At 52.7% G+C, this 114,147-nt stretch overlaps 9 protein-coding genes and 1 non-coding gene across 12 annotated transcripts in view; 5 read left to right on the forward strand and 5 right to left on the reverse strand.

The window, feature by feature from the left end:
• Window positions 1-13,536: 13,536 nt before the first annotated feature.
• On the reverse strand, window positions 13,537-15,769 carry C8H11orf68 (chromosome 8 C11orf68 homolog). The gene is made up of 2 exons (XM_065882839.1): window positions 15,611-15,769; window positions 13,537-14,939 (listed from the first exon to the last, which is right to left on the reverse strand). Exons 1-2 carry the CDS (start codon window positions 15,742-15,744, stop codon window positions 14,183-14,185), a joined length of 891 nt encoding a protein of 296 aa, XP_065738911.1. The 5' UTR covers window positions 15,745-15,769; the 3' UTR covers window positions 13,537-14,182.
• A 296-nt stretch (window positions 15,770-16,065) lies between these two features.
• On the forward strand, window positions 16,066-18,223 carry DRAP1 (DR1 associated protein 1). The gene is made up of 7 exons (XM_065882781.1): window positions 16,066-16,205; window positions 16,450-16,522; window positions 16,632-16,725; window positions 17,020-17,139; window positions 17,260-17,353; window positions 17,571-17,659; window positions 18,010-18,223. Exons 1-7 carry the CDS (start codon window positions 16,164-16,166, stop codon window positions 18,113-18,115), a joined length of 618 nt encoding a protein of 205 aa, XP_065738853.1. The 5' UTR covers window positions 16,066-16,163; the 3' UTR covers window positions 18,116-18,223.
• A 12,501-nt stretch (window positions 18,224-30,724) lies between these two features.
• Window positions 30,725-30,831, reverse strand: LOC136127724 (U6 spliceosomal RNA). Its single transcript, XR_010656177.1, has one exon. It is a non-coding gene; the product is annotated as a U6 spliceosomal RNA (small nuclear RNA).
• Window positions 30,832-33,803: 2,972 nt separating this feature from the next.
• On the forward strand, window positions 33,804-42,032 carry TSGA10IP (testis specific 10 interacting protein). 3 transcript variants are annotated; one of them, XM_065882707.1, is made up of 9 exons: window positions 33,804-33,950; window positions 34,833-34,966; window positions 35,072-35,760; window positions 35,930-36,077; window positions 38,197-38,367; window positions 40,888-40,987; window positions 41,117-41,132; window positions 41,177-41,324; window positions 41,951-42,032. In XM_065882707.1, exons 1-9 carry the CDS (start codon window positions 33,804-33,806, stop codon window positions 42,030-42,032), a joined length of 1,635 nt encoding a protein of 544 aa, XP_065738779.1. The 3 variants fall into 3 exon arrangements, with proteins under 3 accessions (XP_065738779.1, XP_065738780.1, XP_065738781.1); XM_065882708.1 differs by lacking the exon at window positions 41,117-41,132 and having other exon boundaries at window positions 41,200-41,324; XM_065882709.1 differs by lacking the exons at window positions 34,833-34,966; window positions 35,072-35,760 and having other exon boundaries at window positions 35,974-36,077.
• A 1,158-nt stretch (window positions 42,033-43,190) lies between these two features.
• SART1 (spliceosome associated factor 1, recruiter of U4/U6.U5 tri-snRNP) lies at window positions 43,191-58,103 on the forward strand. Its single transcript, XM_065881445.1, has 20 exons — window positions 43,191-43,549; window positions 45,405-45,462; window positions 45,839-45,894; window positions 46,432-46,558; window positions 46,675-46,780; window positions 47,031-47,108; window positions 47,254-47,353; window positions 47,445-47,587; window positions 47,676-47,882; window positions 48,624-48,748; window positions 48,828-48,961; window positions 49,095-49,228; window positions 55,452-55,625; window positions 55,805-55,915; window positions 56,239-56,326; window positions 56,836-56,926; window positions 57,016-57,151; window positions 57,604-57,693; window positions 57,796-57,917; window positions 58,020-58,103. Exons 1-20 carry the CDS (start codon window positions 43,237-43,239, stop codon window positions 58,036-58,038), a joined length of 2,412 nt encoding a protein of 803 aa, XP_065737517.1. The 5' UTR covers window positions 43,191-43,236; the 3' UTR covers window positions 58,039-58,103.
• Window positions 58,104-71,778: 13,675 nt separating this feature from the next.
• On the reverse strand, window positions 71,779-74,395 carry EIF1AD (eukaryotic translation initiation factor 1A domain containing). The gene is made up of 6 exons (XM_065882243.1): window positions 74,146-74,395; window positions 73,317-73,540; window positions 73,065-73,173; window positions 72,854-72,962; window positions 72,634-72,681; window positions 71,779-72,094 (listed from the first exon to the last, which is right to left on the reverse strand). Exons 2-6 carry the CDS (start codon window positions 73,401-73,403, stop codon window positions 71,950-71,952), a joined length of 498 nt encoding a protein of 165 aa, XP_065738315.1. The 5' UTR covers window positions 73,404-73,540; window positions 74,146-74,395; the 3' UTR covers window positions 71,779-71,949.
• Window positions 74,396-74,719: 324 nt separating this feature from the next.
• Window positions 74,720-76,440, forward strand: BANF1 (BAF nuclear assembly factor 1). The gene is made up of 3 exons (XM_065882719.1): window positions 74,720-74,833; window positions 75,522-75,660; window positions 75,910-76,440. Exons 2-3 carry the CDS (start codon window positions 75,538-75,540, stop codon window positions 76,054-76,056), a joined length of 270 nt encoding a protein of 89 aa, XP_065738791.1. The 5' UTR covers window positions 74,720-74,833; window positions 75,522-75,537; the 3' UTR covers window positions 76,057-76,440.
• Window positions 76,441-82,207: 5,767 nt separating this feature from the next.
• Window positions 82,208-83,681, forward strand: CST6 (cystatin E/M). Its single transcript, XM_065882966.1, has 3 exons — window positions 82,208-82,485; window positions 83,012-83,137; window positions 83,464-83,681. The coding sequence occupies exons 1-3, from the start codon at window positions 82,246-82,248 to the stop codon at window positions 83,545-83,547; spliced, it is 450 nt and encodes a 149-aa protein (XP_065739038.1). The 5' UTR covers window positions 82,208-82,245; the 3' UTR covers window positions 83,548-83,681.
• Window positions 83,682-86,093: 2,412 nt separating this feature from the next.
• On the reverse strand, window positions 86,094-94,868 carry CATSPER1 (cation channel sperm associated 1). The gene is made up of 12 exons (XM_065882468.1): window positions 93,899-94,868; window positions 92,778-92,990; window positions 91,725-91,838; window positions 91,396-91,552; window positions 91,061-91,152; window positions 90,770-90,913; window positions 90,542-90,605; window positions 90,314-90,386; window positions 90,116-90,173; window positions 88,629-88,704; window positions 86,410-86,524; window positions 86,094-86,253 (listed from the first exon to the last, which is right to left on the reverse strand). Exons 1-12 carry the CDS (start codon window positions 94,866-94,868, stop codon window positions 86,227-86,229), a joined length of 2,103 nt encoding a protein of 700 aa, XP_065738540.1. The 3' UTR covers window positions 86,094-86,226.
• Window positions 94,869-111,292: 16,424 nt separating this feature from the next.
• GAL3ST3 (galactose-3-O-sulfotransferase 3) overlaps window positions 111,293-114,147 on the reverse strand; it is a 7,938-nt gene continuing 5,083 nt past the window's right edge. The window contains exon 3 of the mRNA XM_065882926.1: window positions 111,293-113,013. Within this exon, the coding sequence (XP_065738998.1) occupies window positions 111,852-113,013 (1,162 nt within the window). The 3' untranslated portion in view covers window positions 111,293-111,851. The remainder of the gene's footprint in view (window positions 113,014-114,147) is intronic.

Consider the following 114,147-nt stretch of genomic DNA (forward strand, 5'->3'; position numbering starts at 1 on the left):
ATTAATGCGTTGAACTACCCACAAATGCAATGCAATATAATTGCAGTACTCTCAGGATAATCTCAGGAGCTATAACAAATTTTAATTCAGAGCCCCTATAAGCAGTGAGAGCTTGTGGTGGGACACAGTTGTCCTGTGCTCTGATAAACGCCATCTTCTTTAAATACTGTAACTGCTCTTCCAGGATTGCATAGTCACCACCCTCGTTTGGGGATTATGTCAAAGGTCTGTGTGAATGTGAGGCCAGGACCAAATGTCAACAACCAAAGACCAACAACCATGGGAGGTAGGTGTCGTTATCATCCCCATTTTACAGATGGGGAAACTGAGGCTGAGAGATGTTGAAATGAGGTGCCTAAGATCACTAAGCCAGTGGCTGAAGCAGGTTGCCAAATCAGGGCTGTGGGAGCTCCAAACCCGGGCTCAGGCAAGGATTTTCAAAGTCCTCACAGACAGACATGTTTTCACACACGCACAATATCAGTGCCGAGAGAACCACCCTGAAACTTCTTCTTTGCCTCTTCCCATTCTACAGATGAAGAAACTGAGGCCTGGAGAGAACAAGGAGCTGCCAGTGTCACACAACTATACAGAGAGAGAGTTGGACTCTCCTGCTTTCCACTGGTACCTCCTTTTTAAAAAATTGTTTATTTATTTTTGGCTGTGTTGGGTCTTTGTTACTGTGCGCGGCCTTTCTCTAGTTGCGGTGAGCGGGGGCTACTCTTTGTTGCAGTGCGCAGGTTTCTCATTGTCATGACTTCTCTTGTTGCAGAGCACGGGTTCTAGGCGCGCAGGCTTCAGTAGTTGTGGCATGTGGGCTCAGTAGTTGTGACTTGCGGGCTCTAGAGCTCAGGCTCAGTAGTTGTGGTGCACGGGCTTAGTTGCTTCGCGGCATGTGGGATCTTCCCGGACCAGGGCTCGAACCTGTGTCCCCTGCATTGGCAGGCAGATTCTTAACCACTGTGTCACTAGGGAGGCCCTCCATTGGTACCTCCTTTTGATCAGCTCCAGTTTTGTCCTCAGGGAAGGAAGATTTCAGGAAGGTGGGGACCTGGGCTGCCTTCCTTGGGGACAGACGTCAGGGTCAGTTGACACATTCAGGACTTAGAGCCAAGGGGCCAGCTTGGCCCTGGGCTTCCAGTCTCAGTACCACCATTTTCTGTCTCTGTTACCCTGGGCGGGTCACCTTCCTTCTGAGTCCCACTCCCAATGGGAATAATTGAGCCTCCTGCTGACCTCATGGGGTTGCTGTGGAATCAGATGAGATCACAAATGTGAAAGTGCTTTGTAGGCTGTAAAGTGATGTGCACTCAGAAGGTGGTTACCAGCCTGGTGCCTCTCCCTTGCCCTTATTCTACTCAATGCTTGTCATTCTCTAAAAAGAAAAGGAACCACCAGCAGTTTACCAGAATGAGAAATATATGGGTGTGTGTGTGTGTGTGTGTGTGTGTGCACGCGTGTGTGTGCATGTGCGTGCATGAGAGAGAGAGAGAGAAGGAGAGAGAGAGAGAGAGATTTTTTGAGGCAGTGTGATTCACGGAAAAGAACAGATATGCTGGAATCAGACAAGCCTGAGGTCTGAATTCGAATTCCGGTTCGGCTGCTCGCCAGCTGTGTGCTCTGGATGAGGCATACAATCTCTCAGAGCCTCATCTGTAAAATGAAGACATAACCATAACTATATAGTGATAACGTCTCAGGGTTGTCGGAGAATAGATATAAAATGATGTCACATGCTTCATACAGCATATAGTAAAAATTTGACAAATAGCAAAAATAATGACGTGTTAATAAAAAGCCCCAGGGCTGGGAGCTCTGGGGGCTCTGATCACAGGCTAAGGTACTCACGCGCATGCACACACGCTAACTGATATCTGAATTCCTTGGCTAAGTCCAAGCAGGACAGGTCGGAGTGACACAGGCAGCCAGGTTGTGGCACATGCGAGGCGAGGCTTAACACAGGTCAGCCTGGACTGCATTCGTCTGCCGGCTCCAGAAACACCACCCTACCCCCACTCCCCAAGCAGCCTGGGACAGTGACTGAGCAGGGGCTCAGGTTTCGTGTGTGTGTGTGTGTGTGTGTGTGTGTGTGTGTGTGTGTGATTACGTGACTCTGAAAGTCCCTTCCTGCTCTAACCGTCAGTGGAGCCACAAAGAGGTCTTTTCAGAGGCAGCACATTCCAAGCTCCTCAGTCACTAACGCCCGCCTCGTGGCTGCAGTAACGTTCCTGGCCCCTGACCTCACCGGCTCCCACCCAGGGAGGCCTGGTGAGAATCCCAGGGGGCCACAGTGGTTTCAGGAGTCTGGGGGCTGGGAGGTCTGAACGATCCAGGCATTGTCCCTTGGCAGCTGTGTGAGACTGGCTCAATCACTTTCCCTCTCTGAGCCCCTGACAATCTCCACCTCCTGGGGCTGCAATGAGGTGAAAGGAGGTGGTGGATGAGTGTGCCTTGCGCCCAGTAGGTTCTGTCAATGCTCCCAGGGCATTGTAGGTGATGTTTATGTTTTCCAGTTTCCGTTCACTTTCTACATTGAAGTTTATTTAGTTTTAAAATTGAGGTGAAATTCATATAATATACAATTAGCCATTTTAAATTAATGTTTTGTTAAAGTCTTTTAATTAATTAATTGATTTTTATTTTTGGCTGCGTTGGGTCTTCCTTCCTGCACATGGGCTTTCCCTAGTTATGGCGAGCTGGGGCTATTCTTCGTTGCAGTATGCACACTTTTCATTGCGGTGGCTTCTCTTGTTGCGGAGCACGGGTTCTAGGCGCGCGCGCTTCAGTAGTTGTAACTCGCGGGCTCTAGAGCACAGGCTCAGTAGTTGCAACGCACGGGCTTAGTTGCTCCGCGGCATGTGAGGTCTTCTCGGACCAGGGATCGAATTGGTGTCCCTGCATTGGGAGGCGGATTCTTAATCACTGCGCCAACAGGGAAGTTCCTTCCTAGCCATTTTAAAGTGTACACTTCAATGGGATTTTGTGCATTCACGATGTTGTGCAACCACCACTTCTCTCTAGTTTTAAAACTTTTAAATTATCCCAGAAAAACACTCCATATCCATTAAGTAATGACTCCCAATTAGCCCCTCCTCCCATCCCCTGGTATCCACTAATCTGCTTTCTGTTTCTACAGATTTGCCTCATATGGACACTTCATATAAATGGAAAATTTATTGTACAATTTGTGACCTTTTGTGTCTGGCTTCTTTCACTTAGCATAATGTTTTCCAGGCTGATCAGTGTTGTAGCAAGTAGCGACACCTCATTCCTTTTTATGGCTGAATAATATTCAATTGTATGGCTATACCACAATTTATTTATTCATCAGTTGATGGACGTTGGGTTGTTTCTACTTTTTGGCTATTATGAATAATGCTTCTGTGGACGTTGTGTACAAGCGTTTGTGTGAACATGTGTTTCCATTTATCTTGGGCATATACCTAACAGTGGAATTGCTGGGTCATATGGTAACTCTCTGTGTAATCCTGTGAGAACTGCCAGACTGTTTTACACAGTGGTTGTACCCGTTTACATTCCTACCAGCAGTGCCTGAGGGTTCTAATTTCTCTACATCCTTGCCAACACTTATTATTTTCTGTTTTTAGAATACATCCTAGAGGGTGTGAAGTGATTGTGTCTCTTTTTCTTTTTTGAATGTTATTTTATTTATTTTTTTATACAGCAGGTTCTTTTTTTTTTTTTTTAAAACATCTTTATTGGAGTATAATTGCCTTACAATGGTGTGTTAGTTTCTGCTTTACAACAAAGTGAATCAGCTATACACATACATATGTTCCCATATATCTTCCCTCTTGCGTCTCCCTACAGCAGGTTCTTATTAGTTATCAATTTTACACATATTAGTATATATATGTCAATCCCAATCTCCCAGTTCATCACACCACCCCCTACCCCCCCCCCACCGCCGCTTTCCCCCCTTGGTGTCCATACGTTTGTTCTCTATTCATCGTGTCTTGATTTGCATTTCCTTAATAACCAATCATGTTCCTTAATGACCAATGAACATCTTTCCATATGCTTGTTGGCCATTTGTATATATTTTTTGGACAAATGTGTATTTAAGTCCTTTGCCCATTTTTAATTAGGTTGCTTTCTTTTTGTTGTTGCCGAATTATATGAGTTCTTTATATATTCTGGCTACCAAACGCTTATCAGATATATGATTTGCAAATGTTTTCTAACATTCTGTAGGTGGTCTTTTCACATTCTTCATAAAGTCCTTTGATGCCCAAAAGTTTTTATAATTTTTTTGAAGTTCAGTTCATCTATTTTTCCTTCTGTTGTTCATGCTCCCGGTGTCCAATTGAAGAGTCCATTGCCAAATTTGAGGTCATGAACATTCACCCCTATGTTTTCTTCTAATAGTTTTATAATTTTGATTCTTATATTTAGGTTGTTGATGAAATTGAAGTTTAACATACCTACAGTAAAGTGCACTCATCCAACATGTTCAGGTCAGTGATTTTTTACATGTATGTAAACGCATGTAGCTACCACCCTGATCAAGGTGTAGGGTATTTCCAGTAGCCCAGAACCTCTTTGTGCCTCCTCCCACTCACCATCCCCCATCTATAGGTAACCACTATTCTGACTTCTAGAGTCATAGATCAGTTTTGCCTGTTCTTGAACTTCATGTAAATGGAAGCATGTACTCTCTTGGGTCTGGTTTCTTTTTTTTTTTTTTGGCCGCACCATGCGGAATGTGGGATTCTGGTTCCCTGACCAGGGATCGAACCTGCACGCCCCCTGCATTGGAAGCACGGAGCCTTAACCACTGGACCACCAGGAAAGTCCGGGATCTGGCTCCTTTTACACAGCATGTCTGAGGGATTCGTCTACATTGTTGGGTAAAGCAGTAGCTTGGTCTTTCCCATTACTGTGTAGCATTTCATTGCACAAATATCCCATAATCACTCTCTACATTCTTCTGATGATGATATTGGGGGCTCTCCAAGCTTGGGGCTCTTCTGAATAAGGCTGCTGTGAACATTTTTTTTTTTTTTGGCTGTGCTGCGCGTGACTTGCAGGATCTTAGTTCCCCAACCAGGGGTCGAACCCGTGCCTCCTGCAGTGGAAGCACGGAGTCCTGACCACTGGACTGCCAGGGAAGTCCCTCGTGAGCATTCTTGATATGTCCTTCGGTGGCCAATTGCACTCACTTCTCTTGGATATGTGCCCGGGGTGGATTTGTGGGTCATAGGGTACCTATAAATTTGGCTTTGATTCTCTCCAACAGTTCTCCAACCCACCAGCAGTGGGTCAGAATTCCAGTCTCCCCACATCTGGAGGTGACATTTCAGTTCATTTCAACAAAAAGATTTTTTTCCCTTGGTCCTAGTCCCCTCCCATCTGTTCTGGACACTCTCCACAGCCTCCAGCTTGCTCCCTCCCCTCCACTTCCCACAAGCAGCCTGAGGAATTTTTAAAATCCTGACAATGTTCACAGAAAAATCTCTTACAATTCTGACCATTTCACCCTCAGACTTGGACCCTTCCGAGCCACCACGCTTCAAATTGCTACACAGGAGGGTCTGAGGTTTGGGAAGGGGTGGGGTCAGGATGCTTGATACACTCTGTGTTCTTTTTGGTTGTCTGTTGATTGGGGGACTTGGAGGGCCAAAAGGGTCACACTAGTGGCTCACGCTCATGTAGCTCTTATGAACCAGGCACTGTTCAAAGTAATTCATTAATCCTCACAACAACCATGTAGAGACAGATAATAATATTATACCCATTTTACAGATTAGGGAATGGAGGCATAGAGAAATTAATCAACTAGCTGAAAGCCACACAGCAAGGAAATTGTGGAGCCAGGATTTGAACCTAAGCAGTCAGTCTCCGGAGCCTGAGCTCCTCACTGCCTTACTGGTCTGTCCTTTGAAAACAGCCAGAATCCTTAACATGGCATCCCAGGCCCTTCCAGGTGTGGGCCACCTGCCCGGGGTCCTCCCTCAGCAGCACCCAGTTACTCTCTCTGCACCAGGCTTACTACTGGACCAAGCTTCTCACCTTTGCAGAGGCTATTCTCTCTGCCCACAATGCCCTCCCTCATCCCCTTGCCTGGGCAGCTCTCATCTTGCAGGTCTCAGTTTCCCCATCACTTCCTCAGGAGGCCTTCCATGAGTCCATGAGTCCTTTATGTATTTATTTATTTATTGGCTGCACTTGGTCTTAGTTGCAGCATGTGGGCTCTTTCTTTGTGGCATGCGGGCTCTTCTTTGTGGCATGAGGGCTTCTCTCTAGTTGTTGCGTGCAGGCTCAGTAGTTGCAACATTTGGGCTTAGTTGCCCCATGGCATGTGATATCTTAGTTCCCCGACCAGGGACTGAACCCGCGTCCCCTGAATTGGAAGTTTGATTCTTAACCACTGGACCACCAGGGAAGTCCTCATGAGTCCTTTTTTTTTTTTTTTTTTTTAATTTTTATATATTTTTGGCTGCATTGGGTCTTCGTTGCTGCACTCGGGATTTCTCTAGTTGCGACGAGTGGGGGCTACTCTTCATTGTGGTGCGCGGGCTTCTCATTGTGGAGCACGGGGTCTCGGTGCACGGGCTTCAGTAGTTGTGGCTCGCGGGCTCCAGAGTGCAGGCTCAGCAGTTGTGGCACACGGGCTCAGCTACTACGCGGCATGTGGGATCTTCCCGGACCGGGGCTCGAACCCATGTCCCCTGCATTGGCAGGCGGATTCTTAACCACTGCGCCACCAGGTAAGTCCCATGAGTCCTTAACCTAGGTTAAATCCCTCATGTAATAGAGTCCCATAGCACTATGCAGGGTATTACATTGTTTTTTAACCTGCTCAGAATAATTTTTAAAGATTTTCTGTTTGGGGGAGACAAACACAAAACACTATATATATATATAGTGCGTGTAAGAGAAAAAATTATTTTAAAACATGATTTTTATTTTTTACTTTGCCTTATGTTTTAAAATTTTTCATTGCATTTGTTTTTCAACTAGGTAATACATTTACATGCTTCAAGATCCAGAAGCTACGCAAGGGTGTACAGTGAAAAGCCTCCCTCTCTATTGTATTCAGTCTCTTGCCTACGTTTTTACCCAGAAGTTAGCCTGCTCTACACCCTGTTTTGCTCCTTGCTTTTTTGTTTTCTTATACCTTGAAAATCCTTCCACTGAGTATATGTAGACCTGCCCCATCAAACAAAAATCTACTTCGTTGAGGTATATTTTACATTCAGTAAAATTTACATTTAAAAAAATGTGCTGGTCTTATGTCTGACCATTTGTATTCACTCATGTAAGCACCTTCACGATATAGAATATTTCTATCCACCAGCAAATTTTCTCCCGCCGCTTTGCAGTCAATCCTCCCTACCCCAGAAAGTCACTTATCTCGGTTCTATCACCATAGATCAGTTTTGTCTCTTCTAGATTTTCACATCAGTGGAATCATACAGTGTGTGCTCTTTTGTGTCTGCTTTCCGTTTCTCACCATTATGTCTGTGAGATTCATCCAGGTTGTGGGTAGCAGTAATTCACTTCTTTTGATTTCTGAGTCTGGTCCCATTGCATGATGGACAAGTTTATCCATTCTCCTGAATTAACAGAGTTAAAGTCGAATGGAACCAGCAGTCGGGGAGGTAGGGAGGTAGACTTGGTCCTGGCCCCAAGGTGTTTACAGCCCAAAAAAGGGATCAGCTGCTGAGGAAAACATCCCTGGTGGAAGGTAGAGAGTGCTGGGGCCAGGAGCTGGAGAGCGCTGGGGGAATTACAGGAGCGCCCAGGAAGGAAGGATGCTTTCCTATCGTGAGGGTAGGGGGAGCAGGTTTCCTGGTTGAGGGGTATCTGAAGATGGAGGAGATATTTCTGGATTTGGAGTCAGTAGGCTTTACAAAGACCCGGGGGTTGGGAGAGGCGAGGCCTGGCTCCCTGTTGTCCAGGGCATGTGGTAGAATGTGTATTGGGACCATGATGGCAAGGGTGGGCTGAGTGAGGCCTAAGCCAGGGCCCTTAGTCCCGTGTGAGGGGCTTGACTTGGGCTGGAGGACAAGAGGACCCCTGAGTGCTGTTTGAACGGGGAAGGGACCTATGCTCACTTTACTGAGGCTGGAGTCTGGGGAGGAGGGGGCTGGAGTCCCTTATGGGAAGGTCTTCTGGCCCGTGGGGTGGAGGGAGCCATTTGGTGGGGCCCGGGCCGAGGAACAGGGTGGGATGAGAAGGGGCTGGGCTGCTGCTTCCAGGGCCTAGGTATCACCCTCTTCATTCCCCAGATGCCACTGAGCACTGGTCCCTCTGCTGTCCTTTGAGCCTCATGCCACCCTGCTGTGAAGGCAGTCCTGTCCCCATGATGCAGAGGAGCACATGAGGCTCCAGAGAGGGAAAGGAGCTGGGCTAAAGGGTTACAGGGAGTCTGTGCGGGGGCAGACCTCTCCATCCCAGGGCACTGGGGAGAGTGTTAACTACATGGTCCCAGCTCTGGCTGCACCTCTGATTTGTTATGGGACCTCAGGCCAGTCTTTTTCCCTCTGGGAGCCTCAGTTTTTCCTTCTTGCAGATTAGTGGTTTACATACAGTGATCCCTAAAAGCAGAGGTTTCCGCAGAGGTGCGCTGGGGGAAGGGGAAGGGCAGACTGGGCCGTCATCCCTCTTCCAACCAGCGCGGCTCAGGGAGGCAGGAGGGATAACAACGTGAGCTCTGGAGTTGGATGGCCTGGGTTTGAGTCCTGGCTGTGTGACCTGGGTCATTCTCTTCTTTATGCTTGTTTCCTCACTTTTAAGAAGGAGATCATAATGATTGTACACGCTCTTCAGGGGATTATTGGGGCAGTACATGAGGTAAGGTGTGGATGGCACTTAGCACAGGACTGGTACAGTAAGCGATCAATACACGTTAGTGAGGGTTTTCTTGCTGTTATGTTTTGTGCCACGTGGACCATTTCCTCTGAATGCAGGACATCGAGGGCTCTGCTGTTGGTGCCCGTGATGGCGCTCTGCCCGCTCAGGCTGGCCTCTTATTTCTTAGAGTAGCTGCTGTTCCCTGCAGACCCAGGCCCAGGGAAGTTGGGGACTGTCACTCAGTTCTTGGACTCTCCTACCCTCCCAGGCCTGAGGCTTTCCGCCACCTCCAGGCTCCGGGTGCCAGCTCTGGCTGTGGGCCAGGAGGGGGATGAAACTCTCATCTAGGGATGAAAGGCTGGTGGGCCTGGGCTGGGCTAATAAACCACCCCACCCTCGCTGGGAGGACCTCTGGGCACCCGTGTAAACTGAGTCATGGGGGGTAAGGGGGTGAGTCATCCGCTTGTGAGTGGGAGCCAGATGGGCAGAGGTTGTCTGCGTGGGGCCCTGGGCTACACTCCACAGAGCCACACCCTCAGCTCCCCTCGAGTAGCCAGTGGGCCCCTGGCCCAGGGCAGAGGGCGCAGGGCCGGCCTGCTGAGGGGCAGTGGCCTGGAGGCTGGACTCTCGGTGTGCACGTGTGTGCCTGTGTGTGCGGGCATGAGTGTGTGTGGTGTCAGGGCCGGGGGCAGGCAGACAGGAAAGGGAGGCTCTGACGCAGGGATTGGGGGGGCGGGAAAGGATTGGTCTTTGGAAAGGAGTCAAAACCCTCCAGAGGAAGATTTTGGCGGGAACGCCTCGCTGCCCTCTCCTGCCCTCTGTGGGTTTGGCTGATTTTTTTTCTGCAGGAGCCAGCTTTCTCCCTTTAGCCTCGGAGGAGCCAGGGTCCCGTGGGTGACCTGCCTGTCCTCTAGGGTTCCCAGGGGCCTGAGTTGGGACGTGAGGATAAAGGGTCCCCAGAGACCACTTCAGACTTCACCCCAGGGAGGTCTCTGGCCCCTGGGGCCAGAGGTGCTCAGGGAGAGGGGGGAGCACCCCGCCGTAGGGGTGTGCACAGTGCTCGGGCGTTGTGGAGAGCCTCCGGAGCATTTCCAGCCTTGACTGTGGCCTTTACTTACCCCCTTTCTGCAGAGTTTACTCCTCAGGAAAACGAGGGCTGTGAGGACCAAAAGGGGTGAATGCGTACAAACTGCTTAGAGTAGTGTCTGGAACAGAGCAGGTCGGCATGTGTGTTTGTTCTTGCTATCTGAGCCTCAGTTTTCTCATCTGGGTAAGTGGGGGGAAATGCCTGAGGTGCCCCTTGTCCGGCCGTCGCTCTGGTTCCAGTCTCTGCCTCTATTCCCTAGGAAGCTGCCCCGATGCCCTGCCACCCTGCCCAACTCTGTCCCTCTGTCCAGCCTGGGGGGTTTTCAAGCCCTACTAGGAGGCCAGTAATCAAGGGAAGGTAGGTTTCTGGGCTAGGTGCCCTCAGGTCACTCCTCAGCACCTGGGGGATGCGCGGCAGAGAAACGGGGAGTTTCCCTCCTCAGATGAATCAGCTGTGTGACCCAAGCCTGGTCTCTGCCAGGGCCCCTCCCAGTGGGCGGGAGTGGGGTGCAGTTGCTGGGAAAATCCCCCAAACCTCGCCAAAGCTCTGGCTGAAGCTTTCTCCTGACTCAGCTGTTTCCTGTCCTCCCCGATTCAGCCCCTCGCCCTAGCCGGAATCAGGAGGTGGGTAGAGATTCTCCCCATTCGCAGGCTAGCCCCTCTGGAGCCTCCTGCCTGGGGGCTGGGGTTCGCGGTGCATGCGAGCGGGAGTAGATGCAGTGCAGGTGTCCTCCTTTCCCTGGCTCAGTCATCCTTCTGTGGTTTTATAAAAGGGAGCAGAGCACAGCGGCTTGTCCAAATTTATCCAGCCTGGCCTACCCCGGGTCAGGGCTGCTCCCTGATGCCTGTATGGGAACGGGCCAAACAGGACATAATCCCCTGCCAGCCTGAGTGGGTGTGTCTTGGGAGCTCTTGCCCTGGCAGGGGAGCAGTCCCCGCTGTAGGCTCGGGAGATCCTTCCTGCTCAGTAGGCTTAGTCGCTCTACTCTCTGGGCCTCAGTTTCTCCAACAGTAAAATGGGAATCTTAGTCTTGGCCCAGCCTCTCTCTCAGGTGGTTCTGAGGGCCGAACCTGTGTGCTTTACAAATCAGATCCTAAGTCCTTGCTGGATCTCAATTATCTCGGCAGCACCCCCTCCCCACAGCACTTTCATATAGTGGGGGCTCAACAGTGCACTGGGTGCTGTGGAGCTGGATGACCAGGATTCAAATATTGAACTCTGTAACCTTGAACCAATGACTGAACCACTCTTTGCTTCAGTTTCCTCTTCTGCAAAATGGCAATAATAGTAGAGCTGAGTGAGGCTTAGATAACGTAGGTACACACTTAGCACAGTGCCTTGCTCTTGGTATGAATGGAATGAGGAAACTGAGGCCCAGAGACAGAGGGCAACTTTCATTCAGTCACTCATTTATTCAATCATGTTTATTTGGCACTTAAGCTAAGCCAGGTACTATGCTGGATGCTGAGGACACGCTGGGGGATAAAGCGCAGCCACTGTCCTTGAGGGGCCTCAGATGCACAGATGAGAGCCACAGGTGCGTGTGCGTTACGGGAGCCTGGGGTGAGCATGGCTGGGGGAGGGGGAACCTCTGAGTGGATGACATCTGAGCATGTGCATTTGAGATCTGGAGTCAGCCAGGGAAGCGGGTGAGGGTCAGGTATACCAGGCAGAGGCAACAGCATGAGAATAGGCACAAAAGTGAGGAGGCCAGTGGGTGTGCAGGAAAAACACAGGCAGCTCATGGTTCTGGACCCAGAAGCAGTGAAGCAGGGAGTGGAGGAGATGAGGCTGCAGGCAGTGGCAGGGGATGGACTTGAGTCACTCATTCATTCATTCAATAATTTATGAAAAGGTTGCTCTGGCCACAAACTGTGCTAGGCCCTCTGGGGACAGGGCTGAGATTTAGGCATTGTTCCTGCCTTCACTGAGCATAGTCTGGGCACGTGGCTTAGGGGCCAGCAGCGGGAGAGAGACATTAATCCAGTGGTTACATAAGTAACCCCTCGATCCTTACTGCAAGGCAGGTGTTCAAGCAGAAGGAAGAGCCTGAGGCCCAGGGCTGCGTGCCAGGGGTGAAGGGAGAGCCAGTTGGCTCCGGGCTGGGGGCGGGGGGGTGAGCACGGGCAGAAAGGGACGCCTGAGGGAAGCTGGGGCAGCTGGGGGCGGGGGCTAGGCCATAACGGGCTCAGGAGAGTAGACTCTAAGTTGCAGGCTGTGGGGAGCCACAGAAGGGCTTTGAGTAGCAGATGGACACAGGCCGCTCTGCAGGACAGCTGGCAGTGGGGGGAGGGAGGGGGAATGGGGCAGAAGAGGCAAGTTGCAATGGTTTGGGAGAGAGAGTGAGGAAGGGGCTAAAGCAGGGCCATGACGATGGAGGACAGGCGCCAAGTGTGTGAAATGCCTACTTATGGAAGAAGAACCAGGTGGTGTTGACACCACTTGGGCATCTTTGTGGGACCCACAAGGGCCTGGCCAGGATCCTCCCAAGCCTTGGCCCCATTTGGGTAAGTGCAAGACACTGACAGTCTGAGGGGCACCAGGCTTTGACCTGGAGACCACCCACCCTGGGAACTTCCCAGGGCTGGGCTGAAGGGGACTCAGCCCCGGGTGCGGAGGAGGCTGGGGAGGGGGCCGAGCCAGCATCTTATGACTCACCTACTTCCACCCAGTCAGCCTGGTGGCATCTCCGCTGCCCTGCTCCAAATTCCAATTTGATGAGGCTGCTGGAGGCTGAGTCAGCTCCAGCACTGCACGAGAGCAGCGTCCCAAGGGGCTCCCTGCCAGGAGCCGCCAGCCAAGCCCAGGGCCAGGGCCGGGGCCGGGGCCTATGGAGCCAAGCTCCCAGAAGCTATAGCAGCCTCAGCTGAGCCTTATGGCCCAGGGAGGTCATGTTGAGTGAACGTGCCTGCTGGGTTGCAAAAAGCTAACTGCAGGTGAGGCCAGGGACGCCACTCTGCCTGAGGAGAACTGGGGTGCAAGTCTCAACTCTGCCCAACCCACTGCATGACCCTGAGGGATCATCTCTCTCCCCTCTTGGCCTCAATTTTCTTGACCATAAATTAGGCCCAAATCTTCTCCTGTTAGGTTGCGAGAATTAAATAATCCATATGGAAGTGATGTGCAAACAGTCCGGTGGCCTCTGTGACGGTCAGGGAGGCGGGAGAGGTGAGTAGAAATGGGAGGACTTCCAAGGCTCCCTGAGGTTGTGCAGGTTGTTCACTGCACAAAGATATCCAGCCTAGGCGGCTGAAACCCAACCCATCCTCTGTTCACCAGACCATGTGCCCTGGCCTAGAACTGCCAGGACCAAGGAGGTACCTTTCTCTAGTGGGCACAAATATACCCTCTGAGCTAGCAGTAGCCCCTCAGACTTTGCTGGGCCAAATCTTTGAATTTATGGGAAGTCACTGAGAAACTGATTCTGATTCTTGGGATGGAGGGGAAACAGGGCCGGCTTTGCAGAGGCTCTCAGAGAGGTTCCCAGCCTTGGCTGTGAGGCATATCTTACTACTGGAGGCAGCTGGGGGGGCCCAGTCAGAACAGAGGGGCAGTCTCTCCTGGCCCTGCCTCTCTCCAGCAACCAAAGCAGGTAACCACCAACACAGTGTCTTCAAAAACACTCAAGACACAGACCCAAGCTGGGTTTTATTGAAATGCCAGGAGAAGGCATGTGACAAGGTAGCCGAAGAAAGGAGGAAGGTGGTGTGGGCTATGAGATGGCAGGGAGGGGCAGGCCCCGTATCCATGGCCCTGGCAGCCCCTGTCTCTGCCAGGAGCTGAGTGGAACAATCACCCACCCACCCCCAACAAAATGGCATGCTCAGGCCTGCAGGGCCTCTGCCCACTGGACTCTGAAGGTCCCAAGGAGAGGGACTGGAAGCACTAGGTTTTCTTTCCTGTGAGGGAGGAAGAGAAGGGGAGGATGCAGGAGGAGGGGGAGGTACAGCCAGAATTGAGGGTGTGGCCAAGGAAGGCTCTCCTGCTGGTGTCCGCGCCCAGCCTGTAGTCCTGGGTGACCAAGGGGCGCAGCAGCGAAGAGAGAGGCTGAAGGTCTGGCACTCAGGGAGCCAGAGCCTCCAGCCAGTGGGGACTTGAGTCAGCCCTGAACACAGGACAGAAGTTCAAAGGGTTCGTAGATGCAGGCAGTTCCCGAGTGACCCAGTCCTCAGAGCTGGGGACGCTCAGCCTCCTTGGGACAAGGAGGGGGAAGACAGACAGGAGGATCCATCCCTAGCAGGGGCGGCAGAGGGTGGTCTCCCCCATTTGGCCCCACTAGGTCAGTTCCACATTGTTGGCACGGTCCAGCACACGGGAACCACGGGCGCTGCCCCCAAGCTGGAAACGGCTCTCATAGAGAGTGGGGCAGAGGTGCCAGCGGTTGGCCCGGTAGATGCCCAGGTAGGTGTAGACGTCAGGTTTGTAGGTGAGCAGACACTTAACGCCTGCTGCACGGATGGCTGCATCTGCTTCCAGTACACCCAAGCGGTCCGTGAAGTCGTCTGTATAAACACAGATGACCTGCCGCCCACCCTCCTTGGCCCGTGGGCTCACCTTGGCCACCTGAAGCCGGCCCTCGACCACGGCTCGAGCAATGCCAGCCCAGGCGTGGTCCAGCTTGAAGCCAGGTGCCAGGTGTATCAGCCATTTGCCAGAGAGCACCTGGTGGGTGATGGCCAGCTGGCGCAGGGTACCTGGCGTGATGGGCCGCCCGCTGGTCTGCAGAGCCTCCCAGGCTACCTGCAGGCCCTGCACATCACCCGAGTTGGGGACATAGCCCTGCCCGTATGCTGCAATCCAGCCCACGGGCTCAGAGTTGGGCGAGCCAGGGTCCCCGTAGCGGGTAACTTGGGATGGTGGGTACTTGGCCAACCAGGCATCCAGCTCTGTGGCAGGTGTGGTGCGGGCGTCAAACACCAGCCAGGGGTCCATGTCAGCTGCCATGGCCTCTGCAGCCAGGTGCTCAGCAGTGAAGCCATCTTCACGACCACCTGGAGAGTCCTCGTCCTCCAGCTCCTCACCTGGTTCCATCCTGCCGTAGGGAACTGAGTTAGGGCAGGTCCACGACAGACCCAACTTGCTGGGCCCTAGTGGGTGCCAGACACTGAATTAACTGTGTGGCCTTGGGCAAAACTTAATGTCGCTGTGCCTCAGTTGCCTCATCTTTACAATGGATAACAACTGTTCCTGTCTCAAACAGCTGTAGAGAATTAAATGCCTGAAGTGGAACAAAAGCTGTGGAGATGTTGTTAATGTTATTACTACTCTCCCTGACCTACAGACGAGGAAACCGAAACTCAGAGAGACTGGACTCACCCAAGGTCACACCTGCAGTGAGTGACAGGGCCGAAATGTGAATTCAGGCGTGGGAACCTCCCGGCCCTGCCAGAGGATGGCAGCTTTCCCGGGCGCCGAGAGTTAATGGAGGGAGGCAAAGCACACGTTCGCGCAGCACCGCGGCAGGCCCCATGGCGCCAGGCCTCCAGGTGGGCGTTATCCAGCCCATTTAACGACGAGGACACTGAGGCCAGAGACGGCAGTGGCCGATCCGAGGCCAACGGGGCGGTGTCCGGACTCGAACCCACGGTCGATAGAACCTGCAGGAGGTCCAGCCTCCCGCCGCGCCGCGCCCGCCGCCATTAGCGCCCACGGCCCTAGCTGCGCCCCCGCCCCGCCCTACCCCTTCCCGCCGCCCGGGGTCACCTCCGGCCTTCGCTGCGCTCGGCGCCGGCCCAGCCCCGGGCCCGGCTCCGCTCCTGCCGTGGCTCTGCGCCGCCGCCGCCGCCGCCGCCGCCGCGCCCCGCCCCCGCCACGGCTGCCGCCGCCGCCGCCGCCATCTTAGCGCCCCGCCGCTTCAACAACAACTTTATAGACAAGCGCAGCACAGGGAGGGGCCGGGGGAAGGGGCGGGGCAGTAGGGGCGGGGCAGTAGGGAGCGGGGCAGTCAGGGAACGCGAGGAGGGGCGGGCCTCCGGGGGGCGGGGCTAACGCTCTCTCTTCTGGCCTTGGGGGTGAGCGGGAGTGGCGGTCCAGTCCGCGACAGACGCGCACCGCCTGGGAGGCTCTAAGGCGAGGGCGCTCGGGCCCTGCGGCGGTGTCGTGACCGGCGGCGCTAGGACCCTGTGGGCAGCGGCGGAGGCGGAGCGGGCGGCACCAGGACCCGGGGGAACCGCGGCGGGCGGGCGACGAGCAGGCCCGGGGGCCGGGAGGCTGCGGGCGGCGGCGCTGGGCCCGGCGCGGCGAGAGAGGCCCCGAGATGCCGAGCAAGAAGAAGAAGTACAACGCGCGGTTCCCGCCGGTGAGCACGTGGCCAGGCCCCGGAGGAGCGGGCCGGGCTCTCGGGAGGCTCCGGCCCTGGCCCGGCTAGGGAGGAGGGCGCATCGCGATGTTCGGGGGCCCGGACGCCCCGCCCCCTTCCGTGCCCTCTCAGCGTCGGTGCCCCCCGCCCCCTTTCTCCTGGGATGCTCCCTTTCTCTCCCCCCACTTAAGCACCCTTTCCGGGACGGAGGCGACGGGGTCCGAGCTCTCTACCCCCTCCCCAGGCGCGGATCAAGAAGATCATGCAGACGGATGAAGAGATTGGGAAGGTGGCGGCGGCTGTGCCTGTCATCATCTGTATCCTGTTGGGGGCTGGTCGGGTTGAGGGAGGTGGGGGAGGCCAGCAGCCCGGGGTCGCTTTGTGTGGGCTGGGACACCACCCGGCGTTCTCCTTGACCCCCCTGAGCTCGGGCGCTCGAGCTTTTCCTGGAGTCACTGTTGAAGAAGGCCTGCCAAGTGACCCAGTCCCGAAACGCCAAGACCATGACCACGTCCCACCTGTGAGTGGCTCTGCTCTGGGAGGGCCCGGTTGGGGTCCTCTTCCAGGAGTTCACACGCTTAGGAGAGGCTGTGCCCTGATAGTGCGGGAGGTAGGAGGTGCTGGGAGATCAGCAAGGCCTCAAAGACTAGTGGGTTTGAACTTGGGAGGAGGGGTTGAGTCTTCTAGCGAAGGGGGGGATGGTTGGGGATTGAAATTTTCCAGGCTCCATTCCCCTGACATCCAGAGAGCCCCTTGCTGAGGGCGCAGATGGCTGTGCTCCACCTGAGTGCCATCCCCTCCCCCCCTCTTCCAGGAAGCAGTGCATTGAGTTGGAGCAGCAGTTTGACTTCTTGAAGGACCTGGTGGCATCTGTGCCTGACATGCAGGGGGACGGGGAAGAAAACCACATGGATGGGGACAAGGGTCCCCGCAGGTGGGGAGCCAGGGTCCAGTGTCCAGGTGGGGAAGGCCAAGGGCCCTGGGGTTGGGGGTGGCTGGCGGGTGGCAAAGGAGGGGAGAGACCTCTGGGCAGATGCACTATACCTTCCTGAAGGGGCCGGAAGCCAGGGAGCAGCAACCGGAAGAATGGTGGGATGGGAAGCAAGGGCAAGGACAAGAAGCTGTCGGGCACGGACTCGGAGCAGGAGGTGAGTGCGGCCCCAGCCCTCTGTCCTGCCCCGCAGGGCAGCCTTGCATCCGGCCAGGCCAAGCTGGCTGGAGGCCTGGTCCCAGCCTCACCTGTGACCTTTTCGTTTTGGTTTGTTTGCTTGTAAATTGGGGCTGCGGAGGTCCATCTCCTATTTCTGCTTTCCAGTGATGAGCCCCTGCCTTTCTGGTCATTTCTCATTCCTGCCTTGTTTGCAGGATGAGTCTGAGGATACAGATACTGACGGCGAAGAGGAGACACCACAGGCCCCACCCCAGGCCAGCCACCCCGCTGTCCACTTTCAGAGGTAAGCAGCTCCGTGGCACCAAGAGAGGGCTAGCCGACCCCAAGGCTGACTTGTCCCTCCTGGCCCCCCTGGCCACTTGGTTCTGTTGGTTGTAGCAAATTTCAGGGGTAGGAGGGGAGGAACTGAGGAGACCTTAAAGGCTGAATACTGTGATCTCAGAAGGTCCCCTCCCCCTGGGTGAGGCTGTGTGACCTGCCCTGGATCCTTCCCCTCTCTCGGCTTGGCTCCGTGTTGGTGCAGAGGGCGCTGGGCTCCAGGGCTGCCTGGGTGGAGGACCGGGTGGGGCTGAGTGGGCAGGAATCTGCACCGGAGAGTGTCCTGATCTTCCTTTCCTGCTTTCTGCCCTGCAGCCCCCCGACACCCTTCATGCCCTTCACCTCGACTCTGCCTCTGCCCCCAGCACCCCCAGGCCCCTCGGCACCTGACGCAGGGGATGAAGAGGACTATGACTCCTAGCGCCCTCTGCCCCCCAGGCCCCACCCCCTTTTAGTTGGTTTTAGTTGCTCTGGGGGGAGAGAGAAATTAGAGCTGTTCTTAAATTTATTAATAAAACAATAATAAAAGAGAACACCAGTGTCTGTCCCAGCTTGTGTCCAGCGCTTTGTGGCCTCCTTCCCGCCCATCCACCTCCTTCCCCACGCTGAGCTGGGGCCAGGAGCCGTGGTGGTCTGGACAGCAGCTGACTGAAGGGAGGGGCCGGAGGCCACGGTTCTGCCAGAGCAGGACCCGGGGGCTGATGGAAGGAAGGCGGATCAGAGGGCCTGAGCCAGCTGGAGCCAGTCATGCTGGGAGACAACCTGTCTCTTTGTGCTGTGTGAGCCTGGGCAGGTTTCTGCCCTTCTGTGAGTGGCCTCTTCTTGTCTGTCTAATGGAGACCGTTCTGCTTACTCTGGGTTGCTGCAAAGGGACAGACGGGACAGGAAACGGCAACAGTCTTGTAAACAAGAGCTTGGGCCAGTTGCCTTGCAGGGCGTGTGGGGAGGGGCAGTGGGAGCAGAGGTGCGTGGGGTTGTGGCGGCCTTGAAGGCTGGCTTGTGAGCGAGCAGGCTGTGACCCTGAGCAGAACCTGGAGCTGCGGGCGCGAGGCGGATGTGTGTCTTCAGGGAGCAGTGGCTTGGTGAGGCGGGCGGGGAGGCATGGCGTGCTGTCAGGAATCCTGGACGCTGATGACTGACTGCATCAGGGGCAGGGGATCCTCAAGGACTCTCAGGTTTCTTTGGGTGGGGCTGGGGGAGAACAGGAAGAAGAGGGTTAGCAAGATCTCCAGTTTGGCTGTGATGGGTTTCGGGTGCCTGTGAGGCCACTGAGGAGAGGAGTGGAGTGGGCGCTTGGACGTAGGGGGCTAGAGACAGGTGTGTGAACCTTGAGCGTCGGAGAGAGAGGAGGGCTAGGGCAGACCACCAAAATAGACTGAAGAGCAGCCAGCCCAAGGGCCCCCCAGGAGCCACTGCGGTGCCCACCCAGGGGCATCTGGGAGGAGGGAGAACTCAGCTGTTGGATGCCTCAGTGGCTTGGGGGTTGTGGACGGGACAGCGAGGTGAGAAACTTGGAGGTGAGTGGAAGCAACACACAGAACCATGGAGAGGAGGTGGGAGAGGGCAGTGGCTCAGAGTGAGGACGGAGGAATTGGGGTTTATTTATTTATTTTAATTTTATTTTTTAGCGGTATGCGGGCCTCTCACTGTTGTGGCCTCTCCCGCTGCGGAGCACAGGCTCGGGATGCGCAGGCCCAGCAGCCATGGCTCACGGACCCAGCCGGTCCGCGGCATGCGGGATCTTCCCGGACCGGGGCACGAACCCGTGTCCCCTGCATTGGCAGGCGGACTCACAACCACTGCGCCACCAGGGAAGCCCCGGGGGGGTTATTATTTAAGATGGCAGAAATGCAGACTGAAGGGGCTGAAGGGATGGGAGGGGGGACTGATGGAGTGAGGTGGGGTTGCCCGAAGCCAACCCCAGCCTAAGTGGGGAGAGGGGTTGAGTAGGTTTTGGTGGGGGACTGAGGTATTCGGTTTTTATCTGATGGCGTATGACTTCTTTGTGGGAGCCTGAGGGCACATGGGTCTTGTCTGCTTCTCATCTGCTCCTGCTCTAGGTGTAAGAAAGGAAAGCCCCCGGTTCCTTTTGGGGAAACATCCCTACTCAGCCTGCGGTGTATGCAGCTGAGTGCACTCCGTGGCGTTGAGGCGTGGGAACGCCAGCCTGGCCAATCAAACAGGCTCTGAGGCGTGGGAACCGCCAGCCTGGCCAATCAAACAGGCTCTGACCGCCGTGAGTACATAGGCGGTGTCATGACCCCAGTGGGCAACACACCTGAGCCCTGGGACTTTAGGTGGGACCCTTGGGAAAGGGTTTTGACAAGATCGCCGCTGGCTTCCCCGTGGCTCTGGTGGCAGCAGGGAACCCTCTCAGGAGTCCAGGTGAGGATGACAGTGGCCACACTGGGGTAGCAAGGCTGGCGGAATGGAGGCTGGTGGGTGCTGAAAGCTGCTTCCCACCCCAAAGGGTGATTTTGACCGAGCACAGAACCAGCACAGCAGTGCCAGGAGGCTCAGAGGCACCGTCTTCTGGTAACATCTGATAACCTGGACCCTGATGCCTGTATACCTTGGACTTCCTAGTCACGTGAGCCAATAAAAAAATTTTTCTCCCTAGAAGCCAGCTGGCTTTCTGTTACTTGTAACTTAGAGAGCTCTGGCTGGCAAGGACTGTGAATGGGAGGTGCTTGCTGTTGGCCCCGGAGAGGGAGCAATCGGTTTTCTCCAGCAGCAAGTTGGACGCAGTCCCAGGGAGGGCGAGCTCCTGGGGTCCACGGGGCCGAAGGCCTGCCGAGCCACGCGAGGCACGTGGGTGGGAGACAAAGAGACCCTGGGAGCCCGTTGCTGGGATCTGTCCAAAAGGTGAGATTTTGCACGGAGAGGGTGGGCGATGGCTGGGGAAGGCGAGGAGGCAAGGGTGCAGGGAGCAGCCTCCCTTCATCCAGGAGGCGCAGGTGGGAGTGAGACGCCCAGGAGCCGCTGCCCTGGGTCTCTGCATCCTCAGCCCGTCGACTCAGCCTTGACAGGGTGCTTATGAGTAGAACCTCATTAGTCCCGGATTCAGATCCTGGCTTCTCCACTTATTAACCTTGAACGAGTTCTCAGCTTCTCTGTCTCAGTTCTCTCATCTGTAAAACGGGGACTAGTTATTACCTGTGTTAGTTATATGTACTAAACTCTATGTACGAGTTATACCTATTAGGGTAAAGGGTTAATGTAACAAACTCAATATGTGTAGGTTGAAATACAATAGAAATGTGTTTCTTGCCCATGTAAGGTTCATAACGGGTTTTCTCTGCTCAGTGGGCCGTGCTTCTCCAAGAGGGACTTCTGGGCCCAGGCTCCTTCCATCTTGTGGCCCCACCACCCTCAACTCATGGCTTTCAAAGTCACTGCGGAACGGGGAGTCTCAGCCCGCGGAGGTTTTCCTGGGCCAGGGCTGGAAGTGGTCCCATTGCCTCTGTTTACTTTCCCACTGGACCTGTCACAGGGTCCCACCCGAGGGAGGCTGGGGAAGGTGGTCTTAGCCAACCTGGGTGACCAGCCAGCTTCTGCCGCAGGACCTCATGGGCCATTGGGAAGGGCCTGACCCAGCGTTTGACGAGTGTTAGGAGTGTGGCCTCCTGAGGCAGAGGGCAGGGGCCCCAGGGAGACAGTGCTTCTGGCTGGGCCTGGCCTCTGGGTGCCTCCTGGGAATGGGACAAGATGGCTCTGCCCTGCCCTCTGGGTACCACTGGGCACAGGGAGGGGGCAGCCTGTCAGCACCCCATCTGCAGAGCTCTTCCTGGGAACCAGATCATTGTCACTCTTTACTGTCTGTCCACTGGGGAGCCTTGAGCCTGAATGCCTCAGCCCGGCATCGACTGTGCCCCAGGGTGTAAGTGTGACCAGTGTGTGAAAGAGGGAGCAGCTGTGACCTTCACGTGAAGAGTACAGACCCACCTCTCCCTGCCAAGTGGAAAGACCCCCCTCCACAGCCCACTGAAGGATCCATTCAACAAACGTTTATTAAGCACCCAACATCATCACCCAGCAGGGAAATGAGTTACCAGTCACCCACCAGAAGACAGAAACTAAGAAGTCTGGGAATTCCCTGGTGCTCCAATGGTTAGGATTCCACGCTCTCACTGCTGCGGCCCGGGTTCAATCCCTGGGTGGGGAACAAAGATAAACAAAAAGCTCTTTTATTAAATAAATAAAATCTGATACCACCTATGCTAGGGTAGAGGTGGCGACACCAGAACTCACACTGCTGGGGTGAATGGCAGTGGGTGCAACCACCTTAGAAAACGGTTTGGAGGAAAAAAAAAAAGGGACTTTCCTGGTGGCGTGGTGGATAAGACTTCACACTCCCAATGCAGGGGGCCCCGGGTTCGATCCCTGGTCAGGGAACTAGATCCCACATGCATGCCGCAACTAAGAGTTTGCATGCCACAACTAAGGAGCCCTCCTGCCGCAATTAAGACCCTACGCAACCAAATGAATAAATTTAAAAAAAAAAGAAGAAAGAACGCTTTTGCAGATTCTCATCGAGTCTATCAACATACGCTTCCGTGTGACACGGCGATGCCACTCCTAGGCATATGACCACCAAAAGACACGTACAAGAATGTTCGTGACCCCCAATTGGAAACAATCCAAATCCGATCAACAAGAGCATGAATCAATAAATGATAGGATAATATATAATAAAACAGGAACAAAAGAACAAACCACTGTGACGCGCAGTATCGGTGAATCTTGTAGACGTTTCGTTGTGCAAAAGAAACCTAACAAAAGAGTGAGTACACGCTGTGACATAATTCATTGAAATAAAGTTCAGGGACAGGTGAAACCGATGGTGATGGAAGTCAGTATAACGATTACCTTGGGCTGGGGGCTGATGGGGGTGGTCACTGGGAAGCCTTCCGGAAATGTTCCACAGCTTGAACTGGGTGATGGTTACATATAAAGATATACTAACCTGCACCCTTAACGATACACACACCTTTATGATACAACATAAAAACTTTATTTTATCTACATGTCCATTGAGAACCTACTGCACACCAGATACTATTCTAGGTAGTGGTGATTACACAAAGAAAGCGTTTCTTGGAGTTCGTTTCTGATGGAGAGAGACAGACAATAAAGAAGATAAATAGTATGTCAGATGGCGATAACGTGTACTGGGGAAAAGGAAGCATAATAAAGGAGTGGGGAATCCCGGGCAGGACAGGACGGGTGGCCCCAGCCATTCTATGCAGCGTCCAGGGGAGACTGCTAAGGTGAGATTTCAGTAGAAAGCCCTATTAAGTGAGGAATGTGCTGGCCACAGGCTATCGGTGGGGAAACAGCAGAGGGGACAGTGAGAGCAAAGGCCAGAATTGAGATTTGATCTGCTCAGCTTTCCCTGTGGTCTCCCCCAGCTCCCACTTCCTCATCCACCACCCGGGACCCAGATTCAGGAGGCACCAGCCCTGTACTCAGCCCACCTTGGCTGAGGGGTGTCCTTCTGACATTGATGGCCCCTCAGGGTCCCAGAAGCTTTGTGGAGGGAGAGAAGGTAGTGGTGTGGGCTCCTCCCCGACACCTGCCCCCCCCCCCACCCCGGGGCTGCCACACCTGGAGGCCCCAGGGGCTGGAGGAGGAGGTGAGGGGGAAGGAGGGAGAGATAAGGGGTGGGAGTGACCTCACCCACTGCCCACTGACCTGGTGGACTGATCTGCAGCGCTGTGTATCTGAGTGAAGCACAACCCAGCGTTGTATCTGAGTCCACTCTCTCGGAGAGGTGCTCCCATCACCTCCCATTTTACAGAGGAGGAGACTGAGGCTCGGGAAGCGGGACGAGTGCCCCGAGTTTGCTCATTGGCACAGAGACGGGCAGGGACTTGTACACCAGCCTGCCTAGGGGTCCAGAGTGTGGGGAGGTGGAGTTCTGAGGTCCCCCCATTCCTTCTCGGGTGTGGTAAGCTTGTTTCCAGGACGTGGATGGGACCAAGTTCCCACTCTTCTAGGCTATAGGAACTGCAGCAAGGGAGTGACACCTGTGATCCAGGTGTTCCACCAGGGTCCTGGTCCCTCCTCTCCTTGGCAGAGTGTTTGGTGAGAGTGGCAGGTAGCTCTGGACTCTCTCAGGGGGCTCCTTGTAGCTGGGGAGTGGGGCAGGACCTGGGCGACACTCACCTCCATCACCAGAGTGAGCTTTCTTTATTCTGAAATCATGTCCTTCCTATTTTGTGTGCTTGTGTGTGTTCAAATGTTATTTTTAGAAATGGAATAAGCGCTAAGATTTCTGCACCCACCCCAGTAATCAGAAAGCTATAAAGGAAAACACAGGATCTCACATGAGACCCGTCAGATTGGCAAGAACAGAAAGTCAGATAAGGGAATTCCCTGGCAGTCCAGTGGTTAGGACTCCACGCTTCCAATGCCGGGGCCAATCCCTGGTCGGCGAACTAAGATCCCACAAGCGCCAAAAAAAAAAAAAGGAAGAAAGACAAAACTGATGGCTGGTGGGGAGGTGGGTACACAGAAGTCAGGTGCTTCTGGCGTGTTTGAAAGGTCAGTATGATGGCTAAGTGACTTCCGGCAGTTCCACTCGTGGGTAAAACCTCTCACAAAGAGAAAGACATGCCCTAGGCATGGTTAGAAGTGGTGAAGTATTACAGGCTGCCAAGCTGTCTGTCACTGGGGTGCTGCATGGCAGGTAGCAATGTGGACAAAGGACAAAGCTTCACTGTATCAGAGAAACAGAAAAATGCAGAACAAGATCTACAGCACAGCAGTTTTTATGGAAAGTCAAAACACAGACAAGCACAGCAATGCCATATATTTCTGCCATTTATTCTGTGACCTTGGGCCAGTGACTTAAGCTCTCTGTGCTTCAGTTTCCTCATCTGTAAAGTGGCGACAATAACAGCACCTCTTGGGCTTCCCTGGTAGTGCAGTGGTTAAGAATCTGCCTGCCAAGGTAGAGGACACGGGTTTGAGCCCTGGTCAAAGATCCCACATGCTGCGGAGCAACTAAGCCCGTGGGCCACAACTGCTGAGCCCGCATGCCACAGCTACTGAAGCCCACACACCTAGAACCGGTGCTCTGCAACAAGAGAAGCCACCGCATTGAGAAGCCTACTCGCTGCAACTAAAGAAAGCCCGCGTGCAGCAGCAAAGACCCAACTCAGCCAAAAATAAAATAAATAAATTTATATATATAAAAAAAATAATAGCACCTCTTTCAGGGACGTATGATGAATAAGTGAGACGTGACATATTAAGTGCTTAGTGCAGTGCCTAGCACATGGTAAGCACTCAATAAATGGTGCCTGTAATTGACACAGATGGAAATCAATGCCTGGAAGGCAGACTGGAAGGACATGCTCTTGACACACAAGAGTGGGGCGCTGTGGGGAGCAAGAATGGGATTGGGGATGGGCTGAAAGGGAAAGTCCATTTTATTTAATTAATGTATTTATTTTGACCACGCCTCGCGGCTTGCAGGATCTTAGTTCGCCGACCAGGGGTCGAACCTGTGTCCCGTGCAGTGGAAGTGCGGAGTCCTAACCACTGAACCGCCAAGGAATTCCCAAGCAAAGTCCATTTTAAAGGAAGGCTTTTGAGGACCCTGGTGGTGCCTGAAGTGCTCAAACCAAAGAGATGAACAGCTAAGTCTATGCACGCCATGTTTAAAGCAAAACCAAAAAATATTGTCAATTGTCATCTTCAGAATGGCCCAAACGAATTGATCCTCCTAGACAGTGTCCTATAAGGACAAGTAAGCAGTGGCCCTGCAGTGCTCTTGGGGTCATAGGTATTTCCTTCCTTCACTCACTCGACAAATATTTCCTGAGCACCTACTCTGTGCTAGGCACTGCTCTGGGCTCTGGGGAGAAGAGCACAAAAGAAAAAGGTCAACCTGCTCCGATGAACAAATGCGCAAACAACCAGTTTGGGTGGGGGGTGCCAGTGAGGCCAGTGTGTGGAAGTAGCAGCCAGCAGGTATGCGGGGACCCTGGCCATTGGAGTCCTCACCCTTCCTTGTTCCTGTGAGGGGCTGGGGTGCTGCCCTTTTTTCCAGCCACTGATTCTCTCCCACCCCTGCCCTGTGCCCAGGGTTGGTTTTACTTTCCCCTTCCCCTAAATTCTCTGAGTTTTGTTTCTGTCTGTGGGTTCCCCGCCCCCGCGCACCACCTTTGTCTGGAGTTACATCTGAAGTAGCAGGGAAGCCAAACAGTTTCGGGGCGGGGGACAAAGGGTGAGGTAGGGGCCGGGGCCTGCATTGCTCCTCCAAAGGCCCCACTTCATCACTTACCTGGTCCCATCTCCCCATCAGGATCCACCTCCCTACCATATTCCAGGGAGCAGAGCCCTCGCCCCCACCAAGGAATCTGGGCTCTGGGCTATACTCTTTGTATGTATTTTGGTTCTAGCACCACCCCTTACCAGCCTTGTGGCTTTGAGCAGATAACCCCACCTCTCTGTGCCTCAGTTTCCTTAGTATAAAATGGGCCTCATAAAAGCGTTGTTAACAGAGATATTTATAGAGATCTGCTGACCACCTGCTTAGTGCCAGGCTGTGCTAGGTGCTGGCCTTAAGCTGTGAGCAAACCCAGTTCCTGGTCCCCGTGTACCTGACCCAGTGGAGGCGCGGAGTCCTAACCACTGGACCGCCAGGGAATTCCCTTAACCAGTTTTAAGTGAACAGTTCAGTGGCATTAAGTACCGTCACATTTTGCAACTATCACCATTCTCCATCTCCAGAATTTATTTCATCATCCCAGACTGAAACTCTATTCTCATTGAACACCAACTCCCCATTCCCCACTTCCCACAGCCCCTGGTAACCACTGTGCTACTTCCTGTCTCTATGTCATCGACTATTCTAGGCATCGCATATAAGTGGAATCATACAATATTTATCCGTATGTGTCTGGTTTATTTCACTTAGCATAAAGTCTTCAAGGTTCATCCATGTTGTAGCATGTGTTAGAATTTCTTTTTAAGGTTGAATACTAGTCTATTAATGTATATACCATATTTTGTTGATTCATTCATCCCTCCATGGACATTTGGGTTGTTTCCTACTTTTTTTTTTTTTTTTTTTTTTTCCGTACGCGGACGTCTCACTGCTGTGGCCTCTCCCGTTGCGGAGCACAGGCTCCGGACGTGCAGGCTCAGTGACCATGGCTTACGGGCTCAGCCACTCCGTGGCATGTGGGATCTTCCCGGACCGGGGCACGAACCCGTGTCCCCTGCATCAGCAGGCGGACTCTCAACCACTGCGCCACCAGCGAAGCCCCTTGCTTGTCTTTTGAATATATCCTGGGCAAATAAGTTTGACTAACACTGCCTGGGAGAGAGGTGAATTTAGTTCATTCACCCAACAAATATTTATTGAGCACTTTGGTTGTACCAGACCCTGACAGGGGCTGGGACACAGTAGGGGCTTCATGGAAACTCTGATGAAGTTTTGTAGATGATGCTGGACACAGGCAGTATTTCTCATCGGGGGAACAACTCAGATGTCTCCACTTGTGGAAAGAAAGTTACACACTGTACAGATCGAGGCCCCAGGAGGGAGGGATATTCGTCCATGCTGCCCACTGCCCACCTGTGAATGGCTGCAGAAAAGAAGAAATTAACACGTCCCCTCCCCGATGCTGGCCAAGCCACGCAAAGCTAATAGCCTTTTTACTTTACTTCCTCACTTGCTCCCCATCTCTGTTCTATAAAAGAAACTGGCATCCAGACCCCGATAAGATGGTTTTTTGGGCACACTAGCCCGCCATCTTCTCGGTCTGCCAGCGTTGTGAATAAAGCCACTACTCCTTGCCTCAAAGAAAAAAAAAAACAAACCAACAACAACCTAAATCAGGGACTTCCCCGGTGGTTCAGTGGTTAAGACTTTGCCTTCCAATGCAGGGGGTGTGGGTTCGATCCCTGGTCAGGGAGCTAAGATCCCACATGCCTCGCAGCCAAAAACAAACAAACAACACCCCCCCCCATAAAACAGAAGCAATATTGTAACAAATTCAATAAAGACTTTTAAAAAAATGGTCCACATCAAAAAAAATCTTAAAAAAAAAAAAAAGCCCTGAATCAGCCCCCATCACTTCCTCCCCTCAAAATCTTCTACTGTGAGGCTACTGTGACAATGCAAGATGCGTGGGATATAATAAAGGATAATTTGTCTCCCAATGTCTCTCTAAAATTCCAAAGGAAACTTGTCTCTATGCCCTCAGATGAAGTCGTGACTTTCTGTGCCATGTTTCTCCACAGTGCTGGCCAGTTCCCACCGTGGCTCCGCAGCCTTTCTGGAAGTCTCCTGTACCCTTGACCCACTGGGCTGCCACGACTTCAGGGAGCCCATCTCAAGCTCTCCAGGCAGCTTTCTTGAAACACCTCTCCCCAGATTTGGGATTAGAAGGCAGACCCCAGCCCTAGTCCCTGAGGGGAGTGTTGGGACTCCCTTTCTAAATCAATCTCATCACAAAATTCTCCTTCCAGAATCCACCCTCCCAACCCTTTATAATCTTCAAGTAGACCGGGGGTTTCACGTGACAAAATGGGTCTTCTAACATCCCCTCACACTTTCCATCATGCTTAGGACCAATCCCAAGACCTTCCCGTGGCCACTGGGCCACATGACCCGACTTCCGAGCCCCCAGAGAATTTAAAATGCCATAATATCAAAGAATATTACAGAAAATGACACAGCAGTGTAAAGCAGCTATACTCCAATTTAAAAAGAAAGAATGTTACAAATAATTGTATGTCACCAAAAATAAAAACTTAATCAAAGTGAAGGCCTTTTCAGAAAAGTGTGAAATGCCAAAATTGGTACAAAACTATCAAAAACTTCAATAGATCAATAACCAGTAAAGAAGATTATAATCTAAGACTCCAGTGCCAAAGGGTCCCGGTGGAGCCCACCAGACTTTCAAGGAACAGAGAGATGGTCCTTATCTTATACCAGTTGCTCCAGAAAACAGAGAATGAGAAAAGGCTGCCCACTTCCTCAGGTGACTCCCAAACCAGAAAAGAACAGTATCAGAAAAGGAAAAGTGTAGAGCATTTCACTCTGAACACAGATGTTAAATTATGATCTAATAGCATAAAATAGAGAAGAATGCCCCACCTAGGGGTAGGGAAAGGACTTCTTAAGACATCCAGAATGCAAACCCTCATTCAAAACATTTATGGATCTGAGAACATCAAAATTAAGTATTTCGGGCTTCCCTGGTGGCGCAGTGGTTGAGAGTCCGCCTACTGATGCAGGGGACGCGGGTTTGTGCCCCGGTCCGGGAAGATCCCACATGCCACGGAGTGGCTGGGCCCGTGAGCCATGGCCGCTGAGCCTGCGCGTCCGGAGCCTGTGCTCCGCAACGGGAGAGGCCACAGCAGTGAGAGGCCCGCGTACCGCAAAAAAAACAAAAACAAAAGCAAACAAACAAAAAAAATTAAGTATTTCTGTTCCATAAAGGCCATCAGAGATAATGTTGATGGATAGCTGGTTGCAACCTAGTGAATGAAGAACTCCTGCAAGTTAATAAGAAAAAGCCAAGAAACACAATAGAGAAATGGCCATGAACAGAAACAAGTACCCCTGAACTGAACTGAACTGGCCCAAAGGCAAAAAATTAATGAAGATGAGGTCAAAGAAGTAATCAGCACAATTCAGTTAAAATTACAATGAGATACCATTTTTTTAAAATTTATTTTTTCGTTCATTTTATATATACATATATGTATTTTTCTTTTGGCCGCACCTCTTGGCATGCGGAATCTTAGTTCCCTGAGCAGGGATCGAAGCCGTGCCCCCTGCATTGGGAGCACGGAATCTTAGTCACTGGACCTCCAGGGAAGTCACTAAAATTTATTTTTTTATTGAAGTGTAGTTGATTTACAATGTTGTGTTAATTTCTGCTGTACAGCAAAGTGACACAGTTTTACACATATATACTTTAAAACATATATTTATTTATTTATTTGGCTGCATCAGTCCTGGTTGTGGCACACAGAATCTTCGTTGCAGCGTGCAGGATCTGTTGTTAGGGCGCGCGGGCTTCTCTCTAGTTGTGGCGCACAGGCTCAGTTGCCCCATGGCACGTGAGATCTTAGTTCCCCCACCAGGGATTGAACCCGCATCCCCTGCATTGGAAGGCAGATTCTTAACCACTAGACCACCAGGGAAGTCCCATATATGCATTCTTTCTTGTATTCTTTTCCATTATGGTTTATCCCAGGGAGATACCCTTTTATAACCATCAGGTGAGTAAAAATTCATAAGGTGAGTACTGATGTTTGGTGAGGGTGTGGGCCGACATAACCCCTTATCGCTTTTGCAGGCATATAAACTGGTACAACTTTTTCAAGCAATCTAAAAAGAGATGTACATTTGTTTCAAGATCCCACACTCTCAATCCTTGGTAAATAAGCCCCAGAAATTCTCGTGCAGATGTACAAAGAGGCATATAGCAGGGCGTTGACTGCAGTGTCCTGTGTGGAAACAGGAGTTGGGGGCAACGTTGGCATCCAACCTCAGGGGAATGCATAGTAAAGCGTAATGGAAGCAAACTACAGAACTTTAGGCAACAGTCAGAAACAACAGACAGCTTCTCAAAACGTGGCGTTCAGAGAGAAGAGTCAGGAACAAAAATGAGGTCAACAGCATAATACATTTACATAAACTGAAACCACCAATGCATAAACATGATATTAGATACTTCACAGATCCATTCATATTTAAGTGAGATGGGAATGAAGAGCAAAGATAAAGGAGAAAAAATGCTAAACCAAAACAAGAGATTGACCTTGTATCCATTGGTGATTCTCATACACTGTGAAATAAGGAACATAATCAACTCAGCGCCCTGTGCCCGAGGACCAGAAGAGAAATGTGCAAAGGACGCGAACAGGGAATTCACAGAGGAAGCACGAATGGCCCATAAAGATAGGAAAATATACGAACCTCACAAATAATGAAGAGAATGCAAGTTATAGCAACGAGTTTGTAGTTTTTCACCTATGAGATTAACAAAGTTTTTTTTTTAATATGGTACGCTTCGCAAATTTCCATGTCATCCTCGTACAGGGTCCACGCTGATCTTCTCCGTGTCGTTCCAATTTTAGTATATGTGCTGCTGAAGTGAGCACAGCAAAGATTTCTTTAAATTATACTATGTTTTGCTGGCGAGGGTGTAAACACTGTGGATTGAAATCTACGTTGATTGAGCATTTGGGGACAGTGATGAAGCGTTATCAAAATTAAAATGCTGACAGCCAGCAAGTTTGCTTAAAGGAACTTATCTTGCAGAAATACCTCATGTGCAAAGGCGCATTTCCAAGGATGTCACTGCTGCAACATCTGTCCCAGGGAAGCTAGCAGAAGCTGTGCGCGTGTCTGACAGGAGGAGGTGAGTTTAGTACATCATGTCAGACATATGGTGACAACCAGTGTGAAGGCTGAGGTAGCTCTGCATGTACTGACATGGAAAGATAAGCATAATATACTATTAAGCAAAAATGTATGATGTCACTTTTGTTGAGAAATTACACACACACACATGCAAAATCACAAGACATTAAAAAGGTCCACGGTTTCAGGTCTCTTTTGGCATCGAAGGCCAAGCATAAGTCAATAGTTCAAGGGCTCCCGTGTTCCGAAGCAGGTGCTTGTGGTGGGACCTGCAGGTAGATGGGGCAGATGGATCACACAGGACCTAGTAGGCCACGGTAAGGACTTCAGCTTTTACTTCTCAAGAGGTGGGATCCCGGGAATTCCTTGGCAGTCCAGTGGTTGGGAGTCGGTGTTTCCACTGCAGGGGGCCTGGGTTCCATCCCTGGTTGAACTAAGATCCCGCAAGACTGCGGCGCAGCCAAAAAGAGAGGGGGTGGGAATCCATTGGAGCGTTTTAAACAAAGGCAGGACAGGCTCCGGTCTTAACAGGATCACTCTGGCCGCTGAGTAGAGAACAGGCTTGGGGCAAGAGCAGAAGCTGGGCGCAGGGGCTACTGCAGTGGTCCGGATGAGAAGGGGTGGAGGCTTGGGGGAGCGTGCTAATGGTGGTGGAGGGGAGAAGTGGCTGGATTCTGTGTGCATTCTGAAGGCGGCAGCAGCAGGGTTTGCTAGTGCTTGGGGTGTGGAGTGTGAAGGAAAGAGAGGAGTCCACAGTGACGCCAGAATTTTGGTGTGAGCAGCAGCAGGAAGGATGGATGTGGCCTTGACTGAGATGGGGCAGATGGAAAGTCTGAATTTCAACATGTCAAATTAACCAATATGCTTATTCATCGTCCAAGTGGAGTTGTCGAATGGGCCGTTGGATATGAGTCTGGACTTTGCGGGAGAGGTCAGTGCTGAGATATGTAAACTCGGGGCAGACCTGGAAGGTGATAGATGGCTTTTAAGGCCAGCAGACTGGAGGAGCTCACTTGAGGAGTGAGTGTGGCTGGAAAGGTCTGTAGACACCTCGTGAAAATATTTACCTGAGGAACCCAGACCCGTCCTCTGCCAAGGAAGGAAGTAGCCCAGAATTTGTCCAAAAAATCAATTCGGTGGGGGTCTGGAGGGGACTGGCTCTCTGAAAATGGAGCAGCCCACACACTTGCCCTCCACCTGGGGTCCCACGGGTGACATTCAGCAGAGGAGGTGGATGGGCGGGGCTGGCAGCCCACCAGAAAGAGCAGAGCTGACCTATTTTGAATGGAAAAGATCTTCCCCTGGAGCATTCTTTAGGTTGTTCAGTGAAATGTGCTCATTGCAGAAGTACTACTGGGATGGAGTCTGCAAGCAGACAGGGGTCCACAGCAACAAAGCTCTGAGCAAAACATGCCCGTAGGGCATCTGCTGGGATTTACTTCCACGGGCAGTCTCACCGGGGCCGCACTGTTGCCTGATTAATAACTCTTACCTGGCAGTTGTGACGAGCTGTGGAAATGTTCCATGATGCATGTGTGTATATATTAACTGATTTAATCCTTGCCACAGCCCTAGAAGGTAGACACTATTATAACCAGCCCCATGTTGTCCATGAGGAAACAGAGAAGGTACGTGACACGTGGAGGGGCTGGGATCTCAACGCCCGTGCTTCCTCTGTTTTTTGGTGTGTTTTTTTTGGCCATGCACTGCAGCTTGCGGGATCTTAGTTCCCCCAGCAGGGGTCAAACCCGTGCCCCTGCAGTGGAAGTGCGGAGTCCTAACCACTGGATCACGGGGAAGTCCCTTTCCTCTGTACTCTGCTGCCTACCAATAGTCATCAGTGATTTTTAGCAGTTTTAACCAACATTTACCAAGTGTGTTGCCTTTGTGATTTCATTGAATCCTTGCAACAAACCTACGGGATGGGCCTCTGATTCCAGTTTGGCAGAGGGGAGAAGTGACTTGCCCAAGGTCACAGAGCCGGTGAGAGGCTAAGCCAGGCTACTCCATCTCCAGGGCCTCAGCTCGGCCCCATGTCCCTATACTGCTGGTCATAGTGGTCAGCTCCCGGCATCTCACGGGGATTTACCATGTCAAGGCTTTTTGGCGATGCTTAGAAGTTTGGAATGAGAGCTGCATGTTCTCCCTCCAGAGCCTCCTCAGTGCTCTGGTTTGCCTGCTGCCTTGTTCCTGGACGTGGTATTCAACTTCCTGGCCTTTCCTGTCCTGTCAGGGCCTCGGAGGGTAAGTGGTTTGAACAAGATCTTGTTGTGAGGGTTCAGTTTGCCCCTTACATGGCCTCAGCAGGGGCTGAGGGGCAGCAAGGAGGCAGGCAGAGGGAGAGGGACATGGCAGGCGCCATCTGCCATCTTCATAGGGTGTGAGGACCCTTTGGGATGGAGAGTCCTGAGACCCCTTTGATAGATAGATGGTGAAACAGGCTGAGCAAGGGCAGGGGGGCATTGTACTAGGTCAACGGAGAGTCCTGCAGAGTCAGGAGCGGAGGCAGGCCTTGGCCCTGGATCTCTGGACTCCGAGGCCTGGACTCTTTCTCAGCATCCTGCCCAACTCTCCCCTCCGGAAGGGAGTAGGACTTATATATACCCTTCCTGGCCTGCTTTTGCCAGAGCCCTTGAGACTGGCTGAGGACTGGTTGCCATAGAGACGGTCAGACAGTTCCAAGGTTGGCAGATGTGGGGCGGGGCGGGGGATGGGACAAGACACCAACATGCTAAATGCCCACAAACAGTTGGTAAGGACCGCATTGCGGAGACCAGGGCAAGACACACCACAGCAGGCTCCAGGGACAGTCACATGTCTGCTCAAGCTTCTCTCAAGCATCCCCCAAGCTGAGCAGGTGAGGGGGGCCCCTTGGGGGGATAGCCAACCGCCCAGAGGCAGGTTGGATCTCTGGGGTGGGGAGGCTAGGGCTGAGGGAGGCCCTTGAGAAGCCACGAGACTGGAGCTGAGGCCCAGGTGAGAGTCAGGGAGGCCCCAGGCGGGCAGGGACTACAGGGAGGCCTGCAGGATGTCGGGTGAAGACAAGGATGATGCCCAGGGATGACTCCCAGGCTTCTGATGGAGCAACTTCAGCAACACTGCGGGAGGATCAGGATTTTGGGAAAGACAATGAGTTTTTCCCACTTTGGCTTAGTAAGTCCAGGGCCCTGTGGGGCATTCAGAAGAGCTATCCGGAGCCCAGAGGCAGTACAGTGCAATGGTGACAAATCTGGGCTCTGGGGACAGACTCAACACACTCAGGTCCTGGCTTCACTTACCGGCTGTGTGACCTTAGCCAAGTGATTTCACCTCTCTGAGTCCCAGTGTTCTCATCTGCATGACAGGGGTGATAGCGAATATCTACCTCATGGATCCTTGGGAAGGTTAAACGAGTTAATACTTGAAAGTCCTGAGCACCCAGTAGGTGCTCAGTAAATAGCAGTTGTTGCTATTTTAATATTAATAATGCAGGTCATGATCAGTCAGTTTCAGTGGTAACAAGGGCCCAGAGGGGCCAGACTGACAGAAAAGGAGGGTCCTGGGACTTCCCTGGCGGTCCAGTGGTTAAGACTCCGAGCTTCCACTGCATGGAGTGTGGGTTCGATCCCTGGTCAGGGAACTAAGATCCCACATGCCAGTGTGGCACAGCCATAAAACAAACAAACAAACAAACAAAAGAACAGGAGGGTCCCCTGGGGGAGCTGCTCAGAGCTGGGCCTCCTCTCCTGTCTTTGCCCAGAGGAGTCTTGGGAGCAGTGATGGTGTAATTCAGGGCCAGCAGCAGAGGTCTGTGAGCGCAGGGCAGATGGCAAAGAAGGACCGGAGGCCCAGGGACCGGAACAAGAAGGGGCAAGGCTCTGCTGAGGCTGAGGAGTAAGCAGCTGCGGAGGGGCCGGGGGGGGGGGTGCTGGGTGCCAGGCCCCAGTTGGGGCCAGCGCACAGACCCTGACCCCTGCCCCTTGCCCTCTTCCTCCTCAGTCTGGTCCCCTCTCCTCCTCGGAAACCCTCCTTCCCCTTCCAGTGGGTCTGGGAGAGCTTCACCACAGATGGCCGGGCTCCGCTTCAGCCGGGCTCCGCCTCGGCCCCTGGCCACCAAGCCCTGCCCTTGCCCCCAGCGGTCCATCGGCACAAGTCCAGGCGCAAGTCCACGGCCAACAACCTGGAGGGCCGTGGCTCCTGCTGGAAGACAGAGGTGCCAGATCTGGAGAGGAGACAGCAGCTCAGGGCCTGTAGATGCATCCCCATCCCTCCTGGCAAAGTGGGGAGCCAAGAGCCGGAGCTGCCTGGGAAGAGCTCAGGATCGGGGCCGGAGGCCGAGCCAGAAGGCCTGGGCGCTGAGGTGGCCGAGAGGGCTCTGAGCCCCGGGGAACTGCCCCAGCTCCCCAGAAGGGGGTCGATCTTGGAGGAGGAGCCATTTGCAGAGGCCACAGACGAGGCCGAGGAGGGGGAGCACAGGGTCCCCCAGAGGAGGAGGGCTAGTTCTCCAAGAAAGGGGCGGAATTCTGGCAAGGAGGCCTGGGACGAGAGTGAACTGCGGAGCCAGGGGAATGGCTCTGGCTCCAACAACCTCCGAGGACCACAGAGGAGGAGGCCAAGGGCCAGGGAGCTGGAGGGGCCGAGGAACCTGGAGGAGCTGCGGAGACAGCTGCAGCAGGACTTGGACTGTGGTGAGCGTGGGGCTCAGGGCCCGGGTTCCCCCACGAAGCCGCACAGTGCGGAGAGGGGCTGGAGCCAGCCACCTGGCTGGGCTGGGCTGGGCTGCGCTCCAGGTGCGGGGAGGGATTGCCCAAGGGGCCAGGAGAGACGGCAGTGCCTGATTTGTCCCTCTGTGCACAGGTCCCGAAAAGCTGCCCTGGGAGCCATCGCGGGCTGCTGTTCAGGCCTCCCGCTGGAACAGGAAGGCCCATGCCTTGGGAGCTGATGAGACTTGCCTGTTTGCAAACTTCCCTAACCGCACCTTCCACAAACGACAGGAGGCCACCAGGTGAGGTGGAGATGAAGAAGGGTGGGAGCGAAGCACAGGGACTAGAGAAGGAGCTAGTTCTTCAGGAGACAGTCACTCATCCTCTCATTCATTCCTTCATTTATCCATTCACCAGTCTTTCTGATCATCCAATCATCTGTCCATCCATCCACCATCCACCATCCATCCATCCATCCATCCACCATCCATGCATACATCTGTCTGCTTGGCCAACTGTTTATTGACACAAGCCAGTTTTCATTCACTTCCCATCTTCTATCCATTCATTAATTTATTAGCTAAGTGATTAATGTGACATATATCAGGTATCTGCTCATGGGTCCTCAGGATATAAAGGTAAAAAGACTTGGTTTCAGCCCTAAGAAGCTCAAGGTCGGCTGGAAAAGGAGACAGATGGGCAAAACAGCGACAATGGCAGAAGAGTTAGATCATTACTATACTTAGGGCTTGAACGAGAGACAGTGGGAGCAGAGGGGAAGCCAGATGGGGGCTGTTGACAGTGTCTAAGTGAGGGTTGATGAGGGTTTGGACCAGGTGGCCATGTGAGTAAAGAGAGGGGGATTTATTTAAAAGATATTTGGAGGCTGGCTCAGTGGGCCTCGGTGACAAGTTAGAAGTGGTAGGTGAGAATCCATTCAGCATCCTGATAGCACCCTTCAAGTCTTATCCTGTTATCCTTCCTTGAGACCTTTCCATGCTTCCCAGTGTCCTTAGGACAAAGCCCAGATTCCTTGGTAAGGTGTGGGGCTGTCTGTCCATCCCTCTGTACAGATTGAGGGCTCCTCCACGGACAGTGTCAGCTCTTTTTTTTTTTAATATTTATTTTATTTATTTATTATGTTTTTGGCTGCATTGGGTCTTAGTTGCGGCATGTGGGATCTTCTGTTGTGGCGCGTGGGCTGCTCTCTAGTTGCGGTGTGAGGGTTTTCTCTCTCTAGTTGTGGCGTGCTGGCTCCAGAGAGTGTGGGCTCTGTAGTTTGTGGCACGCAGGCTCTCTAGTTGAGGCGCCTGGCCTCAGTAGTTGTGGCACGTGGGCTTAGTTGCCCCGCAGCATGTGGGATCTTAGTTCCCCAACCAGGGATCTAACCCGCATCCCCTGCATTGGAAGGCAGATTCTTTATCACTGGACCACCAGGGAAGTCCTGGTGCCAGATCTTTTTGATCACAGCCCCCGTCTGGCACCCTAAAAGGACCTGGCACATAGCTGGTGCTCAATAAACATGTGCTGAGTGTATGTCTGCGTATCTGTCCATCTTTCTATCTGACCATGATTCAGTTGTGCATGAACTCATCAATACTGAGTTTCTGTCTGTGTTAGGCACTGTGCTAGGTGCTGGGGATACACTGATGGTGAAGAGGACAGACGAAGAATCCTGCTCTCATGAGGCTCACATTCTACTTGGGAAGGAGGTTAATTGATAAAGAAATGAACAAAATGTATAGCTAGAGATAGAAAGTCCCTGGGAGGTAGATGGGGTGCTGAGGTCTCATTTCCTCTGACCTTTGAGCAAAGACCTGATTGACCAGAGGAACCGACCATCACATCTGGGGGAAGAATGTTCTAGGTGGATCTAGGTGCTGTCTATTCAACCGTCCACACCATCCATCCATCCTTTCATCCTTTCATCCACCCACTGATCACCATTTGTTTCTTTTTCCCATCCATTCATCCGTCTGTCCCTCAAACCCGTAGGCATTACCCTAGCTCCTACCAGATATAGGGGTCAGAGAGAAAAAAAGATCTGGGCCCTCCCCTCAAGGAGAGCTACTTTGCAAGGGGAAGTTGGCAATACAGGTGAGGTCATGGGTGTGTGTGCTGAGCTCCACAAGGCTAAGGACTGTCCGAGTTGGGGTATACCCCTGGCTGGAGTAGGCAGGAGGCTTCCAGGAAGCGTAGGGAAAGACCTTGAGCTAGGCCTGAGGGCTGAGCCCCCAGAGTCAGCCTGCATCCTGTCCAAGGTCCACAACAAACCCCATTCCCCAGGCCCCTGGATCTCTGGGCTGCAGCAGTCCCTCCCTCCAGGCCCGCATACGCCCCTACCTGCCCCTGGCCCTCCATGAGGCTCCTGGTTCCCTGCAGACTTCTCCCACCCCTCTGCCTTTCCTCTCCCCACCCAAGAAACCGGCTGCGGGCCTGGGAGCAGCAGCAGCAGGAGAAGCGGCAGCAGGCCGAGCTGCGGCGGACCCGGGAGCAGCGGCTACAGCAGCGGCTGGCTCACTGCCTGGCAGCCTACGTACCCAGAGGGAGCCGGGGGCCGGGGGCCGCCCAGCGCAAGCTGGAGGAGCTAAGGTAGGCCGGGGCTGCGGGGGGCCTGGAGGGGAGAGGGCAGGGAGGTGGTGCTGGGTGTCAGACCAAAGGACCAAGGGGAACCTGCCCTCACCTTCCCACGGGCTGAGCTTCCAGCGACAGCCTCCCCGCCAGGTAGGCAGGTCGGGCCGCTTTACAGATGAAGACACTGAGGCCTGGGAGGAGAAGGGGCTGGGCCAGGGTCACCTTGTTAATAATAACACTCCCTGCAGCTGTCGAAGGCTGAAGTTTAAAATGTTCTACTTGCATTATCACATTTTCAAATCTTGTTTTCTGATTTCAAATGCCAGGCATGCTTACTATAAAAATTCAAATATTGCAGAAATAGTTCATGGAGAATGTGTGAACAGTGCCTGTGATCCGGCTCCTGGAAACAGCCATTGTTCGTGGTCAGGGGGAGAGTCATCTGTTTCATTTGCTTCCTATATTTTGATCATAAAAAAGCAAATTCATATTTAAAAGCAAATCTTTCTTAGACTCATAAGAGGCGAGTGAAGTAGGTATCATCAGCGCTCCCATAATTTTACAGATGAGGAAAGTCAGGCTTCAAGAGCTTAAGTAATTTATCAAAGGTCACAACAGAGGGGCAAAGCTGGGATTCCAGCCCAGGCAGCCGTTCATCTGCCCTGCTATGCTGCCTCGGAGGGCTCAAATGCCCAATCTTCAGATAAAGTGCACCAGGATCTTCCCCCCAAAGCCCAAGCTAGGGAAGGAGATAACTCAAGTAAATACGATGACCGACGCCATTGACACTGCGGACCTACGGGGTGCAGCTGGCACCAAGGCAGCCCTTTCATCCAGGGAGAAGCGCTAGGGCAAGGTGAGTTGGGCGCTGCTGAGAGACTGCAGGGTTCCTGCCCTGCGATGGGGCCCCTGAGGACTCAGGGGGGCTCTGATCACCTACTCTTTGAGGCTCAGCCTTATCGCTCCCAACTTTACAGATGAGGAAACCAAGACTCGAGAGGTCGCGTGTACTTTAAAGGAATCCTTGGCCAGTGATCGGGGAGATGCCTTCTCCCTGCCGGACCTCAAGTTCATTGTTTTTTCATACGGCAGGAAGTGGAAGGCCAGACTCCAGTGGGAGATGTCAGTGAGAGGAGCGTTCCCAACGCACTCCTTTCATTTTCGACTTGGGAGAGGATATTTCCCACGGCGTGTCTCAGCCCTTCCAGCGCATGAACTTTGCTCTGAGCTTCATGGGAGGCTCTGCCCTTCCCAGGAGGGTGGGCACAAAAGATATCTCCCTGTGGTAGGGAAGCTCCGTACTTCACTTTTATTCTGAGACAGGGCTGACACCCACTGACATCACTTCCTTTCTCGCTTAGAGCTCCAAGACATGGGCTTCCTCTCAATTCTAACAGAAATAGCATCAAGAACCAAGCAGGAAAAATGTACACACCCTCACGGGCAAGACCAAGACTGAATGCAGCTCATGCCTCCCCCACTCCCCACTCCTTGTAACTGCTGTAAAATCCCCTCTTGAACAGTGAAGACTTCTCTTTGCAGTGACTTCTGTTCCTGGCCATGGTTTTCAAGTCCATCTTTTTCTCGAACGGAGGAAGTTTCCTTCTCTGGCACATAGCCAAGGGGCCTGGCCCAGCAAGCCAGTGTTTTCCACAGGGCTCAGCGCACTTGCCGGAAGTCCCAGCATGAGTTTTGGAGTCTTGTGTGCCTCTCCCCTCCCGTTCTGTCTGTGGGTGCTGCCACCACGCCCTTCGGCCTCTCTTGTGTGCTCTGCAGAAGGATGCCCGGTCCCGTGTGTGGTGTAGCCAGAGGGCCCCTCACTGCCAGGATGCACGGCTTGCGAGCAGACAGATTGCCGACAGGCGCACAGACTGGGTTTTTGTAAATGGGATTGTGCTTCTCCAGTGGAACCTAGATCTTTCTGGGATGTGTTCTTTCATTTGCAATACATTTCTTCAGTTCCTCTGTCCCATTTTCTAAACTATCGGCTTATAAGAACCACAGAGAATGCTGGCAAGCTTGTCCCATTCGGGCTATAGCACAGAGAAGAAAACTGAACCCAGAGCCCAGACTGGGATTTTGCCCAAAGCCACAGCCAACAGTCACAGCATCTCCTCACATGCAGAGTGTGAGAGGGTGCAGGGGTGGATGCAGAGAGGGGAGGGCTGTGCATGCAGATGTCCAGTTGCTCAGAAGTCAGTGCTGGCCCCTCTCCCTTGGTGACGGCTAGGAGGAGGGGCGAGCCTGGCACCGCCTGCAGACCTGGGTTCAGCGCTCAGTCCCTCACTTCCCAGCTGTGCAACCTTGGACAAGTCCCTTGACCCTCCTGCGCCTCAGGCGTGTCACGGGTAAAATGGGACAGATGATTCCCACCCCACTGACCTCAAGAGAAATCCAGGGCAAGGATGGAAATCAAATGGTTTTGTAAAGCTAAGGGCAGGAGGACAGAAACCGAAAGTTCTTAATGAGGACAAGTGGGCTCAGGAGGGGGCCGGCTCGTGTCCACAGTTAGCCGCCCAGAGGCCCGTCTCCCCGCAGGCGCCAGGAGCGACAGCGCTTTGCTGAGTACCAGGCAGAGTTGCAAGGTATCCAGCAGCGGGTGCAGGCCCGGCCCTACCTGTTCCAGCAGGCCATGCAGGTGAGGCTAGCACCTGGGCAAACATGTGACTCCCCAAGACCAGAGCTTCTCACTGGCCGAGTGGGTAGGGAGATGAGGTGGGAGTGGGCCCCCTTAGTTGGCAGCCCTGGGCTGCTGCCCATCTGGAAGCCCTGGGACCCCCTCGGTAAGCAGAGGCTCACTGTGCCCTCAGCAGCCCAGGTGAGAGAGGAACCCCGCTTCTCTCTCCTCAGGCCAATGCCCGGCTCACTGTGACCCGGCGCTTCTCCCAGGTGCTGTCGGCACTGGGACTGGACGAGGAGCGGCTGCTGGCTGAGGCAGGAAAGGGGGATACGGAGGGCACCCCCAGGAAACCCAGGTGAGGCCCAGCTGTGGGGAGGAAGGGCATGGTCACCAGCACTCTGCCCTGCAGGGCCTCATCCACCTGTCACCCTGCCCTGGGCAAAGGCCGAGGGGACTCCTTGAGCAGCCACATGGATCCACCGTGAATTCAGTCCTGCCCCGTCCACCCCCTGGCCTGGAGGACTCTGTCTAGCTTTCTCAGTCAGCAGGGCCTTCCCCAGGCGCTGTCCTCCATGTCACCCAAGGAAGGCGGGGCCAGGGTTATTTTCCCCACTTCCGATGAGGAAACTAAGGACCCCAGGGGTAGGGTCTTGCCCAAGGACACAGGAATGAATAAGCAGCAGAGCCTGTCTGGGAACCTGCAGCCACCTGAGTGGCCACACATCAAGCCCCCACTGTGGGCTGGTGCCACGCAGGTCACTCCCTCTACCCTTATGCTTTAGAACAACTTGGTGCAGAGCAGGGGTTATGAGGCTTGAGGAGGGGAAGTCACTTGCTCAGGGTCACACGGCATAGGAGCCAGATTTGAATCCACAACATCTGTGATGATGGCCTTTCCCCTTCTACAGCCCAGATCTCCTTGGTTATGGGGGTGGGGAGCTGCACAGCCCAATGGCCTCTATCTGTGTCTTTATCTTTAAGGAGCCACAGGTCAGTGGGAGTGAGAATGGAGCACTCTTCTCAAGAGTCCCCCAAAGAAAGAACCCACTGGCAGCCAGCCTGACAAGCACTCCGCCCCAAGCCCAGACCGAGAGTCCAGTCCCTGAGATAAAAATTAAATGCTTTGTGGAATATACAGTGTGGGATTTCTGGTGGTAGTGGAAAGAGGCTGCAGGTTGGGAGTAGGTGGTGGCAGGTGGGTATGCAGCGCTCTTGGCTTGTCCCCAGGACGAGGAACTCTGGCTGTTCTGGCTGCCCCCTCCCAGCACACACGGCTCTGCCTCTGGCCTGAGGACTGAGTGGGGCATCTCCAAGAGCGAGAGCTGCAACCCCTAAAAATGCTGGGTGCTGGAATTCAAGAGTGAATAGGACACAATGGCTTCCGCCTTTGGGAACTCCCAGTCCTGTGGGGGAAGGGGGCGGACCATTAAAGGGGCGCACGGTGTAACAAACGGGCCGCCAGAACTAGCAACTGTGAGGCGGGGGTGTCAGGAGGGATTGTGTGGTCTGAGCTTTTACATTTAAGCAACTTCAGGTTAGAGCCCCTCTCCTCAAGGGGGAAAAAAAAACCTCAAACACACGGACGTGCCAAATTTTACATTCAATTTCAGGGGACTCAGACACGCAGAAGTTCATCTTGACCTCCGTAGCAGTCACAGGGCGCAGGTTAAAAAATCCGATCCAAGGAACGGGGGAAGGCAGCGTTTGCAGACAGTACTAGTTGTAGGGATTGGGAGGAGGCTGGAATGTGGAGCTGGGGGGGTCTCAGGAGAACACGCTCGTCGTTGAACACCTGATGGAGCCACGACCCCAGGGAGTTCACTAGGAGGACGCCTACTGGAGCGGTGGGCGCTGCCCACGGAAAGTCCGTGAGGCAGTGACTGTCCCGTGACTGAGGGTGTACAAACGGAGGGAAGCCTGAGAGGGGCTTTTCTGGGTCGGCGGTGCCGACTTAGACGGCCCCTAGGTCCTTAAAGTTCTGGGATGCCGTCTTACCCAGACCCGGTCGCACAGCACCTTGAGACGCGCATGCGCAATTGGTCGACCTGCTCAAAGACTGCACCACGGCCCGAGGCGGCCGCGACTGCGCAGTCGGGCTCCGATCCCGGCTTTCCCATGAACCTTTGGGGCAGGCTCCGAGGCAAGCGACGGAAGCAGCCGCTCTTGGTTTCCGGCAATACGACACCGGCTGTCTGGCGACCCGGAAGCGTTCCCATTTTGCGTTGTCGGGGCTCGGCGGTAGCCGGGCTCGGGGTGGACACACCACCATGGGGTCGTCAAAGAAGCACCGTGGGGAGAAGGAGGCGGCCGGGACCACGGCAGCGGCCGGCACCGGGGGCGCCACCGAGCAGCCGCCTCGGCACCGGGAACACAAAAAACACAAGCACCGGAGCAGCGGCGGCGGCAGCAGTGGCAGCGAACGACGGAAGCGAAGCCGAGAGCGTGGGAGCGAACGCGGGAGCGGGCGACGCGGGGCCGAAGCTGAGGCCCGCAGCGGCGCGCACGGGCGGGAGCGCAACCAGACAGAGCCCTCCGAGCGGCGGGTGAAGCGGGAGAAGCGGGAGGACGGCTACGAGGCCGGTGAGGGGCGGGGCCTGTGCAGGGGGCGGGGCGATGGGGGGTGTCTGGGGGTGGTGGGGCTCTGGGTTTGGAGGCCGAGCATACCAGGCCGAGGCATCGCCAGACTCTCTTCGTCAGTACTGTAACGGGTCTTCCTGTGGTTATTTGGAATTAAAGGTTGTTTTTCTCTGTTAAACTTCGTGAGGATAGAAATTTTCTGTTTTCCTCAATTGGCATATCTCAGGCCCTCCCTAAGTGTGTTGAGTGAGTGAATGAAGTGGTGCCAGCACGTGCAGAGGCAAGAAGAAACCTGATATTGCGCAAGTTGTGTAGAGTTCACAGCAGAGACACGAGGCTGTGAGATAGGCCCTGTTAAGAAATTTGAACTTTGTCTTGAGAGTCGTAGGGAGCCATGAGTTTGAGCTGAGGAGTGCTTGATCATATTCATATTTTGCAAAGATCATTGTGTTGAGAACTGGGTCAAGGGCAGTGAAGATTGGAGGTGAGGTGAAGGCTGATGGTGGCCTGCACCAAGGCAGCAGCAGTGGGATGGAGGGGAGATTGGAAAGGTGTTTCGGAGGACGATGTGACAGAGCTTAGCACTTGGAAGAGGACGGGAAGGAGAAGAAGGAATTGAGGATGCTCCTTGAATTTTGGCTTGAGCGATTAGGTGGGTGGGAGTGCTGTCGACTGAACTTGAGGAGTTTGGAAGCAACACAGATTTTTGGAGGGAGACAACGAATTCGCTTTTGGAGAGTGTTGCATTTGATGTGCATGGAGCAACCCAGCATTTGGGCCAGATAGAGCAATTTGGGAATCATGAGAGTTCAGGTGGCAAATGAAGTCCCTTGAGAGACTGAGGAGTGAGAAGCCAGGGTTGGGAGTAGAACCTGAGAGATGCCAATGTCTTAGTAGTAGGCAGAGCCGGAGACTAGAAAAAGGAGGTAGGCTATCCCCCAAAGCAGGAAAACCGTAGAATCTTGTGTCATGGGATCTGTGGGAGTGATCAACAATGTCACACACCACAGGAGATCAGGCGAAAACCAGAGCTGAAAAGAATCCATGGGATTTCGAATTAAGGAGGCTGGTGACCTTGGAGAGAGCCTAGAAGGGTTGGGATGCAGGGTCCAGGTGGGATAAAAGGGAAAGAGGGAAAGAGGTAGGTTGTGAGGTGGGCCTGCCGGAAGGATGAGCACATGGTGGCAGCTGGTTGGGGCAGCTCCACCTGATGGAGTCTGGCTGTTGCAGCTCCGCCTGATGGAGTCTGGCTGTTGTCTCTGGTGTTCGCTGAAGCTATTTGCTGTTTGTGAGGTGGGTGGAGGAGGTCCGAAATGCCCCTTTATCTCTGTGACCCCGATATCATCATAGAACAGGCACCAATAAGTGTGTTTCTTCATTGCACGAATTACACAGAGGACACAGTTATGTTGCCAAGGTGGTTCCTGCCCTGTGAGGAGAAACAGACCCAGAAATGACTGACCGTACTATGCAGTGCAGGGGAGAGCAGTTCATGCTGATCAATAATCGAACAGGACTCCACGAAGGAAGTGGCATTTCGTTGTTGCATTCGGATAGGATTTTGTTAATCAGGGTGAGGCCAGAGAGGGCAGTGCAGGTTGAAAATACAGAATGTACAAAAGTGAAGAGGCGGCAAAGTGAAGGATGTAGAAAGCTGGACCTTTTGCATCAAGAAAGGAAGGTGTGTGGAGAGGTGGCATTCTCAGAGCCTGGGACTCAGGTAGAAGGAGCTCCTGGGGAGGAGGAAGCAGGCCCAGGTGCTGGTGAGGGCCTCTCGTTTTCGGCCCTGCAGCTGGAGCCAAGGCTGTGGCTGCAGGCCCTGTGTTCAGCTCCTGAGCCTTGCTGCTTCTTGTTCCAGCTGCCAGCTCCAAAGCAAGCTCAGGTGATGCCTCGTCACTCAGCATCGAGGAGACCAAGTAAGTACTGTCTCCTTTACGTTTCTGTGTTTTCTTACAAGCAGTTTCAGGGGCAGCTGTTTCGGGTGGCTTTCGCACAGTAACGCGTTCTGATTGAAGTTGGAAGTTGCCACGTAAATCATCTTAGCCAACCATTTGAGTTACAGAAGTGGGCAATTAAGACCCAAGAGGAAGGATGGCATTTCACTGGTTAGAGGCAGGCCAGGCCTTCCGCCTGCTTGGGAGGCCAGTGCTCTTCCCAATGCTGGGTCAGGCCCTAGGTTTGGGACCCTTAGGACCACTCAGTCCCCTCATGTTTTCACCCTGTCTGTCCAGAAATGCATTCGGTACTGCTCTTTCTTTGACAGCTCCTAACACTTGTATCTCTTGCCCTCAGTAAACTCCGGGCAAAGTTGGGGTTGAAACCCTTGGAGGTCAATGCCGTCAAGAAGGGTGAGTGTGGGGCTGAGGGTGGGGGAAGGGAGGGCATTTGGGGCCAAGGAGAGAGGCCATCTGAAGGGGTCTTTGAAGAAAGTGGGCACAGGTTCAGCACCATTCAGCGGTCCTGTGTTTGTGCTGGCAGTGGGCGCGGGGCCCTCCTTGCTGTTGTGTGGCGGATCTGGGACTCAGCTGCTTCTTGTAGTTTGAGCAGTTGGCGTTGCATCCTCAGTCTGGCTGTGAGGTAGCATTAGATGGGCTGAGAGATGTGCACAGTTCCTGCAAACGGATCTGGGCTGTGCAGGTGCTGGTTTTTTCGTTTTGTTTTGTTTTTGAAGTATGATCAGAGGGACTGTGGAAGGCATGGAGGGTCCCATTGTGCTGTGGGGAGACATGGGAGGGTGGGGTCGCGTGGGAGTAGGGAGGCATGGATTCTTCCCCCACCCCTGGCCCCTCTGGCCCCCTGAGCTGGACGGGGGCAGCGTGAGTGGCTCCCTCCTCTCCCCACCAGCCTTGGGCAGGCATAGCCTCACGCCTGGGCCTCCCTTCCAGAGGCGGGCACCAAGGAGGAGCCCGTGACCGCCGATGTCATCAATCCCATGGCCTTGCGACAGCGAGAAGAGCTACGAGAGAAGCTGGCGGCTGCCAAAGAAAAGCGTCTCCTGAACCAAAAGCTGGGGTGAGGGTCCCAGCCGGGCAGGCAGGGGGAGGGCCCGAGGAGGCGCCAAGCAGCTCTGGAGTTGGGGTGGGGGAGCAGGAGCTGGCTCCCGGAGCATCACTGTCTTCCCTCTTCAGGAAGATAAAGGCCCTGGGGGAGGATGACCCCTGGCTGGATGACACTGCAGCCTGGATCGAGAGGACCCGGCAGCTTCAGAAGGAGAAGGACTTGGCAGAGAGGAGGGTGAGGTGCTGGGAGCTGGGGTGTCGTTCAGTGCTTCTGGTGGCCTGACCGGCTGGTGAGGCAGAACATGGACCCTGGGGAGTTGAGGCTGGGCTCAAGGCTGTAGGAGTGGTCAGTAGTGCCCGCGCTGGGTTTTCAGCAGCGTGCCTCCCAGTCCTGTGCTCTTTGCACTCACATTTAGTAAGGCCCCGCACCTTCTGCTGATCCTGAACAGCTTGAGGTCAGACGTCACCCCCTCCCTGTCCCATAGGCCAAGCTGCTGGAGGAGATGGACCAAGAGTTTGGTGTCAGCACCCTGGTGGAGGAGGAGTTCGGGCAGAGGCGGCAGGTGAAGCTGCAGCAGCTGGGGGGTGGCGGTGGGGTTGAGCCTGGGGTCGGGGGGTGGGGGCGGGGGGTGCTGTCCTTGGTGCTGGGATCCCAGGGCTTGGTGGATCGGGCTCCTGACCCGGCTGGACCTTCTGCCTCCCTTCTAGGCCCTGTACAGTGCCCGGGACCTGCAGGGCCTCACCGTGGAGCATGCCATTGACTCATTCCAAGAGGGGGAGACTGTCATCCTCACCCTCAAGGACAAAGGTGGGTTGAACTGGGGTGCTCTGGCTGGGGCCACAGGCACTGCTGAGTTGAGGGCGAGCGTGACCGGCCACTGCTTCCGCCCTGGCTCCAGGAGTGCTGCAGGAGGAGGAGGATGTGCTGGTGAACGTGAGCCTGGTGGATAAGGAGCGGGCAGAGAAGAACGTGGAGCTGCGCAAGAAGAAGCCTGGCTACCTGCCGTACGCAGAGGATGAGAGTGTGGATGACTTGGCACAGGCAGGCCGGCAGTGTGGGCTCTGGGCGGAGACGGTGGTGGCTCTTCAGGAGCCGGGTTGGGTCCTAACCTGTACTTCTTGTCTTGCAGCAAAAACCCCGCTCTGTCCTGTCCAAGTACGATGAGGAGCTCGAGGGCGAGCGGCTGCAGTCCTTCCGTCTGGAGCAGGGCGGCGTGGCCGATGGCCTCCGGGAACGGGAGCTGGAAGAGATCCGGGCCAAGCTGCGGCTGCAGGCTCAGTCCTTGAGCGCAGCTGGGCCCCGGCTCGCCTCCGAGTACCTCACGCCCGAGGAGATGGTGAGCCCCGAGGCCTCCACCCGCACTTGTGACTAGGGTGGTGACTCTCCCTCCCCTCGGAGGTCACAGGCTGCCAGAATGAGCTAAGGAGGGGGATCAGGTGATCATGTGGTGCTTGGTCCCTGTGGATGCGCAGTCATTGGCAGCCCCGAGGAGGAGCTGTGGGCAGGCAGTTGGTGTAGACAGAACAAGGACCGTGAGCCAGGTGGCCCTGAATTGGTGTTCAGACCCTGCTGCTTAGCCAGCCCGTGCCTGGGGTGAGTGATGTAAGTACCAGGCGCCCCATCTGAAATGGGGATGGCGAGAGCCAGCTCTTGGGGGCTGATACAAGGATTGGTGGTGATCTGGTAAGTGGTCATTTTACAGCAGTGCGTGGCTGTCGCCGTTGGGATGGCTGTGTGAATTCGCAGGTAGACCACTGGCTCAGTAGGTTGCTTGGCTCTGTGGTTATGAGCAAGACTCTGCAGCCAGACTCCTGGGATTCACAACCCCGGCTCTCCTGCTTAGGAGCTAGCTGACTTTGGACGAGATACATAATCTCTCTGTGCCTCGGTTTTCCTCATCTCACGGGCGGGAGGGTAATCGCCCACACCTCACATCTTGCCCATGTGCGTGAACTACGTAGGACCACAGCCAGGGCAGAGTAGCGCTAAGGCGGCGTTCGCTCTCATGGGCTTGTGCTGCTACCTTCCCCCACCGCCACCCCGGCCTTCACGTTTCTCTTTTCTCTCTCCCCTTCAGGTGACCTTTAAAAAGACCAAGCGGCGAGTGAAGAAGATCCGCAAGAAGGAGAAGGAGGTGGTGATACAGGCTGATGACCTGCTGCCCCTTGGGGACCAGACTCAAGATGAGGACTTCGGTTCCAGGTGGGTGTGGGGACAGGGGTCGGTGTTGGCGCTGAGCCAGCCCCGGGGCCAGGGCTCACACAGAGGCCTCTCCACACAGATTGCGGGGCCGGGGTCGGCGCCGAGTGCCTCAGGCAGACGAGGAGGCCCAGGAGGAGGGGGAGAAGGAGCCTGTGTCTCAGCCCTTGCAGTCAGATGACCCCCGCGTGGAGAACATGGACATCAGCGACGAGGGTAAGGGCCCAGCCAGCCCGTTTCGGGGGGTGGGAGGGCAGAGGCGGAGTTGGGGGCAGGGGTGGAAAAGCAGGGACAGGAGCCCAGGGCCCCTGGAAGTGATCTGAGCCGGCGTCTCCCGTGTTTCCACCAGAGGAGGGCAGAGCTCCGTGGTCTGGGTCACCCGAGGTGCTGGAGGAGGATGAGGCGGAGCTGGAGCTGCAGAAGCAGCTGGAGAAGGGGCGCCGCCTGCGGCAGCTACAGCAGCTGCGAGACAGCGGTGAGAAGGTAGGGGGGCTCCTGAGGCGTGGGTGGGCGCTGGGCCCTTCGGTGACAGGTGTGTCTGCAGTGGCCTGTCCTAAGGAGCACGTGCTCCCGCGCCATCGTAGGCAGCACCCGCATTTCAATTTGCATCCTCTCTTTTGTTTCGTATGGTGTTATTGGTAGATTCTAGGTTTCTGCAGCGTTTCCACTAGGGCATGTTTTAGTGGTTGGATCTTTCCCTCCCTTCTTTCCTTCTGGAGTGTGTATTGCATGCCTTACTGTGTGTGAGGCATTGTCCCAGGGCTGGGGAGTCATTGGAGAACAGGACAGCCAAGGGTCCCTATGCCTTTCATGGAGGCAGAAGTGGCGGTGAACTTGTGAACACGAGCAAACAGTAATTTCTGATAGTGACTAGAGCTGAGCAGACCAGACAGGAGTCACCGGGGGGTTGGTCTCTTGGTTCGGGTGTTCAGGGAAGACCTTTCAAGGGGAGACATTTGAACTGAGACTGAAATGACACAAAGGAGCCGATCTTGCGCAGATTCAGTGTGGAGGTCGCGTAGACAGACGTTCAGGCCCTGGGGACAGCAGATGTCCTTTGGATAGACGACCTTAGAATGTTGGAGAACCAGGTAGGCTGGAGCAGGGTGAAGGGCTGGTGGTGTGAGCTGAGGCAGAGAGGTCAGTGGGGCCTTGAGGCCGTGGTCATCGCTGACCCTCACGGGGCACTGGCACATGCCGGGCACTGCTTAAGTGCTCTGTGTGCTGCTTCATTTAATTCTCACAGCAACACCCTATGAGGAAGGTTCTGTTTTCTCCATTTTACAGTTGAGGAAAACTGAGGCACAGAGGCGTTAGGCAAGTTGCCCAAGGTTACATGACTGGTAAGTGGCCGAGCTGGAATGTGCACAGCTTGACTCCAGAGCCCACACTTGTAACCCTGCACCTCCCACCGAGGGAGAAAGTGGGGCTGGAGACAGAGGCTGCAGCAGCGAACCTGGGGTGCCTACCGTGTGGGGTAGCGTAGGAGGGGAGCCACAAGAGTGAGGCCTCCCTGAAGCCGAGGAGAGGTTTCGAGGAGAGGGAGGGCGGCGTCATCTAACACTGCTGAGGGGCAGGTCGGATTTGGCACCAGTGGAGACAGTGCCCTGGCAGAGACAGTAGCTTCTGGAGGACTGAGGAGAGACGGGACTCACGGAGGTGAGGGCAGCAGCTTGCGACGATTCCTCAGTGCAGGAGCGTGAGGGCTTTTTGTTAAAGGGCCAGAGAGTAAACGTCTGAGGCTTAGATCTTGGCAGCAGCTACTCAGCTGCTCTGCCAGTGTAGCCAGTGGGCATGGCTGCATGCCAATACAGCTTGCTTTACGAGGACAGGCAGTGGGCCCCAGTTTGCCCAACCCCACTCTAATAGAGGACGGGAAAATGGGGCAGTAGCTGAAGGGGGCGCGAGTTGAGGAAAGTTTTTCTCTTTCATAGTTAACGCGGAATAGCGTTAACATTTAAAAATTATGTGCGAGTGTCCCAGAGTCTACGGCTGAAAGGATTGTAAAGGTTACGTGGCCCGGTGGGATTAATCACGATTGGGTTTTCTACTGGCTGGGCCATTTACTGAGATGGGGGAGACTAGGGGAGGAACAGGTGTGGGGAAGAAAAGCAAGTGTTTCCATTTGGTTTAGTTAGCTTTGAGGTGCCTCCTTATTGGAGGTGATTGATATTGAATAGGCAGTTGGATGTATGACTTTGAACTTCAGGGGAGAGGCTGAGATGAGAGATACAAGCATGGAAGTCTGTGTAGCTGGGATTTAAAACCAGAGGACTGGATGGAATCACCAGGAGAGTGAGTATAAATAAGGAAGAGAACGTAGGGCTCCAGGCGAGGAGGGCAAAGAGGAGAGGGTGCCGTCCTGGAAGCCATGTGAAGAAAGGTCTGGAGTGGAAGCGTGTGAGCAGCTGTGGCGCATGCTCCAGAGAGTCTGGTATCAGGAGGATGGGAACTGACCTTGGGATCGGGCAGCACGGAGGTCACTGATGCTCCCATCTTAAGGTCAGCTCTGTGGGGTGGTGGGAAATGGGGACTAGATCTTGCAGGCTTTAACAAGGTTGCTGGACACAAGATTAATAGATGAACGTTGATTGTGTTTCTGTACACCAGCAATAGGTAGAAAATGTAATTTTAAAAAGGACACCATTTATGAAAGCGATATAGATGGTGAAGTAATGTGGATAAGCAAGAGAAGGCAATGTGGGAAAGGAGTAATCAGCATAGCAACAAGATAAAAAGGAATGAATGATTCGTAAGATCTATATGGGGAAAATTAGAGTCCGTTTTCGAAAAGCATTAAACAAGACGTGTTGTTTTAGTTTCCAAGGGCTACCATAACAGAATACTACAGGCCGGGTGGCTTAAACAACAGCAATTTATTCTAACACTTCTGGAGGCTGGAAGTCCAAGATCAAGGTGTTGGCAGGTTTGCTTTCTCTTCAGGCCTCTCTTCTTGCCTTGGAGATGGCCATCTTCTCACTGTGTCCTCACATGGCCTTTGTCTGTTCTCTGACATCTTTCCTTCTTGTAAGGACACTAGCCTATTGGATTAGGGCCTACCCTTATGACCTCATTTGACCTTTATTATCTCCTTAAAGGCCCTGTCTCCAAATACAGCCACACTGGAGATGAGGGCTTCAACATACAAATTTTGCGGGGGACACATTTCAGTCCATAACAACCATGTTAATGGATACCACTAATATTGTAAAGATGTCTGTCTTCTCCAATTAACCTATAGATTAAATGCTGTTCCAACAGAAATCCCAATAGAGACTTTTGTGGAAGCTGGCAAGTTGACTAAAATTTACACGGAAGATCAAAGGGACCAAAATAGCCAAGACGCTTTAGAATAATAACGTGGTGGGATTTGCTGTAACAGATATCAAGTCTTTTTAGAAAGTTGAAATTGAAACAGTATGATATTGGCATAAGTGTGGACTAATAGGGCTGAGATTGAATACAGGGACCCAGAAACAGACTACTGAGCCAGGACACGTGGTGTCCCAGTGTGAAAGGTGCTCAGCTCCATAAGTGCTGGTGGGACAATCAGTTACCTATTTGGAAAAATGTGAAATTGGGTTTGTACTTCACACCTTATGCAAATTCACTTAGATTAAGAACTTAAAAGTAAAAACAATATTTGAGGCCAAAGTAAAAAAAAATTACGTTTATGACTTCGTGGTAGAGATTCTTTTTTTTATTGTGTTAAAATACACGTAATGTTTACCATCTTACCCATTTTTAGGTGTATGGTCTGTGGTATTAAGTATATTCACCTTGTGTGCAGCCGTCACCGCCATCCATCCCCATAACTCTCTTCACCTTGTAAAGCTGAAACTGTCCCCATTAAACACTAACTCCCCATTCTCCCTTCCCCCCAGCTTCTGGCAATCACCATTCCACTGTCTGTCTCTATGACCTTGACTCCTCTAGGGACCTCCTATAAGTAGAATCATAGAATATTTGTTTTTATGTGATTGGATTATTTCAGGAGAAAGATTTCTTACAATATAAATGTAAAGCATAAACCATGAAGAAGAAAACAGACATTTTACTTAGAAATAAAAATTTTTAATTTTTAAAAAAATTTACTTATTTATTTTTGGCTGCATTGGGTCTTTGTTGGTGCACGTGGGCTTTTTCTAGTTGTGGCGAGCAGTGGCTACTCTTGGTTGTGGTGCGTGGGCTTCTCATTGCAGTGGCTTCTCTTGTTGCAGAGCACGGGCTCTAGGCGCACGGGCTTCAGTAGTTGTGGCACGTGGGCTCAGTAGTTGTGGCTCGTGGGCTCTAGAGCGCAGGCTCAGTAGTTGTGGCGCATTAGCTTAGTTGCTCCGTGGCATGTGGAATCTTCCCGGATCAGGGCTCGAACCCATGTTCCCTGCATTGGCAGGTGGATTCTTAACCACTGTGCCACCAGGGAGGCCCCTTAATTTTAAAACTTTGTTTTATTTAAAATACATTATGAAGGAGAATTCCCTGGCGTCCAGTTGTTAAGACTCCGCGCTTCCACTGCAGGGGGCATGGGTTCCATCCCTGGTCGGGGAACTAAAATCCCACATGCCTCGATATGTGGCCAGGAAAGAGGAAAAACGACATCATAAAGAATGTAAAAAGACAGGCCAGAGGGAGAAGATATTTGTCCATATGCAGAATGGCATTCAGAGAATTAGAAGGATAAATGACCATTAGAATACCCCGCGAGGCCCAACCTCAGTAGTGATCAAGGAAAGGTGAGCTGAAACAATGACAGACTGTGTCACACGTGCATCATTTGGCAAAAATGTCAGTCTGACAACATCAAATGTCAGTGAGGATGTGGAGCAGCCAGAATTCTTAGCCACACTTTTCATGGACGTGTAAACGAGTCTAATCAGTGGGAAGACACTGACGAACCTTGCAGAATGAAAGTGAGTGTGTTCCGTGCGGCTCACCGGTCCGCACTCTCACGTGTGCCCCAGAGAAATGCTTGCATCAGGTTGCTTCAGCTGCGTTACTCGTGGTAACAGAAGAAGAACATCTTTGGTGCACTAGATAACTAAATCGAGGTATGATCATGTCACGGAATATGATTCTGTAGTTAAAAGCTAATGAACCATAGCCGCTCGTGTCAAGATTAACCTTAAAATACATATATACTTACATATATATAAAAACAAGTCATAGTAGAATCATATAGTACGATTCAGATTGCATAATGTTTGAAAAATGCACAACAAAATAACAGACTGTTCGTGGATAGGTCTTTATGTGGTAAAACTATAAAGGAGAGCCAGTGAATCATGACCACAGATATGTGGGGAAGAGACACTTGGGGTTAATAATGTTTCTCAGCCAGGTGATGGGGACATGGGTGTTTGGTGGTGGTTATTTTTAAAAATATGCATGTATTATAAATAACCCATTTTTGTGTAGGATGACATTCATTTAAAAATGGAACATAATAAAATGAAAGGAAAAGGGTTGCAAAAGTGGACATGGAGACTAGAAACTTCTCGGAGGAGTTTGCTGTCAGGGAGCAGAGCAGGAGGGCTGCGGTATTGAAAGAGGAGTTTTGTTTTGTTTTTAAATTTATTTTTGGCTGTGTTGGGTTTTTGTTGCGCGTGGTCTTTCTCTGGTTGTGGCGAGCGGGGGCTATTGTTCGTTGCGGAGCACAGGCTTCTCATTGCGGGGGCTTCTCTTATTGTGGAGCATGGGCTCTAGGTGCACAGGCTCAGTAGTTGTGGCTCGTGGGCTCTAGGATGCAGGCTTAGTAGTTGTGGCGCACGGGCTTAAGTTGCCCCGCGGCATGTGGGATCTTCCCAGACCAGGGTTCGAACCCGTGTACCCTGCAGTGGAAGCACGGATTCTTAACCACTGTGCCACCAGGGAAGTCCAAGGAGGAGTTTTTAAAAGAGGGGAGAGCGACTTCCCTGGCGGTCCAGTGGTTAAGACTCCGTGCTTCCACTGTGGGGGATGTGGGTTCGATCCCTGGTCGGGGAGCTAAGATCCCACATGCCGCGCAGCCAAAAATAAAAGAGGGGAGATCCTAGGTCATCCCTGTGTGCTTGTGGGAATGACACAACAGAGGGGACAGTGAGTGTAGTCAGGAGGGGGGGCAGTGTCAGGAGCAGAGTTCTGAGGGCCCTTGGAGCCGTGCCAGGTAAGGTGGCCTGAGGTGGGAGCAGGGCCGGGCGTCTGCTGTGATGGGAGGGCAGGCAGGGTGGGTAGCTGGTGGATTCAGTGCCAGAAGCAGGTGGAAGGTCCACAGAGTATCTAGCCTGCAGCCTCAGGGACAGGGTTCCGGGGGGAGGGATGTTTACGCCGAGTCCTAAAACTGGAGTTTCTCAGGTGAAGAGCGGGTGGCAGAGGAGTGGCGGGAGAGGCCCTGGAGGAAGGCGTGCGTGTGAGGCTGCAGGAGTGAGCTGAGCGGCTCTGGAGAAGGGTCGGCCCAGGCCCGGTCATGAAGGGCCGTGTGGGATTTTGGATATTAATTCAAAGGGCAGTGGGGAGCCATTGACGACTTTGTAGGAGGGAAGCGAGCCAGTGAGATCGGTGCGGAGCGCAGAGCAGACGGGGGCCAGGGAGAAGTAGAGACCGGTCTGGTCTGCCGTGAGCAGTGGGAATGGCTTGTCGTACTGCCACCACGGAGGGTCTTGGGTTCCTGGGTCTCTGTGGCCCCACCCCAGAAACTTGCGGGTTTGCCCACAGCCACTCCCTCCCTCAGGTGGTGGAGATCGTCAGGAGGCTGGAGTGTCGCCAGCGGGGCTGGGAGGAGGAGGAGGATCCGGAGCGGAAGGGGGCCATCGTGTTCAACGCCACGTCGGAGTTCTGCCGCACGCTGGGGGAGATCCCCACCTACGGGCTGGCCGGCAACCGGGAGGAGCAGGAAGAGCTCATGGTGGGTCCTCGGCAGCCCAGCGCCCACACGCTCCCCTGGCCTGCTCTGCTCCGGGGGCAGGGGCGCGGCGTGGGCGGCAGTGTCGGCCCTGCTGGTCCTCAGTGCCGAGCCCCAGTGCTTAGGTGGGACGGGCCGGCTGAGGGCTGGGCCGCCTGGGCTGAGCCTGATCTGTCCTCTAGGACTTTGAACGGGATGAGGAGCGATCGGCCAACGGCGGCTCCGAATCTGACGGGGAGGAGAACATTGGCTGGAGCACAGTCAACCTGGATGAGGAGAAGCAGCAGCAAGATGTGAGGACAGGGAGGAATGGGGCTGGGGCCGGGAGGACACGAGAGTGGAGACCCCGCTGCCTTGGGGTCAGGAGCTGGGCTGGAGGCCCAGCTCTGTGCCTTCCTAGCCGTGGGGCCTCCATGTCTCAGAGCCTTGGTCTCCTCATGCATAAATGGAGTGTATAAACCTCACGGGGTTATTGTGGATTAAATGAGACATCTTGTCATGCAGGGCCTGGTGCATAGAGAGGTCCACAGTCCAGTGGGGGGTGACTGTTGGGTTGGAGGGTCAGAAGAGCCCCTGTGGCCCACTTACCACCCCCATCATTCTGTGCCACCCCCAGTTCTCCGCCTCCTCCACCACCATCCTGGACGAGGAGCCCATCGTGAATAGAGGGCTGGCAGCCGCCCTGCTCCTGTGTCAGAACAAAGGTAAGGGGCTTGGGGCAGCCTTGCTGGGGCCTGGGTGCTGTGGCGGGAAGGGCAGGCGAGGCAGGTGCTGGCGCGGCTTCCCCTGGTCCCTTCTGCTGCCTCTTCCTCGTTTCTGATGCCATGAGCCACTCCTTCCCCTGCACCCTGGTTCCGGGGCAGTCTTAGTAGCAGCTGGCCTTCCGTGCTGCATCACCCCATTTTCAATGCCCGTGCTCACGTATTCCCCTGCAAAGCATCCTTTGAGGCTTAGTGTCTCCTCTGGGGAGGAGTGTGAGGAGCTGAAACAGTCCAGGCTGTGGCACAGAGGCCTTGGCATTAGGATCCCAGTCCTGCCTTCTACTTCTACCAGTGGCCCCTGACAAGGACCTGACTCTTGTCTCTGTGTCCTCCGTCTACACAATGGGCCTGATGTCCATCCACTCCCACGGCACAGCTCTGAGGGTCTCCCAGTGGCCCCGTGCTGTTGGCGAGTGCTGGGCAGCCTGGAGTCTCATAACCCCTGTCCTCAGGGCTGCTGGAGACAACGGTGCAGAAGGTGGCCCGGGTGAAGGCGCCCAACAAGTCCCTGCCGTCAGCCGTGTACTGCATCGAGGACAAGATGTGAGTGGGGCACCAGCCTGGGCCGCACGGCCTGGAGCCTGGGCCGGGGGGGCAGCGGCTCACACTGAATCCCTGTCTGTCTCGGGCAGGGCCATCGATGACAAGTACAGCCGGCGGGAGGAGTACCGAGGCTTCACCCAGGACTTCAAGGAGAAGGACGGCTACAAGCCTGACGTCAAGATAGAGTACGTGGACGAGACGGGCCGGAAACTCACTCCCAAGGAGGTGAGCGGGGCCTCTGAGGCAGGGCTGCGAGGCAGAGCTGCACCCCAGGGTCTGGGCTGGGGGGCTGGTGGCGTTTGTGTCTATGGCAGGCACGGTGGTCCCCCTCGCAGGCCTGGCGGGAGGGTGCCTTTGCTGGCCTGACCCCTCACTCTCACCGCCGGCGGCCCTCGCGGGGCGGCCGACTCTCCCATCTTGTCTTTGTCTTCCACCCGCCAGCGCTCTTCCCCACATGCTCCCTGGGTGTGCTGCCCCCTCGCTCCAGCCCCAGCCCGGTGCCCCGACGAAGTCCATCCCTCCCACTCTGCTGGGGGCCCCAGAGGGTGCTAGGGCTGCTGGCCTTCTCCCATCCCCTCCCAGCCACCCCGCCCCACCCTGGGCCTAGGGCTGCCCCTCCCCTACCCCGTGCGGCTTGGGCGGCTCCAACACGGTCCTGCCCCCCTCCCCCGTCGCAGGCTTTCCGGCAGCTGTCCCACCGCTTCCATGGGAAGGGCTCGGGCAAGATGAAGACGGAGCGGCGGATGAAGAAGCTGGACGAGGAGGCGGTGGGTGCCCGAGGGGTCGCGGGGGGGGGCCTCGGGACGCGTGGCGGGCAGCTGAGGTGCCGAGGCCCGCTCCCACCGTGTTGACCAACCCTGCCCCCGCAGCTCCTGAAGAAGATGAGCTCCAGCGACACACCCCTGGGCACCGTGGCTTTGCTCCAGGAGAAGCAGAAGGCCCAGAAGACACCGTACATCGTGCTCAGCGGCAGTGGCAAGAGCATGAACGCGTGAGTGGGGAGGCGGGGCGGGCACAGGGCCTCGCGGTGCATGCGTGGGGTCGGGGAGGCTCGCAGCCGCTCTGCAGCCTCACACCCCTCTTCTCTCCGCAGGAACACCATTACCAAGTGAAGCCGACCTCCCTTCTGATCCCCTCCCGACTTTAATATTAAATAAAGTTCCCTCCTTATTTTTTCCCCCCCTGGTCATGGTGCAGATTCCAGGGTTAGACCTAGGAGGAGGGCAGATGGAGGAGCATCAGTGACACTGCCCTCAGGCTCCATCACCTTTGTGACCTCAGGCAAGTCACTGAACCTCTCTGGGCTTTAATTCTGCCATTTGTACCATCAAGACACCTCTGCTTCATAGGATGTCTCGTGACAATTAAATGAACTCATCCGTTCGTTCACCTGCAGTGCGAAGGTGAGCAAGGCCCCTCAGAGGTGGCTTAGAGTGATGGCCTCTGCCAGGTGAGACCTGGTCGTAGGTGACACAAATAACTGAACGGAGATTCAGGGAGAAAGCTAGCCTGGATCCTCTAAGGCGGTTGTCCAGCCCACCCTGGGCCCCAGCCAGCTAAAGAGAAGCCAGCTGGTTCACTTTCTCGCCCCCTCCCCTGGCCTCCCCGGTGTGGTTGCATGGGTCCTGGCCATCTGTTGAAGGCCGTGCCTTATCCTCTGCAGGGCTAGCTTTTGGGTAAGTGGAAGGTGTTTTAGAGGCTCAGTCACCCTGGTCTCTCCCAGCCTCCAGAGCCACAAGTGGCACTGCCCTCCCCGGCCAGGACGGGCGGGGCAGGGACTGGGGGCAGCGCAGGGCGGAGGTGCTACCCGAGGCTGCTCCGTGATCCTGTACCGCCTTGGTGTGTGTGGAGCGAGAGGCTGAGAGTTCCTCGGAGCACCTCCTGGGAGCGGTGTCCAGTTAAGCAGGGAAGAACTCTGTGCGGGGTGAGCAACAGCCTGAATCAAGGGAAAGGTGACAGCTGGCTCCCGTGGGAGTCCGACCAAACCAGCGCCCACCCTGACGTACACCCGGATGCACTCCAGACGCTTCACGGATTTTTTTTTTTAATGAAGCGAAGAAGAGAGTGGATAACCTTGGGGTGAGAGAAATGTAAGCAAGGGACAAAAATACAGTTGCTTAACACATTGCCTTTGATGACAGTTTTTGCGTGGCAGACCCAGCAAGCACCAGCCCCTCCTGCTTTCTTGCGCTCATCTCCTCGTTTTGAGGTCTGATTCTGATTTAATTTTCATCTGGGCTGCTTCCTCATGGAGGGTCCCCGTAGGATGTCTAGCCCAGATCTGGGATTTGGGGAATCTCAGTCCATTTCTCCTGGAAGCCTCTGAGGCACGTCCGGTGTTATGGATGGGCAGTCCAGTGTCCCTGGTGGCATAGCACCAGCTCTGGCCGAGCTCTTGTCAAAGCTCACACCGTACACTGTGCAGCCTTTTAGGAGGCTGTCACCATCATCAGAGCCAGAAACGACCAAGGCCTAAAGCAACGGTGGACCAGGGTCAAATTGACCAGGTTTGGCCCAGGATGCCTCCCAACGCTGACCCTGTGACTGAGGAGACAGTAAATAGTGCACCAGGGGCTAGGAGGGGCTTCCAGGGACTCGTAGGGGCCTCTCCAGGAAGCCTCCCTGCTTGGCCGTCTGCTTCCTCTGAGACATCCTGTGGCCTCTGGTCCCCAGGCCCCGTGCTTGCCCTTCCCGGCCCAAATGCATGCTAGCTAGTCCCCTCCCCAGGCTGTGCTTGCCCCTGCTGGGGGCTGGGAAGCAGCAAGGCGTCAGTTCAGCTCCCTGGAGGTGGGAGGGGCTGGGGGCCACCAGATCTTTTGAGGCCTGAGCCCCCAGCACAGGCAGAACCCTGGGAGAAGGTGGGGCCCTGCCAGCAACACTTTCCCCCTCAGGAACTGCAGGCAGTGATGCCTCCGCACAGGCTGGTGTGAAGGTCCCTGAGGTCTTAGCCAGGGCCTGGGGGCAAGCTGGCTGGGGCGCTAACTCATCTGGACTGCTTTTCTATTCACAAGCTGTCTGACCTCGGGCGAATTCCCACTGAGTCCGTGTTTCATCTCAGTCTTCCAGGGCTGGTGTAAAGCAGAGTTAAGAACGTTCATCCTTTCATTACTTCAGCAAATGTTTACTGAGCATCAGGGCTGCTGGGCCTGAGGGTAAGGAGCAGGGCCAGACTGGCTGCCTGGGCCCTTGAGGATCTGATGGGTGAGCAGCTGTCGAGCAAGGACACCACCAGACGTGAAGGGGATGGGGGGAGTCCATGCCGTTCCATGTGACACAAGGCCTTCAAAGGGGCTCAGAGAGCCCAGCTTTAATTTACAGAAGCCCATACATCTGCCTCTCTGCCACCGGCCCACGTGGCACCCTCACCAAGGTATAAAGGCCTGCCCAGGACCCCTTCGCCACTCCCAGCCGCTTCATTCCCTGGCCAGCCCCCAAGAAGGCCCTTTCTTCTGGGCCTGGTGATGGGAACCTCGGCCCAAAAGCCGATTATCCGAAGTGGGTGTGGCCTGCAAGTGAAACGGGCAGGATGGGTCCCCTCCTCACTCAGGTGGTCCTTCTCCCTCTGAGCTGTGCCCACACCCTGACCAGGTCCACTGAACCCCTTCAAGCCCCAGCAGCCATACCCAGGCTGTGGCTCCTGTCAGCTCATGGTCCAGTTCTGTCATTTCCCCGCAGGACTGGGAAGCAACAGGGTCCCCTGCCTTCTCCCCTCCCCCTCCCCAGGGCTGCCTGATGAAGCCTCCCCAGTTCTTATCCTGGAGGCCCAGGTAGGGCCCTGCCAGTTCAGGCACCCTTCTGAGATTTGTTCTCTGACCCCCTGGGATTCTGTGAGTGTATCAGAGTTCTCCAGAGAAACAACCGTTAGGATATGCACACATATGTGAGGTTTATTATAGGAACTGGCTCACGTGATTATGAGAAGCCCCAGATACGCCATCTCCGAGCTAGAGACCCAGGAAAGCCGGTGGTGTGAGTCTCAAGTCTGAGCCTGAAGGCCTGAGGAGTGAGGAGATGGGTGTCCCAGCTCAAACGGGGCAAACTCGCCCTCACCGCCCCCTCCCCGTCCTCCTCAGGCTCTCGGGGCGCAATGGGTGAGGCCCACCTGCATTGGCGAGGGGGCCTTCTGTACTCGGTCTACTGCTCCAAATGCTAACTTCCAGAAACACCCTCACAGACACACCAGAAGTAACGTTTTACCAGCCATCTGGGAATCCCTGAGCCTGGTTAAGTTGACACACAAAATTAACCATCACAGTCACCTAAAATGGTCTAGAAAATCCCTTTTCTGCTTAAACAGAGTAGTTTCTGTTCTATACAAGTAATACTTTCTGTTTGTCCTGTTTCTCTTGTTTTTCTCCTTTGCTTTCTTTTTGAGTGATTGAGTGTTTAACACCTTTTCTTCTTACTGGCTTGGAAGTTATCCACTCTTCCTATTCTTTTGGAGATTACCCTTAACGTTTCAACGTGTGTATTAAAGTCTAAACTTGGTCAACTGATCTATCTCCCTTCAAACTATACAAGGCCTTTAGAACCCTTTAATTATGATTGCTCCCTCTCTATCCTTACATGGGTTTTGTTTTTTTTTAGTTTTGGCCGCATGGCTTTCGGGATCTTAGTCCCCAACCAGGGATGGAACTGGTGCCACCTGCAGTGCAAGCGCAGAGTCCTAACCACTGGACCGCCAAGGAAGTCCCTATTCTTAGGTGTTTTTATCCTCCAGGACCTTATCTTGACTTTCTAAGAACCACCCCCTAGTCAGACATCATCATCATTAATGAACTTGTTCCTCGTTCCTTCTTGCCTCTCAGATCTCTCCTCTGGAGTCATTTTCATTTTTTTCTGAAGTTTGTCTTCTAGAAGTTCTGTCTGTTGGTGATAAACTACCATATTCTGCTGCTCTGAATGTCTTCATCTTGGTATAGGATGGAGATGGCTGTCCTCGCTCACAGGGCCGAGGTGAGAGCCAAAGTCACTCCCCCAAGGCCATTTCTCTGAGGCCCTAATGCCCTGGGTAGTCAGCCTCACTCGGGGTCTTCACTCCGGTGGGTCCCAGCCCTTCCTGCGACACCCATTTCCCCCTCTCTGACTCCTGACGCACCAGGTCCTGCCATCTCAGGTGACTCCCATCAAAACCCCCTAGGCTGGCACTCCAGGCCTGTACCTGCCAGACAACATGGCCCTGCCCAGTGAGACCACGTTACCTGCCCTTCCTCAGACCCCTGCCCTTTCCCTCCTCTGTACACCTGCTCTGGGGACACTAAGAAAAGCAAAATTGCCCTCTGTGTCAATATATGCTCCCCTGCGGGGGTGGGCGGAGACAGGAGGGGTCCCAAAATGTGTCTGATTTGTCAGCCTTCAACAGAAAGGGAAACTGAAAAAGGGGAGGATTTCCCTGCAGAGGCCCCCTCCCGCAAAGCTCTGTGTGAGACAGATCAGTCAGGGCAGATACTGCTGTATGAGTTCCTCTGCACCCTGATTTGGGTCCTTTAGAACTGAAAGAGGACGAGGGCAGCTCCCCACCACTCTCCAAGTGCTCTTGAGCTCATACTCCAGTCTGTGTGCTGAGGGTTGAGAGACTAACGCCTGGGTAAGTGAACTCCCCTCTTCTGTTGTGGAACTTGTTACCAGTGGCTAACCAGTCACAATTGCTCTTGGGGCCCTCGTACCCTATGCTTGGACTGAGACTGCTACTGTGTTACTGGACTGTATCATCCGAGTGGACCGTTGGGCTCCTGCAACCCAGGGCAAGTGCTGACTTACTGGTGGACATGCTTATTGTGACCCTGCTGGCAGCTTCTATGGACGTCGACTGAATGTGGAGCCAGGAACTGATTACACCCCTCTCACTTTGGCCAAGGTCATGCAGTTCGAACCCCAGGAAGAAAAAGAATACCCTTCTCATACAGAAATTCATGAAAACGGAGTGATACACAGCGCTGTCTCCATGCTTAACAAACTGCACTGGCTAGAAACAAGGGTTTCGGGTGCTTGGCACCTCGCTGTGAACGAGCAAAGGTTACCTAGTGAAGTGGATATTTCAGCATCACCAGATTCTATCGTAACAGTAACTGAAGAAATTGCTGCCACTTGGGAGACAGCCTTGGGCACTGCTAACGGTTTATTCCTCTATGTCGCCAGGCAAGGTGCGCAATGGGCCTTGACACATTCCACAGGGATTCTGGATTCCCCCAAGTATGTCATCAATGCATCACACGTGAGCACACGAGCCACTGTTGGCGTCCCGACTTTCCCTCGCATTGATGATATTCTGAGAGTAGTTCCTACTGAGGAAACTGCCCATGCTGCTTTACGTGCTCCTCAGACACAGGTAAGCAGAGTTGGTTGGGCCTTGAATGAAGACAAAATCCAGGGTCCCGCAACCCAAGGAATTTCCTAAGGGGATATCTGGGCAACTACTAAGGACAAATTGCTGTCCTTTTCCTCAAACTACAAAGAGGCCCTACACCAATTTGGCTTCTTTGTACATTGAAGGCAGCATATTCCACATTTAAAGCCTTTAAACTGGGTCACCAGACGAGACCAGTGTGCAGGGGCCCTGACACTCAGCCCCATGGAATTCGTCTCAGCTTTGGAAATTATATTCCTCCAGTACTTATTGGCCCCAGGGCTTTTGCATTTATGAACTTCTTCCTGCTGCTGAGCAGTGCACACTCCAGAATCCCACGCATATCCTCTCAGAACGTGATAGACATGTGCGTGCTGGCCAAATTTCAGTGGCCTTGAAGCCTGGTCTACTCACTCCCCCAGGGGGCTATTGGTAAAGTGTATTAAGACATTGGATCCCAGAGTTCTCTATAAAGGAAAATTCCAGTACGGTCATTTGTAGTTTAAACCTGCTAGAGAACTCATCTTGAGCTGAAATAAAGAACACAATAGACAGGATACACAATAGAAGGGACACAGTTTAGGAATCAACCAATTGGAAGACCAGATTGAGGAAATCTTCAAAGAGGGACTGAGAATTTTAAAAATGTAAAAGAAAAGCTAAGAGATATGGAAGACAGAAGTAAAGGTGCTGGGGCTTCCCTGGTGGCACAGTGGTTAAGAATCCACCTGCCAATGCAGTGGCCACAGGTTCAAGCCCTGGTCCAGGAAGATCCCACATGCCATGGAGCAACTTAAGCCCGTGCGCCACAACTACTGAACCTGTGCTCTAGAGCCCACAAGCCACAACTACTGAAGCCCGTGGGCCTAGAGCCCGTGCTCCGCAACAGGACAAGCCACCGCAATCAGAAGCCCGTGCACCGCAGTGAAGAGCAGCCTCCGCTCGCCACAATTAGAGAAAGCCCATGCACAGCAACAAAAGACCCAACGCAACCAAGAATAAATAAATAAATTTATAAAAAATAATTAAAAAAATTTATGGACCAAAAAAGGCATAATGATGGAAATTTAAAAACACTCAAAACTAAAGTATAATTAAAATACTAGATATTTCACACCTATCAGGATGGCTACTAGCAAACAAACAAATAAAAAATAATGCATTGGCAAGGAAGTGAAGAAACTTGAACCCCTGTGCACTGATGGTGGGGAATGCAAACTTGTGCAGCCACCATGGAAAACGGTATGGCAGTGGGTCCTTAAAAAATTAAAAATAGCCCTGTGATCCAGCAATTCCACTTCTGGGTATATATCCAAAAGAACTGAAAGCAAGATTTCAGAGATATCTGTACATCCATGTTCATAAGAGCATTAGTCACAACAGGTAAAAGGTGGAAAGAATCCAAGAGTCCACCGACTCTTGGATAAAAAAATGTGGCACATACAAACAATGGAATATTATTCAGTCTTAAAGAGGAAGGAAATTATGGCATATGCTACGACATGGATAAACCTTGAGAACATTATGCAAAGTGAAATAAATAAGGCAGTCACAAAAAGGCAACTATTGAATAAGCCCACTTATCTGAGGTATCTAGTCAAACTCATAGAAACAGAAAGTAGGGAATTCCCTGGCGGGCCAGTGGTTCGTGCTCTCACTGCCGAGGGGCCAGGTTCAATCCCTGGTCAGGGAACTAAGATCCTGCAAGCCGCATGGTGCAGCCAAAAAAAAAGAAACAGAAGGTACAATAGAATTGTGGTTGTCAGGGACTGGAGGAAGGGCAAATGGGGAGTTGTTAATGGGTATGAAAAATTTCATACACAAAAAAATTTCAACGCAATTAAAAAAAAAATACAAATACTTATAGAGATGCATTAAGGGAAATTTTAGCCTTAAAAGGTAAGACTGTCACACAGATTACCTAATTACAAAGGGAAAATAATACCTTCATAAGAAAATGACCTAGAAGCCATCCCTTTAACCAGGTGATCAAAATTAGCATCACCAATAGTTGGACATCCTGTATCACGTGCCTTGCGATCTGCAATAGATGAACATCATCTCTGTACCTGGTGATGTGGTCAAAGCACATCAGCTCTAGGTTTTTGCTAAAATTGTTTAACTCAAATCTAAGCATACAAAAATAATCACACAAACCCAAACCCAGGACATTTGTTATAATAAAACTGGCCTGAACTTGTTAAAAAGTCTATTTTATGAAAAATAAACCAAAAAAATGTTTAAAAGTCTATTCTAAATTAAGAGGCTAAAGAGATGTAACAACTAAATGCAAAACCTATGTGTTTTGTATGTATAGAGAAGTAGAACATGACAAAATGTTATAAATTAGTGACCCTGTTGAAGGGTACACAGGTACTTATTTTATAATTATTTTACTTTTTCTTCAGATTTGAAAATTCCCTAACTAGTTTTGCGGGGAGGGAGGAGGTAAAGCTGAAAATCAATGAGTTAAGGACCAAACCAAAAGGGTTAGAAAAAGAACCACAGAATAAACCCAAAGGCAGTATAAGGAGAAATATGGTAAGAGCAGAAACTAATGAAATAGAAAAAAAACTAACAATGAGGAATGATAACAAAAAAGCCAGTGCCCTGGGCTTCCCTGATGGCGCAGTGGTTGAGAGTCTGCTTGCTGATGCAGGGGACACGGGTTCGTGCCCTGGTCCGGGAAGATCCCACATGCTGCAGAGCGGCTGGGCCTGTGAGCCATGGCCGCTGAGCCTGCGCGTCTGGAGCCTATGCTCCGCAACGGGAGAGGCCACAACAGTGAGAGGCCCGCATACCACACACACACAAAAAAGCCAGTGCCCTGAAGAGAGTAATAAATGAACTTCTGCCAAGATCGACAAGATTAAAAAAGAAAAAACACAAAAAAATAGTATTAGATATAAAAAAGGGGATATAACTTTGGATACAGTCAAGATTATGAACATAAGGCAATTCTACAATTAACTCTGTGCCATAGATAAAATAAGAAAATATTTTTTCTTGAAAATATCTCTGACTCAAGAACAGAAACCCGAACAATCCTATACTCAATAAAAATCTAGAGTTAAAAACCTACCACGAAAATGCCAGGCACAGGCGGTTTTACCAAAAATTTTAGAAGTGTAAAATCCCAATCTTACACAAACACTAATAATGAGAGAGAACATTCTCCCAATTCATTTTACGAGGTTGGCATAACCTTGATAAAACAAAACCAAACCACCCAGACAAGGGCAACACAGGAAAGGAAAAGCTTAAACCATCTCACTTATGAACCTGGATGCCAAAATCCTCCCAAACATCAGAAAACCAAATCCAGCAATACACTGAAAAATGTGTCATGGCTATTTTATTCCAGGAATGCAAGGATGTCTTAACATGAGAAACTGTGTCAAGATATCTCACCACATTTACATATTACAAGAGAAAAACCAGGCGGCTAGCTCAGAGTGCCACGGGTGCTCCTTGGCACACATATATGTGTGGCTGGATGACACGGGAGGAAAGCGAGCTGGGCTGCATGGGGGGGCTCCGATGGACATGACCTGGCTGTAAAGGTTGGTCGTAAAGTGATAGATGTGCGGAGTCTGGCGGGCTACAAGTCTCAAACCTAACTGCAGCAGGGGTCAGTACTATTAGGAAACAGATCACATGGACTGGCATTGGCATTGGGGAAGGAGGGCTCCTAAAAGCCAGCTCATTCGGGGACATCTATTCATATATGGTTGGACTCCACTACTAAGTTGGGAGAATAGAGGTGGAATTCAACTTTGGAGAATGACAAAGGGGAACAGTACGCAGAATACAAGGACTCTACCTCCATCAGAATTCCTAGGTATGACCCCCAGGAGTTGAATGGCTGATAAGAGAGGGAGAAGTCAAGATTAAAAGGTTTTAGGAAGAAAAAAGAGGTTATTAGGTAGATCACAGAATCACTGAGGACTGGAGAAAAACAGAAGGCCATGCCTAGATACAATGCCCCCCCAAATCACACAAGTACACCCGATAAAGTGGGAAACAGGGAATTCCCTGCTGGTCCAGTGGTTAGGACTCAGTGCTTTCACGTGGCTCGGCCAAAAAAAAAAAAAAAAAACAGGAAACAAAGGAGTACTTAAAGGAAGATTCTTAGCCCTAAATGTACTAGAAAACAAGTCTGAAATTAATTAACTAAGCATACAACCCAAGAAGTCAGAATGAGCAAATAACCCCAAAGAAACAGAAGGAAAAAGCTAATAAGGTAGACAGGTATCTTGCAAAGCTAGTCAAAGAAAATAAAATACACAGAATTCAGGACAACGTTTGTTGTTTTGGGAATTCCCTGGCAGTCCAGTGGTTAGGACTCCGGGGCGCTCTCACTGCCCTGGGGTTCAATCCCTGGTTGGGGAACTAATATCTCACAAGCTGCACAGTATGGCCAAAAAAAAAAAACCCTCCCCAAAACAAAAGCCACAAATGTTTCTTGTTTTATCTGCTCTCACCCCTTGCCTCCTTTTTGGGTAAAAGAACCTCTCTATTCCCTGGGAAACGCATGTCATATGGATCAGGGAGGTTCATCTAGCCTCCCCTTATTCCCCCTACTCAGCCCTGGCCAGAGTGGTTGCCAGGAGAGGGCAAGTGACCAGAGCAAGACCAGTCGGTCTTCCCTGAAGTTCAGGGATCCTGAAGAAGTAACTCTTTGTCTGTCAGGACCAAGTGCAAACTGGAGCTTCCTGATGAAACAACCTATAGGGAGAAAGAGATTGCTGAACCAAGAGGAGCACAGACAATCCAAGAAATAAATGAGAGCCCTGACGAAATTATGCTGGCCTAGGTCAGCTCTGCCTAAAGCTCTGCCCTGAGACTGCAGAACAATGAGCTCTTGTTTGCTTCTGCTGGTTTGAATTAGACTTTTGTCACTTTTAAGTAAGACAGTCCCAAATGATACAAATAGTACGCATGATGTTTTCCCAAAAAAGGCTTAAATATACAAAAAACACACAATTCTAAAAATATATAAATTACCAAAACTGACTCAAGGATAGAAAACTTGAATAAAATGCCACAGAAAAATTACAAGGCAAAGATCTACCCTTAAAAAATGAATCAAGCACAGATTTTATAATTAAAATTCAATCAAAACTTGAAGAAACAACTCCTTTTCTTTAAAAAAAAATTTTTTTTAAATAAATTTATTTATTTATTTTTGGCTAGATTTGGTCTTCATTCCTGCACACAGGCTTTCTCTAGTTGTGGCGAGGCGGGGCTACTCTTCGTTGCGGTATGCACGCTTCTCGTTGCAGGGGCTTCTCTTGTTGCAAAGCACGGGCTCTAGGCCCACGGTCTTCAGTAGCTGTGGCACGAGGGCTCAGTAGTTGCGGCTCGCAGGCTCTAGAGCGCAGGCTCAGTAGTTGTGGCACATGGGCTTAGCTGCTCCGCGGCATGTGGGATCTTCCTGGGCCAGGGATTGAACCTGTGTCCCCTGCACTGGCAGGAGGATTCTTAACCACTGTGCCACCAGGGAAGTCCCAAAACAACTCCTTTTCTATAAATTACTCCAGTCCAAAGAAAAAGATTAAATGTCTCCAAACCCATTCTACAAGGCTAGCATAATGCTGTTGTCAAAATGGGACACAGAAATCATTAAAATAAAAAATGAAATTGGCCCAAGGATAGACACAAAAATCCTAAATAAATAAATATAAAACTAAGCAGAGTTTACATCAGAATTCAAGAATGGTTCAACACCAGGAAACCTAATCATGTAAATCAGTGCAATAATAAAAAAAATCTTTTGACTATCTCATAAATGTCAAAATTCATCACTGTTGAATACAGGAAAAAAACACTCAGTAAGTCAGGTACAGAAGGAAACATCTTCAGCCTAATGAAGTTTATCAACCAGAAACCCAAAGCAAGAATAATATTTCATGATGAAACATGAGAACAATTCTCACTAAGAGGAACAAACAAGGGTGCCATTCAACATTATACTGGAAGTCCTGGCCTCCACAATTCACAAGGAAAAGAAATAAGTGTAAAGGACAGGATGAAACTGCCGCTGGTAGAATATGATTTGACACTCTATCCAGAAAGCCAAGAGAATCAACTGAAGAACTCTTAGAACTAATGAGAATTCAGTTAGATAAATAGGTGGGCACATAGAGATGGACAGCTTTCCTACCTGCCAATGATGGTTGGAAATGTAATTTCAAAAGAACCCATTGATAACAACAAATAGCTCTAAAATTCTTAAGACTACATTGAACCAGACCCATATGAAGATAACATTTTTTTTTTTTTTTGGCCGCATGGCTTGCAGGATCTTAGTTCCCCAACCAGGGATCAAACCCGTGCCCCCTGCAGTGGGAGTGTGGAGTCCTAACCACTGGACCACCAGGGAATTCCCAGAAGATAACATCTTATAAAAGAACACACATAACTAATTTCTGTATAGGAAGATCAAAAACAACCGTTAAGTACCACTCCTCTCCAAATCAAACTATGAGATTTAAAACCACGCCAATGGAAATTGCAACAGGACTTTTAAATGCAATGACCAGTTCATCCTAAAGTTTTTATGTAAAAGAAAACAGGAAAATTCCAAGGAACGATGGGGCAAGGGTGAGGGAGAATGAGTTATCAATCGTGCTATAAAATATGGAGTGTGCACACACAATCAGTGTGCCAGATTCCAAAGAGATCCATATATATGCAGGAATTTCATTTATTTTAAAAAAGGTATTTTGAACCAGTGAGCAAAGAATGAACCACTCAATAAATGGTATAGGGACAAGTGGCTAGCCCTTTAGGGAAAAAAATTAGCCATCTTCCATACAAAAATAAACTTCAGATGAGTTAAAAATACACTCACATCTTCAACTTACCTGGTTAATTTTTGGCACATGAATGTATATACACACATTTCTATACGTGCGTATATACACATGTAAGCATATACACACGTGTATACACGTATTTAAGACTACACTAAGCAAGCGTAAAAGAGTGAATGAGGAGCAGGTAAATGAAGTGGTAGCTGGAGAGGATGTGGGATCAGTGACAGGTTTTTTTTCTGGTTGTTTTTCAGATGGGAGATTGTATAGCACCTTTGATGCTAACATACCCAGTACACAGGATGACAAAAACCAAAACTCACAAAAACTCCTTAAGTAAAGAGAGACAGGCTCTGAAGCACGAGAGGAAAGGCTTAAGTCCCACTGGATTACAATGGGCAGTAAAATGACAGGAAGATCCATGAGCACAGTTGTAGAGTTGGTAACAGAGAGGTAAAAGTTCCCTCCAATGGTTACTATGAATGAGCTGCAGTCTGTAACTATCAGGCTAAGAGGGATTTGGTTAAAAAAAAAAAAAAAAAAAGTTTTCTAATACAACATCCCAGGGTAGATCTGCCAGGCAGTGCTGCGTGGCCATCTGAGGTTTGTAATTACAAATTTAAGGTAAAACTAATGAACCAGGTTCGCTACTTTCTCTAACAGTTACTTGCGTACAGGCACAGAGGTGAATGACTGGGTTGACCCAAGGTTAGGTTTTACTAGATGAACACGATGGAGGAAGAAAAGGAGTACAGGGTGTAGACCACGGAATTGATGCTGCACGGGGAAGGAAGTGAAGATAGGAGAATGACAGTGAGAATGTGGCAGGGCTGGAAGATGAAGATAAAGAATTTCTATGGGGGGCGGGAGGGGTGGTAGTTGAGCAAGGAGGCCTGGAGGTGGTGATTGTACAGGTTTTTGAATTCAAATGGCGTTGCAATTTCTAGTGACATCAGGGGTCCAGAGAGTGACTACAGATATAGGCAACAGGCCTGAAATAGAAGACAAGGGCATTAGTGATGGGGACATCAAGGACCTAGGTGGCCATAGTGTTGAACGGGCCCATCCATGGGATGTAGAAAAACAATGATGGAAGCAAGAGTAGAAGACTCTAAGCCAGGAGGTAAACTTCAGCATCTGAGCAGTGACTAAAAGGTGAATGCCAGCAATGAAGAGGGAGGATGTACAGTCAGAGGTAAAAAGCTTCCAAGGAGAAATGGGATGATGTGGTTTGCACGAGGGCTGAGGAGTGATGGTCTGAGTAGCCATGAGGAGGCCACCAACCAGGGGATGTACACAGCAGCATGGAGGTGGGCACTCCTGCAGTCACAAGTGACTAGAAAGGCAGGGAGAACAGCTTATGAGGCACTGTGAAATTCATCCTGAGGGTCTCGTAGAGGCAGATGGGCACTAAGTCCCACTGTGATCCTGAATACCTGAACCAGTACTAACTGCAAGCAGGCAATGAGGTGGGAATGCTCCCAGTTACTAAGTACATGCAAGGAAGCACACAGGGCCTGACACTTACTAAGTGCCCGACGAGAAAGGGAGAAACTAGGAAAGATTCCAGCCATTTCCCATTTCCTGCCCATTCAGCCCACCTGCCCATGAGGACACCACCTAGGAGCAGTTTTTAACTTTACCACATGTCCCTCCTTCCTCCAAAGAGCCACTCCGACACCAGCATAAGTCACCACCCGCCAGGGGTTTAATTCTCCTATGTCAGAAAGTCAGTTCAGAGAAGGGCCCTGCCTTGTCCCCATCCAGGGGGAAAGATCCACAGAGGCTCCTGGGCATGTCCAAGCTCAGAGGAGCCGAGGACTATTCCCTGAGCAGGAGGAGAAGAGGGTCCCGGGGTCTCAGGGTGTCTCCTCTTCTTCACTCTCCTCCTCACTCTCATGACACTGTCTGCGGTTGGTGTTAACAAAAAGGTCAGCATCACCTTCAGAGCTGGACTCTTCTCCCGATGACTGTGGCTCAGCTGGGAGTTCTGGCTGAGCCTGTCTGCATCGGGGTGGGGGGAAAGGACAATTAGCCCAAGGCCTTCTGGGAAAACCAAGAAGCCCCACAAAAAGGAGGACCATATGGCCAAGCAGTCAGGGCTCAGCGAGTCAGACACAGAGAGAATCGCAGGAAACTTGGCCAAGAAAAAGCAGCAAGAAACTACCTCCTCCTCACCCCCACCTCAAAAATTTGCTAGAGCTACTGACTTTAATAATAATGATTCTACTACAACCAACACTCAATGAACCCACACTGCTTACCAGGTACTATGCTCAGCAATTTTACAAGCGTTAGTCTCTTTAACCCTTTACGAAGTTCCCATTTTATAGGTTAACCTGCTTAAAGTCACTCAGTTATAACTCGCAAGGCCGAAACTTTAACCCAGGGGATCGGACTTTTAGATCATAGTTTCAACCACAAATTTAGAAGCTCTCACCAGGGACCCTATGTAGGAATGAAGAAAGGTTCTATTTCCCCTCAAGGTACCAAGGCCTGAAGCCCCATTTTCTGTCTTCCCTACCCCAGAACTTGTGCCTCACCTGTTCTGGTTGTTGTGTTTCTCAGCCACTTCGGAGAAGGCCTCAGGCCTGTGCCAAGAGAAGAGCCGAAGTCAGAAAGGACAGAGAAACTCCTCAGCAAAAAAGCTGTTTCCAGCTGTTCCTGCCTGAGATGCCATGATCTTCCCTCCCCTAAATCCACAACTAGGAAGTAAATCCTCCAGAGAAGTAGGGCAGCCAGTGACCAAGGGGACCATCCTACCAGAGCCCCTCCTTCTGCAAAGAGCGCACGTGGTCTTTGCAGAGCACAAAGGAGATCTCGGCCTTCACCTTCTCTCCCTCTTCAATAGGGTCAACGATGAGAAAGTCCCCTGCAGGTAGAGAGGAGAAAAAGCACAGTCAGTCCTGCCTGCAGTGGCAGAAGCTGAGGCCATAGGAAACGGTTCTGTCTCCAAAAGGGCTGCCTCTCTCACCTCTCTTGATCCAGATGTTCTTGCGGTATTTGGAGGGCATGCTCACCAGGAAGCGCTGCCCCTCGGCTGTCTCTACCTCATGCAGATTGTTCCCTGGGGTCCTGAGTACCTGGTCCAGGAGAGACCAATTACCAGTCAGCCTCATCAGCCGGTTCCAACACCCACTGAGCTGTGGTGCACCCTGCCCCCACCCCAGGGGCCCAACAGGAGTGGAGAGCAGGGGCAGAGCAGCTGGTCCCCAATGTCACTTACCCTCACGATCTGCTGCTGGTCGGAGGGCACCATGTGCTCCCCCAGCAACTCCTTCACCACATGCTTCCTCTTGGTGGCCTGAGACATGTTGGGTCCTGTCCCAGGGCGGTGAGGGATGCAGAGACTATCAACTCCTCCTCCTGAGTTTCTTGGATGGCAGGCTCAGAGTGCACAACTGTTTTGAAGATGGGGAGAGGCCTTTTACTGAGGAGTGACACAGTGTCCTGGTTAAGAACATGAGCTCTGAAATCCAATTGCTTGGATTCAAACCCTACCTTGGTTATTTCCTGGCTGTTCAATTTCTCTAGACCTCAGAGAAACGCAGTAGCTAACTCAGAACACGGTTATTTAAACAAAATAATCGTAAACAAAATACTTAGCACAGTGTGAGGCACGTAAAAAAACTCGTGTTATTCTTAAGTACTGACATAACCACAAAAACTAAATACGTGTTCTAGAAAAATAAATCATTCTGGCAACCACTCGGGGAAAGAGTAAGATAAACCATTTCTTCCTCAACATGCTTGTACATCCCAGGTGCAGCACAACCGCACAACACAGATGCTCAATCTCTCAACCCAGTACAGACGCAGACACGTTAGGAGAATCCAAGTCAGGAACGAGTTAATTAAAGGTCAAGGTAGGCTGGCTTGGTCTTCGACATCTACTGTTTCTGACTTGGGTGCTGAAAAAACAAGGACTAATGCGTACTCAGGAGACTGATGGCTTCCAAAGGAAACTCCGACGTGTCATCCCTAGCTGCCGCCCCCTGCCCTCCTGCCTCCCTATTCCGGAGGAAAAACGCTCAGAGAGAAAGCCCCATACTTACTCTCTGGCCCTCGAATCCCACGGGCGCTGCCTGAAAAGACCCCGCTCTCCAGGCTGGACGCTGAGATCGACTCGTCCACGACTCACTTCGCAGCTGAGCCAATGAAAGCCCAGAAAAAGGACTTGTCGGCGGTCACGACAGTGGAGTCGTCTTGGACTCCGGTCTCCTACGCCTCCGGTTCCCGTCAGACTCTCGCAAGCCCGACAGCGAGGAGAACGGCGCGTATCAGCCTGAGTCGCACACCGTACTTCCGGCGCTCTCCCGGAAGTCTCCCGGCCACGCCCCTCTCCTTGTCCGTCCCTCTAACTCTTCCCACCATCAGGTCGGCCAAGGGTAAGTCCTTTAGGTTCCGGATGCCGTGCAGCAGAGAAATAAAGTTTTCTTATCACAGACCTCTGCTCCCTGAGACCGGAAATGCTTCCCGAGAAGCGAGACCACAGAAGGCAGCCCGGCCTCCCGCGAAGGAACCGGAAAGGTGCGCCTACTAAGGGCGCCCTCGAGGTCCGGGGATGCCTCAACTCGGTGATTCTAAGCGGCTAGAAGTGCCCAATGTAGATTTTTTTTTTTTTTTTTTAAGGCGGCCCTTGAAGCGACCCGGAAGCGGAAGTGGAAGAAAGTTCTAGTGGGTTGAGGGATCGGCGGGAGCAGCCGGGTGGCGGGAGAACCCGTTACGGAACCGGAGCTGTGGGTGAGTGCGAGCCGCGGAGCAAGGCCCGGGCTGGAGGTCGGAGGAGCCGCAGGGAGGAGGGTGAGAAGAGGGGCCGCAAGTGCTGCGACGGGCCAGAGGATGCGCTTTCGGACGTGCCCTCTGGGAGGGCTCGGCCGCGGCACGGGGAGGGGGCGGGGCGCGGCGCGTTTGGGGCGGGCCCGGCGGCGTGGGACGCGGAGTGGGCTGGCGGCGTGGAGCTTGAGGGGCTGGCTGAGCTGGTGTGTGCGCTTCCGCTGCGCCTTCGCTCTGTGAACAGCCAGTGGGGTGGGTGGGAGAGCCCTTCATTTGCTTTTCGGACCAGGTGGTCGTTCCGTTCTGGGTCAGTGCCGCTTTTGCCCAGCCAAGGTCACAGAGCAGTGACAGCTTTAGGATGGGCCCTGGGTACTGAGCGACGCTCTTTGTCCTGCGTGCGCCACCTGTTAGGGCAGGATAGTTTCTCCTGTGGGGCGGTACCAAAACGCAGCTCCCGCAGGGAGTGGCAGAGACCTTTCTCTTGAACAGTGAGGAAAAGACTTTTCTTGGTTCTGTTTTCTCATCCGTAAACTGGGGGAAATCGAGAAAGCCTTCCTAACGGATGCTCTAGCTCTCTCTTACTGTGAGATTACCAGTGGGCTTTCGAGAGTTCCCGGGTTTTTAGCCGTAACTTCTCTTTTCTTAGGATTCCCAGATTAAGCCTGATCAAGATGACAACCTCCCAAAAGCACCGAGATTTCGTGGCAGAGCCCATGGGGGAAAAGCCAGTGGGAAGCCTGGCCGGGATTGGCGAAGTCCTGGGCAAGAAGCTGGAGGAAAGGGGCTTTGACAAGGTGTGGGGCGGCTGCGTGCAGCCGGGGAGGGCTGGGGGTGGCCGACTACAGTGCTTCCCCGCAGCTGGGGAGTGAGGAGAGTGCGTGTACCTGTTGGGGATGGGCGGTGGTGTGAGATCTGCAGAGCCCGCAGGCTGGAGCCTGCCCCGTCTCCTGGGCTCCTGTGCTGGGAGCGGCACGGAAGTGGCCTTCTTGTCTTAGTCCCACAGAGCGCTCAGCAGCCCGCCTTTTGCTTTGCCCATCTTGCAGGCCTATGTGGTCCTTGGTCAGTTTCTGGTGCTAAAGAAAGATGAAGATCTTTTCCGGGAATGGCTGAAGGACACGTGCGGTGCGAATGCCAAGCAGTCCCGGGACTGCTTCGGGTGCCTTCGAGAGTGGTGCGACGCGTTCTTGTGATGCGCTCTGGGGAGCCCCCGACCCCGAGCCCCAGCACTGAGTCTCCAGAGTTTGCAGCCAAGTGAGGACTCCTCCCCCGTCCTCTACAAAGGAAAAGATTGCTGTTGTCGTGCGCACATCCCATGTACTCCAGGGTCTTTTGGGAGTTCTCTCCCCTCACCATTTCAACTTTTTTGGAATTCTTATCCTTGCATGCATCCCCCTTTTCCTTTCCCTGCCAGTTTCGTGACAGCAGTTACCAGCTTTTCTGAGTGATTCCTGGCCCTGTCCCTGCCCCCCTGCCCCCACCTCTGGTCTGTTTTATGCCATTTGGCCCTCTTTCTGGCAGAACAGTCACTGTCCTTGTAAAGTTTTTTAAATCAATAAAGTCAGTGGCCTTCATGACTGGGCTTTGTCATGAGAAGCAGGCGGGCTGGGAGTGGCCTATTCCTCAGGGAGTGACCAGGTTTGCCACCCTCCTTATCAGTGCAGATCGAAACTGGCAGCTTCCTTCCCACTCTGGAGGGCAGCCATCCTGGCCACACAGGCCTTGGGCAGGTGCGTTGGCGTGTCTCAGTCCTTTAGTAATGTGGGAGAGAGTGTGGGTTGATCCCTTCCTGGGATCCAGATGTCCATGTGGTCAACAGCTGGGCTAGGTAGCACCTGGTGGAAAAGTCAGTGGCAGTCAGAGCTACTAGGAAGAGGGTGGCTGGGATGTGGGTGAAGGTTTACCTGCCAACTGTCCTGTGCTCTCCTGGCCTCTGGGAGGAGTGGGCAGGGCTCTTGCAGTCTGCCCTGTTCTCTTAGGGAGGCAGAAAGAATGTGAGCATCACAACTGGGGTAGGGGCTTGAGTGAGATACACTTTTATCTGGTATATTTTCATCTTTATTTCGTTGAAGATTTGGTATAAACTAGGTCCAGAGCTAAGATCTTTGCAAACACTTGTTTCTTTCACAATAACAAGTGACTGTTTCCTCTTCTACGGGTGAGGAAGACTGGTCCTCAAAACATAATATGGAAACCTGAGAGCCCTGTGTTCCTTGGTCATGGCGCTTGGCCTCTCTGAGACTCAGTTTCCCCTCCTGGAAAGTGATGCTGTAAGGATCAGATGCAGTGCTGGAATTGTTCAGGACACCGGGACACCTGCACTGGCACCTCAGCGAATGTTCACAGCAGCTTTGTTTATCCTCAGAGGGTTTACAGTCTGGTGAGGAGAGAAATGACAGATAATAAATACAAATATTGGGATAATATGAGAAGATTTTCATGATCTCAGGGTAGGGAAAGATTAAGAAAAAGTTGATAAATTCAACTCCATTATAGAAACTTCCGTCATCTAAAGATACCATAAAGTGAGTGAGGAGCCTAACCCATGGTTGGAAATATTTGCAACACACGTCGACAACAAAGGACTCTCTAGAGCAAGTTCAGAGCTGCAGTCAAGAAAAAGCAGACAGCACAACAGGATAATGGGTAAAAGATGTGGAAGGCAGCCACAGAGGAATACCCAAGTGGTGAATAAGCCTGTTAGAAGGTGTTCAATCACATTCGTAGTCAGAAATGCAAACACGATGCTATTATACGCTCACGTGTAGTTGTAAGTCAGATGATATCAAGTGCCGATGAGGAAGTGGAGCAACAGGATCAGATACCCAGATGGTGGGAGCATAAATTGGTATGAACAGTTGGGGAAAAGGGTGTTTGCCAGTAAAACTGAGGACCCACCCTGTGAGCCAGCAATTCCGCTCCCAGGGTTGTGACTGAGGACACGCACACCTGCACCAGCACTTGAGCGACTGTTCACAGCAGCTTTGTATATAAGGGCCCCCAGCTGGGTCCCTATGTAGGGATCTCCGTGGGTGGTAAAACTAGAGGGGAAAAAAATGCTTATTGCAAAAGTTGATGGTAAAGAAAAAGAAGTTGGGAGTGATTGCCTTTGTGGGAGGGAGGTGGGTGTAATGCCTGGTAGCACTTGGGGCCGGGAGTGGCAGTTTGCACTTTTTGACCTGTGTGGTGGTGATCAGATACGTTCTGTGTACTTCTCTGCACATTAGCTACGTCTCAGAACAGTAGAAGAAAGATAAAAGGGAAACCAAAAAGACCTGAGGATAGAGCAGTTAGGTGATTACTCAGAAACTATGATGCTTATTAGTAGAGATGAAGGTTCAGTGCAAGTTTGGGTCTGGGAAGTGTGAGAAGCCCCCCTGGAAGGTCACCAGGTGGCCGGACCTGGGCCCAGCTTGTGTTAACAGGCTGCTGCCTGGGAGGGTGCCAGTCTGAAGACCAGACTGAGGTGGTAATGTGGGCTGTCCCTGGAGTTTCAGGCCATACTGTGTTTCTGATGTTACTCTCGTTGGGTCCAGGGTCACCTTGGAGTCCTCTCAGCCTTGACCCATGTGCTGTGATGCTGTCACACAGGCCTGGTGTGCTTAGGCAGGGGCTGGGCAGGGCCACGGCCTCTCCCTGCTCAGCCTTGATACTGCCACATGGTTACTGGCACTCTGTGAGGTAATGGAGACTCCCTCCTCTTCCACGACACCCTTCCTGTGGCTCCTGTCCCTGCTGGTTGCTGGGGGCCACCCAGTGGAGCCCTGTGGGACAGGCTTCCCTGCCTCATGCACAGGCTTTGTCTGTGAAGGGACTGAAGCCTGCCTTCTCACCTCACCCTCGGGCCCAGGCAGTATCTGTGACAGGTTGGTGGGCCCCGAACCCTCAATCTGGTCTTCTTCGTGCATGGCACCCAACTTCCCACATCAGTCCTGGAGCTGTAGGAGACCAATGGCATCTGGAATGTTCCTTTGACAGCAGCCTCTCAGAGACCCAGCCCCACCTCGGCCAGCAGGACAAAGGGAATGAGGCCTGGAACGTTGGAGAAAGCAGACCTGGGTGGGGATGGGTAGGAGGTGGGTTATCTAGATGTCAGCCCACACTGCCTGACAGGATGTGCCTGGCCAGAGACATGGATGGGCCTGGAAATCAGCAAATATTGACCCGGTTTTCCCTCTCCCTGCTGCACCCGAGCCAGAGCTTGACGCCCTGAACCAGTCTATCACGAGTTCTCAGATCTGCCCCAAAGCTTGAGGTGGACCCAACCCATGAACTCTGGGGTCCTGAAGGGGTCCTCCTGCCCCTGGGGAGGAAGTAGGGAGAGGCTACAGGGCAAACCCAAGCCCAAGACTCACCTTGCCACCTGCCCCAGTAGCAGCCCAGAAGGTGTGAAGTACGTGCTCGTGACCATCACACGCGTACGTGTGAAGTACGTGCCCAGAAGGTGTGAAGTACATGCACCCCCCTTCCATGTTGCCTCCTCCCTACAGGGACCCAGGGCTCTCTCTACTGTCACTTCTGGCCTTGAAGGATGGTAGCTTGAAAGAGCCCGCCAGGCCTGGCTCTGTGCTCAGTTCCTTCCGTGCGACCTGGAACAAGTTGCTTCACTGCTCTGAGCCTCAGTCTTCTCCTCTGTCAGTTGGTGCAGGTTTGGTGAAGATTCAACCAGCTAATGAACGCAAAACCCAGGGCACTTGGGAGAGCTTCTCCCCAGAGGGCAGCTTTAATCACGGTCGGATCGCAGCTTTCCTTGCCACACAGCCCCTTTTCCAGGACATGATCCATCAGGAAAGGGGAGACGAGCCCTGGGCAGGGAATAACTGCGGCCCAGCTCAAGGTTCAAGGAAGAGGGTTCTAGGAGTAGCGTGAAGGCCCGGGGTGACATGATCCTGGGGTGAAGGGGATATTGAGGGCCCACCCTGGTCAGCAAGACCCATCAGCCAGGGACAAGAGAGGGGTGCCGTGGGCAACCCGGGTTGGGATGTCTGGGTCACAGCAAAACTGAAAGCTGTGTCCTGTGGCCAGTGGGGATGGCCCATCTGAGCTCAAACCTGGCCCAGGCCTCCTTCTGGAAGCCAGAGTGGTCCAGTCTAAGCATGAATGGAGTCCAGGCTAAGACTCTTTTCCAGATGAGACCCAGCCCTGGGAAAACCCTTCCCGGGGCACCCGCACCCCCAGGGAGCCTCCCTCTGCACAGCCGACCTCATATCCCTGTGGAGTGGTCCAGAACTCACACACTAGGATGCTGGCACATGGTTGCCCCCAGCGCCCACCCCTGACCCTTCCCCTTTGACCCTGCATTTCCTCCTTGTAAAAAGTAATAATCACTGCTTCTGCAGAGCTGTTATGAGGATGAGAGAACATATGTTGAGTCCCTGGTGCAAGGCCCGGCTCATATCAGGAGCCCGATAATTGTTAATTTCCCTTGCCCATCCCTCTTTTCTCACCAGGACACCACTTCTAGCTGAATGAGTGACCTTAGACAAGTGTCCTGACCTCTCTGATTAAGTTTCTTCATCTGCAAAATAAGGATGATGCTTACTCAGGGTGCTTACGAGAACAGACCAGTGGGTGAAAAGTCTTTGAAAATTGTTAGGTTGGCATGCAAAAGATTTGCTGGTGTCGACACAAAGGAATAACAGGTAGAGTAGGGGCAAGTGCCACTGGCCCTTGGTGAGTCAGAGACTGGGCCTTGGCTTATTTCCCAGGGAGCTGTTGGAGTTTAAGTGTGGCCACAGCTGAGTTCCAAGTAACAGGAGAGCAGATCCGGGAGAACCCAAGGAGACTCCTGGCCCCCTGGGGCTACCTCTCCACCTCTCCCCTGGGCTGCGGGCTTGGGCCTCTTACTCCCCCACTCCCAGCTTCTCTCGGGTTGGGCTCCTGCCTGACCTTGGCCTCCTCATCAAGCCAAGCTCTTGCCAGCTCTCACACAAATGGGTCTGTCCCTTTAAGGCAGACACCTGAGCCCACAACAAACTTGAGACTGTCCCTTGGCATCCAAAGATTGTTTTTCACAGCTGGGCTGAGAGGGTGGGGTAGTAGCTGGACTGGGCAGTGACCACACTGGTCCTGGTCTCGCTGGGAGAAATCAGTGCCTTTCCTGGCCCTGGGATTCTGAGAGGCCGAGAATTGGTGGGGGTGCCAGGGGGGATGCTGGATGCTTTCTCATGATATTCATCACAGTCATAGCTACCACTTATTAAGCACCAACACTTTTAAGCACCAACACTTTGTTGGGTACTGAAAACCACAGCCTGTCCCAAACCCCAGGTAAGATCCTTGGAGGCCCTAAGCACTAATAAGACCTTTGTGTCCCAGGAGCAAAAAGCCCCACCTCCCCCTGGCAACAAGTGATTAAAAGTGCAAACGACCCTGAACTCTAAAATACTAATTCTAAAACATTCCAACAAAAGCCAGACTTTTCCCGTGTTGACTACTTCAATGCTGTGTTTTAGAGATTGTCAGATTATCCAAAAAACACCATAGCCCTATATTGCTGGTACCTCTAGCACAGGCCCAGTTTACCTATGGGTGACCCAGTCTCAGGCACAACCTTAGAAAACAAGAGTTGTCACATTTCTTCAGATGAGGACACTGAGGCTCCCAGAGGTCCAGGGACTTGCTGGAAGTCCCCCCCGCAGTAAATGGCAGAGCTGGGACCACCCTCACACCTCCTTCTGGCCAGTTCTCATTCTTTGGGTTCAGTCTGGCTTGAGAGCACAGATTTGGGTTAGACTGCTGGGGCTCAAAAGCCAGTGTCACCGTTTACTCTTTACCAGTCGGTGTCCTTGGGCAAAATCAGTTGTCCCCTCTTTCTCCTGTTGACTCCTCTGTAAAGTGGAAACATTACTGATCCCCACATCATGCTGGTTGTGAGGGTTAAACAGTGCCCGGCTCGGCGCAGTAACATCTTCTACTTACCTGCTGTTTATACAGCTCCTGGCCTCCCCTAAGCCCTTTACTTATTGAATCCTCACAGCAACCCGTTTCACAGAGGCGGAAATTGAGGCCGTGAGAGTTAAGTAACTTCTCCAAGGCTACACAGTGGAGACAGTTAAGAGCTTGCTGGTAGCTGTTGTTGGTATTTCACACGTGATGGGCCTCTGAACTGTCCCACTGGTGGCACTTGTTGCTGGGGGCTGTCCTTGCCCTTTCCCTCACCGGACTAGGTGTGCCTGGAGGGCACGCAGCGTCGTGATACACAGGTGTGCTCGGGGCTGTCCGCCGTCCCCCTCGGCGCCCGGAAGGCGGCCTTGCCCAGGCCCGGCGATCCCTCCCCGCCGGTGGAGGCACGCGGCGGGCGGGGCCGGGCGGGGCCGGGCGGGGCCGCGCAGCCCGTAAAAGCGGCGCGGGCCCGCGGCTGGACAGCGACGCCGGCAGCCATGGCGCGTCCGAGCCTCCTGCTGCCGCTGGGCCTGGCCCTGCTCGCGCTCTGCCTCCTGGCGCTGCCCCGCGACGCCGGGGCCCGGCCGGGGGATCGCGAGGTCGGAGAGCGGCAGGACCTGTCGCCCAACGACCCGCAGGTGCGGAAGGCGACGCAGGCGGCCATGGCCAGCTACAACATGGGCAGCAACAGCATCTACTACTTCCGCGACACCACCATCCTCCGGGCGCAGAGCCAGGTGCGCCCGGCCGGCGGGGCGGGGCGGGGCCGTGGGAGGCGAGCGCGGCCCCAGCCGGGCCGCAGATGGAGGGGGCGACACAAGAGTAATCAGCGTGGCATTTTAATACAACATATTTTTCAAAATCCAATTAATGCCAAAACTTCTTGCGGAACAGAATATCTAAATTTCGAATAAGATCCAACCCTGAATTTGCATGGCTACCTCACTAGCCTCACACTAGTCCCTGCCGGGATGGGCGAGTTGGGGGGGGTGGTGAGGGAGATGGGGCAGTTGTGTGGACTTGGGTCTCAGCCTCCTGCGTGGCCCAGGCTCTGCCCCTCTCCCCAGGGCTCCCCACCAGAACTGCCTGCCGCCCCCCTCCCCGCCCTTCCTCTCCCCCCCTCCCAGACCTGAATCCCAAAGGTGGTGTGCTGGATATGTCCTAGGGAAGGTAATGGGAGATGGGAGCAAACGGAGGGAGGTGAGAGGTCCAGGTCAAAGGTTGTCCCCCGGCACCCCTGACCTGCCCCCACCTCTGCCTCAGTTGGTGGCAGGCATCAAGTACTACCTGACCGTGGAGATGGGGAACACGGCCTGTCGGAAGAATGCCGTGGCTGGAGACCACGTAGACCTCACCACCTGCCCCCTGGCCGCAGGGGTGCAGCAGGAGGTAACAGCCCTGCCCCCAGCCAGGCATCAGCTCACCCAGTGGCCAGCGGCTGGGCCCTTGGGTTGTACAGCTCGAATCGGTCTGGCTGGCCCTGTCCCTGCCTCCTGGATGACTCAGCCTTGAGAGCAGTGTGAGGTGCAGAGAGGAGCAGGCTGGGGCTCCCCGTGGAGTGAGGGGCTGGGCTGGGAAGATCTGGGCTCTGGTCCTGGCATCTAACTTGATGTTCCTCCTTGCATCCTGGAGCACTGCAGGCACAGGGCTGACTGTGGGCAGCAAGCGGCCTGGGGCCTGGGCTCACCCCTCCTTTCCTCATGATCTATTTGCAGAAGCTGCGCTGTGACTTTGAGATCCTTATGGTTCCCTGGCAGAACTCCTTCCAACTTCTAAAGCACGACTGTGTGACCCTGTAGTAGACCCCTGTGGGCTTGGGGGAGGGAGGGAGCAGGCGGGTCTGGGCAGGAGTGAGCGCATCGGTGGAGGGCATGTCAGGTTCCTGGACCATATGTGTGGCAATAAATTGCGAGCACTGCTTCTTGCATTGGTCTCTTCTGAGTGCCTCACTCTTCCTCCCTCTCCTGTTCCCCAGTCCCACTCTCGGCAGCTCCCAATACCTGCCTCCAGCTGACAGGGTGCCCACACCACCCACAGCTGAGCTTCTGCTGTCTCAGCCCAGACGGTGCTAAGGGTGCAAAGTTCAGCTCCCAAATTTGGGGTCCCCCGAACACCCCAGCATCACAGACGTAGAGGAACGAACCTCTAGAGACTCCCAATATTGGCAGAGTTATGGGTTCGGAGACGAAGTCACAGAAGAGGGATGATGCCCCAAGACTGGAAAGGGACGGGAGCCAGTGAAGGCTCCGAGCCGCACCTGAGTTCTGCTTCTTCTCAGTTGCCAGGACGACTCAGAGTGGCGCGTGAGAGATTTAGCCAGCCTGGCCCCAGTGCACTGAGCTCTCAGCCTGTGAGATTCTTATACCAGCATGTGGCCCAGACATGGCAGAGCCCCTGCAGGCCAAGAGACCACGAAGGCTGGACCCTGTGGACCACATGCCGGAAGGACTCCCCAGTGCTTTGTCCTGAGCAAGACGCCTGCAAGGGGCTGGCAGGGAGCGCCAAGGGGACCGAGGTCAAATCCACTGTCCGTAGGAGGGATAAGGGGACAGATGCAATTCAATGTGATTTGAAGAAGAGATGGAACATTTTTTGCGCACCTGAATTTGTGGCTGGAATTAACGCTCACTACACACGCACACACACACATCCAGAACTTCGCAAGACGCCAGACAGACACATAAACCCACCATGCACCCTCAGATTGCTCCCAGACACCACACATATATCCAGAAAAAGACACACATAACCTAGCAAACCGGAAACACACACACACACAGAAGCAACACCCGCATCCCGAGGATAACCTGGAGAATACACCCCAAAACACACAGCCCCAGGTACACACCTGCCCCAGCCGGAGCTGTTCCTCAGATGCAGACACACACCCATGCCTGAGACAGGATGGGCAGGAAGCAGATCCTGTGGGAGCATGAGGTGTGGGCACCCCTAGGCCCAGGCGGCTGGACAGGGCGGCTGTGGAGAGCACTCTGGGGCCCGGCCGGCCAGGCCTCGCGTCTGCTCATGCCTGCCTGGCTCCCTGCCGATGCTGGCACTTACTGAGGAACAGCCCCAGCTCCCAGGCCCTGCCCTCTAGAGCCCTGGGAGGCCGTAGGGGGTGGGGATGGGGAGATGGCAAATGAACTGATTCCCACCTGGAAGCTTGAGGGGCTGAGTGTGACAGGAATGAGGGATGGAGGGAAAACTTCCAGCCTCCCAGCGGCTCAAGCCTGTCGGATATGGCCGTGCAGACAGCCCGGGGGCCTGCGGTGGGGCAGCCGCTGGAAGAGCTCCCATGTGCCACCCAGCAGGAGCCTCCTGAGTGGCTGCCACGGGGTGAGAAGTGGCAGGAAATGCTTGTTGAATCAGTGTGTGAGGTGGTGGGGTGAGGTGAGGCCGGGTGGCCTCTCCACCCCCGGAATCTGTGCCCAAATCCCAGATGGCATTTCCTCCGCACAGTCGATGCCCGGGCCCTGGGCCAGCCCGCACCCTCGGCCGGGCCAAGGGAGGAGAGGCGCTGCTTCTGTCCGGGGGCCTGAAGACGTCACCACTGTCTGGTCCGCACTGGAGGTAGGGGGGTGGCTGGCAAAACTGTCTGTCACCTCTCAGCTCCCACTCCCGGGTTCTGTCCCGATCCCCTCCAGCTTCATTCTGCTAGCTTCACTCCCCATCTGGTGGGAGGCCTCCCTCCCTCTGGCTGGGCTTGACTTAGTGCTCAGTGCCCCGCCGCCGTCTTGGGCATCCTGCCCAGGCTCAGGCTAAAAGCAGGGGAACTCATCCCTTGCTTCCCTCTAACAGAGGCTTGTCCACTCCACACACACCCGGCCCCCCACCCCGAGGCCACAAGGACTTGAGCAGCCTCCACCCTCCCTCCCCTCACTGAGGCTCTTTAGCCTGACCCCAGGCAGGGCAGGGCATGGCAACGACCTCTGCCTTCTGAACTCAGGCTGCCCCCATCGAGCTGGCACCCTTCTGCTGGATGCTGACGGTGCCGGTAGGCCTGGGCTCTGAGACCTCGTTTCTGGAGCATCCTGGTCCCTCGGGCCCTGACAACCGTCCTGTTCTTTTTCTCCTGTCTCCTGGGCCAGACGGGCCTCCCTCCCCAAAACAGGGTGACCGCTCCCTCTCCCTCCAGCACTGAGCCTGGCCCACTTTCCACGTCACCCCGCTCGCTGCTGTTAAGGCCCTGCCAGGCCAGGATGCCAGGCCCCAGTGGGGCAGTGAGGGATCCAGGGACAGAGCCTTTCACCTGAAACACTGGCACACACGCCTGAGGATGCACGTGTGTGCAGGCCCACAGGTTCCCTTGCGGCTCGGGCCCAGCCAGGGAGGACACGGAGCCACCTGGGGTTTTAAAGCTCTGTTGGGGCCCAGCCCTGCAGGCCCAGGGATCTTTCCAGCAGAGATGGGGACTTGGCCCGACCCGGGGGAGAGCCTGCCAGAGGCTGAAGCCTGGACTCGGGCTGCCACTCTGGGGATCACTTCCTGAAGTCCTCATCTCCAGCCTGCGGGGTGGGGTGGCAGGTGATGGCGCCAGCCCTCTGCCTCCCAGAGGCCCACACCACTGTTACTCAGGGCGGCTTCCAGGCAAAGCCCCGGAGGCCCGGCCTTCCAGTGCCCTCCCCCTCCATCTGGCTCCTCCCAGGTCCTGCCTGGTTCACCTCAAACGCGGTGTCCACAATCTCATCGATGACAGCTGCCTGGGATCGGAATTTCTGCTGGTAATGCTCCACCCCGCACACCAGCTGCAGGAAGTGGAACAGGAGCTCCTGCTGCCTGAGGGCACGGGGAAGGGGGGGGGGGCGGGGGAAGGGGGGGAGGCAAGGCTGGGCCATCTCAGCCCCCAGAGCCCCCTTCTCCCCCCACTCACAGCACCCCATGCCTCCGTTTCCAGCCACCGGTACCACTTCTCTGTGTGTGGCCCTCCATGGTATATTTCCTTTTCCACATATCCGCGCCCCTGCTGCCACCAGCTGCCGGTACCACAGAAGGTTCTGACGATTAAACTGTTTACCTCCAAACCGCCCATGCCTACATGCGTCCAAGCTACCCCATGCTGAGTCCTGCACCCACTCAACCACCTACCCGCATCCCCACCCGTCTATCTAGCCATTCCTCACCCATGGGGCTGCCCCGCCCTTTCCCTCACTCACCTATCCCTCCATCCACCTGCTCTTCCCCGGCCCCGCCCCCCACCCCTTCACAGTCAGCCATCCACCTAAACCCCCAGCCCCACCCACTACCCATTCATTAACTCCTTCACTGCCAGCCTGTCTTATCAATCCAGCCATCATATAACCCTGAAATCAAAGAACACCGCACGGTGCTCCGAGGACATGGAAACAAATAAGAAACAGCCGCTGCCCTTAAGAAGCTCAGTCTGTGGCAGAGCCAGGAAAGCAAACCAAGGGTGTTTACACTTGTGATAAGTATAAACAGAGGGCATCGAGGGGCCCAGAGGAGGAAAACCTCACCCAAGTACTGGGGATCAGGAAAGGCTTCTGGAGGAAGCGTCACTGAGCTGAGCTTGAAAGACACTTGAGCGTTTGCTGAGCTCAGACCCGGTTCCTGGTGCGCTAAGGTCTGTGAGCAGCAAGGAGTGTACTGGGGGCCGGGGTGCGCCTCGGGACGGATGAATTCAAGGTGGAGACATCCAGGGGAGGTCAAAGCAGGGCGCCCGGACCTTAAGCTAAGGGAGACAGGAGGCCTTGTAGGGCTGTAAACTCGGGGAAGGCAGGGAAGGCCAAAACTACGTTTAACAAAGATCAGTCTCTAAATCATTAAAAAGAAAAACGAAGGAAGAAAAAAAAGATTCAAACAAACTAAACAACGAAAACAAGACCACTGTCAGTGGAGGTGGAGGTGGGCCAGTGGAGAAGAGTTTGGAGGCCGAGAAACCCCCAGGGAAAGCATCACAGAGGAGCCCAGGCCAAGGTACCAGGGTCTGGAACGTGGAGGGTGGAGGGCGGCCGGGAGGGCACAGCCGGGAGGGCGGCAGGGAGATGAAACGAGCAGGATTGGATCTCAGCTTTTCCGGCTCTTGATCACCTGAGCCTGGTGTTGGCAGCCAGAGAACATTCCAGGCAGAGAGAACAGTGGGGGCAAAGGCCTGAAGGTGGAGAAGTATGTGCTGTGCTGTACGTAAAGCCAGGATGTGCTGGAGGTGTGGGGTGGGGCCGTGATCATGGAGGGCTTGGCGCTCAAGCTCTGTCGGTGGCCAAGAAGAGCCTGGAAGGTGCCAGCAGTCAGGCTGGTTCTCTGGGGAGCCAGGCCTGAGAGCCAGGGTCTGTGCCAAGGACCCCTGGCCATGAGCACAGCCACAAGTCCCCAGCTGTCCTGGCCCAGCCGGCCACTCGCGTTGACATCTGCCTCCCAGGCCTTTACCGAGCTGTTTCCTGACCCACCCTCCCCATCCCTGAAGCCAGCTGGAGTCCACCCACCCTACGTGGCCCCGCCAAGGTCTTTAGAGGGGGCCCCTCACGGACAGGTGCTAGTCTGTGTCCGCTTTGGGCCTCTGGAGTCCTCACAGAACCTGGCCCAGAGCAAGGATCAGGGATGCTTCTGGAGCAAAAAGATGAGCAGAACCCCTGCTCCTGCAGCCTCTGTCCGCTGCCCCTGCCCTGGGCCCTCGGCCTCAGAGGGGCTCTCGTGGCCCTTCAGGTGCTGCTGGTGGGATTCTCTTGGTGGTACCAGCTGACTCTGAGTGAGCAGAAGCCACTCAAGGCCTCCACATCCCACCCACAGGCTCTACATAAGCCTTAGGGCTCTACCGCCCTTCCAGAGAGGCGGGCAATGCCCCTTTCCCACGGCGGCCCACCGGTCTGGCCCCCGGACCTCTCCCCTTAGACCTGAGGCCTCCCCTCCCTTTGCATCTCCTTACTTCTTAGTCATGCCTCCAAATTTTTTCTCAATGAGCTGCTTCTGTATAGTGTGTCCACTTATCACCTCTTCAGGCTCTGCATGTAGGGAAAGAAGGGGGAGGTCAAGACGCGGCCTGGATTGAGAGAAGGTGGAGGAAACCCCGTGTGTCATGGCGATAGTCAAACAGGAGCTAAAGGGGTTTTTGTCCAGGATGACCCCAAAGAGATTGTTTCTCCGGGCATGGAGTGTGTTTTGTTTGTTTGCCCATCCAGCATGCGTTCCCTCTTCTTCTGGTAAAAGTTTCCCAGTTTTCCTGGGGAACCACCCCCACCCCTTTCGGTGCACGTTGCCTAGCTGGGGTTGACCCCACCCCCCAGCTCTAAGGACATGTGACTCAAGCCTGGCCAAGCAGAATAGCCTGTCCTTTCAGCCGTAGCGATTGGTTCAGAAATAGGCAGGTGACCAACCTGAGCCAAGGAGATTCATTTCTGGGATGTTGTTCGAACCGCTGGGAGAAGGGGACCCCTGCTGGGAGAGCTTGGGATACTTAAACTGTGAGGATTTGGGACTAGAGTTGCAGGTGGTCACTTTCCCACCACAAAGGAAGAGCACCCTAAGCACAAAACCACACAGAGAGCCACAGAGCAGAGAACTGGAAGGAGACCAAATCTCAACCATCATTGGGTCCTGGATCCAGCCGTTCCTGAAAGCCCATGAACTCTCAAGTTGCTAATAATTTAAGACAGTTAATTCCTCTTTTTGCTTAAGCTTTTCTGCACTGAGTGTTCATGATGGAGAGGGCAGGTGGGGGTCCAGGTGACCCCTGAGGGCCCTTAGTCCTCTGGTGTTGATGATCCTAAGAGTGGGATTCTGGAGCTCAGATTCTAAAGTTCTGAAGGTCTTTAAGCAGGAGGCAAAGCAATTGGCTCAAAATCTATTTACCCAGAAAGTCAGGTGTGTAAAGATGAACATGTACAGAAAACTTCCTTTTTATAGACTCAATTTTTATAGACACTTTGAGTGACTCTGGACAAGTGGGTATAACACCTTGACAAAAGCCTCAAAGACAGTTGAAGCCACCTCATATAAGACCAACTGCTATAAACTTTGTAAGCTATTAACAGGAACGAATGTTTGGTGCATCATAATTTGGCTAATTAGTTGTTTTGCAAGTGGGTCTTTCAAGAATTGACTGTCAGTTTAATTGGTTGTTGGCGGTTAGTCGTGGAGCTTTTTGGACCGAAGTTCTAAGCTCTGAAAGTTCTCCTGAGTGTCAGGTTCTAAGACTCTAAAGCTGGGCGTCGGGAATTCCCTGGCAGTATGTCCAGTGGTTAGGACTTGGCGCTTTCACTGCCGGGGCCTGAGTTTGACCCCTGGTTGGGGAACTAAGATCCCTCTAGCCGCGCAGCGTGGCCAAAAATAAATAAATAAATAGGTAGATAGATAGATAAATAAAGCTGAGCCTGGAGCTCTGTGCCTGCCCGGGAAGAAGCAGGCTGCTGGTACCTGCTTCCATGAGCTCTGTCAGTGAGTCATCCAGTAGCTTCTCATGGATCTGGGAGGCCTTCTGCGAAGAAGAGGCCTCAGTTCTGCCAGCGTCCCATGTCTGCCCATCCCTGGAGCACCTTCCTTCCTTCCCTCCAGCTTCTGTGTCCCCCTCCCCGTGTCTTCCTGATTCGTCCCCCTGCCCCACTCCCTCACTACCTCCTGCTTCACTTTCTCCAGGCCTTTGAGCAGGGCCATCTGGAAGTTATCCACCAGGACGGCAATCACCAGGCTGGGGCGGGAGACAGGAGGAGGCTGGAGGGGAGGCCCTGAACCCTCCTCTGGGTTCATCGTGGCAGAGCCATGGTGAGAGGGGAGGGGATGGGATGCCCCGGGGTTAGGCTGGGGGAAGTGAAGCTGGGGAGCACAGGCCAGTGGGGGCCTCACTTGAGGAAGATGAAGTACTGGATGATGATATATATCATAAGAATGGGGATGATGTACCAGGCGCCTGGGAGAGAGGGGGTCGTTTGAGCTGTGAGTTCCTTGCCGGTCCTCACCACACCCCTGCCAGCCAGCCTCAGAAGCCCCACTTTTCAGATGGGGTAACTGAGCCCTCAGGGTCTGCCCACTCAGCCAGCCCCTGCCCTCCACCCAGCCTGAGGCCTGCCCTACCCTGGGCTCGACTGTCCAGGTAGATGAGGGACCAGTCGTCCAGGGTGAGCAAGGTGAAGAGGGTGAAGATGGTGGTGAAGATGTTCTGGAAGCGCTTGGGGTCAGAGTAGCGGAACAGTGCCCGGAGCACCACAGAGAACAGGACTGGCTGTTGAGGACCAAACCAGGCTCACAGGGTCCTCTCTCCCCTTCTTCCTCTCTCCCTGCCACCCCCAGTTCCTGGTCCCTACCCCCAACTCCATCCATTGCAGCATCTCACTCTCCCACCCCAGCCCCCGTGGCACAGGATACAGAGACAGGTGAACATGAGGATGAGGATGGCGGTGATGGACGGCAAGGACTGGGCCAGGGTCCCGGTCACTTCCTGGAGGCTGGTCAGGAAGCTGTGGGCAGAGGTTGAGAGAGAGGCTGAGTCAGTGGGGTGGGGATCAGTGTCTAGCAGTCAGAGCTGATTACAGGTTTCAGACTGCTGATTACAGGGGTGGGAGGTCCCTGATTTGCTAGTGACTTGGGGCGGGGGGTGTCCCAGACCCTCTCTGGAAAATAAAGAGGTTGATCCTAGTGGATGGCAGGAAAAGCAGGCTGGAGTCTGCAGCCTCCTTGTGGGCAGCTGTGGGTCCGCTGACCTGAGCCTCCGCAGGACCCGGATAGCTCGCAAGGCTCGCAGGCTCTTGAAGACCTTGAAGATGCGGAAGATGCTTTGGTTGTAGACCACGCGCATGGAGGAAGAGTTGATCTGCATGAGTATGAACTCCAACACAGCCATGATCATGATGAAGAAATCTACAGAAACAGGGGCACCTGGGTGTAATGGGCTCCTGCCCAGGCTCACAGACCTCCCAGTGCCAACACCCCCTGCTCTTGTCGCCCCTGGGCAGTTCAGGGGCTCCCACTACACACACACACACACACACACACACACACACACACACACACACGCCTCATCCCTACCCACCCAGGTTGTTCCAGGGGTCCAAAAAATACTTGAGGCCCAGAGCAATGATTTTGAGCACAGCTTCCACCACGTAGATGCAGAGGAAGATGGAGTCCAAGGCCATGAAGTACCACTCTGTGGGGGACACGGGGGAGGGGGGTCTCACTCAGGGGTCTCCCCAGCAACCCAGCCTCTCCTTCCTCCTCCCCACTGGAACCTCACACTCAGCCATTTAGGGAGAACCTGACTCTGCCCAGTGGCTGTGTGTTTTAACTGCTCTGTGACTCACTCTTCTTGCCTATAAAATGGTGATAATAACAGTCTGCCTGATAGAATTTTCACAAGCATTAAATGTTTTTCACGGGCTTCCCAGGTGGCGCAGCGGTTGAGAGTCCGCCTGCCGAGGCAGGGGACACGGGTTCGTGCCCCGGTCCGGGAAGATCCCACATGCCGCGGAGCGGCTGGGCCCGTGAGCCATGGCCGCTGAGCCTGCGCGTCTGGAGCCTGTGCTCCGCAACGGGAGAGGCCACAACAGTGAGAGGCCCGTGTACCGCAAAAAAAAAAAAAATGCTTTTCACATAGTAAAGGGCTTAGAATGGAGCCTGAAACAGCTTGCAAGAAACATCACTCTTCTTCTCTCCTTAGTTTATGGGACCTGTGGCAGGTCCTTACCTTCACTTTGCGCCCCAGGGTTTTAGGGACCATCTTCCCAGGTTTCCCACCCTCATCCCTCCAGGGCCTCCTGCTTGCACAATCTCCTGGCCCTTCCAGCTGACCTGGGTTCTGGGCATCCTTCCCGCAAAGCAGCGTACTTAGAGCTGATGCGCCACCTGGTGGCTATAGTCCAAAACAGCAAACCTCAAATTTATTGGACTTTTCTGCCTCTGGCGGGCTGGTTGACTTCAGCAAAACTCTCTGAGCCTCACTCTACTGCCGGGCAATGCCGCTTACTTCCCAGGGTGAGGATCAAATGGGATACGCGATATAAATCCCCTGGCACTTGATCCGGCCCACGGGAGGCTTGGGACAACATCAGTGGCCTTCTCCATGTGAACAGGGCTCCCTGGCTCTTACCACCCCGGACCTCGACTTCAGCGAAGGTCTGGGCCACGAGCATGATGGTGTTGAGGCAGACGATGAAGACGATGAAGGCTTCAAAGGCCAGGGAGTCAGTCAGTTTCCTGAGCATTCTCGAAAGGCCCCAAATGAGGTGGCTTAATTTTTCCCACAACAAATAGAAGAGGTCCACAGTGTGCAGCTTCTTGTGGGTTCGTGGGGCTCGGCCAGCTGTGAAAGGGCCAGAAAGCCAAGCCCATGGGGGAAAGGGACACGGCGATCCGGTCTCCCTCCCAGGCCTGCCTGCCATGAGCTCACTCAGGTGCCTCCGTGCTAGTCCTGTGCTGGTATAGGAGCCACAGGCTTGACCCCTCCCCCGACAGATGCCAGCTTGCTTGGGATTTGAGGTCTGCTTGAGCTCACGCTCCTACACCTCCATGCTTTTCTTTAAGTCACATGGCAACTTACATACAGAAGACCCCATCCTCCTCGCCACCCCATCCTCTTGGTAAACTCTCCCTCTCCCTCCAAGATTCTGCTGAAACATCACCCCTGTTGGCTGACTTTTCTGCCCACAAACAGTTAGACACTCATCCCTCACTGCTTGTTTGTGAAGCTGATGCCGTGTTTACGGAACTACCAGGGGCCAAGTTTGGGGGATCATATGTTAACAGCCAAAGTCCCTCCCTGCCCTCTAACCAGGCCCTCATTCAGGCACTGGTTCCAGCCTCTGGCCTCAAGAAACTCACAGTTCAGTGGGGGAAACATGGACAAACAATCCACGGTGGTAAATGTTCTGATACGGATGCTAGACCCCTCTCACTGGGTAGCCTGGGATCAGCTGTATAAGTGATCACCCCCAGCCTTCATACTAGAGAAGAGGAAATGTTCGAGAAGTAAACGTGCGAATAAATAAAGCAGTGACTGCATGAACCAACAACCGGCAGTCTGGAGAAGTGCCCAATCCCAGGAATAAAAGGTTGGATGGTGAACAGTCAGGCGAGCGAATAGCCAGTGGGATACACCTGCAGGTGAGAGCAAGCCTCACAATCTGCGGAAGGACGCGCAGGGCCTGACTCAGGTGTGGAATCTGGGCCGGGCAGCTGGAGTCGGGGGGTGGGGGGCAAGCCAAGACTCACTTTTGTGCTTCTGAATCTGCTCGTCTTCTTCGGGCCAGCTTTCCGAGGTTTTAGAGGAGGAGCCCTGAGGATGGAGTTTGCTGGAGGTCTGGGCAGGGTGTGAGTACGCTGTGTTCAGGGAACAAGCCAAGCTGAAGGCCGAGCTCTGTCTATCTGGCTTGCTAGGTTGGGGGGCTACTTGACGAGAACAGGCAGAGCCGAGGGAGGCTGAGGCCACACTGTGGGACGTGTGTGGGCCAAAGAGTTGGGAGCTACCACGACGGTACTCCCCATAGCGGTGCTCTCGGTGGAGGTAATCACGAGGATGTGCACCGTGCTGGTGCTCTCTGTGCTGGCGCTCGTCACGGTGGCCGTGGAGGTGTTCGTCACGGTGGTAGGACCCCATGGAGGCAGGCCTTCTGTGGTGATGGGCTTCATGATGGTGGTGCCCCCCATGGTGATGGGCCTCACTGTGTTGGGCAGGGCTACCAGAGTGGGAGAAGCCTCCATGGTTGTAAGGCACACCTTGGTGATAAAGCCCACTATGGTGGGAAACCTCACTGTGGTGGTGAAACCCACCATGGTGGTGGGACTCCCTGTGCTGCTGGAGTATCCCGTGGTGGTAGGACTCCCTATGTTGGTGGGGCCTCCCATGATGTCTCCTGCTACCGTGGTGGTGCTCATCATCAAAGTGGTCCTCACCATAGGAATGGTGGGAGATGAAAGCACCACAGGAAGTATCCGGGAAGAGGGATGAGGAGTGGTGGAAGCGGTGGGAATGGCGGGAGAAGGCATTGTCATGGAAGTCTTGAGATCCATCACGATGAGGGGATATGCCATGATGGTGGGACTCACCATGGGGACCGGACACCCTTCGGTGATGGCGGTGGACTCCACCATGGCCTGGCCTGTGGTGTGTGGTTGGTGAGCTGGGGTGAGAGAACACATCCGAGTCATCAGTGTCTGCCTCACGTTGAGCCTTTTCAGCCATCGAGGGTTGATCCACGACTATGCTGTGAACCCCGGACTGAGGAAAGCTCAAGATGTGGGCCTAAGAGCCCTTCCTGGATTGCCTTTCTCGCCTAAGCCGTGGCACTGGGGCTTCTAGGAAAGCCTGCCTTCTCATGGAATTCTCCCCTCTATGATGTCACAAACAGGCCCCTTAGTAGGCCTAATTCCCAAATGCCTCCTCCTGGGCTACAGTCCAGAATCAAGGATCGGTGTGTCTAACCTCCTCAATGTAAAAGGATGAAACTGAGGTCAAGAAAGGGGAAGGGACTGGCCCAAGGTGACCCAGCAGGTCAATGGGAAAGCTGGACAGAGAATTCTGGGGTGACACCACAGGCCCCAGCAGTTGCTTTAGCAAGTTTAGCTCTGTTACTGGAAAAAACTTCAAGAAGGCAAATGGTCCAGTCCCCAGTTGTACCTAGATACCAACTGGCTCTAAGGTTCAAACTGCCCAACTCCACTGTAAGTAGGTGTGTGGCCGTGGGCTAGCTGCTTAATCTTCCTATGCCTCAGTTTCTTCCTCTGTAAAATGGGGATAATAACACCTACCTCAAAGGATCAAAAAAGTTAAGATATGTAAAACTTATACTTGCAGCACAGTAAATGTTAATTAATATTGTTATCCTCTCCTTCATCACTGACAGGGATGAAGAGGAAATACCTCTCTTGGGTTATTACTAAAATAAAACCATCAGCCATTATTTACTGAGGACCTACATTAAGAAATTCTTTTTCTTTTTAAATCTATTTATTTATTTATGGCTGCATTGAGTCTTTGTTGCTGTGCGCGGGCTTTTCTCTAGTTGCGGTGAGTGGGGGCTACTCTTCGTTGTGGTGCGCGGGCTTCTCATTGCAGTGGCTTCTCTTGTTGAGGAGCACGGGCTCTAGGCACACGGGGTTCAGTAGTTGTGGCACGTGGGCTCTAGAGAGCAGGCTCAGTAGTTGTGGCACATGGGCTTAGTTGCTCCACGGCATGTGGAATCTTCCCGGATCAGGGCTCGAACCCGTGTCTCCTGCATTGGCAGGCAGATTCCTAACCACTGCGCCACCAGGGAAGCCCACAAGACTTCATTTAAAGCAATGTAAGGTTCACAGGAAAATTGAGGGGAAGGTACAGAGATTTCCCATATGCCTTTGCCCTGACCACATGCATAGTCTCCCACATTATTAACATTCCAACCAAAGTGGTACGTTTATTACAATTGATGAACCTACAATGACACAGCACCATCCTCCAGATTCCATAGTTTACATTAGGATTCACTCTTGGTGGTGTATATTCTATGGGTTTGTATGCACTTTTTTTTTTTTTTTTTGCGGTACACGGGCCTCTCACTGTTGTGGCCTCTCCCGTTGCGGAGCACAGGCCCCGGACGCGCAGGCTCAGCGGCCATGGCTCACGGGCCCAGCTGCTCCGCGGCATGTGGGATCCTCCCGGACCGGGGCACGAACCCGTGTCCCCTGCATCGGCAGGCGGACGCTCAACCACTGCGCCACCAGGGAAGCCCTGTATGCACTTTTAATATAATCCTCACAATAACCTCACAGGATGGATATTATTTACCCCCAGTTTACAGAGGAAGGTACTGTGGCTCAAAGAGTATAAATGAGCTGCTCAATCTTCTGGAAGCTTTCAGGTCCCTCGTTTGACTACAGCTGCTTCCTGAGTGCTTGGTCACAGCCAAGTCCATAGCAGCGTTGGGTATCAGGTTCCCAGCGATGAAAGCCCTCAAAGGACTCAGTGTCTGTCACCAGTAGCAGACAAGGCAAAAGTTTGTGATAGGACTACTAATTGTTCCACAAATCCATTCTCCTCCTCTTCCTGGCACGTGGCCTCCCAGCTAGAGATGACATTTCCCAGTGTGCCTTGCACCTAGGCGTGGCCAAAGGGTGAGAGCAGAAGTAATGTGAGAACTTCCAGGTCTTGGGTTTAAAGCACTGGGCCGGGAACCTCTGTTTCCCACCGTTCCTATAGGCTAGAGCGTGGATCAACAAGCAGACAGGATCGATATTCTAGGGCAGAGATTTCTGCGTCCTGCAAAACCACGGAATTAGCCTTGAGATCTTTCTAGTTTACGGATTCTGTCTTGCGACGAGAAAAAAAAACCTCAGCATTATTTTTTTTTTTTTTTCTGTACGCGGGCCTCTCACTGTTGTGGCCTCTCCCGTTGTGGAGCACAGGCTCCGGACACGCAGGCTCAGCGGCCATGGCTCACGGGCCCCGCCGCTCCGCGGCATGTGGGATCTTCCCACACCGGGGTACGAACCCATGTCCCCTGCATCGGCAGGCGGACTCTCAACCACTGCGCCACCAGGGAAGCCCCTCAGCATTATTTTTGAAACTCATGTGCTGTGTGATGCCAGCACTTTCAGTAAGGGACAATAATCAAGCAGCCTCGGAAACCATTTGTGAAACGTTGTTCAGCCCCGTCTGCAGTGCTCATTGGGTGGGGCCTTGCTCAGTTTTCAGCATGAGATCAGGAAGTCTGTCGATCATGTGTGAACACGGTATTGCCCGGATAGGAGGTGGTAAAGAAGGTGACCTCAGCCTCGCCCTCCTGGTTACCTCCCTCCACCTCCCCTTAGGCGCTGATGACTGACTCACACTCTTTCTGGTGTGATAGAAAATCAGAGGAAATTTTTCTTCTAAGGAAATCATTTTTGCCTCGACATAGTGGCCTCCCTGCCACTTTGCTGTTGACGTGAACACTATAAAACATGAATTATGCAGGTTAGAAGTGAATTTCAGCATGATTTCATATCTTGTTGCAAGTTTCCTGTTTAGTTATATATGATGCCCTTCTATTGTGTGTCTTATTAGTGTTTGTGTTTTACAAATGTGTCTAGCGATTCCACGTGATGCTGTTTTATCATCAGGTGTGAAGTGAAAGAGGAGGCGCTTAGGACTGTGGACAAATCTGGTAGGGTTAGCGATGAAGAATTACAATTTACAAGTGTAGCAATGGCTTCAGGAAAATTGAAGAGAACTAAATTACAAATTACAGCCATTTGACAAATAAATGTGCTAATTTTTAACCTATCGTATCTCAAAACAAACAGGGTAAGGCTTTTATAGGCTACATTTAGTACAAAGGCTCAAAGAGCAAGTTATTTGTAACAGACCAATTGTCCAGAAAAAGAACCCAATAATGCTGGCATGTAAAATTATATAAGTGACGTGTTAGCACAAGATGCTCAACAAAAGAGTGTAAGTGCTCTACTCTCAGAGAGAGTGACAACACAACGTATTGATGTCACGTGATGCTAAAGAACTTTTTTTTTTTTTTTGGTAATTAGCTGAAAAATAACAGATTCTTTATCCAGGCTGGTGAGTCAACAGATTTCACTGATAAATGCCACTTCTAAGGTTTGTAAATGATGCTGGTAATCAAGACTTCTTTTTTTCTGCGGCAAACAGCTTTTACATAGAAACAGCCAAGATATGATTAATGTTTTCTTCATATCTAGAATCAAAAGGTCTGTCTTGGAAGAACTGTCTTGGCATTTGAACTGATGGTGGTTCCATCAAAAGTTGGCTCCCAAAGAGTTTTCACTGCTGTTATAAAAAAACAAAACCAGGACTTCCCCAGCGGTCCAGTGGTTAAGACTTCACGCTTCCACTACAGGTGGGGGTTCAGGTTCGATCCCTGGTTGGGGAAGATCTTGAACGCCCCGTGGTGTGACCAAAAAAGAAAAAAGAAGAAAAAAACCAAAACCAATCAAAACCCAACAAACAAAAACCTGTTGTTGCCACATACACTACTTTCCTTACAGGGAGGAACAGGTGTCACAAACTCTTGGAGATGAAAAAAAGAATGATGCTGCAAAATGGTTAACTTGATGCAACAAAGACTTAACTTGAGCATGTTTAAAACACTGTGGGCTTCCCTGGTGGCGCAGTGGTTAAGAATCCACCTGCCAATACAGGGAACACGAGCTCAAGCCCTGGTCTGGGAAGATCCCACATGACGTGGAGCAACTAAGCCCGTGCGCCACATCTACTGAGCCTGCACTCCACAGCCCGCGAGCCACAACTACTGAGCCTGTGTGCCACGACTACTGAAGCCCACGCACCTAGAGCCCATGCTCCGCAACAAGAGAAACCACCGCAATGGGAAGCCCGCGCACCACAATGAAGAGTAGCCCCCACTCGCTGCAACCAGAGAAAGCCCGCGCACAGCAACAAAGACCCAATGCAGCCAAAAAAAAATTTTTTTAATAAAAAAACCCAAAAAACAAAAATCTGTGATCATGAGGAATTCCCTGGCAGTCCAGTGGTTAAGACTCCACACTCTCAGTGCTGAGGGAGTGGGTTCCATCCCTGGTCAAGGAACTAAGATCCTGCAAGCCACGTGGTATGGCGTGCATGGCCAAACCACTCCCCCAAACCAAAAAAACCCCTGTGATTATGATCCAACAAGTCCACTTCTGGGTATGCACCAAAAGAATTGAAAGCAGGGATTCAAACAGGTATTCATACACCCCTGTTTGTAACAGCATTATCCACAACAGCCAAGAGGTGGAAACAACCCAAATGTCCATGGACAGATGGAGAGATGAGACAAATGTGGTCCATAGATAAAATGGAATATTACTGAGCCTTAAAAGGAAGGAACTACTGACAACATACCACAACATGGATGAACCCTGAAGACACTATGCTAAGTGAAATAAGCCAGACACAAAAGAACAAATATCATATGGTTCCACTCAAATGAGGTACCCAGAATAGGCACATTTATAGACACAGAAGGTTAAATAACGGTTACCAGAGGCTGTGGGAAGGGGATGATGGAAAGTTCTGGAGATGGACCGTGGTGAGTGTTACACAACAGTGTGAGTGTACTCAGTACCCCTGAATTGTACATTAAAAATGGTTAAAATGGCAAATTTTATGTTAATGAATATTTTACCACAATAAATTTTTTCTTAATTAAAAAAAAAAACTGTGTGAAAACCTGGACGAAGAATACAGACATCTCCTATACAGACATATAGAAATCTGGTGGCTTCCCACTTTGTGATAGGTCCATTGAGAAAGCACCAGTTTAGGTGAGGAAAGAGGCTGGCTGAATCTATAGAATGGGTCATCTCATGCAATTAGTGAGGACTCCCGCACTGATTACCTTACATTGCATTTACATGGGACATGAATAACTTCCCATTTTGTGAGCATTTTAAGAAGCCATCCACAGACCTCTTCCCTAGACCATCATGTCATCAAGTTCCCAGTTGTGTTCTTTCCAAGTCTCTGTAAATGACCAGCCCATCAGATATTGCTCAAGAGTCCATATGAATCTGCACCTTAGCCCCTCTTTCCTTCCACACAAAGTGGATACTATATGTATTGCCCAAAGTTCTGCCTACGGGGAGGATCTTTCTTCACCACCGTCTTTCAGGGCGAACTCTGAATGGGGCTGTCGTGCAGCAACTGTCCACTTCTGGCTGTCGTTGGCTTACTGTGCAAAGTCTTCCATAAACCAGGCCTGTCCTTTTTCCTCCTCCCCTTGAAGCCTTTGAGTGTAAACAGAGGGAAAGGAGATGAAGCATTAGACACAGACATCACGGTAGGCTGAAGCACCTGCTCATGTAATTCATTTGTGTCTTCTGGATCAGACCTCCCTTGCTATACAGGAGGTCCATGTTGATTACCTCTTTTATATGTATTAGCGTGTATTTGTTAATCCCAAACTGCTAATTTATACCTTACCCCCAGTATCATATATACCACTTCAATTTCTAATGGGATGCAACTGTGAAAATCTAATTTCATGATTCTGTGGGTGAGATAACACCCAGTTTGTGATGAACATTTGGGTCTGATAATCACTAGGTGTTCCATAAATCAGTCATTCAGTCTTCACCAAGGCCCAGAGGCAAGCCAGAGGCTGCTTTTGAGAAGATAGAATAGTCGTTGGCAGATGATAGCATGACAAAACTTCCATGGGTCTTAGCTGTGGTCCTCCTATTGGGGCTTGCTAGAGATGTCACATGGCATCTTTGGCTGACACCTAAGTCAGGCACCTGGATCTACTAGGCATAATGCCCAAGTGGTAGGGCAGCTTGCACCACAGGCTGGACTTTTGAAGAGCTTTTTTTAGATCCAGATCGAACATTGTCAGATTTACAGGTTACCCAGAAAATGAGTCAATGCAGTTTGCCCCAATGGGACCTACGTTGGCTCCAAAATCCAAAAGTCACACCGTACATTGCTCCTGTTTCTTCATGACATGTAGTGTTAAATGGCAGCAACTTGTCTCTCACTTTATTTATTTTTTACATTTTATTTATTTATTTATTTTGGACGTGCCACGTGGCATGTGGGATCCTAGTTCCCTGACCAGGGATCAAACACACGCCTCTTGCAGGGGAAGCAAGGGGTCTTAAGCACTGGACTGCCAGTGAAGTCCCTGTCTCTCACTTTAGAAGAGACATGCAACATTCCCCAGACCTCTGGACCCCTGGAAACTTTCCTGATGTGGCAGGCAATTTGAACTTCCATGGGGTTCATCTCCAGCTCTCTGGCACACATATGTTTAATGCTTGCTGTTTCCTGATCATAGTGTCCAGTTAGCATAATAGCTTCAATTGTGTGTCAAGATGGTATTCTCTGTGTTGTCAAGACTATCAACGTCCCTTTGGACCTTGCAGTTTGCTGGAAGATGGCATAATCCAGGGACAAGACAGTAAAGGTATACTGTTATCCTTGCTATGTAAATGCAAACAGTGTAAATTCCCATATTCATGGGAATGTAAGAGAAAGCATTTACTAGCTCAATAGCCACATAACAGTTGCTGGGGTTTATACAGAGTTTCTCCAATAAAGATCTCAAATCTAGAATTGCAGCTGTGATTGGCATTGCCACATCACTAAGCTTGCTTTTCCACCTGCAAATAAGAAGGGGATATGCCTGGAATCACCACGTTTGCATCTCTCAAACCCCTAAAGGTGTCACTAAGCTCTGCAGGTTCTTCAGGTTGTCGTATCACTTGACTTATAACTTCGCAGGGGTGGGGGGACAATTCCAGAGGTTTCCACTTGGTCCTTTTACCATAATCGTCCACACTACAGGGGAAGGGAAGCAACGTGAGAGTCTGCCAGTTACTGAGTACTAATCTCACAATCAATTCTGGAATGGTGGAACTAACCACAGCGTGAATCTGAGGGCCTCAGGAATGTGACCTTTCATCTCTAAAGGCCTTTAGTGCTAACTGGTCTCCATGGGTAATAATATTCGAATTAACATCTGAAACTGCAACGAATTTGTAGTGTCATTTTAGCTAAGCTGGAACTGCTTCCCAGAATTCCCTTCTCTGCATAGTTCTCTTTAGTGTGGGCCACGAGTGACATTTTGTGTAAGATTTGGGAAGTAGAAGTGAAACAGGAGTTGTATCCTTTTTCCACTAGGAAGGTTGGTGCAGGGGCTCCAGAAGCAGTTGCATCTCCCTCACAATGACCCTCATTTGCTAGCTCACCTTTTTAGCATCGAGCAGTACCTGGGTCCACAGCTTCTCCAGCTTCTGCTACTCTTGTTTCAGGTGCACGTTTAGCTCCCTGGTGGAGTGACAGCTTCTCCTGTGGGTCATCTGCTTCATTAAAGTCGGAAGCTTAGACGCAGTGAGAGACTGATACAGGTTCTGGTCCATCCTGTGGGTACTAGCTTATTCTCACAGGTGCAAGTTCATTCTTGCCTCCCTCACCTCACATCACATTCATTCCAGCTCTTTGCCTGCCATCTTTTAGCTCCAGCACCAGAAACAAAGGTGGCAGTCTTATATGATCAGCCCTCACAATTATGTAGGGTCTTATCCATATGATACATCTTTACTGCCTATAATCGCTCCCAGTAATTTTGTTTCTCTGATTAAATCCTGGCTGATACAGTAATTTTATTTTTTGAGTGTTTTTTTTTTGCTGGTGGTGGGCTTTTTTTGTTTTTGTTTTTTTCTGGCTGTGCCATGTGGCTTGTGGGATCTTAGTTCCCCCGACCAGGGATTGAACATCCTCAGCAGTGAAAGCACAGAGTCATAACCACTGGACCACCAGGGAATTCCCCAGTAACTTAAAAAATACACAAATTGCCATTTTCTGTGTCTAAAGAAACTTACAGCTCGTCTCTTGTCCCTTTGTGCACAAAGGTAAATAAATCAATGTTTCCGGTATCTTCCTTATTGTAACAAAGTGCTTTTGACGGGCTGGGTTTTGTTTTGCTTCTTAGGAGTGCTGGATGAAAACAGAATCAGGAGTGAGCTCCTTCGCTTGAAGAAAGAGGGGAAGGTAGTATGATAGACTGAACGTAAGAATAACCCCAGTTCTCTCCCGCTTCTATCCATAAAGCCCCATGAAATGTGACTTTGAAACATCGACTTTCCCACCCCTTAAATCTGAACAGGTTTGGCTAATGAAATGGGGCAGAAGTGATGGAGTGTCTCTTGAAAGCCTCAAAAGAGCTTGCCCGTTTTTTGTTGTTCTCTTGGACCCGCACTTGGGTGATGAGAACAAGCCCAGTCTCCTCTGCTGAAGATAAGAGAGACCATATGGAGCATAGCTGGGTCATATGGGCTGAGGCCATCACAGACTAGCTAGCCCCTCCCTGCCCTGCAGTTGATCCTGCACCGCGAGTGAGCACAACTGAGATCAGTCAAGCCCAGCCCAGATCAGCAGAACCACCCAGACGACCCATACTCTAATGAGAAACAATGCATTTTAATTTATTTTTTATGATTAATTAATTACTTAATGGCTGCATTGGGTCTTTGTTGCTGCACGCGGGCTTTCTCTAATTGCATTGAGTGGGGGCTACTCTTCTTTGCAGTGCGTGGGTTTCTTACTCTGGTGGCTTCTCTTGTTGCAGAGCATGGGCTCTAGGCACACAGGCTTCAGTAGTTGTGGCACGTGGGCTCAGTAGTTGTGGCATGCAGGCTTCAGTAGTTGTGGCTCACAGGCTCTAGAGCTCAGGCTCAGTAGTTGTGGTGCACAGGCTTAGTTGCTCCACGGCATGTGGGATCTTCCCAGACCAGGGCTCGAGCCTGTGTTCCCTGCATTGGCAGGTGGATTCTTAACCACTGTACCACCAGGGAAGTCCATAGAATGCATTTTTTAAAGCCATTAGATTTGGGGGTGGTTTGTTACATACACAGCACATTGGTAACTAATACAGAAGCATGGGAAAATGGACATTTTGAAGAATGGTGAGGAACTTTACAGGTGGATCAGAAAAGAAAAGGCACTACGGGCAAAGAGAGGATCATGTGCCAAGAACAGAGGTGTGAATTGTCCTGACACCTTCAGGCAGTGGTGTGCTGGTAAGCGTTTGACACCTATCTCTCCATGCGTAGTTCTGATGTGAATTCTGGGTGCTATTTTTTGGTTTTGTTAATGAGTAACAGACTTTTTCCATGAAGGACCAAGAGGTAAATGTTTTAGGCTTTCAGGGCCACACAGTCTCTATTGCAATGACTCAGCTCTGCTATTGTAGTGCAGAAACAGCCACAGAACAATAAGAAAAAGAATAGATGTGGCTGGGTTCTAATAAAACTTTATTTACACAAACAGGTGGTGGGCCAGATTTGGCCTGTAGTTTGCTTATCCCTGGTCTAGACGATTAACAAAACAATAAATTGATCTGATTTATAGTGTTTGTTGATTTGCAGTGTAACTACTTGCACCATGGCTGATTTCACGCTACCAGTGTAACGTCACTGAACACTGTCTGGAAGAAATGGACAATAAGGAGCATCCTATTCTCTAGGATTTCCACCAGGCAGATACAATAGACCTACATAACCTTAAGAGCAGAAGTAATAGTAAAATCTAGTAAACGAATTAGGAAGTAGTGAGTTGTGAGTATTTATTACCTTTGTTCTTAATATAATTTATTTAATAGTAAGTTTATGTAATCTAATTAAATTTTAAATTTAATTTTTAATAAAATTTAATTGTGTTCAACAACCAGCTGGCAAAATTCAGCATTCTAGAGCCAGTAAGAGCCAGACCTGGCATACCACTGCATCCAGGGAATGGTGTGTAATCCAGAGTGACTGGAGTAAGATGGGAGGTGGAGATAGAGGGGCAATGGGAGATGCAGGTGAAAGGTTTTTGGAGGGTCAGAGTAGGCTGCGTCTTGTGGGCTGGTAAGGAAGGTGGCATTTCAAACAGTGATGAGATCAGATCAGATGGCTCTAAGAAGGATGCTTGCACACAGAGAGGAGTCTGTTTGCCGTGGGGATCCTGAGGCCGGTGGGTCAGTTAGGAAGCTGTTGGCATAACCAGCAGAGAAACTCTGATGGCTGGGACTACAGGAGATGTTGGGAAAGAGAGGTGGCTTGATGCCAGTTATTCAGGCGCCTGGATCTACAGGATACAACGATGGATAGGTGGTGCTGGGGAAAGGGTGAGGGACACATGAAGGGGACATCAAGGATTGGGGCTTGAGCATCCTCAAAAACTGGGGCATAGGTCCCTGAAACTGAGAGCGCTGGAGAAGGAGCTGGTTTGGCAGAAGATGAGCGTTCGGTTTGCACATAGTGGGTTTGACGATCCCGGGAACACTCAGGAAGGGAGCCCTGGACTGGAGGCCAAGTTGGGAAAGAGGACCCAGGACCTTGCCTCCTGGGGCTCCGGTGGCAGGACACTCATGGGAGTGTCCCCACTCCTGACTCTGCCCTGGCTCCAGGCCGCCTCTGAGCCACATCCCCTCTCAGGGACTCAGTCTCCCCATCCGTAGTGGGGGGTTAGGGTCTGACTCCTGCACTTCTGTTGCCTGGCTTTTGTGAAAATCCCACGAGATCGGGGTGCGGGTTGAGAGGGCAGTGGAGGACGCTGTTCCTGTCCTGTCCTCGGCCCGCTGGAGGGTGCTGGGGGACTCCTGGCAAGGAGACGATGGCCAGCCAGATTCCTGAGGCCTGGCTGGGTCAGAAGAGCCCAGCTCAGGTCCCCCCATCACCTCCCCTTCTGCCCTGCATCCCCCTCTCTGGATGGCCTGGGGGGCTGTCCCCTCTCCTTAGGTTCTATTGCCCTGCAGCCCCTCTCCACTCCTCTCGCACAGGCCCAGACGCCGCCAGCTAATTGCGCTGGCAGATCCCTGCTTTCCTCACCTCCAACACCCCAAAGTGTCTCTCTGCCCCTCCCTCCCACTCGAGCCGCTCTCAGGGGGCTCTTATAATGAGGCTCTTTAACAAGGAGCCTGCATTCTGGTTTCGGTCCTTGCTCAGGCTCTCCCTGAGTGTGTGGGTGAGCCTGGGCACATCACCTTTTTGTACCTCAGTTTCCCCTTCTGTGAAAAGAAGATAAGAATAGCATCTACCTTACGGGGTTGTTGTTAAGAAGCACATAAGTTAAAATGCAGAAAGCATGGAGAAAATCGCCCAGCACGTAGCAAGTGCTCGATAAATGTTAGCTGGTGCCACGCCCCTCCTTACCGTGCCTTCTGCCTGCAGCACCTGCAGCTTGTTAAAGGCCTTTCTCTTGCTTCCCTCAGTGGCTCCATCATCTATAGCAGAGCTCTCTACCTGGTGCATTGCTGTGCCAGGAATGGGCTACAGACGGGCTGAGACGGTGACTCCCTCCCCTCTGGGGACAGCACAGCACCCTCTGCTGGTCATCTCTGGCCATTCCATTTACTCCAGTGTCCGGTGCAGAACAAGCCGGACTTCTAAGCGTGAGATTCAAGGCCTTTCCTAACCGGATACTGGCATGCTTCTCCCCACACTGGTAGCCCAGCATTCTCTACCTGGAGCACCCTTCCCTGTCCCTGTTCTCAGCTTTGAAACTGGCAGGTGATGCCTCAGGGAACTCCAAGGGTCTCCGGTTCTTTATGTCTCAGCACAGAAAGAATTCAATGAGAGGCAAAGTGATAGATAAAGTGATTAATTAGAATAGGACGCTTGTGAGGCTTACAAGCGGGCGGGTGAGCATCCCGCTGCATTGCCCCAAGTACTTAGTGCGTTACATTTTTATAATCAAAGGAAAAGAGGGGTGGGGGAGAAGACCACCTTCTTCCTCGTCTTCCTTTGAGTCTTCCATCATTAACTCCTTCGACACGTCAGGTGGGGTGTTTTTTTGACCCTATATGGCCGATCTGGGACTGTCATGGCACTATGGAAAAATTATTTCGGGTCTCAGTATAATGAGGGTCTTTCACTTTGAAATGTCACCTTTCCCTAAATTATTGTTTTTTATGAGTACAGAGAGTATGCCCTAGAGGTCATTATCTTGGGGACGTCACTGGGCAGGATGCAGGCGTTATTTTTCTACTATTGTTTCATTGTCTTGAGGCATGATTTGTGCCTCCACTGCCTAGCGTTGTTGCCAAGCACCTTGCTCTGCTTCGTGAGTCAAGCAAGCCCACATCGTTTCAGGATTTTCCCATTGCTTTCCTCAGTGATCATTAACTTACTGTGGTCTCCCAAAGCCCCCTAAAGTTCCCTGTCTATCTACAGTCCCCTAGTGGGATTTCTAAACTAACTCTTTGATTATCCTACTCTATCCCTATCACCTTCTCCAGGGCACCTCTCCAGACGGCTCAGGCAGACACTCCTGTCCTCCTCTGCTCCCCATGAAACTGAGCAGGACCCTGTGGGTCTCCTGGCACAGAAGCCTTTCCATGTCCCCCATTTCTTCTTGTAGGGAACAGACTCCAGCCTCCATGACCTTCCCTGAGTTCCAAAGGTCAGATTCAAACAGTTGCTAATCAGGGAAGGGAGGGGATGCAGAGACAAGGGAGGAGGAACCAAGAGCAATAGTGGAGCCTTGGGGCAGGATCTTGGTTCCGCCTCAAGGGACACACATAACAATTTATTTGAGCTCTTTACAGAACTAAAACCCGGAACAAGTGCAGTCAGCATTCTTCATTCCAGAGAAGACCACCTGAGACCAGATTCAAGGAACCGGAGAAGCTCATCAAGAGATTACCTGAGGGCTTCCCTGGTGGCGCAGTGGTTGAGAGTCCGCCTGCCAATGCAGGGAACACGAGCTCAAGCCCTGGTCTGGAGCAACATGCCGCGGAGCAACTAAGCCCGTGAGCCACAGCTACTGAGCCTGCGTGCTGCAACTACTGAAGCCTGTGCGCCTAGAGCCCGTGCTCCGCAACAAGAGAAGCCACCGCAATGAGAAGCCCACGCACAGCAACAGAGTAGCCCCACTCACCGCAACTAGAGAAAGCCCACGCACAGCAAGGAAGACCCAACACAGCCAATAAATAAATAAATAAATTGATTTAAAAAAAAGAGAGAGAGAGAGAGATTACTTGAGACCAGATTAAAGGAGGGCAGGGCCTGCACACACACTAATCTTATCAGCAACCCCACCCTTCAACCGTTGCTATAAAACTCCTTACCAAATCCTCCCTATAAAACTCCTTACCAAATCCTCCCTATAAAAAACTCCTTACCAAATCCTCCCTATAAAACTCCTTACCAAATCCTCCCGGGTTGGGACACACAGCTTTCTTTTTTTTATATATATAAATTTTATTTATTTATTTATTTTTGGCTGCCTTGGGTCTTCGTTGCTGTGCACGGGCTTTCTCTAGTTGTAGCAAGCGGGGGCTATTCTTTGTTGTTAGTTGTGGCGAGTGGGGGCTACTCTTCATTGCGGTGCTCGGGCTTCTCATTGCAGTATCTTCTCTTGCTGTGGAGCACAGGCTCTAGGCACGTGGGCTTCAGTAGTTGTGGCATGCAGGCTCAGTAGCTATGGCTTGCAGGTTCTAGAGCGCAGGCTCAGTAGCTGTGCCACACGGGCTTAGTTGCTCCAAGGCATGTGGGATCTTCCCGGACCAGGGCTCGAGCCCATGTCCCCTGCATTGGCAGGCAGATTCTTAACCACTGCGCCACCAGGGAAGCCCAAGGGACACACATTTTTCGAGGCAGGAGACCGCTGTGTCCCCTTTGCCTGGTAAAGCAATAACGCTATTCTTTTCTACTTCACCCAAAACTCTGTCTCCAAGATTTTATTAGGCACAGATGCACAGAGGCCGTCTTTTTGGCATCACCCACATGCTTTGCACATCCTTCTATAATCATAAAAGTCAAAGTTGCTGCTCGTCCATACAGTGCCTTTGAGCAAAAAGCCACCCTTACCTCCCATCTGCTGGAAAACTCTTGGAATAAATGTGCCAACCTATAACATCTACAGCGTGAAGGGTGTGTGTCTCGAAGGAGCCCTGACGATGCTAGAGCGGCCACTTTGGGGACATTTCCATGTGTCGGGCACCGCGCTAAGTGTCTTATCTCAACTACTGTTCACAAAGCTCTGGAGGGTTCATTTCACAGATGAGGAAAGTGAGGCTCAAATGCTAAGACCAAGGTCATGTAACCAGTAAGTGGCAGAGCCAGGGTTTGAATTCCAAAGCACTGATGGAGGTAGTTGCTTCTGTCAAGTCACTGTCACCCAGGTTGCTGCTTACATATCTGTCCCAGACCTGAGTGTGAGCTTCTCAAGGAGGAGACATGTACAAAGGGCACAGATGGAAGGAGGCTCTCTGCAGGGCACCGGGGTCCCAGGGGTCGGGGCCTGTTCCTCTGGGTTGTGGCTGAAGCTGGAGATGTTCAGACCAGAGTCTCAGCCACTGAAGGCTAATCTTTGATTCAGTGTCTGCTTAGGATCTGCCCTTGCTCCTACTTCAAACAGAGAAACCCTCTCCTATGGCCTGATAATTCCAGATGATTCCAGTTAGTCCCTGAATCCAGATTTTTCTGAGTCCAGAGTTGTGCTCTTCGCTGAAGTGGGGCAAGGTCTATAAAAGAGGCCCACCTGCCTGAGGATGAGGGAAGGCAGGAGAGGCCTATGAAGGCAAACCTTAAAGGCATGTATGAGTTTTCCAGGAGGATACAGGGCACGGTGAAGGATGTTCCTGGCAAAGGTATGACCGAGGCTAGGGCTGGGGGGAGCAGGGGCGGGGGACAGTAGTGGACAGACATCTTCTTGGCCTGAGGGCCATAGCATGTCTGTCTGATTGTTTCTGGATAGATGACTTTGAGTCTAGTACAATGCTTTTTTTTTTTTTTTTTTTTTTGCGGTACACAGGCCTCTCACTGTTGTGGCCTCTCCCGTCACGGAGCACAGGCTCCGGATGCGCAGGCTCAGCGGCCACGGCTCACGGGCGCAGACGCTCCGCGGCATGTGGGATCTTCCCGGACCGGGGCACGAACCCGCATCCCCTGCATCGGCAGGCGGACCCTCAACCACTGCACCACCAGGGAAGCCCAAGCTATCGTTTTTATTGCTTGTCCAGATGTGTCAATGTAGCACTGAAGAAAGTAACAGAAAAAGTCCTGATCCTCTGCTGGTCTTAACCGAGGTTTCATTTGAAAGTGCTGGGTGTATTACTGTGCTAAAGGACATTGGAGGCAGGGAGTGGTCCTCATCTGAGTCAATGTTGTCTTCTTGTGGGGAAGGAAGACCAGTGGTGAAGTCAGTGACTCAAAATGGAGATAAAGTCCTGAGTTAAGCCTCTCCTGACCTGAAACGATCCTCCTTCCAGCCTCTGCTCTGCCCAAGGAGGGGTTGTCAGTGTTTTCCCATGAGGATAAAGGTCCTATCTGCCTTGTTCCCCTGTGTCCCTAAGTTAGGGGGATGACGCTCAATACGTGGTGCTGAAATGAATGAAAAGGCATGATTTAGATCTTCTCAAAGAAAAGTGAGTGGGGCTGGGGTGGCCAGTCTGGTGAACCCAGTCAATCAAGGGCTTGATGAGTGTCGTGAGCCTCTGGGAAGGGCAGTGATTGAGCCTGGTGATGCCGAACACTCAGCCTCCGTGCACTGGTGCCTAATCGAATCTTGGAGACAGAGTTTTGGGGGAAGTAGAAAAGAATAACTTTATTGCTTTGCCAGGCAAAGGGGGACACAGCAGGCTCCTGCCCTCGAAAACTGTGTCCCACCTGGGAGGATCTGGTGAGGAGTTTTATAGCAATGATTCAAGGGCAGGGTTGCTGGTAAGTGTGTGTGCAGGGCCTGCACTCCTTTAATCTGGTCTCAGGTAATCTCTTGATGAGCTTCTCTTGTTCCTTCTAGCCTCAGGCAGTCTTCTCTGGAATGAAGAATGCTGACATCTTCCATTTATTGGGGGTTTTAGTTCTATAAAGCTCAAAAGATATCCTTACGTGTGTCCCTTGAGGTGAACCAGGACCTGCCCCAAGGCTGCACTATTGTTCTTGGCTCTCCTCCCTTGTCTCCGCATCCCCTCCTTTCCCTGATTAGCAACTGTTCGAATCTGCCCTTTGGAACTCAGGGAAGGTCATGGAGGTGGGAGTCTGCATCCCCTACAAACAAGAAATAGGGGACATGAAAAGGCTTCAGTGCCAGGAGCCCTACAGGGTCCTGCTTGGTTTCACTGGGCCTCCATCCTCATGGTAACAGCCACACCTATTCTTGGGGAATCTGGCTTTTAATGAGTGACATGCAATCTGTACATTTTAAAATGTTTTATTAAAAACAAGGAGAACCAAACAAACAAAAAGCTCAACCCAAGAACTCTGGGTTCTGGGGGTCTGGGAGCAGCTTAGGTCTGCGGGAAGGGTGGAACCTGGAAGACGGACAGTGTGGGGGGCCTCTGACCCCTGGCAGGAAGAGCAAGAGCCGGGGAGGCTGACAGGCAGCGCAGCCTTCCCCAGGGCTCAGCCCCTTTCTGTGGCATGGGCTCATCCACTTGGGGAAGACAGGTGGGGGTCCTCAATCCCCATAAAAAGGCAGGGTGGGCGGTTCTGCACGGGTCTCAGACCTCTTGGCAAAGCCACCAACCAGTTAGGACGGAGGAGAGGGTGGCCCGGGGCTCGATCGGGCCTAACAGCACCCTCCCCGAATGCGGGGTTCAGCTCCCCCTCGGGAGATGGGCTCAGACAGGGAGCTGCGCCCCCAAGTACTGCTGCAGCCCCTCTCAAAAGAAAGGGCCCCGATGGGGTGGGACCTGGAGGCAGCCCTAGGCAAGATCCTGGTGGGCAGGGCTGGGTCCAGACTCCCATCCGGAGCTCAGTGGCCCCGGGGCAGCGCCCGGATGGGCCGAGGAGGGGGATTGTCCAGGACCGGTTCGGGCCGGGGGCGCACGCCACCTCGGCGCTTCTGCTTGCGCAGCAGGTAGCTCGAGTACTGCACCTCGGGCATGGCTAGCTTGAGGCAGGCCTCGGTGGCCGGGCCGGCGCGGCCGCTGGGCAGGTCGTAGCCCATGATGTCCACCTTGCGGCTGGGCTGCCAGGGTTGCAGCTGCTTGGTGCGGATCTGCGCCGCAGGCCGCAGCACAGGTTCCTCACCAAAGCAGCGCCGCAGCAGGCGCTCTCGGGCCTCTCGCAACTCGCGCGCCTCGCGCTCCACGCAGGCGCGACCGGCCAGCGCCACGCGGCGCCAGAAGGTGGCGTTGAAGTGGTCGTAGAGGCCGGCGTCGAGCGCGTTCCAGGCGCGCGCGGCCCGCGCGAGAGCCGCGGGGATGGCGGCGAGGCGCGAGCTGGCGGCGCGCGCGTTGAGCCTGGCGTAGAGCACGTCGTCTAGGTCCCAGGCCAGCAGGCGCCGCAGCAGCACGAGCGACTCGTCGAAGTACTCGGCGATCATGACGAGCGAGAAGACCTCCTCCACCTGGCGGATGAGGCCCGCCAGGTAGGCGGCGTCGTCGCGCGGGCTGCGCTCGTTGTCGCCGCCCAGGTCGTAGGCCAGCGTGTTGTGCGCGAACATGGCGAAGTGCTCGCCCGCGCGGTAGTAGGCCTCGGGCGCGCTCAGGAAGGCCTCGAGCGACGCGTTGGGCACGCGCCGGAAGGCGGGGCAGTACTGGTTGTAGTAGCTGAAGAGCGACTCGAACATGGCGGCCGGCTCGCGCAGGATGGTGACGTAGACGGTGCCCGGGGGCATGAGGCGTTGCAGCTCCGCGCGGTCGAAGCGCAGGTGGCTGGCCAGCACGTGCGGTGGCCGCGTGGCCGGGTGCACGAAGTGCGCCGAGAAGTTGCGCGGGTAGCAGAACTGGTGCTCGCAGCTCGGGTGTGGCAGGGCCACGGTCAGGTTGTGGCGCTCGGCGAAGCGGAACAGGATGTTCTGCACTGTCGTGCCCGCAGTCTTGTGCGTCTTCAGAAAGGCTACGGTCATGTGCTTGGGGCGTGGCGGAGAGTCCTGCAGAGGCGGGCAGCTCTGAGGGAACAGCTTGGGGTACCTGCAGGGTTCAGGGGGTGTGCAGGGAGGAGGAAGTGAGAAGGGTGCGGCTTGATCCTGTTTCTCCCCAAGGATGGTGGGAATGGGCCAGGGCCCATCCTGGGCTTTACCCGCAGAACAGTAGAGGCGTGTGGTGGGCAGCCTCTAAGATGACCCCCAGTGATCCCTGCTGACCTCCTGGCATTCACACTCTTGTGTATTTCCCTTCTCTTGAATATGAGTGGGACTTATTGATGCCTCTTAGGGAGTAGAACAGGGCGGAAATAGTGGGATGTCACTTGTGAGCTTACATTATAAAAAGATTATGTTTTCTGTCTTGGTATCTTTCACTCTCTCTCGGGCAGCTCATGCAGGGGACAAGGAGGTACCAGGTGGGAAAAGGCCCCAAGGAACGAGGCCCTCAGTCCATCAGCCTGCTTGAAGAGCTGAAGGCTCCGCCACCAACCACTTGAATGGGCTTATAAGTGGAGCCCTTCCAGTCAAGCCTTCAGATGAGACTGCATCCCCAGCAGCCAACTTGATTGCAACTCCGTGAAAGACTTTGAGCCAGAGGTATGCAGCTAGGGCACACCTGGGTTCCTGACCCACAGGAGTGAGAGAATAAATGTTTAATGGTTTCAGCTGCTAAGTTTTGAGGTAACTTCGTTACACATAAAAGATAACACAAGGACAAAGGCCCTTGGAGATCCTTGAGGAATTCCACTTCACAGATGTACAAACTGAGGAACAGAAGGAGAAAAATCATTTCTATAAGTTGGGCAACTCAGATTAAGTCACCAAATCCTCTTGCTCTCTGTCTTCTTTCCACTGGCTACTCACATTGTAGGTGAGTGGCATGGGCTTTGAAACAACCTGTTGTTATGTGATTCTATTAAGTCCTCTGGAACCTTATTCATTTATTCAAGTAGTTTTTTTTTTTTAAGCATCTACTATGTGCCAGGTACCGTTCTAGGCTCAAGAAATATGATAGTATAAAAAACATAATAATCCTAGCCTTCATGAAGCTTTCATTTCTGTTTCCTCATTCCTGAAACAAGGGCCTTCGGGATTACAGGTGACCTATGAGATCCCTTCAGACTTTGAGTCACCCTCCTGTTTCTTTTCTGCCATCCTAAGCGTCATGTAACAAGGACAA

This window comes from Phocoena phocoena, chromosome 8, assembly GCF_963924675.1.
Source record: "Phocoena phocoena chromosome 8, mPhoPho1.1, whole genome shotgun sequence".
NCBI lineage: Eukaryota > Metazoa > Chordata > Mammalia > Artiodactyla > Phocoenidae > Phocoena > Phocoena phocoena.

Bases quoted from the DNA above. Each gene is read 5' to 3' on its own strand.
- EIF1AD (XM_065882243.1), bottom strand. From the start codon at position 73,403: ATGTCTCAGGCCACCAAGAGGAAGCATGTGGTGAAGGAGTTGCTGGGG. The intron at 72,682-72,853 runs GTAGGATGGTCC...CTCTTGGCACAG, and splicing joins TTGCAGAAGGAGGGGCTCTG to GCCTGAGGCCTTCTCCGAAG. The intron at 72,095-72,633 runs GTGAGGCACAAG...ACCCCGATGCAG, and splicing joins AAACACAACAACCAGAACAG to ACAGGCTCAGCCAGAACTCC.
- CATSPER1 (XM_065882468.1), bottom strand. From the start codon at position 94,868: ATGGCTGAAAAGGCTCAACGTGAGGCAGACACTGATGACTCGGATGTG. The intron at 90,914-91,060 runs GTATCCTGTGCC...CTCAACAGCCAG, and splicing joins CCTCATGTTCACCTGTCTCT to TCCTGTTCTCTGTGGTGCTC. The intron at 90,387-90,541 runs GTGAGGCCCCCA...CTCCCGCCCCAG, and splicing joins CAGTACTTCATCTTCCTCAA to CCTGGTGATTGCCGTCCTGG.
- CST6 (XM_065882966.1), top strand. From the start codon at position 82,246: ATGGCGCGTCCGAGCCTCCTGCTGCCGCTGGGCCTGGCCCTGCTCGCG. The intron at 82,486-83,011 runs GTGCGCCCGGCC...CCTCTGCCTCAG, and splicing joins TCCTCCGGGCGCAGAGCCAG to TTGGTGGCAGGCATCAAGTA. The intron at 83,138-83,463 runs GTAACAGCCCTG...ATCTATTTGCAG, and splicing joins CCGCAGGGGTGCAGCAGGAG to AAGCTGCGCTGTGACTTTGA.
- TSGA10IP (XM_065882707.1), top strand. From the start codon at position 33,804: ATGGGACAAGACACCAACATGCTAAATGCCCACAAACAGTTGGTAAGG. The intron at 34,967-35,071 runs GTAAGCAGCTGC...CTTCCTCCTCAG, and splicing joins GGCTCTGCTGAGGCTGAGGA to TCTGGTCCCCTCTCCTCCTC. The intron at 35,761-35,929 runs GTGAGCGTGGGG...CTCTGTGCACAG, and splicing joins GCAGCAGGACTTGGACTGTG to GTCCCGAAAAGCTGCCCTGG.
- DRAP1 (XM_065882781.1), top strand. From the start codon at position 16,164: ATGCCGAGCAAGAAGAAGAAGTACAACGCGCGGTTCCCGCCG. The intron at 16,523-16,631 runs GTATCCTGTTGG...GACCCCCCTGAG, and splicing joins GGCTGTGCCTGTCATCATCT to CTCGGGCGCTCGAGCTTTTC. The intron at 17,140-17,259 runs GTGGGGAGCCAG...ACCTTCCTGAAG, and splicing joins GGGGACAAGGGTCCCCGCAG to GGGCCGGAAGCCAGGGAGCA.
- BANF1 (XM_065882719.1), top strand. From the start codon at position 75,538: ATGACAACCTCCCAAAAGCACCGAGATTTCGTGGCAGAGCCCATGGGG. The intron at 75,661-75,909 runs GTGTGGGGCGGC...CCCATCTTGCAG, and splicing joins AGGAAAGGGGCTTTGACAAG to GCCTATGTGGTCCTTGGTCA.
- C8H11orf68 (XM_065882839.1), bottom strand. From the start codon at position 15,744: ATGGCGGCGGCGGCGGCGGCAGCCGTGGCGGGGGCGGGGCGCGGCGGC. The intron at 14,940-15,610 runs GTGACCCCGGGC...TCCCTACGGCAG, and splicing joins GAGCGCAGCGAAGGCCGGAG to GATGGAACCAGGTGAGGAGC.
- SART1 (XM_065881445.1), top strand. From the start codon at position 43,237: ATGGGGTCGTCAAAGAAGCACCGTGGGGAGAAGGAGGCGGCCGGGACC. The intron at 45,463-45,838 runs GTAAGTACTGTC...TCTTGCCCTCAG, and splicing joins CTCAGCATCGAGGAGACCAA to TAAACTCCGGGCAAAGTTGG. The intron at 49,229-55,451 runs GTAGGGGGGCTC...TCCCTCCCTCAG, and splicing joins TGCGAGACAGCGGTGAGAAG to GTGGTGGAGATCGTCAGGAG.